At 40.0% G+C, this 139,723-nt stretch overlaps 4 protein-coding genes and 1 long non-coding RNA gene across 9 annotated transcripts in view; 2 read left to right on the top strand and 3 right to left on the bottom strand.

Annotated features, from left to right (window-relative positions):
- The window catches only part of gnai1 (guanine nucleotide binding protein (G protein), alpha inhibiting activity polypeptide 1), a 14,925-nt gene extending 11,685 nt beyond the window's left edge, over window positions 1-3,240 (bottom strand). Inside the window, exon 1 of the mRNA XM_085437710.1 lies at window positions 2,765-3,240. Coding sequence (XP_085293836.1) covers window positions 2,765-2,882 — 118 coding nt within the window. The 5' untranslated portion in view covers window positions 2,883-3,240. The remainder of the gene's footprint in view (window positions 1-2,764) is intronic.
- A 3,510-nt stretch (window positions 3,241-6,750) lies between these two features.
- Window positions 6,751-13,870, top strand: cd36 (CD36 molecule (CD36 blood group)). Its single transcript, XM_085437565.1, has 12 exons — window positions 6,751-7,050; window positions 7,427-7,587; window positions 7,721-7,865; window positions 10,738-10,893; window positions 10,977-11,068; window positions 11,240-11,289; window positions 11,400-11,469; window positions 11,699-11,886; window positions 12,000-12,118; window positions 12,216-12,289; window positions 13,120-13,174; window positions 13,271-13,870. The coding sequence occupies exons 1-12, from the start codon at window positions 6,928-6,930 to the stop codon at window positions 13,442-13,444; spliced, it is 1,407 nt and encodes a 468-aa protein (XP_085293691.1). The 5' UTR covers window positions 6,751-6,927; the 3' UTR covers window positions 13,445-13,870.
- A 4,586-nt stretch (window positions 13,871-18,456) lies between these two features.
- Window positions 18,457-64,341, bottom strand: sema3c (sema domain, immunoglobulin domain (Ig), short basic domain, secreted, (semaphorin) 3C). Of its 5 annotated transcripts, XM_085437564.1 has the most exons (18): window positions 64,171-64,340; window positions 59,949-60,124; window positions 43,140-43,300; window positions 42,417-42,479; window positions 36,675-36,794; window positions 34,357-34,447; window positions 32,504-32,623; window positions 32,272-32,414; window positions 32,073-32,187; window positions 31,455-31,524; window positions 29,558-29,702; window positions 29,038-29,260; window positions 26,083-26,171; window positions 24,533-24,574; window positions 24,126-24,283; window positions 23,166-23,233; window positions 22,269-22,399; window positions 18,457-20,307 (listed from the first exon to the last, which is right to left on the bottom strand). In XM_085437564.1, exons 2-18 carry the CDS (start codon window positions 60,082-60,084, stop codon window positions 19,885-19,887), a joined length of 2,298 nt encoding a protein of 765 aa, XP_085293690.1. In that variant the 5' UTR covers window positions 60,085-60,124; window positions 64,171-64,340; the 3' UTR covers window positions 18,457-19,884. The 5 variants fall into 5 exon arrangements, with proteins under 5 accessions (XP_085293690.1, XP_085293686.1, XP_085293687.1 ...); XM_085437560.1 differs by having other exon boundaries at window positions 32,073-32,414; window positions 64,171-64,341; XM_085437561.1 differs by having other exon boundaries at window positions 32,073-32,414; window positions 59,949-60,121; window positions 64,171-64,341.
- Window positions 64,342-84,337: 19,996 nt separating this feature from the next.
- Window positions 84,338-84,887, top strand: LOC146689519 (uncharacterized). Its single transcript, XR_014916197.1, has 2 exons — window positions 84,338-84,564; window positions 84,647-84,887. It is a non-coding gene; the product is annotated as an uncharacterized LOC146689519 (long non-coding RNA).
- Window positions 84,888-92,781: 7,894 nt separating this feature from the next.
- Window positions 92,782-100,888, bottom strand: fam180a (family with sequence similarity 180 member A). Its single transcript, XM_085437073.1, has 3 exons — window positions 100,611-100,888; window positions 93,828-93,925; window positions 92,782-93,446 (listed from the first exon to the last, which is right to left on the bottom strand). Exons 1-3 carry the CDS (start codon window positions 100,684-100,686, stop codon window positions 93,117-93,119), a joined length of 504 nt encoding a protein of 167 aa, XP_085293199.1. The 5' UTR covers window positions 100,687-100,888; the 3' UTR covers window positions 92,782-93,116.
- Window positions 100,889-139,723: the final 38,835 nt, after the last annotated feature.

Below are 139,723 nucleotides of genomic sequence, written 5' to 3'. Positions count from 1 at the left end.
CTACTTTGTCATCTCTGTTTACTGTGAGATGGGGGCCATCTTCAAGCCATCTTGCAAAACTGGTTTTATAATTAGTAAAAGAACAAAAATACGGGGGGAAAAAATGAAAGAGAGACCGATGACACGAGTCAGAAAAAGCCCGAGGTTTATTAATAAAATCTTCCCACAGTTGCGCGACAGCTATAGAACGAGTAATTAGGCTGAGGAGATTGTAATCTATTTTAGCATGTAGATATGAATAGTAGGATAATTGGGTCCTGGAGATGATGGAAATAAAATGAGAGCCATATTAAGACTAGAGCTAAATGAAAAATATGTTTCGCAGAAAAGACCACATTTCCTCACTCTGCGAGAGACACCTGAGCCTGCCAGCTGGTTTGGACTTGACGCCCTACAAAGATTCAAATCTTTTTTTTCATGCAAATTGAGTTTTGCTTTTTTACGTCAAGGCAATTATTCTTTGCTGCTGACAGGGAGAGACCATGAGCCTGTAATTAACATTTAGGACAGCGCTTGAAAACCAGGTGGTCATCACACCAAATTGTGGCCAAACTGTGGCCACCTGTTGTATACAAATATCTCGACACCGGGTTGAGGTCACCACCACAAGCTGCACAAAAGATTTAATGTTCTTTGAGTGCATCCAGAGGTATACAACAGCATCCCTGAATACACTGTTGACAGGGTGTGTTTAGAGAAAAGTATACTCATGAGTGGCTTGCAAATCACCAGCCTCAAGTCTACTCAGTGACTGTTTTTCTGCAAAGTAAACAATTCAAAAGCCCGACTCGGGTCCCCGTGCTTCACCGCACCGCAGCTTTTTTCATTTTTAATGCTCTCGTCATTAGCACTGTTCTCGTCTTACAGGTCCTCTTTTTCTTTTCTCCTGGCATCTCAAACTCTGTGTGTGTGTGTCACTTCAGGCAGGAACCTGAAGAGGCCGAGCGGGTTACCTGGCTACCACACTGAATGGATCAAACACAGATGACAGGCGATGGAGCCAAAGCAGCCACGAGTGGCGCCACGCGACCTATTCTATCAGAAACTGAGAAGTGCAAAAGTAGTGCCACATGTTTTTGTGTATGATACATGTTTAAAAAATTTAAAAAAAAACTAAACTAAAACTAATATTCTTCCCTACAGCGACATAGCAGAAACTTGACCTTACTTGCTTGCTTTTACTCAGCAAGCCCCATCTGGCCTCCAAACACCGAAGGAATGCAACTGATCTGTAATGGGAAAATATGCACCTACTTGTACAAACAAAACCATACCCTAGTAAAAGCCAATTGTGTCCCATCAAGTTTTACACACACACACACACACACACACACACACACACACACACACACACACACACACACACACAGTTATCTTCATTCAAAAATTAAAAGTAATGGTAGAAAATCTGCTTCTGAATTGTGTGTGCCTTCTGTTAGGTATTTGCCTGCTACTGGCATTTCCCTCAGACTTTGTGTCCTGCTAACCCACATACCACATGTGTGCATGTCAACACTTCCCAAAGTGAGCCACCTAAAAAGGGTTGATGGAAAAGTTTTTCACCTGTGGTCTTTGTTTACAAGCAAAACAGTGCTTCCCCACATCTCAGCAACACTTTTAATCTACACACACGTCTAGCTACTAAATGGAAACCGTTCACATAATGGTACACGCAGGGTTGTCAGATGGAGCTAGGAAATGACAAAACACATGAAATAAACGCAACAAATCATAATTATGAAGTGTAATAGTTATCAGTGGGTGTGCTGTGCCATTTAAATTACATCTCTGAGGTCAGTGGCAATTTAACACAGCAACAGCATATACTAGGTGGATTCGGGTACACAAATGAAGATCAATCAAAAATGATCACTGCAAAGAAGTGGCATGAGGCCACTATATCTACATCAGCATCTAACTTCATACAACTTCGGTTGTAAGTTGATCGGTTACAGCTTTGTTTAAATGAGTTCTGCTAATGTTTATGTGGCTTCTCCTAACTGAATCAGCCTTTATTCTGGCCTCTTGATTACTGTAATTTTCTGCATTTGTTGCACAAGCTGTGTGCCTATTGCTTGCAACACGCCTGCTTACGTCTTCAGATGAGAACAAGGAAACTGTTTTATAAAATAGGAAACAATAGGAATTTAACCTATAACGTCCTGAAACGAATTAAGTAAAAAAACAAAAAAAAACAAAAAACAGTTTTCAGTCACTCTGACTCAGGCCTGGGCCCCTAATGAGCCAAAGGCCTATTTTCACTGCACTGAACCGGACCAGACGAGAGGAAATGTGCCATTGTTGAAAGGATTTAGTCAATAAATTCTCCACGGAGACGGGCTGAAAGAATTAACGCCAACAGCTGGCAAAACAAAGAAAGAAAAATCTGCCATGCATGTGTAACCAAACTACAAAACTAACCCCTTAAAAAGCCAAATAAACGCAAAATGACATATCACTGGTATTTCGGCCACACTGGTGTCGTTTTTCCTTTTAAAAGGACAGGTTGTGTTACAAGTGAGAAGATTGGACGCTTAACTGTAGCTAGCAAGGAGGAGGGGTGTAAGCTAGCGATGCGGAAACTCAGCAACACTTCACAACTAATGTAATCTAACACAACCCCAACACTGACCATTAACCAGGGTGGTTAACGTGGGTTTCACAGCAGGGTGTGTTCCCAACCGTATCCTTTGAACTAGCAGTTCTGCGGGCGAACACACAGCGAAGTTCGTTCACCGCCCCCCTCCACCCCAATCTTCCTTACCGAGCAGCAGAAGCTTGACCTCCCTGGCTGCCTTCTCCCCGTCGTCCCGCAGATTTCTGTCGATCATTTTACTGCGCTCCACCGCAGCCTTGTCCTCGGTACTCAGTGTGCATCCCATCCTCGACTGTGTCCTTTAGACCCAGCTGGTGTCAAAGAATGTCTAAAATATCATATATACCCACATTAATTGGTTAATGCTGCCTTCACCCCGTACACACGCCCTTTTTTTAAATGACTGGCAATCGAGCTCTTCAGGGGGAAAGGGAAAGCGATTCGACTTTTCTTAAAAAAAACAAACAGCAACAACTCAGTTTTTCTTCACCCGACTGAAATGTCCTCAGGTTGAAATCCGAGGGAAAGCTATTTCGACAGCGAAACAATTCCTTGCTGATGTCTCTCCCACCCGTTCGCCTCCATTCGTTGCAGCGCTTAGTACTGTGTGTGCAGTTGCGGGTGGTGCGCGCTGTACTGTGTTCCGAAAGCAGCAACAGAATCAACACTTCCGGCTTAATTTTCCACAATAAAAGAAACACCTTTAAACTGCATACAAAATCCCTTAAAATAAGCTTTATGCTATACTTTTACATATTCCGTGCATCGAAAATCAATCATTATATATTTTTACAAGATTTTCTTTCTTTTAATCATTTCATTATTATTTTCTTTTAGCAAGAATAAATGTCAAGCGATTCGTATGAAACTTTTATTTTGAAGGCAATCACCGTCAACTGGAAATGTGATCAATTGAAAAGCATTCCCATAGCACACCCATAGCTTACAACTGCTTGCCCAAATAATTTTATTTTTTTTCTAACTTAAAACTATTATTTTGATTAACAGTATACAACATTTTTATTTCACCATATGTGAAAAATATAATTTTTTTTAAATAACCATGACATTTTTACAGTACTATGCAGTGTTTCACTTTAGTTCAATATTTCACCACATCTGCTTAGACTTATTGCAACTGGTTAGGCTACATAACAAGCATGTATTGCTCCCATGGGAACTACACCTCTTACCATAGCAGTCCCATCCCCCACCCATTCACAGCCGGTTCACAACCATTGTTTGTGGCTTAAATAATTTAGCCTGGCAGACAAAGTCTGAGCATTCAAAGTAAGCAATGCACTTTTGTGCACACATTCCTGCGGAGCAAACGTCATTTCGTTGCCTTTCTGTACAACTTTTATTTACAAATGTGACTTTTTACGAGTACATGCAAATATACAACACTGACCTTTCTATTTTAGTCCTGTTTAATGTGGAGATTGGTTATGCAGCTCATCTCCTGCATACAGTTTGCTAGTAGATTTTAGGTTGTACACCCTAAGCAGTACTACCACTAGTACTACTAAAAGCTGATATAATTTTATACAAGAAAACAAAGTTATATGGATGTAATGAAAGAGGACAGAAGACTGGTGTGACAGAGGGGGTGCTGGGGATAGGGTGAGATGGAGGCAGATGATCCACTTTTGTGACCCCTAAAGGGAGAATTTGAAAGAAAAAGACTTAAAAAAAAAAGTAACCTATAAAATACTGTATGGCTGTGGTGCATTCATATTCTTCGAAAACATGATGACTAGACATAGTGAAGATATATACCTCAGTTTTAAAAAAAGAAGAAGTTATAAAATACTTTCCCGGGTTTTACTTGCAGCCATAAGCACTGTATCTATTTTTTTTCTCTTCGTTTAACAAATCCTGTAACTTTCTGTGCTTAAAATAGCTGAAAATGTTCCAAAACTACTTGAAATTATCATCAAAATATGAAGAAAGTACAACTTTGAACACATTTACTGTAAAGCATTACCAGTTTGTACCACGGGATGGTGCAACAAGTCAATGTAATGTGTGTCTAACCAGCCAAATGAAAAAAAAGCATTGTTAATTAACACCGGTGTACCCCACCTCATGTCACCTTATGAGACTAGGGAACCCGTCCCAACAGACACACCCAGTCCTGAACTGCCCTGAAGAAGATGATGGATAAATGGATGGACTTTTAAAATGTTTGACTGTTCCAGATTAAAAAAAACAAACAAACAAACAAATTTGCTTGTAGGTGTAAGGTGACCAAACATAAGTCAAGGAGCTAGAACAGAATTAATATTTAACATATTTAACAGCAGTACCATAGTGCTAGAAAAGTTACATTCTGTTTTGAAAGTCGCTTCTGTTTAATTGAAGAAGGTGACAGAAAAACATCCTAGACTCTTCAGAGAGATGAAGTAAGCCAATCTTACGGAATATATTTAATGCCCTTCTTTTTAAACATTGCTTACTGTTTTGTTGTGCTGCTCTTCACAAGACTCAAACCCCCGTGGGAGCACTACATGGCTTTTAAATCAATAAAGCCCTTATAAAGGTGTACATTTTTAAGAAATACAGACCAATTTTGTGTGCATCCAAACAGTTTGCTAGTAAGTTTTTTCTTCCCCTAGTTTTAGACATTTTATGATTAAAATTACATGTTTCAAATTAGAAATAACTAAAGACATTAAAGTAAAGAAAAGAAAAAGCCTGTAGGTGTAGTGTGTGCCCATGCAAAGTGAAATCCTGGAGTCACACTTGCAATAAACAATGAAGTCAGTCAGGTGAGATTCATCCTGTTTGACAACTGTATTTGTTTAAGCAGACAGAGACTGGCCTTTGGCAAAGATATGTAATGGAATTATTGTGTAAGCAGGCCCACTGTGCTGAACGTGCGGCAAGTAACGAGGCAAAGGTGGTGCTGCCCTCTAGTGGCAATAACACGTAACTTCAGAGTGCATGTGGTGGAAATCCTGAGTGGATATTTTTTTGCACAGCACCAAGCTGCACGAATTCAGAACGTTTAAAAGAGGCACTCCAATAGATTTACACCTAAGGAGTAATTTGCTTGTCAGATTGGGTAAAATACCCCCTTTAGAAAGCAGTACTTTAATGACTATTGTTACACTGGAAGAGCTTTCTGTAATCGGACAAAATTACACCTCATCATGTCAGGGTGATGTCATAGGGGCTGTTATGGTTTCGGCTTGAAGCGTCACCTTCATAGCAGAAAGCATTTTTAGAATCTGTGTGCTTCCCAGGGAGGGTCTAAAGGCAGTTGCATTATGGGAAGTGTAGTATTCAGTGTTTTGAATGAATTTCAAAACAAATCCACGCTAATTTTCTTTCTCACCGCTTATAATATTGAAATGGCACACCAGGCATGCAGTCTTTTTTAGCACGTAGTCCTGTATAGCCAGAAAGACCCATCTATTAATCTATTAACTAAAACAAGTGTGAACGATTTTAGTGCTGTTCACCATGCCAGACTATGTAATTAAAGAAACACAAAAGATAACAACAACCTTTAAATGATTTTTCCATCCTTGCATGATTGTAATCAATATTATATTGCTGCTGAGCAAGCTCCAAACAAATAATGACAATAAAAAATTATTTCAACATAGACTCATGATAAGCATGGGGGGAAATATCTTTGCGAGATAACGTGCAATTCATTTCCAGCCACACAGACACAAATACAGATAAGGCATTATAAATGCACTGTGATAATGGGAATATTCTTAATGATTTATGTGTTTCTTCTTTTTGAGCTTGTGTGGTCTTCCCCAGGACTGTAAATGAGTAGAAGTAGTAAAACAGGCTAGAGATGACTAGATATACATATGGATAAAATATGGATCAGAATAAGAAAGGACTGCTATTATATACTCTTATACATCTTTGTCAGTGGTTTTATTATAAAATTTGCAATAAGAATAAACTAAAATCTAACAAAATCATGTACAATAACAACCTGCTCACGTTATACTCGCACCCCATGTCCTGTTTCAACCTTTCTCCTCAGCCAAACTGTTATCACCTTGCCAGAAAGTGCTTACTCATACCAGGTTAAAACTCCTATCAGCTGAACCATAATCCTGTCTTGTCATTATATAACTTAATTTATCTGGCACCTGCAAGATATGTGTGTGCCTTTACCTGGCCTTTGCTGTTCTGTCAACTCCTCTGATAGTACCGCCTGCCTGTGCTGCTGCTGCTGTTCCTGATACACGGGCAAGCTGCACATACTAGCACACACCACAAACACAGAGACAGAAGGAGAACAAGCAGCCAGGCAGCCAGACGGACGTACGGTTGGAAGGAAGGCAACACACACCACCATGGGCTGCTTTAGCATTAAGTGCGGGCTTTTAGCCGGATCTGTGTTTGGGGCGGTGATAGCCATCCTGGGAGGCATCCTTATCCCAGTGGGGGACATGATCATTGAGAGGACAGTCAAGAAGGTATGGCGCTCATGTTTCACCCTTGGAATCAGGATAGGGAGTGATAGAGAGTGTGAGTGTGTGTATGTGTGTGTGTGTGTATGTGGAGATCAAGGTGAATCAGGTGAAATGAGAGGGAAGAGGCGTATGTTGTGGAAAGCTGCTCCAAGCACTAAACAAGAAGCCGTGCAGAAAGCCAGGCGTGCCGTCTTGTTTTCGTCTGTCAAAAGCATGTGTGATTTCTTTTTAGACATTGTAGAGACGGTCTAAATCTGAACGATCTTTTAAAATAACAGAGCATCCTCCTTTTTCATGTATCAGGGGAGCTGCTGGCCTGCTGGCAGTCTTGAGGCATGTTAAAAATAGATTGTGTGTGTGTGTGTCTGTGGGGTTTTAGGAAGCTGTCATTGAGCCTGGAACGACAGCTTATGACAACTGGGCAGCTTCAGAGATCGCAATTTACAGGCAGTTCTGGTTCTTTGACGTGAAAAACCCACAGCAGGTCGTGCAGGAAGGTGCATTTCCAGAGGTACAGGAAAAAGGACCGTACACATATAAGTAAGTTGGATTTGTTTTCCTCCTGCATATCATTTTAATTTCAAAGTCATTCGGTATAGTGATATTGTTTTAGTCCTTTATCACATTTATCTCATGGCACACCACATGCATTCATGACCCTCTCCTCATTAAGGACAAGATATCTTCCCAAAGCGAACGTCACATTCAACCCCAATAATACTGCCTCCTTCGTGCTGCCCTTGGGTGCCATCTTCGAACCATCCATGTCAGTGGGACCAGAGGAAGACACAGTCACCTCACTCAACCTGGCAGTGGCCGTAAGTGTCAGGGGCTGTGCATAGTGATTCCCAACTTGTGTCAGCTCTGCTTTTAACAGTTTCTGTACCCTCTTTTTTTCTTTTCTAATGCCAGTACGAGCACATGCCAAGGCAAGCTGTGCTGGCTTGCTTTTCAAACATTAATTTTAGATTCCAAACCTTTTTTGTCTTATGACCCTCCGTATCATTTTGTTTATAATGAAAGAAGGGTTACACTCTACCTTCCAGGATGGTTCATTTAAATCACAAATGAAAGCAAGGATAAAAGAAAGGGCTCATCAATGTATTGCAGAAATTGTGTATTTTCTGTTTCTATTTCATGAACTAATTAATTAATTAATTTAATTTTTTTTTTGTGATACCACTGAGGAACCTGGGGCCTGTTCAAGGAAGCGGATTTATTGCAAACTCTGAGCTTGTTAACGTTGACATAATGGAAATCCTGAGCTTTCTATTCCAGAGTGAGATCTTAAACTCTGGTCTGCTGTGAACATAATAAGTTAGATGTTAGGTGGTTACTTGTTATATTTAGACAGGGTTTTGTTACCACAGTGACTTTATGGACAGCACATCAGCTATACACTAGACTGAAACATTTACTGTACATTACTCTAATAATCCCTGCAATATACTAATAACTTTAAAATAATAAAACGGGACACACTGTAGTTTAAAGGGAGTTATTGAGTCTAGGCTACACATGGTCTGTTAGCATTTTAAGTTGAAAATGTTAACACATATAGTCAATAAGTAATGCTGAGCAACATTTTAAAATGTACGACAGATGTATGAAAAATGAAATTAGTAGTTAAGAAAGGCTTCAGTTACATAGATTGTCAGCGACCGCCTCTGGAAACCTTGAATCGCTGGGGAAAAATGTATATTTCCTGACTGGTGGTTCTTTGTGTCATTCTGAGTAGTTTGGGAATGTTTGCAGCCAAGTCAGTGTCTTCCATGAAAATTACAGGTGACCACTGCACCCATTCACCTTCACTTTTCCTAGGACCAAACCAGTTTCTGGGTGATTTTTGGTCCAGTACCGTATAGATATTTGGGATCAATTTCATGCGTACGACTCTCACCAACCTCTAGAAATCACCTGTACTCATTTTAGTACCTTATCCCAGGTACTATGATCAAATTGAAAACTCTGAAAACTGTGGCGAGTGATCCGAGTAGGTACTAATGGAAAAGGGGATCTAGAGAACAGCTGTTACTACGGGATCACTGATCGATCTGTAGGCCTGTTTGACGAGATCTTTAGTTTCACAGCAAATGCCAGCAACCGCTAGCAACCATCTGCCAACCAGTCAGGGAATACACATTTTTCCCTCACAATGGGTGGTTTCATATGGCCTATTCATTACATTTAAAACTGGAAGGTAAAATTTGACAGGATTTAAGCCTTTAATCTCTTAGGGGAAATTTAAGTTGGGTTAGAAATGACTGAGTTGATGATGCTGAAAGTTACAATTCCTCTTTTCCCCCTGCTGTACAGATCCACATTTACTTTCTTCAGTCCACAGGACAAAAATAGAGACTGTTCAGACTGTGCTGAAATGAACTAACTAGCTATTCTGGAACCCAAAAAGCTGAGTTTCCTAAATCAGAGTTAATCAACTCAGAGTTAAGGGTTAGACTGAGAGTTCATTAAACACACCTGCTGGAACAGGGTGCTGACCTCCAGGTCTGTCTGGAACAAGTGCACAAATTGGTAACTGAATATTGAGGGCAGCATGGTGGTGCAGTGGTTAGCATGGTGGTTGTTGTCTCTCTGTTAGCCCCGTGATAGGTTGGCAACCTCTCTAAGGTGTTCCTTGCCTCTTGGATAAATGGAAGAGAATGGATGAAAAATAGAATATTACTTGCTAGATGAATGGGGCTTTGATTAGCAAAGAAGTTGACCTGAATTTGAAATGCATTTAGCTGCACTAAAATAGCAAATCTACACTAATCTTAATTTTAACATTATACATATATAACCCAATATACTTGGGTTGGTTAGTAAGATGTTTACCAGCAGATAGTATATGGTATAGCCAAAAAAGCTAATATGGGAAGCTAATATCTCTGACAGCTCCAACAACTTACTCTGACAACTTTAACGCTTTAAATGAATAGGCGGCTTAACTGCCACGTTGCCCTGGAAGTTTGCAAAATATACAACATGTTTGCATATTCACTCACACTCTAAGAAAAGGTTTTGAAATGCTTAGAATAGCTTTAGTGGTACTTCCTTTTATAGAGGCGTAAAAAAAAAGTTCTCAAGAATTCTCTTTTATGAAAAATTATAGACACCTCAGTGTTATCTAGTATCACCTTTATCATCACTATCTTTAACTAATTGTTCTCTGTATGACTTTATCAGTCTGTCACGCTGTGTTGGGAGATTTTTGATCCACTTTACTTTATAATGCTGCTTAAGCTCATCTTAATTTATTGTCTAAACTCAGTTTGATATTCACCTTTATACTTACACACACACACACACACACACACACACACACACACACACACACACACACACACACACACATCTCTTACTGTGTTTGAGGGTGGAACATACAGACAAGTGGCAAGTCAATGGCAATTTTTCTTTATGAGCAGTTTATGAGTGTTCTCTCAAAACTTTGATAAAGCTTTAACAATGAGTGTGAGTTTGCTTGTAGTGCTTGCAAGTAATTAAGAAGAATCACTCTCATAAAAGAGGATTATTTTCTGCCTTATATCCTGAGACAACAGCTGCTCTTGTTTGCACATTTAATATATGTACATAATACATATGGAACCATATTGCTTTTTTTTGTGTGATACCTTCATTGATGATAGCATTTTCCAAATGTAAGGGTTTGTGTTTTGGATTTTCTTTCAGGGGGCCTATTCATTGCTTCCTCCAGCATCACATATCTTGCTAGACATGGTCATAAATAGCACAAATTCTTCCCTATTCCAACACCGTACAGTTAAGGAGCTGTTGTGGGGTTACCATGACCCAATATTGAAAGACACCATCGGCCTATTTTCACCTGTAAGTAAACACTTGTACCAAATGCCAAATGCAGCATAAAAATCAATTATTTAACAAATTTGAATGAAATATGTTTTCCACAGTATAATGGTACCACTGATGGCCCCTACAATGTCTTCACTGGAAAGGATGACATTTCAAAAGTGTCTGTAATTGACAGATGGCGAGGAGAGACGTGAGTACAATTATGACTAAAAATACCGCATTTGAAGTCTGTAACTTTGATCAAAATTAGTTTAATGGATAATTAGATGTTACATTTTAACTACAACCATTTATTTATTTTTGTTGTTAAATCCAATTGTCAATTGTCAGTGTTTCTGACAAATTCAATCTTGTCCCACAGGAAATTAAGCTTTTGGAATGATACATATTGTGACATGATCAACGGGACAGGTACGTAGGATAAAGTAACATGTGTTCATGTACATGTAACGTATTTCTACAGCTCCTGATGCAGATGAATTACCCTTATGAACAGATTTTTCCCTGATTCTTTTCCTTAGATGGTTCTTCCTTTGCTCCGTTTGTGGATAAGGATGTACCCCTCTATTTCTTCTCATCAGACATCTGCAGGTGATAAATAATTTCATTTGTAGGTAAAATTTAATTTGATCGTGCCTGATATCAAGATCTCTTGGTATTTCCTGGAAAGGCAAGTGTTGGAGCTTTACTGTAACCTTTGGACTTTATCCTATCAGTAACCACTAGGGGTCAGAACTTTGTTATATACTCCTGTGTGAATAAAGTTGCTATGTGGAGCCAAAGATGAACCTGAATTGACTTCTTATCTGTTTGTCTTCAGGTCTGTGTCAGCTAGCTATGAGAAAACTATGAATCTTAAAGGTATTGAGGTCTACCGCTACAGCCTCCTATCATCCACTCTAGCCTCTCCTGTGGACAACCCAGACAATAAATGTTTCTGCAGAAATTATGAAACCACCAAAAACTGCACCTTGGCTGGAGCACTGGACATAAGTTCCTGTTCAGACGGTCAGTCAGCATACAGCATATCATGATTCAATTGGAAATTCATGCATCCTAAAGTTATAAGGATTTATCAGTCTGCCCAGCAGCTTTTAATTCTCTGTTTGTCATCTTAACAGGTAGACCAATCTTCATCTCTTTGCCCCACTTCCTTCAAGGCAGTGAATATCTACGGGAGGTTGTGTTGGGCCTACACCCAGATGAAGAGCACCATAAAACTTTCCTGGATGTGGAACCTGTATGAACCAATGCTATTTTATTTGATGTTTTTTTACATTTTAGGAACAACAGGAGTTTGTAGATGCTAACTTTTATTTATTGTATATTTCCACTAGATTACTGGTTTTACCCTTAATTTTGCCAAGAGAATTCAAGTCAATATGATGTATGGACCAGCAAAAGACATTACGTAAGTTATCGTTCACCTTTTTAAAGGAATTAAGAGGTGAAAATTTGCTGTTTGTGTAGATTCAACAAATATTCCGTGGAAGGATGCAGACAGACAGAACACAATTATGCCCTTCCAAAGCAATTTGTAACTCTTACATGACTTTTTTCAGTATGAAGGTGCCTTTTTGCAATCTTGTATGCCAGTTAAAGAATTATGAAAAATGTCCAAAAGGCTACAGTGTGGTGGCTTGAGTTACCAACAGTGTAAAGAACCCAGGACTAAGCAGTCTAACTAAACAAAAAAAAAAATAAAAATAGAGCTACTGAATCAGGAGAAAATGACTTGGGCTAAGGAAAAATGGGATAACTGTGGGATCCTGGCAAGTGTTAGGCTATTATTTAAGTTAAGCTCAAGCATTTGGATAGCTTGTCTTGCACTGGAATGTGAATAATTTAGAAAACTATCGGCTATTGTCTTTACACGTGCCGTAGCTAACAACATCAGTTTGCTAATACATAGCATTAACCATCTTGGAGTTAATTTGACTTATGGTGTTACAAAAATAGCAAAATTAAATGTTTTTAGACAGTTAGAGGCATTTTACTACTGTTTCAACCAAGCGATAATTGAATATAGTTATTTAGGTGCTTTTTATCTGTCTCAATGCATCTCTTGCCATAAGCTAACTATGGCTAATGGTAGCTTTAGAGAAATTACACGAAAGAGCTATTTATATTCTTATATTTATATAAGAAAGTGACTAAGCAAATTTCCTAATCTTTAAAACTAGCTGAAGAAATACATTTTAAGAGCAGTGAATATGAATTAATTAACTCTTTGTCCTGCAGGGTGCTTAACAAAGTGAAAGATCACACGTTATTACCTCTTGCTTGGATGAATGAGGTACGTAAAAGTAAAAAATTATGTGCGAAGCCTGTTTGTTCACTTTTTTTTTTTAATAAGTCGTTTTTTCATATTCTGTGTCCTTTGTGTAACCAGACGGCAACGCTGGATGATAAAACTGCTGACATGTTTAAGAGGGAACTTCTCTCCCGCATTGATATGTTGGAGATAGTACAGCAAGTCTTGCTGATTGCAGGTGTGATCATCTTTTGTGTGTGTTTAATTGCCTTCTTCTGTGTGAGGAGGAAAAGCAAAGCAAACTTTGGATGAATGAATCATTCATTTTACTGTTTGTTGTATGAGCACAGTGCATTGAAGCTGCTACATCAAACGTTTTGATATAGACTCGCACTTTTTTGGAAATTTTTGCGTTATTTTGAATTATTATACCTCCTGTGATAACTGGGAGGGATACTGTGATTTTGTAAAGCTGTAAAGAACTCATTTGCCAAGTATAATTTTAATTGCAAACACTGTAATATTAACTGTATCAGGGATTTCTAGAGGGAGAGCACATGGAAACTACTCTTAACTGTCAGGTAATGCATCAGACCTCTGAGAAGAGAGACATGGAATAGTTTGCCATCATATGAAAGAAATGTACATGAATTTAAATATTATGTGAATGTATGCTTTGCTGAACTAGTGTATTTAAAATAAATAAATACTGGAAAAGAGAGACTGTTATCCAATACCCTATTCCTGCATTGTTCTTTATAATTACCAGGATATGAAAGCAGATCTGCCGTATATCCCTTTTGGTCAGGATACAGCTTGCATGGCCCCCATGGCTAAAACAAATCTCTGCATCACTTGCTTTACCTTGAGTGGCCTATAAATCAGACAGAGTGATAAAATAAAGCTGGTGGGATCACTATACTCTGGTTGTGAATGGAACTTGTGATTGCTTGGTAGGAAAACAGTATTTCTGCCACTCTTTAGTAGTTTTAAATGACCCTCTGCAGGGTCCTATGGGTGTCTTTGAGTCTGCTGTTCCACACGAATCTTGCTTGTCACTTATACTGTAAAGCGTTTTATTGAGATTAAAAAAAGGCAAGTCTCTTTGCACTTATATTTGAGATTTGGTGTACAAGGCCTGTTTGAAAGTCTGAATCCTCTTAAGTTTCCATGTCCAGGTATGATCTAAATATTTGGCAACTTTTAATGTTGTCTGTTTGTGAAGTACAGTGCTGTTAGTGCTTTTGCTACGCTTACATCACTCTTGGATCTACTCTTATATCCACTTGCATGAGTGTTTCATGTGATTTCACCGTGAACTTTAAATTGAAAGTGAAACTTAACGTCTGTGTCAGGCTGTCCAAATCTTTGAAATAAGCATCAGTGAATACTGGAAGATCAAGATGGCGCCGAGTATGGCAGCCTCGTCGCGAGCTCCCCCAAGCAACGGCTTTCTTCTGTGTTTAATTTTACTTTTCCTTTATTTTTTCACGAGCAGCACTTGTCTCCTTGTGTACGACCGACAAACCTTACTGGACATAAAAGACGGTCTTTCTTATAACTTTCCGGAGTTCAAGTTTTGCAACACGGACGCTCCGTTTGCAGACCCCCCATTCATCTCACCTGAGACGCCTTTGTTCTCTGGCCCTGGAGGCCGCAAACGCCGACGCAGAGGGAGAAGATCTGGCGTTCTGGTTCAACTGAGACGGCGCACTTACAGACCACCGTTACCCAGTTTATTACTGGCTAATATGCAGTCTCTGGAGAACAAGCTGTGCGAGCTTCGGGCACGGATCTCATTCCAGCGAGAGATGCGGGACTGCTGCGTGATCTGCCTCACAGAAACCTGGCTATCGGACAAAGTACCGGACTCCGCAATACAACTGCCGGGGTTCTCTGTGCACCGCGCGGACAGGTCACAGGATCTTACTGGGAAAAGCAGAGGCGGTGGTGTGTGTTTCATGATCAACAACAGCTGGTGTGATTATGCGAACGTGCACCCGGTCAAATCCTTCTGCTCACCGGACCTGGAGTACCTGATGATTAAGTGCCGGCCATTCTGGCTACCGAGGGAATTTACAGCAGTGATTATTACGGCCGTTTACATTCCCCCACAAGCCGACACTGACCGTGCACTCAGGGAACTGTACAGCGCGATCAGCAGTGAGGAAACCGCACACCCAGAGGCAGCGTTTATCACAGCCGGAGACTTTAATAAGGGAAACCTGAAGAAAGTCTCACCAAAACTCCATCAACACATCCTTTTCAACACACGTGGAAACCGGCAACTCGACCACTGTTACACCTCTTTCCGGGATGCGTACAAAGCCCTCCCCCGCGCCCCATTCGGCCAATCAGATCACTGCTCCATCCTGCTCCTGCCCGCCTACAGGCAGAAGCTGAAACAGGAAGCTCCAACCCGGAGGGCGGTGCACTGTTGGACGGACCAATCGGAGTCTGCGCTGCGGGACTGTTTTGATCACGCGGACTGGGAAATGTTTCACGTGGCCGCCAGAGACATTGATGAATACACAGACTCAGTCTGTGGATTTATCAGGAAATGCGTGGAAGATGTCGTCCCATCCAGAACAGTCAAATCCTTCCCAAATCAAAAACCCTGGATTAACGGAGATGTTCGCGCGGCACGGAACACCGCCTTTGCCTCCGCGAACACATCGGACTACAAACACGCACATTACCAACTCCAGAAGACGATCAAAGCAGCCAAACGTGAGTACAGGGACAGGGTGGAACAACAGTTTGACAACCCTCGGAGTATGTGGCAGGGACTAAACACGATCACAGACTTTAGAGGGAAAACCAGCACACCGCAGACCACGGCCTCTCTGTGTGAGGATCTAAACATATTCTACGCTAGATTCGACACAGCGAACACCATGAGACCGGACAGTGTGCGCACCGCGGATGACGTCAGTGCGCACACTGTGTCTGAGGAGGATGTGCGGAAGTGCTTCAGGAAGGTGAACGCACGCAAAGCTACTGGTCCGGACGGGATTCCCGGCCGCGTCCTCAGGTCATGCGCGGCTCAGCTGGCTGGAGTGTTCACGCACATCTTCAACCTTTCCCTCTCTCTGTCTGTAGTCCCAGCCTGCTTCAAAATGGCCACCATCGTCCCTGTACCCAAATCCTCCACCATCTCCTCATTGAACGACTGGCGACCTGTAGCCCTGACCCCCATCGTAAGCAAATGCTTCGAGAAGCTGGTCAGGGACTTCATCTGCTCTGCACTACCCGACTCACTGGACCCTCTACAGTTTGCATACCGCCACAACAGGTCCACTGATGATGCCATAGCCCTGACACTACACACTGCCCTGTCACACCTGGAGAAGAGAGACACGTATGTGAGGATGCTGTTTGTAGATTACAGCTCAGCATTCAATACCATCGTTCCCTCGAAGCTGGACAGGAAACTGCAGGATCTAGGACTGAGCAGCTCCCTCTGCAGCTGGATCCTTAGCTTCCTGTCTGACAGACGCCAGGTGGTCAGACTGGGCAGCATCACCTCATCCCCCATCACACTGAACACTGGTGCTCCACAGGGGTGTGTACTGAGCCCTCTCCTGTACTCACTCTACACCTACGACTGCACAGCCACTAACAGCTCCAACATCATTGTGAAGTTTGCGGACGACACTACAGTGGTGGGTCTTATCACCAACGGTGATGAGACGGCTTACAGGGAGGAGGTCAGCGCCCTGACCCACTGGTGTCAAGACAACCATCTCACCCTCAACGTCGCAAAGACAAAGGAGTTGATAGTGGACTTCCGGAGGTGCAGAGAAGTACACACCCCCATCACCATCAACGGCGCTGCTGTGGAGAGAGTGAGCAGCTTCCGGTTCCTTGGCGTACACCTGGCTGAGGATCTTACGTGGTCAGTACACACAAACAAAACAGTGAAGAAGGCGCAGCAGCGCCTCTTCTTTCTCAGGAGACTGAAAAGATTCGGCATGAGCCCCCGCATCCTCAGGACCTTCTATCGCTGTGCCATTGAGAGCATCCTCACTGGATGCATCACCACCTGGTATGGCAACAGCACCGCCTACAACTGCAAAGCTCTCCAGCGAGTAGTGCGGTGCTCTGAACGGATAATTGGAGGTGAGCTTCCCTCCCTCCAAGACATCTACAGGAAGCGGTGCCTGAGGAAAGCGGGGAGGATCATCAAGGACTCCAGTCACCCCAGCCATAAACTGTTCAGACTGCTTCCATCAGGAAGGAGGTTCTGCAGCATCCGGTCCCGTACCAGCAGACTGAGAGACAGCTTTTTCCATCAGGCCATCAGACTGCTGAACACGTCATAGACACCTCAGCTTCACTACTGGAACTTCAACATTATGCACTCCACACTGTATATAAATGCCACTTGTTTTGCACATATTCAACTCTGTATATTTTATATATTTTATTATTATTATTATTATTATTATTTTATTTTATTTTTTTACTATTTAATTTGTAAAAATGTGTACACACACACACACACACACACGTAGGAAAATATTTAGTATACACATCCAGAAATGCATACACTATTATATATTGTACATATATTTATTAGTTTCAGGTTGGCCATTCTTGTATTTTGCTCGTTTGTGTTGTTGTGTTTGCACATCTCTGTTGCTTGTGGGGCTCGCACACAAGAATTTCACTCGCATGTGCTGTGCCAGTGTGCCTGCACATGTGATGTGACAATAAAAAGTGATTTGATTTTGGTGATGATATTTGGTATCCAGCTACTACCCAGAGACTAAATTGCAGTTTTCAGTGGAGTCCACAGGGTTACACACCAGAGGCTCAACAAAAATTTAATTTCAATCTCCCTACTAAATCCTCAGGCGAGCAATTTTGTCCACTCAGACAAAGCCTTCAAACTGGTACAGGAGTGGAAACTTTTGAAAAAGAAAGCATGGAGTCCTACTTGAAAGTTTTCTTGCTAATCCATGACTGTTGGCATTTTATTGTGTTTTTCTATCCAGGTATACTATTGCATAGTGAATCAAAATGTGATGGCACTTTAATGCATTCATAATTCCATTAATTTTCACAAGACCTCCAGTACCACAAGCTGAAATACAGACCCCCAAACAATGACAGAGCCTCCACCATGTTTAATGGATGGCTGCTCACACTCATTGTTGTACCTTTTTCTGTACATACTGATACACTTTGAACCAAAAATGTAAAATTCAGACCCGTTGCCAACTTTTGTACAGTACTGTAGTATTAAAAATGTACAGGACCATTAGAAGTTTGTCTTGTGCTGTGGTTGTACAGTAAACACTAAGATTTGTTGGTAAAACTGGGAGTGATCTGAACAAATTTATTCAGGCTACCATGACATTAATAAATAGAAATACATATTTTTCATAGGACTAAAATTACACTGTTGACATGATGCTGGAGAGATCTGTACGAGAGAACGCTAGAAAGTCTTTTTCTCAAAATCAAAATAATACTGTATGCCTCTACAATTTGCAGACAGTCGCAGTTAGTTGGCGAAATATGTTGAAATTATATACACATTTAAAACACAATACCTGGCACGACATTAAATTAAAAGAATGAAACATCCAAACAAACAGAGAAACAACAACAAAAAGCTCTGTACACAAGCAACAAATAATCGCTATCTACATTAACTATGCTTAGGAGGAAAAAATTGGCTTTTCACATATGTTGAAGGCTCTAAATCACAGACTACCTCACTGACAATTACTACTTCTGAATTAAAAGTATGTCCAAGTTGCTGGAGATAGCTCAGAAAATGTGGATCCAATAACGGATACTGTCGTGTTTCAGCAGCTGCGTAGTTTTACACTAATTAAAATGTGCGTATCTGCTAGCTTGGCTGCTAAAATCTAACCGAGGCGAGGATTTAAGACACCTTCTATGAACATGCGTCTGTGTTGGAAATGAGAGAATTATGATACAATATGCAGATTAAACATGAGGCACATATTCATACAGCACATGTACATCTGAGTAGTAGGAATAAATATAGACGACATGTATGCAACAAGAATTGCCATTTGGGTAGCATCAGCACTGGACGTAAAGCTTGGCCTTTGAACTAATAGAGTTTTAACTTTCGTCCCTTCAACACCACACTTTTTATTGCCGTGGGCTCTTAGCATGACCATTGTTTTTGTAAACAGTATGCTAACTACATATATTCTCAAAGTCCTGTAGAGTGTCCCATAATTTAATCGTTTGGTTAGTTAAAAAATAAAATATTCAAAAAGGAGTAGCATCTAATAAACATGCATCTGCCTATTGTTTGTCCCTTTTCAAACAGCTCCATTTAACACGAGCTTTTTAAATGACTTTCCTCTTCTTTCAAGAAGCACAAATTGACTGTGAGCTGTTGTCCAACTAGTTCAAATTCTACTCCCGCTTTAAAATATAGCGGCGACCTGACATGTATTATGGTTAGCAATGTCAGCAGAGACAACAGATTCTTAGTGGCAGTCATAATAGGGCTGCTTTGATTTGTGTTGTGACTGTGAAAAAAAAAGAATGGCTCATGTCACAGCCTTCTGGTCACAGTACCTCATGCAAAAAAAAGGACATATTGCTATATAACATTTCCCCATGCTTCTCCCTCTAATGTCTATCAACTACGGAGCTCTGAGGTTGAGATGAAAGTTGGAATATGGGGATCTGTAACTGTTTTGTGGGGACTATAGGAAGTTGTGCATGTCTGTTTTTGCAGCTGCAAGCTCCTTCTGTCAGTCCTCTGGGTGATTGCGTCTATTGCGGCTCTTCCTCCGGTCCAGCAATGGTTTCAGTTTGGCCAAATCCCCTCTGAGAGGTCCGGGCGGCTCCGATGGCTGCTGCTGCTGCCTCTGTTGGAGGTTCTTGAGCTCCTTTCTCTCTTTGCAGTATTGTTGCACTGCCAGGTTCTCTGCGGGACTGAAGGCTGCCAAAAGGACCTTGGGGTGCAAAGAGCTGGTCCATGCCCAAGGCGACTGCTGCTTGTCTGTCAGCATGCTCACCATGGCTTCACTCAGCACATGCAAACGGATTTTGGCGACAGTGCGTTTAAAGCCATTCTCGGAGGTCAGGCAGTAGTAAAGACCCTGGTCGGACAGCTGCACAGAGCGGATGAGGAGGCCGTGCTCGGTGGAGAGGACGCGGTCACTCAGCTTAACCTGCAAAAATATGCAACAAAAATCCTGGCTAAAAAATGCAGATTTAAGGGATCACTTAATGATTAATAAGATAAGATTCTTTATTGTCGTTATTCAAGAATGTACAGCAAAATTATGGTGCACCGCCAGGATAAGGACTCTTTGCAATCAGCTAATGAACACCTATGAGAAGACTAACATTTTTAACATTAATAAAGGGACTATTGCTTGTAAGACCGTTGTTTATTCCTCTAGTATGGTTATTTTTTACTTTAATTTGTCACTCAATAACGTAGGGCACAGATTTATTGCATGACTGGAGACATTATAGGAGAGAGACTCTTAAGAAATCCTGATAAGAAGCCTGTCAGAAAATTGTGCAATGGCAAGGATGACCGTTGTATGACTTGTCACACCCTCAAAAGTCAAATTAGGAAACATGTTTATTCATTTATGCATGTGCTTTTATCCACTGGCTAAATAAATGCCTGTAATAAATATCTTGGTGCTATCAAGAGGGATGGCGAGTGGCGAGACTTGACTAGGACATTCAAGTCTCAGTTATTCATGATTACTGATTAGAAGATCGGAAGACAGCAAACTGTGAATGTATATTTTTTTTCTAAAAAAAATTGAAGTACCCCAAATTTTATATGTGTTTACTGCTCAAAATTATAGTCAATAATGACTAAAAGTACGCCTGAAATGTTAATTTAAACCTAAGAGCTGTGGGAAGTTTAAGTGTTGGTTTGGCCACCTGAAAGTTAAAGTTAAAGACTTAAACTTCATTGCAAATGCTTTGGTCACCAGGATATTGATGTCATTGCCTGTACTTTATATAGAATGCTTCTTACTTGTCTGTAAACCCCTGCCAACTACTTGCTAAGCAGTAACAAAACTGTGAAGAGTGTGACTTAAAGTGGAAACAAAGACTATTTGTCTTCATAGCAAAAGCTGCTACATTTAAAAAGGTGTTGTTACAGCAGTAAGGAACAACCTTTAATTTGAAGGCGGAAATTCTCTGATTCAGATGTGGTTCGCACTGTTAGAAGTTTAACTATAACTCAGAGGTTAGTTAGCAAGTGTTTGCAGACAAGGCCTTCCATGCAAACTACAAGCCACTGTGGCAATCTGTGCGATCAATGCACTAATAAGGGAGTTTTGGGGGCAGTGCTCTCCTTGCAATCGATTTCACCAAGTGACTGGCAGCAACCTACACCAACCACTTGCCAACCAATTAGGGAACACACATTTTTCCCTAGGGACTAGAGGTTGCCAGGGAGTCACTGCAATGACAGGTATTTTAGATATATGTGCTTGAAGCGCTTGAAGCTTCATGAGACTCGTCCTTACAGCTTACCACTGCATACAGCATACTACTTCCAAATCAGTCTGGCCTCAATTTGGAAAAGGCTCCAGTGATTACACATCATAAAACTGAAGTGATTTATTTTAAGATCCCCCCCCCCTCCCCCATGCAACCCTGCTCGACAGAGGTGAGAGCTAAATGCATAAAAGATGTGTTTTCATCATGCCCAGCTTTGTTTAAACTTTCGCTGCCTTTTAAAATGCTCCCTCTATTTAAGTGCCGTCAAACATTTGCAAAATGTTTCCCCACTGAGCATTGAGTGTGTCGAGCCATTAGTAAAGGCCCATATCATGTTTGATCTGTATCAACACTTATTACGATACTCCCCTGCCAATAAGCATTAAGAGTGTCATTCCTCAGGCAGTGCACATCCTGATAACTCATATGAGCTCACTGGATTGTTACGACATGTTTAATCTTTGCTGTAATATTTAACCAAACACTGGAGCAACCCCCTACGGGCTGACAACAGGACATCTAATCAAATCGCTTGCATCGTGAAGGGTTTATCTTGTTAAATTCTGCAGCTAAAGTGGGCCGTAACATTGACCTCTTGGAGGTCAATGTTAATGGAATTATGAATGCATTAAAGTGCTTTAAATGTCAAACAGACCTCTTTTCTTCTGTCATTGTCTCGCTGAATCAGCCAGCGAATAGACGCCTGAGGAGACTTGGGAAGACACTCCAGAAAAGTGGTGTTGTTTTTTACGCCGTACTGTGTCATCTCCACTGCGTTCCTGTAGGCTAACAGACACAAAGACACACACGCAGACACAGGCAGACACATGCACAGGGTCAAGAAAGGCAATTCATACGTCATTTGCTGACAGACACAAAGAGCACAGATGGACTCAAATCTGTCTCAAGCCTCAACAGTGAGAGCGAGATGTTGACTCAAAGATTAGTCTGACACCTGCGGCACAACCGAACCCCACCCCAGACTTCATTTTCCACTAACAATATACACTTTGACGTATCAAACCAATTCACTTATTAACTGTGTCATTTTTCTCCTATCTAAACGGTTCATCACTCAGTCGGGTGTATGACAGGGTTGCGACTAATTAGCGGTAATGGCCATATGGCTGGTTCCCCACGCTCGTGTTAATTTAGTAAAGTAAACTGTTCATGGAAATTGAACACTCTGGGGAGCCGATTCTCTCCTCTCATTAAACCGCACCTGCTAGTGGACTGGATATATATTCATGAAGAATGAAGTCTGGAGTACGAACTCAAAAATAGGCCTAAATGCTAGCAGAACACACACAGAAATATGTGCAGGCACAGGCTGTGTGTAAACCTCAAATGAACTTACATTTGGGAAGAAAACTTACAAATCCAGTTTATCAAAACAACATTAGCATTCATGAAGAGTCATGTTTCTGGCCACCTATACAAATATTAGTCTAATAACTAAACCTCTTTTAGCTCTGTTTTGAATCTTTCACATTAATCAGGATGCCTTGAGCCATTGTTACCTTTAAAAGGATATTTCCGGAGCTTTAATTACCTTTTAAATTGAATCCTCTACACTGAGTGAGTGGATTTCCATGCATAATATCCTGCCTTCTGCTTCTCCTGAAAGAAGGAGGGAAAAAAACTTGGTCGATGGCTTACAAAATAAAATACACAATCATAACAACCGTCCGTCTGTCATATTGAAATGGTGGAAGAAGCAGTCGCTGCCAAAACAATATGAGGAAAATCTGACCATGTTCTTCCACTCGGTGTAGAACACTCATATATAACAGCTTGAGGAAAAAAGCAAGTAAACAGCTGACACATTTCAGAGACATTCTCTGCAGAAAAACAGAGACACGCCTTTTGTTCTACGACCAAACTAAATTTGGCCTGCGTCTGACTGAACTGTCAGGAGACAGGCAGCTGGTCCTTAAAGGAACCAGAGAGACACCGGAGCAGAGGCGAGGTGTCGCTCATACCTCCTCGTCTGTGTTATGTCTAGGCGCCGGAAAGGAAACTACAAAAGTGGAATCTGGCTAACACAGAAGTGTGCACTGAAGGATTGCAGTCATGTGATCTTTTGGCCTTCACAAGTTTTGAGCAAAACGTTCTATTCCAGTTTAACGTATAGCACATCAGTTGCTTCCCATGCTTTGGAAAGTCGATTGGTTTGATATTTGCTGTAACTTCACTGGCTACTGTAAACCTCACTGTAATAATCCTGCAAATTGCAAAATGTTAAGTATAATCAAAGTGAACAAAAATAGTGTTTAATATTGAAAAATGTAAAAGTCGCTAATGTTTATTTAAGACTCGTGAAAGTTTTGCCTCCATGAATGGGTTTCCTGTCAACACCTATCAGTGCTTATTACCACTGAATAATTTGTTTGGGGGCTTGCAGAATGTTTTTTCATGCAATACAAGAAAGCAATCCTCACTGGGTACAATTAAATTTAATACTAGCAGGAAACTGTAGCTATAAACCCTCAAACTGGAAACGTTTGTCTACCTTTTGCCAGTGGGGTAGAAGCGGGAGCAGCTCAGTCCATCCCAGGCACAGTAGGGGTCTCTGGCGAGGCAGCAGTCAGCGCAAGCTGAGCCGTAAGCCTGACAACGGTGCAGGGAGACCTGCGAGACCCCGAACTCCGAGCTGGCGTACAGCTGTTGCTGCAAAATAAACAGTTCAAATGTCAGCAGCCCTGTTTGTCTTAATAAGTGGCCGGCTGACAGGAAAATGAGGCAGGGCGCAAGAAAAAAAAAAACGGCTTATTATTTCCGTGCCTTTGGGAGGCTTATCACGCACAGGAGATTACTGTTGAATGCATTACGTAGTGGCCTTGGACAGTGAATGTTTTTAAACAATATAAGTGCACTTAAGATAAGCAGATGCATACATAACATATTCAGAATGCTTACTTTTTTAGAGGATATTCTTAAGTTTGTAACAGGAGCCTTATTCTGAAAAACAGCAAAGACAAAAACAAAGTTCAGAGTTTGTGTGTTGATGAAATAAACGTAGAACTTTCTGGAAAATATACATTTTAATTCACAACACTTAGATGAGAAAACAAATACCAGACTTTATGGTAATTATATAGCAAAGAATGGGCGCTCTCAGAGTTCTTGTTTCATGAAATACAGTCCAAAATAAATCAGGCCCTATGAAGCTATTGCCTATAGAGTGTTCTACAGGAATAGTTCTCCAGGCGTCTTGAAGGAACCTCAAAGCTCTTCGTTGGATGTTGGCTGCTTTTGTTTCTATTCTGTGTTATGATGATCCCACACTGCTTCAATAATGCTGAAGGAAGTCAGGGCTTTGGGGAGGCCAGTCCATGACTGATAGTTTTCTATTGTATGTTTTTCTATCCAGGTATCCTTTTGCTGTAATGGCAGTATGTTTGTGATTGTGTTCATGCTGGAAGATAAAGCTGTTGCCATCTGCTTCCCAGATGGTATTATTAATGCATACTCTCTGCATTTATATTTCCATCAATTATGATAAGATAAGAAGCCAACAATCAGTCATGAAAGAGCCTCCACCCTCATTTGCCAATGGCAGTAGACTAACTGTTGTACCTCTTGCCTGACGTCTTCCCTACATATTTATGATGGGGTGAACCAAAAAAAACGAAAATTGGGATTCATCCCTTCATAAGACCTAATAACCTGATATTTACTTTACAGATGTTGATATTTATGATATTAACTTTATAGACTTCAAGACACCTCTTGATCTTGAAAAAGAGCTTGCAAAGCAAACATAATCACAAGGACTGCAATGCTGGTGCAAAAAAGCACAAATCAGTCTAGAACAGGGGTAGGCAACTCCAGGCCTCGAGTGCCGGGGTCCTGCAGGTTTTAGATATCACCCTGGGTCAACACACCTGAATCAAATGATTAGTTCATTAGCAGGCCTCTGGAGAATTTCAAGTTATGTTGAGGAGGTGTTGAGGTAATTTAGCCATCTGAATCAGCTGTGTTGGATCAAGGACACATCTAAAAACCTGCAGGACACTGGCACTCGAGGCCCGGAGTTGCCTACCCCTGGTCTAGAATAACTCTGGACAGATGTCTTTAGTAGCCTGAGAAATAAATTATGTCTTCTAAAGAGACAAATCTCTTTAGATTGAAGTCTATGTGTGGCACCATTTGGTAGAAAGATCAAAGGAGACTTTTTCTTCTGATCACAGGTCTATCACCTAAGATAAAGCAACATATGCAAAGGTTCACTTGAGGGTGACTTCCAGACTTGGAGTATGCTAGCATGTTTCTCATCACTCTACACTGCTCTGCACTACAGAACATCCATCTCGCAAATGCCACCCTGCCTTTTGTCTGTCTGCCCTTGGTCTTTGTGTAGTGGCCAAACACATCCTCCTCCCAGTCCCTGCCTTTGATTTAAGGGGAGAAAGGGGATTAAAGTGAAAGAGAAAAAAAAAGAGAGAAGGAAGAAATACAGAGCAGACCTTAAACACTTCCAGCTCCTCCAGGATCAGATCGTCATGCAGGGAATGGTTGCTGGGTAGCACAATCACCTTCTGTATTGTACCTTTGTCTGAAGGGCAAAAAAGCACACGTCTCATGAGTTCCAACCACACACATGCATTTAACTACCGTGTGAAACAGATACGGCTACGCAGCAATGAACCTCTAGAGTTGTGAGGCATCAGTAAAAGCAGAACACGACTGCTGGTGGAAAAAACCCCACCAGCTCCACCAGCAGTCTGTTTGTCTTTGCCCATGTTTGCTTTTGAATTAGGCATGATAGCCATGACCAGTTTCCAAAAACAAAATCAGCTGTGACAGGAGTGGGAATGGAAGCTCTTAAGGCAGGTCAAGGACCACAAAAAGGGCAAAATGCAGCTCTATCCTCATCAGTATGGCTCTTTTGGCCTGGGAATTTGAGCAGCAGAGCAGGGAGGAGGAGGAGGAGGAGGGGGGTACAGTAACAGCTCCTGGAAATGCCTGATAAGACCGTCTCCCCCATCCTTGAGACAAAGCGCCATTTCAGGAGCAGATATGGGTACGCGGCACTGGCTACTCTTCAAAAATCAAGGCAGGAGGAACAGAAAGGAGAGGCTGCTCGATAAACACCGGCAGCTGGGCGAGAGACTCCCAGAGCAGTTTGCTGAATGCCAATGTTCACACGTGGACAATTACAAGCATGAATGCACACGCACTTCTGCTAACAAACACACATTTTTCTATTATCTAAATCTGGTGTTTTTAAGCACAGAAACACACTGGCATATATTCGACAAATATTCACTACACAGCAAGCTGTTGCACAATATTGCATGTCAACTAAATCAGAACTGTAGAACCTTTTTGGAACTGCATCACTTCGAATGCTTAAGTTATACTTCTGCAGCAAAACTATGTAGAGCCTATGCAGCTAATGTAAGCGACTGATATTGTTACCAAACTTTATGTTTCACATATTAGTGTTAGATTATGGTATAGGCTGCAGTGTAGGGTTTCAGAAGGTTTTGCACTTATGATGCACCGACAGCATAGATGTAACGATTTAATGGGTCTGGCATTTTTCACTTGTTTTACTTTGTCAGTGAGGTTTGGATCATTGGAATATTTGTGATACATGACAGGTTTCTGGAGACTGGGTGTCATCTTGTCAGCCAGTATTTTGGTATATCTGCTTATGGCATTCATGTTGTTGTCTGTAAATATCAGCCCACCACTTCCTCAGCCTTTTGTACTCACGCAGCGCCATAAAACGGTAGCACCACCATGATAATACTGTTATCACGTGGGTCAATGGGTTGAAAATGAGAAAAGTGTTGATCATACATTTAGGCTGATGAGAAAATAATCACATGTTACTCTGCTTTATCTCAATGATCACATGCAACTTTTAGCATTACATTTTTTTTCTGTCAGGCCTTTTTTTTATAGCATAATTTGTTCATAAAAATTATTTCTGCAAGTGCAAGCCATTCTAGCATTTTCAATGACTTGACATTTAAGTGATGTTTTACAATGGTGTCCCTCATTTAACCTTATACTCAGGAGGTAGCGACTTTCTAAAAAAGTGGCAATCCATTATAGATCCTCCTTCCTTATGTAATGGAAAAAAATCTACTTTTAATGGACTTTATCTTTTGCTCTGATCTATCTGTGCACTGATTTATACTGCATGCAGCGCCATGTTGACCTGTTTGAGCTGAGTGGCAACAACACAAGTACTCCAGCTTATCTGTGTATCTGATAACCAGCTGTGTCATTGAGTTTCCAAGCAATAACCTGTTCAGAAAGAAAATGTCACTATCAGCCTCTGTGTACTGCATGTCATTGTAAATGAATTTATAGTAGCACTTAAAGCTCATCTTCCTAGAACAGGAATATGGTGGTGCCACAGTCTTCGGAAAAGACGATGGCTATATTTGAATGTGCTGATGCCACGATGTAGGTCTTATATGGAATCCAGTTTGTATTTATTTTATACACAGCGTCTTTGCACCGCAAACATTGATCTCACTTCAATTAAATATATTTAAATGAGCTAGTAAAATTAAAATATTGAGATGCTGGTAGTCTGGCTGGTTCGTTTTTATATTTTTTTGTGTGAAGAAACAAAGAAAAATGCATCCCACTGCTCTTTAAGAGGCAAAACACCCATCCTGTAATACCTGGACTATTATGCCTCTACTACCAGGGCTTTGTTGACCTCACTTGGACCTCGTGCATCTTCTCATCAGGTGGAAAAAGCCAGAGAGGGGCTTAACTTCTTAAGGAAGTTAAAGCACACTCACCTCCCTCATCACCTGCTGAGCTGACCCTCTACTGGTCAGCAGTAGAGAACCTTCTGACCTGCTGTTGCACAGCAGGAAACAGGAAAGATCTGAAACAAGTGGTGAGGGCAGCAGAGTGTATTATCGTCTAATATAAATAAGACCTTCCTTTGGTTGTGTTTACAACAGCTGACTGTAAAAGAAAGCTAGTTGTATTATAATGGACCACACCCACCCCAGACATCAGCCTCTGAGGAAAAGATTAAGCTCAATCAGGTCCAAAACTAACAGATAAAAAAAAAACCAGTTTCTCCCCATTGGCAGTAACCAGTAAGCCCCTCTTCGCTCCCTAAAGCTCTGTTGACCTTTAGCTCTGTTATCTTTATAGTATAGTCTCTTTTTGTCTTTTGCTGTCAAAACAGCTGAAGAGCTACGAAATATTTGTTCTTTGTTGCACGAACAATGACAATAAAGGACTATTCTATCGTATTTCAACACAAAATTACATCTATCGGAAATATTCTGCATGAGACACCTGCCTAAGGTATTTTTTAAATACCAGAACTAATACCAGAAAGCTGAGGCCTGTAGAATGCAGTCATATTGTTTTTGTCACATGTGTACAAAAACCATATTTAAAGTGTTTCTGTATCTGAACTGCAGAACGCGTACCTGTGCCAAGGAAGAGCACCTGGTAGTTGCCGTCAGCGGCCATGACCTGGTCCACAGCCACTGCCGTGTATTTATAATCAGCATTCGTACGAACCACCAGGGGTCTCCTCCCCACCGGATAGATGGCGTTAAACATTACAGGATGGTTGCGGACAAAGGTCACCACATCATCTGGGAACTCCTTTGTTGTCTGAATGTCAGGTGTGAAGGCTCCACCAGGACACTGCAGAAACATAGGGCGGGTTTGAACAGTGCAAAAACAAAATCTCATTCATTCATTTCCACAAGTTCTTTTTCTTTTTATCAATTAATGAAAATTTAAATAAACAGAAAATAGTATTGCAAGTCCTGCTGCAGAGAAAATACCTTACTTATTGTTTAATGGCTTTAAATTGTTTGGAAATGTTATTTAGAATATAAAACAATATGATCATACGCTCATATGTTAGTAATTATCGGTTATCTTATCATATCATGAAAAAGCAATAAAAAATGACTGTCTGGCCTAAATGTAACTTACAGTTCCAGGCCTTGGGTAGGGGATGCGCCCCTGGAATGCAATCCACTGAAAGTTGGGCCCTTCTCTATGAGCGAAGGGCCCGTTGAAGACTGTGAGAATGTCCGCCATGTTGTACACGCACACTGCTGAGCCTTTAAACACGGAGCTGAAACGACATGCACAACCTGGGTGAGACACTGCAACAGGAACCAGTATTCACCATCTCAAGACCCTCCCAGATGAAATATTCTGAGGTTGTTTATTAAGGTCTCCTTTTCTGAGTTGAGCCTGGGTGAACTTGCTGTCACGCTCCGCTGACAACAGCTCACCTATTTCCTCCTCGATGGTCTGATGTGGTTTGGCTCAGCCATTTAAAACCACACTGCTTAACACATAAAAGAGGCTTTGTTGAAAAGGCGAACAGAAGCGTATTGTGCAAAGTGGAGAGAGGGAGGAAGAAAGCAGGAATAACACAGAGCTCAGAGACCTCGAGGACCTCAGTGTTTAGTTTGGCTGTTTTTTTTTTGAGCCAGGAGACACTACTGCAGGCTCTACAATCCTGAGGTAACAAGTGGATCGAGGGTTGTGAGAGTGTCACACTTGGTTAAACAAACAGACCCAATTAAAGATCTGACCAGAAGTATCGAGTGATCACTTTTTCAAACTTCCAAATTTGCCTTGTTGCCCTGCTGGCTGTGCTTTCTGCTGGAGGAGAGCAGTTTCAGTAATCAGTTTGTTGAGAACATTTTTTTCAGTTACCACAGAAGCTCATGGATTTTTTCCTTGATCCTCTTTCTTTGTGTTTTTTAGTATTTTCTTTCCTATTATGTCATCCATGTCTTTTCCTCTCTTTCACTTACTGAGGTCCCCTGGGCCATGTATGTGTTCACTGTTTTGGTTTCTATAATTCATTTTCACAGTTTTTGCCTTCGTTGACTTTTGTTGGTCAACTTTCTTCCTTCCTGCAGTGTATTTTATTTCTTTTTGTTCTTTTTTTTAGTTCTTTTTGGGCCCATTTTAACAACTTAAACACAAACCTAATGATCTTTCACTACTGAACTCCTTGTACATATCTGAAACTGTCTTTAACTTTGTATTTCATTAAAAATTCCATAATTAGCTTTAAATGAATTTTAATGCTTTTTTAATCCATCCATCCTCTTCTGCTCATCTATTTTAAGGTCACAGAGGTGCTGACAGTGTAAAACATACATATAACCTCCACATTGGACAAATGAACTCAAGATCTTCTTGCTGTGAGGCAATAGTGCACCACTGTGCTACCCTGAATGCTGAAATGTTAGACATATGTACCATACTGTGGCTATGAAATGAAATGAAAAAAAATAATTACCAGGATTTCAAAAATTAAATAAGTATCTAAAGATTTTTATGTTGTTTTATGTTATTTCTTAAATTTCTGATATTATAAAAATACTCTGTGATATCAGGCTATTGTCTTCCAATATTTTTCTCAGATTTTTTTTATAATGTGTGTTTATCTAGTTGCTAAAAACCATGGCTGGGTTTCAGCTATTTAAAAAATGCAGTAACTAAATTCTTTGTGCACTCAACAATCCTACAGAGTATGCTTATGGAAGACATCCAACAACATCATGTCATATGAATTCTAACATTCACATGTGCTATAAATGTATCCCTCGCACTTGGTCTGCAACATGGCACAATGCTGCAGAGGATCTTGAGGAAAGAAAATCAAGGAATACCATATGGCCAAACCACCAGGACACTGTAATTGATAGTTCATCATCTGAATAAGCTGTTCTGCCACGTGACACATGATATTTATATGTAAGTGGCCCTTTGACAAGCACATCCCCATCTGCTGATATCCCCTGAATGATTACCATACCTCCGAGGCCTACAGGAATGTTACAGTTGGCTTCATCGGCCTTACCTTGTGGAAGTGAACACGCCAAACACCAACAGGCCCTTGGGCAGATCCGTTTCCAGCAAAAACACACTTTCTATAAGGGAAAACACACAAAGAGAAAAGCACACACCTTCCAGTTTAATACCTTCAGCAAATTCCCCAAATCTCATTTCACATCATCCTACAGATAAAAAGGCCAAAGAGAGATGAATGCCTGATAAATGTACATGTTGACAGATGGAGTCTGGGTCTCAAATGCTACGTGCTGATGTTTGAAATTTGAGGCTAAGGCGAAGAAAGTCCTGGATGTGCTTATAGTTGAATACCAGGTAACCAAAAGCAACAGAACAATTGTTTTGAAACTGGACAAACGGCTGAAATTCTTATCCAGACCAAACATGGGACGTTCCCGGGATTGTTTATGGAGAAAGCAATCTGTTTGAAACCTTGGAACATAAATAGCAAGCTTTTGGAAATTAGCAATCTCTTTGGTTCTCGGCATTATATTTTTCAAACAGTAAAATTTGTTTAAACTTGGTCCGCAGACCATGAAGACCCCGAGCATGAAAATGATGTGTCAAAAGTAATACATTGATAATAACAGGGTGCATTGCTGCAAGTAGGGTCTTCTGTTTAACTCACCAAGTTCATCAAAATGGGTTTCCGTGCCATCCTCCTCCACAACTGAACAAACCATCCTGGCTTTAAGAAAGGTGGTCCATTTATTGACCAGGCTGCGCTGTCCGCCAATATCATTCTGCCGACAAAAGCCGCACATAGCAACGCAAAAACACAAAAGAAACTGTGCTGGTTTATTTTGGCAAAAGCAAAAGGGACTTACCGGACACACTCTGGCCACCATGGTGTGGATATTCTTAGTATTTCCACTGTTATCTGTTAGCCTCTCGCGGAAGAAAAAATACAATTTGGAGTCATTGGGGTCTGTTCCATCTGGTATGAGGTGGGCGTCGATGAAAATGGGCTCTGAGTGAAACAGTAAAAAAGGTAAGAGGCCTTCTAGATCTTATTTGTGTGAATTCATACTTTACATAGAAGCTCTGACATGTGCTCACCACTAAGCCACTTAGAGTTGTGCTGATCTGTCCGCACTGCATTTCTCTTGGTTAGGCTCCTGAAGATGGCAGCATCTGTCCCCATGAAGTCAATGTACATGCCTGAGAACAGCTCCTGATCTAGAAGAATGCACACAAGCCCAATCAACAACATTCCCACACAACAATCCTGAAAACATTACCACAATACACATAGAGCCTTGCATGACTTTGGTACATTCAGATGCTTTAGTAATATATTTATACCATTATTATTTTTTGAGAATGAACTCAAACCCAAACGCCTATAGCACTAACGGCACTTACACTCTGCGTGTGTCCTGCTGTTAATAAGCATGTTCCTCACAGCTGCTTCATGCTTTTTAGCATTCCTTTTCTCTCACTTAATCGTCTATCAGTTTCGGACCATATGTTTTGGAGGATGTGGGGCAAGTTAGGGGAGGATTAAGGGTATGTGGCCCGTATCCAAGCCAGCTAGCTAAGGGGTGAGTGTTGACAGTACTCAGACAGCGACACAGGGTCCAAAACATGAGGATTTGGAAATGAAACACAGCTTTTTATTGAGCCCAGACACTGCCTCAGATCTTTAGGGGCTCCGCGTGCTGCATCACTGCTTTCACAGCACTGCCTTTGACCCTGGCTTTGGATTATTCTGCACCCTTCCCTCTGGCTCCCTCCCGGTGATCTCTGACATCGCTCACTGGCTGGCAAAGCTGCTGCTGACATGGCAATACTCAGGTGTCAGAAAGCAGAGCTGAGGGTGGAGTGTTTCGCCTTTAGACATGTCAACAGCAACCAAACACCCCTTGGCCAATCAGAGATCAAAGGAAGGAGAAGTGGAGAAAGGGATGGGTTTAGCCTGACTTGACTGAAGTATTAACCTGGTAATTATGTATAATGCATTTTGGGTCATTTTATGAAATAACAAAAAAGTAATGTAACAAGTAGTGTAACAATTAATTCCTCCAGCCGAATTACTTTGAAAGTAAAATGATGAGTAATGTGAAATACATTACTTTATTTGAGTAACGTCCCCAACACTGCCCATGGCAAACTGACGTTTGAGGTCAGAAGACACGCTGCTAACTTTAGCAGTGTGCAAGTGACATGGCACATAGCCATGTATATAGAAACTTTAAAGAAAGGTTGGGTATGCACACCAACCTTATAAACAGTACATTTGCATAATGACTGAAACTAGCACCACTGAAGGAACAATGGGCTGGGAGGTCAGTTTCTTCATCATAATTATGCAAATTCTCATGACCATTGATCAACAACTAGTGATCAAAATATTTCCCCCACTTAAAACGCTACGTCCAGATGAACAGAATCAACGTTTGGAGACAAATTAGCTAATCTTGATTAGCTTTTGGAGACTAATTATCTATTGTTGATATTATTTGTTCAATACTTGCTAGCCTCTATGAGCTAGCCTCCAGTTTGAAAAAGTGACGCCAGTTTCAAAGTACCTTCCATCGTATAACTTCTATTTGTTCATTTGTTCAAGGCTCATTTGATAATTTGCCTAAGTAAAATGTTTATCAAGGACTCTTGAACTTCATTTACAGCCAAATAAATAACAATGCAGATTATAACTTAGTCATACGGCTGCATACGAAATGAACCTGTCTTTGGTCGTCACGTCACAACAAAGGTATAGAAAAAGATTTCCCAGGCAAAAGGTCAGAGTGGCCATCTTTTAAATCTAGTGGCTTATGCATACTCTTGTTTTTGCTTCAAAAAGTTCACTCCAAAACAAAGGAAATGTAATTTTGTGGTGAAAAATAATGTTGTTTTCAGGGGTTTTATAAAAAAACAAGAAAATAGTAGATAGCGATTGAGGCACCTACTGAGCATGACAGAGACTGTATTCACTTGTGGATTGAAGGAGCACCTCCCTTTTCCTGACTCTGTCCTGGAGTCAATGTGAAATACTTGTTCCTGCCACAGAGAAAAAGAGGAAGTCAGACATTTTGGAGACAGTTTTATATGATACGTTCTTCTGTCTTGTGCTCTCTACCGCTATAAAACTGAATATTTGAGTGCAACAGTGTATTTTGCGTCCCACAGAGTAGCCCTGCTCAGAGCCTCCTTTAAGGAGACACAGAGGCTGTCCTGCCCTGGTCTACCTTAACTGCTCCATGTGGGATAGTAAAAGAACATTCCGTTTGGGAGGAGAAGAGGAGGAATTTCCCTGCTTATTTGTTGGACAGCCAACTCCTCTTCTCAGGCGGAAATGCTGCCAAGTTTCAACAGCCTCCTTGCGGCAGACTGGACAGTCCAAGCACCGCAGCAACCTAGCTAAATTATAGCACTTCCTGTCCCATCTTATTTAGATCATGCCCATGGCGATGGTGCAGCTTCCTTGAATGGGGATGACGTCAGCTAAGCACTGTTATTCCAGGAAAATATGCCTGTTCGCCAAGAGGTTCTGGAAGTGGATAGACTCCATCTGGCAGGTCCTGTCATTAACCTCTACACTGCAAAAAATAGCCATCTTATTAATTTTAAAGCCCCTCTCATCTGAAAAAATGTCTTATTTATTTGTAATTCATTTGGCTCATTGACCTTTGTTAAGCAGCGTTGTTCCAAAAATTTGCACAAAGATGAAGGGATAAACGTGCAGTTCATCATCCACAGATTATTTGATATTAAGTTCAGATTGTTTTTTTCCTTTTATTAGAAGGAGATCTATAAAGTAATATTTTTTCAACAAATAAATATGCTATGTGCACTCGTGAAAAAGCAGACTTACGACACCATATAAAGATTTAAAGACTAAATAAAAGATTATTTCCCCGACTAAGACTGACATTTATCGCAGTATGTAATTCACTATGTGTTTTAGGAGTACTTGAAAAACTAAGGCCGAAAAACACTAACACGTGCAAAAAAATCTCGTTAGATCCATTCAACAGGCTGCAGCACGTTCACAACCTAGAGCAAAGGTCCATGATGAGAGCTCACTGTCAGCTTCCCACTACAACAGCTTGTTACACTTAACAGATCACTTTCTTTGAGACACTGACATGTTTGAGTTCAGAAGTTGCAAACATAGCAGTCTGCCTGTCAAACAAAAACCCCAAATGACAAAAGGCCCCGCGGTGAGGAAGGAGCCTGGTTTGCAGCTCTCTCGCTCTGCTTATTAGTGTTTGGCAGCAGCTGACGGTCTGTGGCTGAACGCTGCTCGCTCGGTGAGCACTTTTCTCCTGGAGGGCTTCCCTGCTCTTACTTTCAGGGCTGTGTGGCTGGAGATTAGAGCTCACAATACAGCCATCCATCCTTGACACTAGACCTCAATTTTCTCTCTCTCAGCCTTAGCATCTCTGCTCTCATGTGGCATCAAATTGACTACATGAAAACTGTGCTCAAAAAAAGTTACGAGATTTATGTTTTTTTTTAACCATATGTTGACACTTCCAACTCCTAGGAGATCTGCGAAAACAATGTTGTGGTATGATTATAGCCATTTTTTCTCATGCACCAATTGACATCAGCTTAATGTATTTTCCGCACTTAGCGATTCAGAATTTTGCTGTTCTCATTCCAACAGTCAGTAATACAAGGAAAATTCAATTTTCATGTTATTATAGCAATCAATCAAAAACATGTCATGTTGGGTTCAAACCTCTAAATAATTGTACATAATTTGATTTGTTGCAAAAAAGGGGTAAACAGACCTCTTGAGGCATTTTTTATGATTACTGTCACACAGTGAATAAGATTCGCTTATTTTCTCTGTGTGCTAGTCACACTAATTTCACTCATCGCGCATTGTATTAACAGTCGACTAAAGTTTTCAGGAGCTAAATAAATTACATCATTTTAATTATATTTGCTCAACATAGTTGACACAAGCTTGTTTTGGAAATAACAGAGAAACCAAAACTTCCATAAACTTTACAAAGTGTCCTTAGCCTCACTTGTGCACCATTACAACCCAGTCATTTACAATATATTTACAGATGTACGAGAGTGCTAGACTTTATTTTATTTTTCCACTCTTGAGATCATGTCTGTGTATAATCACTCTGCACAATGAGAATTTTAATCTGTAACAGCTGTTACAGTGCCAGTTGCAATGATCACCTACTCGGTGCTCCCCCAAAACATTTATTCCTTCATGAGTTTGCTTTTCTAATGAAGTGCTTCCTTCATTTATACCCACCTCTGGTCTGCGGCCCCTGTTGACATACACACAGACGGGACTATATGCTCCACTGCCACACATGAACAGATGAGTTCTGTTATAAGGCTGCACCACCCGGATGAAGTTCCCACAGCCGTGCTAGAAAATAAGGATAAACAATGAGAGGCACATGCTAATGTAAGTGATGTAGATTTAAGAGAACAAATGAGACACTTTTTCTCTAAAAAATTCAATTTTGAATTCATAAGCTCTTGCTTAATTTAATGAAATCAGGGATTTAGCATCTGTATCCTTTGCTGATCCAGTAAGAAGGGGTTTTCTGGTATTAAATGTAAGCTAATGTGAACTAACTGACTTTATGACTCTACTTAGAGAGACCTCAAATAAACTAAACTAAATGAAACAACTGAACTGACTCTTTAGACCAGTGGTGTCAAACATGTGGCCTGAGGGCCAAAATTAGCCTGGCAAAGACTTTAATTCTGCCTACTGCCTTTACAATGTGTCCACAGTGAAATAAAGAACAAACAGAAAAATATTTAACAAAAACGTTGTTTTATAATTACAGGGCAGTCTGCGAAATGAGCTATCAAAACTTTTTCTGTAACTTCAAAACATTTTTCTTCCAATTTAAGCACAAAGAGCCATGCTGACTAATTTATTTCATTAAATAGAGCATTATTTCTTTATCATGTACAAAAACTGAGATGTGCTGTTGAAATCACACTTTTCCTTATATTAAGAAATCACAGTGATTTTAATGTGGAGATAAACTTGAGATCAAAGTGTGCTGTATGTGGTCCCTGATGTAAAATAAGTTTGACATTCATGCTTTAGACTGTTCTTTACTTAATTTTAATATTAATTATATCAATAAACAGAGGAAAGGTATGTAGACTAAAGAGATTTTAATACGGTACTATCTTTAATCAAAGGCAGCCTCAAGTGGCCGTGACAGGAACTGCAGTTTTTAGGTCCTACAGCACTGGCTCAGGATTGGTTGTGCCATAAGAAAAGTTGAATGTTTTAACTGATTTTCATTTAGAGCCATGGTGCACTTAGTCCCACAGGTATTCATATTTGAAGTTATATTTAATCTTTACAGTTATTACAGCAATAACAAAGATAATCACTGCTGCCTTTTTTCTTTAATCCCACAGATTGGACCAGACCAGCCACTGAGGAGAGACCTAATTCGTGTTATATAGCCAAGGAGACACACAAATAAAGAACCTATTTGTCGCTCTGGAAGTATCTCTTTCCCATATGCGGGAGTAATTCAAACTTATCTCACTGTTGTTGTGACGGTTATAAAATCACATGCTGCACAATAAAAGGATCCCGGAGCTCACAGGTCTGGTATTAAGGGCAGTGGAAAAAACGTGTCAGCGGTATATGTGACATATCTAGGTAAGACTGACTACTACTCTCACTTCATCTCTTCATCTCTGCTTCCACTTTCCAAACCCCACAGCTGTAGGTGTGCTGGACTTTGTGGCTAATTAAGCCCGAGTTTGCAGAAAATGAGTGGAGAAGTGAGGAGAAAGAAGTGGGGAGAAGAACACATGTCCAGGGAGCTGTCAGGAACTTGGCCAAGGCTGCTGGAATGACAGCTGCTGCGGCGCATGGTCACTGCACAAGGCTCCACTGAGAGCGATCAATGCAAAGTAACAAAACCTTTTTACTGACACACACCCACATCTATCATGTTTCGTACTGTTTTTTCTGTTTTTTTTTAAATCTAACTCTCTGTCTGTCTCATCAAATCCTTCTGAGGCCTTTCAAACTCAAATATATATGAGCTATCATGTTTGATTTCATGTTTCCTGATATAAATACAGCCTTCTTTTAAAGTTGATACATTTGACAAAGCAGCAAACAGACTTAATATCCCCCATGATGCTACATGCGTGACCAAGCTTGTGAGAGGGGAGACTGTGTACGAGAGAAAAAAAAAAAACTGCAGTGTGGTGTAAAAAGAAAAGAAAGGGAGAGATGTTAAAGGAGTTGGAAAAAGTGACCAAGGAAAAATGGTAAGATGGAAACAGAAAGTAAAATCTTTAAAGGAAAACTCGCAGGGATTCAATAAGAAAAGGCATGACAGAAGGGAGAAGAGGCCATCAAGTGGCTCCACACAGAGATGGCTCACCCAAATATTTGTGGTAGCCTGTCTGCAGCAGGCTTGCTATGAGTCAGAGCAGCACAAATCACACCATGACTGGAAACAGCTTTTTTTTTCCTGTATCTGCAACAGCATGTTGAATAAAACCCTGGCTCTGTTAGCCCAGGGCCTGTCAGATGATGCAGAGATGGTGGAGAATGTGTGAAACCATGGAGGACTGGCAGCAGATTGACTCTTTTTTAGTTACATTAAAAATTAGGCATTTCTTTTGTGTAAAAAGTTAGTTTTTCTCTTACCATTTGCATGTCCTCAGCCCTGCTGTATATATAGACAACTGTGCGTGCACTTGTTTCAGAACAACCCAATTAGAGGAAAACAGATGCGGAGGAGGAATAAATTGACTCTCGCTGTATGTCTTCATTAAACCTTGTTGTAGCTAACAAGTGCTTCTCAGAACCAGGGTGGCTTATGAAATATCTGCGTCAGTAAGCTTTGAGTCTGTTTTTTTTTATTTTTTATTTTTACACTGATCCGTGGCATTTCAATCGCCTCCACACCTCGATCTTGCACTGACTAACTGTGACGATGCCACAAGGACTCCAGGCCAGGCGGTGACCCTGCAGACATCTGCTGCTTGATAGAAATACAGTTGGATCTGACGCAAACTCACAGATGCGAGAGGGAAATCCCAGGAGGCAACTTCCGCTGCAGACCCACTTGGAGGAGCGGATCTTGGAACAGCTGACTAAACCTTTAGTCAAGATTAGGGGTGTCAAACTCATTTTAGGTTGTGGGCCGCATACAGCTCAGTCTGGTCTTAAGTAGCCTGTGCCAGCAAAACTATTGCTCAGTAACCTATAAAATTCTTCATGTTCTTTTAGTGTGAAGGAGTTTAACAACACGTCTTAAGAAAAAGAAGAGTAATTTGTCCCAGTTTTAATGACACTGTAGTAAATCAAAGAAACCCTGTCATGTTGACTCTTTGGGCCCAACTTTGTTAAATAGGATAGCTCATTATCTGTATTTTGTCCTGTAATTATCATAACTCAGACAAAGAAAATACGTAGAAGTGCTGCAAAGGAAACCAAGGAAATTGTACAGCAGGTAGTGAAAAAACTAAACAAGAAAAAAACCCTTTTTTTTTTCAAAGCGGTAATAGGACAACAGGGGGTTTGGGAGGTCTAGATTGATTCTTGTCCACCAAATATAATAATAAGGAGCTTTTTTTTTTGCCTTAATTCTTGTCAAAGGGAAACAACTTTCTTCTTTCTTTATTTGTGCATTTACATTCAATTTGACAAATAAAGAAATAAAGCTTTCAATGAAAAATATAAGCAAAAGTATGTTTTTCTAATCATACTTTAACTGTTCTTATTGTGGGACAGTGACAGATTTAATGCTGAATGATCCAAAAATGTTTAAAAATGACCGTTATGGGATTATGATAAACAAAACTAAATATTACATTTATTGTTTAGCTAGATAGTGATATAACTGAATTTGAGCTAAAGGGTGCTAAAGAAGCTAAATAACTTCTAAATAAGCTACCTTTTTTAGTTAGCATTGGGGATTTAGTTATGAATTATTAGCGGTGTGGCTACCTTGTACTAACTAGCTGTCTGCTAGCAATGTTAGACTTCTTAAATGTTTTTGTAGTGTTGGTTCTTAATATGGCAAATAATATGGTGTGCTGTAACGTTAATTTCATTTACATACTGTCGGACTGATTAACAGATCAGTGATGTGTGTGACCCATCTTTGATCTACAGGGAGTGCAGAATTATTAGGCAAATGAGTATTTTGTCCACATCATCCTCTTCATGCATGTTGTCTTACTCCAAGCTGTATAGGCTCGAAAGCCTACTACCAATTAAGCATATTAGGTGATGTGCATCTCTGTAATGAGAAGGGGTGTGGTCTAATGACATCAACACCCTATATCAGGTGTGCATAATTATTAGGCAACGTCCTTTCCTTTGGCAAAATGGGTCAAAAGAAGGACTTGACAGGCTCAGAAAAGTCAAAAATAGTGAGATATCTTGCAGAGGGATGCAGCAGTCTCAAAATTGCAAAGCTTCTGAAGAGTGATCATCGAACAATCAAGCGTTTCATTCAAAATAGTCAACAGGGTCGCAAGAAGCGTGTGGAAAAACCAAGGCGCAAAATAACTGCCCATGAACTGAGAAAAGTCAAGCATGCAGCTGCCAAGATGCCACTTGCCACCAGTTTGGCCATATTTCAGAGCTGCAACATCACTGGAGTGCCCAAAAGCACAAGGTGTGCAATACTCAGAGACATGGCCAAGGTAAGAAAGGCTGAAAGACGACCACCACTGAACAAGACACACAAGCTGAAACGTCAAGACTGGGCCAAGAAATATCTCAAGACTGGTTTTTCTAAGGTTTTATGGACTGATGAAATGAGAGTGAGTCTTGATGGGCCAGATGGATGGGCCCGTGGCTGGATTGGTAAAGGGCAGAGAGCTCCAGTCCGACTCAGACGCCAGCAAGGTGGAGGTGGAGTACTGGTTTGGGCTGGTATCATCAAAGATGAGCTTGTGGGGCCTTTTCGGGTTGAGGATGGAGTCAAGCTCAACTCCCAGTCCTACTGCCAGTTTCTGGAAGACACCTTCTTCAAGCAGTGGTACAGGAAGAAGTCTGCATCCTTCAAGAAAAACATGATTTTCATGCAGGACAATGCTCCATGACACGCGTCCAAGTACTCCACAGCATGGCTGGCAAGAAAGGGTATAAAAGAAGAAAAACTAATGACATGGCCTCCTTGTTCACCTGATCTGAACCCCATTGAGAACCTGTGGTCCATCATCAAATGTGAGATTTACAAGGAGGGAAAACAGTACACCTCTCTGAACAGTGTCTGGGAGGCTGTGGTTGCTGCTGCACGCAATGTTGATGGTGAACAGATCAAAACACTGACAGAATCCATGGATGGCAGGCTTTTGAGTGTCCTTGCAAAGAAAGGTGGCTATATTGGTCGCTGATTTGTTTTGTTTTTGTTTTTGAATGTCAGAAACGTATATTTGTGAATGTGGAGATGTTATATTGGTTTCACTGGTAAAAATAAATAATTGAAATGGGTATTTATTTGTTTTTTGTTAAGTTGCCTAATAATTATGCACAGTAATAGTCACCTGCACACACAGATATCCCCCTAAAATAGCTAAAACTAAAAACAAACTAAAAACTACTTCCAAAAACATTCAGCTTTGATATTAATGGGTTTTTTGGGTTCATTGAGAACATGGTTGTTGTTCAATAATTAAATTATTCCTCAAAAATACAACTTGCCTAATAATTCTGCACTCCCTGTATAGCTACATCTTGCTAACCAAACTTAATGTTGCTAACTGCTAAATTAACGCTTCGTATTGTTGTTAAAATATGGTCACTGCTGGTGCCAAAAACCCCAACATGGTGATACGCACAACACTAAACTCAAAGCTTCAAAACACAGGGTGATGTTATGGTGACCAAAACTATCTTTTATATAGAGTCTTTGTATTTAGCTGAATGCTAAAAACATGTAAATGAACAACATGCAATCTATGCTGTAATGTGTTATTACAGTAGTGGGAGTCTAAAATAAATCAAGAAATCAAAGAGGTTTAATCTCCTTACTGTAGGGTCCTTGCCTGCCATTTGGCATTCTTCTATTTTGCTTGTTGAAGCAGGCCAAAACAGCTGATGGTTAGAAAAAAAAAGGCACATCAGATAAATTAGCGACTAACAGATTGAAAGAGGCGTAACATCAATATGCTCATGAGGTTTCATTATATCCTAAGTACATGGGCAAAAAAACACTGTGCAAAATGAGTACAATGAATGCTCGGACATTTTTAGTTTCCACACAAGTCTCGGTGTCAGTGATTACAGCTTGCTATCATCTGTGGAAATGTGTGTTTTCAAACCCGGGAGAGGTGCTTAAAGGTCGCTCTCAATGAATATATCAAGCAATTTACTTGACAAAAATGGATGCGGTGCAGCACTCTCTGGGGGAACCTAAATGCTTTCCCATCTGTTTATGCACTTCATGCCTGTCAATTACACAGAAGATGATTCCTTCGCTGCATGCGGAATTAGTTATAAGTGAGCATGAGCGTTTTTATGGCTATTTTGAAAAACCCTTAAAGTGTACGGAGGATAGCAAATGCATGGTAATTTGCACACACATTACAATAATATCCTCAGCAGTGGTGTTGTGTTGTCTCTTACACAGTGTTTTTACATAACATTCATGTTTTCTTCTTTGTGCCTGTGAGAAAAAAAATAGCGCACCATGATACCAACGCTGCAATGGCATAAAGCGTTTCTGTTTAACTGCAACAATAAGCATCTGCTGACCTTAAGTGTGCCATGGGTGATGTTGTTGATGTCCATGGAGAGAACATGGTCCTTGCAGCCCACATACATCCTGTCCTGGTCCTCATCCATCTGCAGCAGCCTGTAGTCCATGGCTTTGTCTGATATACTATAATGTTCAAATGACTCAGAGGCCTGCAGGTCTAAAAGGCACACAGAGAAAGCTGACTAAGTATAACATACAAATAAGCTTGTTTAAACACTGTCATAGGAGAAGCTTTTCCCAATTCTACTAAATTAAACACAGAGAGAGACAGATACATACAAGCCCACACTGATCTCTTGTGTCCACACCGGCGCCTCAAGGATCCAAAAAGAAAACTTTTTAACATTTGGAATCAGTTTCTTAAACACACCTTATAAAAGATAACCACAGCTGCTGCAAAATATTTGCTTCAAATGCACTTCTAAGTAGCACAGAAGGTTGCTAGAAGCATCAAACTGCTTAACATTAACATTCATAATCTCTCTTCTTTGTATTAGAAACATGTGCAGTAGGGGCAATTCTTGATATAGAGAGGGCTGCAGTAAAGTCCACGCAAGGTAACGCCTAGATAAGATCACATGCCAGACGTTTACAGTGGAGACCCAAACAGACTTGAGGCCGAAGAAGCAAAACCCGACGTCTGAAATCACTCAGATCTTTGGATTTAGAAGTCTCAAATGCTGTTTTGTGACTATATCAACTGATTTAACTTAGAGGGGGAGAGGTTCATATTCATTGAAAGGGTATGTGGGAGCAGTGTGCGGTTTTGTACAGCTGCAAAGGGGGAGCTGGGGAAAGGAGTGTTTAAGGAGCAGGGCCAGTATGAGCTGAGTTGTTGTGCTGTGCTAATCTATCCAGTCGAATGCTGGCTGCTAGGACTTGGGCTGCCACACATACCAACCATGCTGAGGGAACACCAGGCCTGTGCATTACTAAGGATTAGTCATTTGTTAATTTTATGAACTGTATGTGCTCTAAAAGTGTTGAGCAATGTCAAACGTCCGTGTGGTTGGGTGTAAATAAAGACGTTACTTCAGCAGTCCTGCCTGAGGTTGAAGCTAAGCTCAGGGAAACCACAGTTGTCGTGCTTTGGGTTTTGAGTTTTTGGCTTCTTTTTTATGTATTTTTGGTTTGATTAGGATTCTGCATTGTTGGAATTTAGCTTTCTATCCACAGTTATTTCTTTTACATCTCTTCCTGATGCTTCATACAAGTTCCTTCTAGTGTTGTTATTCCATGTCCTCGGTTCTTAGCTTCTGTTCCTGAGATCCTTATTTCCTGCTAGATCCAGATTTCCTGCTCTGCAGATGCTTTGAACTTTTTGTACTCTTGCAAGTTAACCCTTATGATGTTAACAGCATTAAAGCTGTTTTCAGAGTTTATTCCTTTTTCCCTGAGCCCTGCTTTCACACGCTGCCTTCCCCACAGACAGCCTTTGACATCTGGAGTAGCAGCTCCTTTTAAAGGTCACTACAATGATTTCACTTTACATAATATCAGAATAAAAAAAAACAAAACCCTTAACTTCCTCAACCACAGACGACATATACAAAGTAGACAGAGCCACCATAATGCCACCTGTTGGTTTATGTCAGGGGTAGGCAACTGCAGGCCTCGAGTGCCGGTGTCCTGCAGGTTTTAGATGTCCTTGAACACAGCTGATTTAAATGGCTAAATTACCTCCTCAACATGTCTTGAAGTTCTCCAGAGGCCTAGTAATAAACTTATCATTTGATTCAGGTGTGTTGACCCAGGGTGAGATCTAAAACCTGCAGGACAGCGGCACTTGAGGCCTGGAGTTGCCTACCCCTGAGGTTTATGTACACCGATTCTGAAACCCATAGTTTAGCAATTTGGCACATTGGGTTTTGAAACCAATAATAATAACCAAGCACTGGATCTGATTGACAAATCCAGGATATGGCAAGCTTTAATATTAGGGATTTGTGAATCACCAGCCAAAATAAGGCTTTCTCTAATTGGCTGGATGCTGTATTAAACAACTTGAATAAAGTAATAGAATGAATGAATGAAGTCATCATGAAAGTGTTTATTGAGGTCATAAATCCCATGAGGAGTAGAATCATCATTGTACAAGAGGAATGTTTTTGCAATTAAATGAATTGCCTCCTGTTGGACATTTCCATATTGGCTCCTATTTTTTGTATGCAGTCTTTGGTTGGTTTCGCTGTAAATCTACTGTTTACAAGTTCAATCCCAGTTTGCTGGATCATCAACTGTCACTTAAAATGGAGAAGGCCATTAGTACTACAGAGAACCAGGGTAGCTCTATGTCTATCTTTTATGTACACTCTGTGGTCACAACTTGGCACTTTCACTCCTCTAAAACAGTTTTAGATTTTATGGCTCATAAAATGGTGCAAACTTGAAATCACTTTCCCCCCCCCTAGTCTGAACATCGAGGACTGGAGAACAAATGACCACTGAAATGAATCTCACTATAATGTATCAGTAAAGATCTATGATTTTTAACTTAACTTTAATCAACACAGTTAAAGGAAAGCTGTGAGCACAGTGCACATGTTCAAGGCAGATGCCGCATGCGGGTATGTTTAAATGCATAGAGTATGGAAAAGTCTTCCTACAGACTCTTTTCTACTCATTAAAAGTGAACATTGTTCAGATGCGCACAAAGTAAACCTTCTCAGACAGTTATTTTCAGCCTATTTGCTCCAGAGATAAAGAATTCTCAACCATACCATCAAAGGCCTTCACTGTCGAAGCCAAACTCATGCATATTTATCACTTTTTCAATCTTCACTGAGAGCAGGGGGTATGGGGGTGGGAGTGCGGGTCACTGTAGATCTACACCCTCCATTTCCTTCCTTCTATTGACCCTTTCTGAGCTCTCTTTGCATTCCCTCCTCTAATCAACAAACAGGTTGTCTATACTTTGCTCCATTGCCTTCGGCTAAAGTCACATTTTCATTATTGTGTGACATATGCTTTTGAGGCTGGAGCCTTTCATCTCAAAGGAGAGTGGCTGTTCTGTGGCACCCCTCGCTCTCATCCCAGGCTGTTGTTTGGTGCGTTGGCCACGTAAAAAAGCCTGGAGTATTTAACTTTAAATAAAGACGAGTTAACCACTTCAGTCACAGGCGAGTTTCCCACGACTCTTCGCTCTCTACTCCAACTATGTTTAGGTAAATTGCCTTACATGGTTAGTGTCTTGAAGTGAGAGAGCTGGGTATTTTTAAACATTGTATCATCCGAGTGAGAGCATCGTCTGGTGCCTAATGAAGAACAGGCACATGAACACGACAGTGTTTTTACCTGACTTATGAGAAACCAAATTAGGAGGGAAGGTGTCCTGTCAAGAAGATTTGTGTTTAATGAAAGAAAAACTTTTAGGATCACGCTTCAAAGCAACCATAAGGATAGCATCGTAGATAGCATCACAGAGTGAGCTCTGTGCGGAGGTAATATTCTTCTAATGCTGAAAAGGCTAATGATGTTACACGCTCTGCTCTGGCACAGTGCAAGCCACCAAGGGTGAAAGACTAATTAACAGCTAATTAAAAACAGGCAGGGTTCCAGATTATTTAAAAACAAAAACAAAACAACAACATTATATTAATCTCCTGAAATAGTTTCTTGGATGATATTCTAGAAAGACCTAAATATTCTTCAAGATCTTAGTTTTGTGGAGCATAAAAGTGGCAGCTGTATTTAAAACATGCAGCTCTTCACAATGGAGGGACTAAGTAGGGGTTTAGGTTTTACAGTCATACATTATAGCCTATCCAGGCAAGAATAATCTCAGTGGTTGAGTTAAACCTCAGTGGGTGGAAACTAAAGGATCAGTTATGTTAGTTGTGGCCTTTAAAAAGAGAAGAGGTGGCGAGGAGAAGAAGAAAGACAAGTATATGAAGTTTGGACAATCCAGGGTTATTATATTTAAACTAGCCATAACTAACAAAGACAAGATTTAACTGCTATAGAAGCTGATTTATTCAGGACAAAAGGTAATTTTCTTATGTGTGGCATGTCTGGTATGCTAACAAATGTGTTAGACTACCAATTTACCAATTTAGACTCCCCAATAAACCTAACCATGTCTTTGGACCGTGGGAGCTAGCCGGACTACATGGAAGCACAGAGAGAACATGGCAGCAAACACACACACAGAATCCACAACCCACCAGGAGGTTCAAACCCACAACCTCCATGGTATAAAAACAAGAATCCTAACTACTGCACCACCATGCCACCATTTATATCAGCATTCACATTTTTGCTTAAGTAAGCTAATGTTAGCCAACATGTACAAATATGGTCTTATTTAACAAAACCACCAATAACAAACTAGTCTATGCTTACTAGGATTTTGGGAACATTTAACTGTATCCCACACTTTTTCTTTAAAAAAAATCAGAAGTTAAAAATTTCTAATACTGCTGAACAGTCGGAGTTTACATTGAAAGATTTAATAGTGTATTTTTTTTTATAAAGTCTGGAGAATATCTTTAACTTAACAATTTGAAATGTTACAAATCTTGATACAATTGACATCAAAACAAAGATTATTCGTAAAATAAAGGCAAATTAACTGAAAACCTAACCGGACCTCATCTAGTTCTCATATTTTCCAGTCGATTTTTTGAGTGCCTTCCCCATCTAATCGAAAATTATTTATTAATGTCTCCTGTGAAAACCAGGTTTGACCAATTTTTGACACTGCTTCAGTCTCACTGACACTAATAAGATGAAGAACTCCTGTTCTTTCTGACAGAACCTTTCCAGAACATTCCACAAAGAGAACGAATTGTTCGGACGGGCGGGGTCTCGGTAAAACAACTGTTTAATATTATGGTGAACTTTGTAGTGTTTTGTCAGTGGGGGGAAACGGGAGACTTTCATGTTCCCTCGTGAAGGTGGAAGACCAGTTAAGCCTGGTGCTGAGACGGGACGCAGCAGGGGTGTGTCACATGGATCCGGCCTATTCAGCTAGAGACAAACTGAAACCCTCTGGAGCCTGCATACCTTTGGATCCAGTATCTTCTCTGTGCTCTGCTTTCAATCTCATATAAACACACGAGTCACGCCTGCAGTGCTGCAGCGTTGTGGACCAGCATTTAAAGTTCAAATTGCCAGATGGTGCACCTGCTCTGTCAGGGAGAGAGGGCTGCTCTGAACAGTCAAGGATTTCCAGAGTCATTTAGTACATTCATTGGGACCCAGTGTTTACAGAATTAGCACCAGCTCATAACCTGTGTACGAGGCATCCGTAGACCTCCCAAGGACCCCTTCAGTCCACTGAGGCATTATATCAAGTTCTTTTTTTTTTTTTTTGACAACACGACTCTTCTTGTTTTAATCAAAACAGAAAACAGAAGTTGGAGGACAACTGCATTGTTTTCTATGTCCAAGATGACGAAATCCCCTGGATCACATGTGATTCTTTTGTTGTGGTTTTATGGGCGTTCTTAGTTGTTGAGATCACACAAATGCTGAGAGGCAAGAGTGTCAAGACTGGTTGTTTACACAGTTACTGAAGCATGACCGAGACACTTGTTGGAGGTTCAAGGTTTACATTTTCTAACTGGTTTATGCACGAAAGACAGAATACATTGGAAGGATTGGGGAGCTGCATTTTTAAATATTTCTTGAAAAGGGCTAAGGGCGTGAACCACGCTTTTAATGATAAGAAATTAAAAAAAGCTGAATTAATGGGGATGATGAAATGGCTTTATCTTTTTTTTTGTTCTTGTTTTTTTTCTTTTCCTCTTAATCTGCAATGATGACACCAGCAAACAAAGACAGAGGAACTGGGTCTGGAAATACTGACAGCTGGTGGGTTTTCTATTATGTATGTAGGCAGGTGGGTTATGCACTTCCCCATGGATGTAACACCAGCCCCCTGTGTCCTGGCTATGACTTTGAGCTTTGACTCATAGTGCCCTATGGCCTAGATGGAAGACCAATTTTAATAGAATTCATCCTGATCGGTCGGATGGACAGTGGGGTTAGCGGAAAAGGAAAACTAGTGCTGAGACTATCTCTGTGACATCTCTTTTTTTCATGAAGTGGCCTAGCAGAAGAAGACCCAACAAAAGGCTTTTGTTCAGTTGAGAAACCCCAGTAGTCCTTCAATATTAAACAACAGATTACTTCCTGGTCATCATATAAGCAGAAAATACTCTTCATGTATTGATAGATGAGGTTTAATGCATTACAATTAAAAGAAAAAAAACCTACATTAACTTAATTTTACTGCTTAACTTTATCTGTTTAAAAGAGAATTTGATTTTGCATCACCTTTAGAGAGTTAGTGGACTAAAACAAAGGTCTCCATTTTATTTTGAAACTCCATAAAGAATATGGCTGATATTTTTGGAGGTTCAAAAAAAAAAAAGGAGAACTTTGTTTCTTGCCAGAAGACTCCCCCACCCCTTTTCTTTGAAGGATATCTGAAACAACTACAAGCTGTGATCAGTGTGGCAGTTAATTCAGCCTCTTCTAAGCTGTGATTGTTCATGGGCACAGGGTCCAGTGCAATAACCCAGATAGGTATCCCACAGGGTAACGAAATGAACATCCCTTTTTCTGTGACTGGTGAAAAACGTAGAAGAAATAGAAAGAAAGTGTGTGTAAAATGAAGTGACCTGCCATTGTGTCCCTGTTGGTTGTATAGCAGCAATCAAAACCCAGAAGAGGAAGTTGTGCTGCACAATTCATTTTTTTTTCTTCTGTTGTCATTACATATCCAGGAGAGGAAATGTAACAGCCACCATGAATCTTCTCTCAGGTTTTAAATCCACAAGACTTTCCGATACAATTGCCCCCCAAAAGTGCGTGAGATATCAGATATGCGAGTTTTAAAGCAGTGACTCCTGAAGAAAACAATGCTTCCATGGTTCTGGTTGCGGATAATAATACAAGAAGTGGTCTGTTGTAATGTGGCATCATAAAAATTAGAACTTCACAGTGGCTGGAAAATATGTGAGATGTTTATGAGAGAGGCATTTGTAATGTTGGACCGCCTGGTTTCAGATTTTAGGAGCTGGTGCCAACTCACTCAGCTGGTGTCGCTTCATGCAGCCTTAGGGATCTTCATCCAGTTTGATAGGAAATAGAAACAGCGTGGTGTCACGATTCATTTTAAAAGGAAGGCTGTAACTTGTTTGAGTCATCAGATAAGTGAGTTACGTCGTAAAAATCCATCGGCAGGTACTTTTATGTCCACACGACAAGGTGGTAAAATCAGCATGGGAGAACAATATCGGATTATTCTGTCAGGATGTTAGCTTAGTCTTTGTAGATCAGCTTTAATCAAACTGACTAGGTGTTTAGAGAGTTGAATTTTTTGATTAATGCTAATGTCTGAACATGAGCCAAAACATCCATCCACCTAATTAAACACACTTCAAGGTTGAACGGGTTGAACGGTGGGCCAATTACAAACCAACCTTAGTTTCTCTTATGCAAATCAGCCCTCATCAATTGGCTTTTTACCTGAAAGGCCAGTGTGAATATATTAACTCCATGCTAATGAGGCTTGCTTTCCATTTAGTTAAAGCAGAACCCGTTCTGTGGTTGTCAGGGGTAGCTGGTGGGAGGACCCCAATCACTCATCTTGATAAATATTGAAGCAGGGGCTTATACCGCCCCCTTTTCATTCATCTCTCCTCACAAGAAGAAGGAGTGGGTTTCATCATAGAGGCCTGACTTCAAACCTGGTGCCAAATGCCATTGCTCTTAGTCGGAACAATGCAAAGAGCTCTTGGGCTCACTTCTGGATGGCTGCACTCACCTAACACTGTGCTGACCAACTCACACATACTGGGTCTGCAAAAGACTTTATCCCGGCAACTGCCAAGCCTGTTTAGAAATAAAAAATGGCTGGTGCTGGAACATTCAGCCATCCATTTTCCTTGGGGATTTACCCGCTGATATACAGTAATGGCTGGTGGCATATACATATGGCAGAAGGGAAGTTAAAGTGTCGATCTAGTACAAGAAGACCACCCAGGACATCGTGTGCTGGCTGACAGAGTCGTCTGATTGTCTGTGTAACTGACATACTCCAAATTCCCAGGAAAGCTGCACTCAGCATGTGAACAGCACTCTCAGCCTTACTGTACTGCAACTGCTGGTCATGGACAAAAGCCCTATTGGAATTATATCTGCTGTGTGTCATTAATTTCCTGATTGTTGTCTGTCATCAGTTATCTACATCCAGACATTTTTAATGTGAATCACATGGCTGAACAGAGTGCGTGAGTTGAAATATATGCCTTCTCTCACGCTGGCGTCCAAAAGCAGACACCATATCTAAACATGACATGCGAGATCGCAGCGTATTTTTCTCCCTTGGCTTTCTGCGTGTGTTTGTGTAGAGTGATGTCAACTGCTGGTGCGTGGTTGACCTGTTAAGGTGACAGCTAGTATTTCGAAGAGACGAAACTTGAGCTGATAAACTGTCCATCATCCGCCCTGCAAGCCAGCTAGCTTGCAATCCCAGTGCCTCAATTAGCATTTATGCAGCGTCCTCAGATGTCACCAACAGTCGATCCTTCACACAGAATCAACTCATGCAGTCGCCATGACTTTTAGCCTGTGACCTCTCACCTGCCCACATCAGGAGTCCCTAGTTACTTCTAGTGGACAGTAAATCTCTGAGCTTTTACTGTCAGGAAGGATCTTGTAGAGAGTCTCAGAGGGAGGGGAGGCCTGCAGGAGATATGGGTCAGAGGATTTTTAGAGCTGTTGTTTTTACAAGGCATATAGGAAAACCATCTTCAGCCACATTCAAGATTGAAATTATATTATACACCAGGGCATAAAAAGTCATCTGGTCCTTAGCAAGTTCTAAAATAATTTAAATACAACCAAGTGTTAAGATTCAATATTGAGGAAGGGTACAAGAGGTGATCGAAGAATAACCACACCGATCCAGCCGGGTGAAGTCAAACGATGATTTTAATGAATACACGCGTGGGAAGACACTCTGTACGCAGACAGCCAGTAGTCCTCGACTTAATCAAAGCATGAACAGATATTTTATAGCATCAGGGTTTGATTTACTGACGCCCCTTCATGCGTCACAGATACATTTTATACATAGATCAGATCAACATCATCATGACTTTTCACCCAGAAAATCATCTTCTATTTTCATGGCTGGCACTTCCTGTGTACCTTTCAGTTCTTATCTTAAAGTGAATTGTTCCTCTTTCTTGTCTAGACAACAAGGACGGTTCCTCTAAATAAATTTAACTAGTGTGTGTGTATGTGTTGACCTCCCATGCTCTTTGTGTCACCTCTTCACCTACTGTCTGTGTCTCGTCCTCAAATGCTCTTTCTCAATTCACCTGTTGCACTTCTGACCTTTTACCAGACCAGAAGCTCACTGAGACTATGTGTATGTCTTCTACTAAATAAATGTTTTAACCAAGAACCTCTACTAAAACCTTAATATAAAATGATCTGATATATAAGTGTTTTGTAAGCATGTATTGCAATTCCTTCTATGGCTCCAAGTCACTTGCACAATAGATTGTCCGAACATCGCGCCGAACAAAGCTTCCGACCCCCAATTAATTGACCGAGCTCCAACTCTTTAATAAGCACAGATATGCATTGTGTATAAAATAGTCATAACTGCTTAAGGCCTTCTTAAAGCTATCTGTTACATTGTTAAAGCCTCGTCTTAGCCTGCGGCTCAAAATAACTATCTGCTTTCACTTCTGCATACAACTTCCTGTCAGCCTGCAACTCAGTCTTTCTGAAAGAGACACTGTTTAACCCCTGAATGCAATATAAACTCCAGATTTTATTATTAATGCAATGGTAATGATGACAATTATTTAACAATAGCAGTAAAATAATTTCCCTGCTCCACACTAGGAAGAAGAAGATCCGCAGAAGCAATTGCTTATGCCTGTCCAGGTAGAAAAGTTTACTAGTCCATCTCTAAGCAGTTTGCAGCCAATCATTCTTCACAAGTAGAAAACATTCAAAATGGTTTACAGTCTTCCGAGAAGAGGAAGTCCCACTGAGGTCATCCTAACCTGAGTTTGTATAATGCTCAGAGAAACTGCAAGAAACCCAAGAGCTACATCTCAGACTCAACAGTTAGTATGTTAAAAGTTAACGTTCATGAAAGTACAATTAGAAGATGACTGAACAATGATGATCTTTTTGGAACGGTTGCCAAGTGAAAGCATCTTCTGTCTAAAAATAACATAGCAGCACATCTTAGGTTTGCAAAGCTGTATCTGAACAAACCACAAGATTTCTGGAACAACGTACTTTAACAGATGAGTCCAAAAAGGAGATATTTGGCAAGAATAGACAGAATCACATAAGGCAAAAAGTAAACACAGGATCAGCAGCAAACATCTCAGACCAGCCATCAAGTACGGTGGTGAAGGAGTAATTATTTGGGCTTGTTAGAATACCAAAGTATTCTAGAGCCAAATGTGAGGTGATAAGTCCAACAGCTAAAACTGAGTCAAAACCAGGTCATGCAACAGGACATTGAACCTAAGCACAACAGCAAATTCACTAGCTGGGCCCACGTCCTCATTTTAGGTTTGACAGCGTTTTAGTAGGTAAAAGTGAATGCTTTGACATGAATTGAGGTGCGGTTTGGGGAAGGCCTCGAAGGGGACTGGCGATGGCTCCCGGGCGATGGCTCCCGGGCGATGGCTCCCGGGCGATGGCTCCAGCCGGAAGGACCGTGTTTGGAGGCGTGGTCCTGCTCCTGAAATTCTGGTACATAATCTCCAATATACAACAGAATGGCCAAAAAAGAAAATCGTGTAGCAATGGCCCAGTCAGTCCAGAACTCAGTCTGATTGAAATACTGTGGCAGGATGTTAAGAAAGATGTGCATAAACAAATGCTCGCAAACCCTGCTTCTGTATGTTGGCTTAATTTTTGTGAAATATATAATGACATGCTGCAATATGTCCTGTGCTGTTGCTCATTTAAATTTGTGTGCATTTAAATAATTTTAGAACCGGATGAGTACTAAATGATTTGTTTTGATGCATAAACACTTATCAGAAGAAATCATTGAGGGAATGAAGCAACTGGGTTGGTTCTGTTGTGCTGACTTAAAAAAATGACTGTTTAGGGGTTTCCAGTAAAGTAAAAATAATGCATCTTAAACCTTATTTCAGCATATGAATGTAGCCATTGTCCAATTCAATAAGGCGAGCTTACACTATACTACATACCTGAACAAGTGATGGAAGCAAACAAGCATAATCCTTTCATAAAATTGGATTACTGCTTTGTGTTAATGCCAATCTTTGAGTAAAGAATTTTTCATAGACCTTGGCTCTCCCTAAAGAGACTCTGTCTTTGTTCGTATTGATGGCCATTGATTACCTTTCAACATGTTCCAGAGGGGCAATAATAAAACATTCAACAGGGTGTGCAAGGTCAGACTTGGAAACGGCTAAAAACAGGCGGAGGAAGGCAGAGAAAGGCCAGCTGACAGAGGAGCTGTCAAACATCTCACGGGCTGTCAGCCTCAAGCTGGAGCTCACCACATTCCCGAATACCCCTGAAGAAAATGTCACTCAGGCAATTTCATAGAGATCTAATGACACGCGTGTGGGTTTGTGTGAGAATGCATACATACACCCTTAAGAAATATGCCACACATATGCTGGTATTCATATATGCACCACTGACCTATAGCTATTTGTACCGTACCTCTCTGTGTTCTGACAGACTCATGCTTTGGCCTGTCATGAATTCCTCGCAACAACAGAGCATCACTGATTTTTCTTCATTATGTTTACTCCTCAAAAAATGAAGACGCTAACGTGCAGGTGAAATGTGAAGCAGAGGCAGGAAAGCGGAGGCATGTTGGCGCGATGTCGCAGTCAAATACATCCTGTTCTGCTTCTGGCTACTTGTCAGCGTTGCCCTTTGACCCTTTGATCTTTTGTTGACCCCAAGAGAAAATGCACGCCATTATTCAGTCCGTGTCTGGTGTCTGTGCTGCTGAATGATCATGATGCTCACTTAACAGGTAAAAATCTTATAAAAGGTTTATCAAGAGTGGTTAAATCTCAGGCGAAAAAAGTTCATATTTAAAACATCACATGAGAGGTTAATGTACAGTAATATCATCTGGGTCAAGCAAGAAAAAGCCTTGGTTTTGAGGTATAGCTAAAAGGCTTGGAGACTGTGTCTTATAGCTGCATGCGGTTCAGAAAGCTGGAAAAGCACATAGCTTTAACAATGACTCATTGAAAAGTTTGCTACTTAAATGCAATCAAGTCAAAGAATGCACAATCAGGCACTTAACATTAGCACACACTCACTCACTCTGTTAGGTTTACTGACATGCACACGCTCACTCACACCATGTAAACATCCTCAACAGACAGCATGAACAGCACTATATCTGTATGAACAAATGGGGGGTGAGGGGATGCAGAAATGACTCATGAAAGGGAGCGTATCCGCACGTCGACGCCTGCTTCCTGATCTCTGTGCCTGGTTCTGGTTCAGGCCGTGGCACGTGTGGCTCATACCAGTGCGATTTAACTGCAGACATCATTTTAATCAATCTGCCCTTTGTCTCAGCCAGGCTCTCAAACATGTGTGCACCAAAATCTACATTTAACACAAAAGCATACGGCCCATTCACTTTCAAATAAACATTGCTTCATGGCTTGACATTCCAAACGTATAGACTTGTAAGTTAATACTGTATTGAATATGGAAGTTTTCCAGAACAGCGGGAGACTGTTGATGAGGGTAAATGATCCCGATCGTAAACACAGACCGCTGCCCCATCTGCCTACCAGGGAGATAAATGAGCCGGAAAGACATTTGGCACCAGTTAGGCCAACCTCTGATACAGTAGCAGAACAAGTAAGCGGCACATTACTGAATAGTAGCTTATTTTAAATAACACATCTTACAGTTTCAAAGTTTATACAGCATAATAATGTCTCCCACAAGTATGCAGAAACCTATTTACAGTGCACCACCCAATATTTAAACCACGTTTTGAATCACAGGAGTATTTTAGTGTAGTAGTAGTATTTTGTGAGATACCCACAGCAAACCTATGTTGATTTGGTTTGGCTCAACCACGCAGCAGCCTCAGGGGTTGAAAAATTGAAGCGGACAAAAACAGTTGCTCTTGCGGCCACTTGAGGCTGACTCCAAAAGTGTGTCGTTCCCAGTAGACATCCATGCTAACGAGCCCAGATTTACAGCAGAAATTAACATGTTTTAGGCTGGTACAGAACATCTCTGTAGCTTTATAGGCAATTTCCTCCATAAAACCATGTCTGGTGTCTGTGCTGCTGAATGATCACGATGCTCACTTTATGTATGGGGCATTAAAAATGTATTAAAGCTTAAAGATATGGCTAAAGTTTGATCTTGCTCAGCATTCAGTTTTAGTAAATGAATGGATTTTAATTATAGGGTGGGAGTACCTCAGGAGGTAGATCACTGGCTTCGTGCCTAATATCCTTGGACAAGGTACTAACTCCAATTCCAAATTGCTCTTTAATGAATGTATCTGAATGTTAGACAGAAAGCACTTAAGCATAAAAAAGTGCTTGATTGAAAAAAGGTTGAGAATAGGTTGTTTGAGCGCTCTGGTAGAGTAGAAAAGCACTTTATATAAACTACGCAGTTTTCACTTCTCACTGTCCAGGGTTAATGTGGTGAAGGTGCATATTTAACTTTGTGGCTTGTTGAAAGGGCACTTTTACCTCCCAGTATCAAGCATTACTGCAGCTGCGGCCTCAAGGCACCGAGGCTTGGCTTCTTGAAAAGGTCTTAGAACTTAATGTCATGGATTGGAAACGAAAATCAATTTTAACTTTGTTCCGATGAGACCAAATCTATAGTAACAACACTGCAGACATTGATCTGAAAGTTGGAGGATTTCTTTGTCTGAGAGCAATTAAGTTTCTCCTCGAAATCTGTAGTCTCTCAGCATTTCAGCCTGATTCTGAAACAGCACATGCATCAAACATAGCATAAAGCAGGCCAAAATAAATGTTGAGAGAACAATAGATACTTAAAGCAACTGAAGGGGAGTATAGCAATTATCTTTTATCACACTTGGTATCCCTAAATAGTTTTGCTATAAGCAAAGGAGGCCTCTGTTTATTATCCGCGGCACGGAATAGAAAAGCACCACTTGAGAGTTTATTATTTGGGTTAGCTGCATTTTTCACTGTTTATTATGCGTTTTTAATTGCGGTCTGGCTGCATTCGCTTGAAGAGTGCAAGAGCAAAAGGAGAGCGGGAGAGAGGAATGTTGGAGACAGCAACTTCTCTGCAGGACGTGAGGCTACACCGGGAGTCCCACAAACCTGCCTTACCCCCGGATTGGATTTCAGCAGTGACACGAGGAGGAAAAGGGAAAGGGATATTCAAGTGTTGTGAAATGATCTATGTGCAGTTTAGCCACTGGTTTATTTTTTTTGTTTAGTTTGCTCCAGCTCACAGTAATTAACTGGTCCTCACATCTGGGAGCAGAAGAATCCAGACTGAATGACTGACCTTTTAAACACCCAGCAGGTGCCAAAACACCTGTGCTGTCCTCCCCGCTGGGACACCAGTCTCCTATACATCTTCCATGACTCTTCATTTATCTTTCTGGCTGCTTTGGACTGAGCACATACTGCCTGACTTGTTCCTCCCCCATGTTTTTGTAAAAAATGAGCCTCCACCTTGCTCTCTGTAAGACCCTCCTTGCATCTGGTGTTCAGCCATGCCAAACTTTCTTCCAGCAACCAAGAGTTCAAAATGCTTTCTGAGTCAAAAACACAGCTGTTTACTTTTGACTTGGTGTTACTGTTACTTGACTTACTCTTACTGACACTCTGAGATGACTGCTTTTGACCAAAACCTTCCATGTTGTTATTCTTTGGATCAAAATCCTATTTTTAATGTATTACTGGCAAACACCTTGGTCCTCTGCACTCCCAGTGAACCTATATTAAGTGCATTGTCTCAGACAGGGCTGCTCTTTGTAAAGTCAGTGTCACAACTGCTCAAGCACTTGAGTACTTGAGAATGTCCCCCAATTCCAGGCATATTTGTAAAGAGCAGCGATACACAGAGACTAAAGGTAAAAGTAGGACACTGGACACTTTTTAGCACAGCTTTTTCACATATTGTTGGGAGACTGCGACTGATCTACTCTGGTTCATTTACGCTAACATAAATGACACACAGGGCATACTTGTGCCAGTGTAAGCAGGAAACAGATGGTTGCTTGCTAATAGAAAATACTACAGAGCAAGGATGGCAAAAGCAAAAAGAGTTTTTTTGCTTGGAACTAGGTAACACAAGGATATAAGGCAGTTATAGCAGGGGAAAACATAGCTTGGAAGCTGTTACAGACAAAATATGGCAGCATATTAGAGGAGCACCCACAGAAAAATGGTAAAAAAAAATGCTATGTGAGCCCAGCTTTAATGACCCTTCAGGACTCGATTAGGCCATGAACACAGGTGTCCAATTGCATCACATGTGAATATTATACAGATAAGCACTCATCAAAGATCAAGTCCTGAGCTGGTTTAGGAATTAATGTGCTTCAGATAGCGTGCTTGAAACTCTCCATTTATGGTCCTCCCTGTAGTGAAAAACTCTTTCACTAAGCAAAACAAATCTAATCTAATCCACACGTAGAAAGAGACTCAATCATTCAAGGCAGACTGATTTTCAGCATGGCCACCTAAGACCTTTTTAGGTGGCTGTTTGGAAACAATAACGAGAAAAGAGTTGAATAAATAATGTGACCAAAGATACGAACGATAGCGATGTCAGCTTTTTTGCTGTCATTAGTTTGGGCTTTTTTTTCTTAAAGATGGCAGTCACATTTAACAACTCAGAGGTTGCAGAGCAGAGACAGTCTGGATCTGGACCACAGACTGGTTCATTTATTTGGAATGAAGCAATAAGCAAAAGGAAAAAACATGAAACCATAAAAGGGAAAGAAATAGAGAAGAAGAAATGAGAATGAAAGAGGAGGAAATTGAACTTTGAAGAGTGTGTTTCTGGGCCAAAACTGGGAAAAATCTAGAAAAAGGGAACAAAATAAAACTACACCTGCTTTAGACTTACACTGCGAGGCTGCAGTCACTATCTGAGTGCAGAAACCTTGCTGATGGACAGCCTCAGCTGCTCTGTGCTGCCTAATCCACATCGAGAGGTACTGAAAGGTGATCAAACGTATCCTTCGGCTCCTGCACACTATCCCTCTATTGCAAAAAGGTTACGGCACCACTAGCTCAGGGGTATGAGTGATCCACTATCCCTTCCATGGATACACGCAAACATGCAGACAGACACATGCACAAAAATCAAACCTCCCCATCCAACCAAAAGAGAATTCAAGAATCCCCAAAATAATCTGTGTCCAGAGAAATAAATGAATAAAACAGGAGAATCAAAACCAGAGGCAGCAACAATGCCCACATGCCCACAGCACAGAGTGGTATGATTAAAGTTTAACTAGGAACAGATACAGGGTAGCTCTGACAGGCGGTGCCACCTCCTCCCTTTGGTAGACACACAGGAAGACAATGGATAGACAAGGACTGTCCACAGATGGAAATTTAAGGCCTGGGGCATATTGGATTATATAGAAGAAAAGGTTTCAAACTCTGATCCATCAAACAAGAATAAACAACTAAATAAATCCTCTAGCATAGTTGCTAAAGATCCCAGGTGAGTCCTATTCCACTCTGTTATAATGTACAGACTTAGCATCAGTTTAGCTTCATTACACCAGAAGATAATCATTACAATTAAGTTGATGAGTATTTTTTTCTTACCTTCAAAGGAAAGGAAGACTCTTGGCAGAGGCTGCGGGAGGCTGGAGACCCCGGTGCAGAGGAAAGAGAGAGCCAGGAAGGAAAACGCCATGGCTGACACCAGAGGTGGCCTGGCCAACCCCTCCGGCCTGCCCATAACTGCACCACTCAGGAACCAAAGCCAGTCACCACTGCTGCTGGAGAGAGGTTTTGGAGAGAAAATAGTGAATTCTGAGAACACGTTTCCTCATACTTCTTCATGTGCCACCACAGGTATTGTAACAAAAATGGCTTATGTACCACAAAAATACCTAAGATATGTCTCAAATGATGTCCTGGTTCAATATAGAGTTAGCATTTTCTTCACATACTATTTTAAGTAGGATTTACCAGGTCAATCATAGTGCATATTCACATATAATCATTAGGAATAAAACACTTTTCATTGTGGTAACTGGGGGGAGGCTTCTGAAGAACATTGCAATTAACCTTTGATGTAGCAAGTTAAAGGTTAGCAAGTTATCCACAAGGTCATATGCAATAAAGATTTACAAAACTATGTGCACTTTCGGCAAACTTTGTGGAAGTGGAAACCACCATGCAAGGACCAGGAAAATTCTTAATAGCTATCCATAGAAAATGTAAATCATTTGGCTTTTTTGCAACACATGGAAAAATTGTTGCTAGAAGGTTACTAGAAAGTTAGTACTACTTAAGAAATTGACTGAAACCACTGGTGGACATGTTCATCAATACAGTAGCTGTGGATGACTGTTGCTCCAGTGGTAAAGCTAGTTGGTCAGTGGCTTGATCACTGATTCCTCCAGTCGGTGTGCTGAAGTATTCTTGGACAAGATACTGAACCTTAAGTTGCCCCTGATGCATTAATTGGAGTACAAGTGTGTTTGTGAATGTTAGAAAGCACTTATGAATGTGTTGCATGATTATTTGTATGATTTTGGTGAATGGGAGTTTAGCAATGTTACCAAAATGTTGCTGGAGGTTTACAAGAGATTACAAATCTAATAGTCTTGTTTTAGCTCTGGTTTGGCATTCATTAATTCCTGACAGAGACATTTGGCTCATTAACCAGCAAACATACAAGTAGCTGAGGCCTTGAAATGATTTATAGCTTTATCTATCTGAGATTCGGTATGCATTATGGGTTTATGCACAACAGAGAGTTAGTTGATGGCTTATTTCAAGCAGTAAATTTCAAAATGGAACTGATTTGATGTATAGGTTACATAGCAGTGCAGCATCAAACTTTGTGACAACCAGTGAAGCCATTAAATTGAATGTAGTCAATTTAATGGCTCTTAATCTTCAGCTTAATGCAGCCCAATTACAGTGACTATATATGACATATGAAGACTGGTTAATTGGTACCACCCAGTGGGATCAAGATTTGAAATGTGATTTTTTTTTAAAATGATGACAACACCCTACAGCATACAGCACACTGCTAGTTTCAACAGCTAATGCATCAGTTTCACTGATCTAGACATGCTGAGTTACAGAGAGAAGCACTGAACAAACAACACTGAGTAAAGAAAGAGATAAAAAACAACAACATGTCAGTTAAATCCCATCATTGCTTTATCCTCGCAAATGTACGGCTCTTAAATATGGATGAGTGAAATCTGCACAAAAGAGCTGCTGGAGAAACTCTCGCCACAGCCTCTTCTCATTCCTTTTCCATAACGGGACAAGAGCAGCTCAATTATTGATAGAGGCAGGTACTGTACTGCCTGTGAGGCGCTAACTCCTGCAATGAAACACTCCGCTGCTGGAGAACGGCCGGGCTGTTTTTAACCACTCATTTGGCCGCTCCACCACCTGTGCTGTGCAAAACCACATCGCACTAGACATAAAACAAAAATGACCCTTTCACATGCAAAAACAAAATAAAAATTTCACAGACTAAATCTCTGATGTCATGCCTTATGGATGAGCAATAAAAAATTGATGGCCAAGAGATAAGAAAGCTGCAAGTTCGCTATGAAAATTTCAGTTTGGGGGTGTGGTGTACAAATAGGTTAAAATATGCGTGTGAGGTGGAGTGCAGCATGACTGATATACAGCTTAAGTGGAATTCTGGTGTTCAGGTGCATAAGGATAACATATGGAGGACTGCTGGGGGATGAGATGTCTTTGGCTGCACTTGAGAGAAATAAACCAGCACGGGGCATTACCAGACGGCCCCAGCTGCTGTAACTGCAGCCCTTCTCCTGCTGCATCATCCACACAGCCTCACACATGCACGCACACCCTCCCCTTCAAGCTCAGGCATTCACACAACTTGCCCTGCTCTGGCTTCCGTCCCCAAAAGATCTGGTCCCTGAAAAAACTGGTCAGTTTGTACATAAAGTCCGATGTGCTGCAATTCTGGAATATTGCACAGTGAGATTTCCACCTTCGTCATAATACAATTACAGCAGTTTTTGCAAATCCTCCAAGTCTTAGAATATCGAGTATAAAATGAAACAGTTAAGTTTGTGCTAAAAGCAGAACATTGGTAAAATTACTTAAGTCTAAAGACTCAAGACTTTGCAGCATGCTGTCTTTTTCATTTATAGCTTCTAGACTTCATCAGGTCAAATATCAAACTTGAATATTTTTCACAGCGTTCCAGCTTTAGGTAAGTTTTCCTTTAGGTATGACTTGAATGTTTATAAGTATACAGATGGTGCAAAAATGGTGCAAAAACATTTTGTACCAAACCTTGTCCATGTGCCATCTTTCATAAAAAAAGCATACTACAGTTGATATTTTAGAAAGCAAGATCCTTGAAAATAAAATTTAGAGACAACCCTAATTTTTTAAGTGAGAACTACATTTCCCCATATTTTTAGGTGGACTGACCTTTTGAGCTGCCAAGCTTCCACACCTACCACTCCCTGCTCCCTTCAGAGAGTTGGGGATCTCCCCACGGAGAGGCTCTGGTATAGAAATGTTGGTCTCACAGCTGCTAAACTCATCCTCAAGGGAGTCTCATGTGCATACTGTGATATCCCCAAGCGGTTGTGTTCCGACACTTTGCTATGCCACACTAAATACATGAATGAGCTCACTCTCCCTCACACTCAAGGAGCACTGTAACGCTCCCCTCGACGAAAGGGTTTCACAGTAAAGGATGTTTTCCTATTTGTTGCCATGAACAAAAATAATAAATTCTGCAATTAATTTCTCTGAGCTCTTCGGACGAGAAATTCCAGGGCGTCAGTGTGCCAGGAAATCTCTGTAACACCAATTAAATGTCTTCTCACAAAGCAGGTCAGTGAAGTGAGCGAATAGTTACATTTCCAGTGAGGTGTAACGATTATTGTGTTTATTGTGCTCATTGCTTGGCTGGCAGCCTAATGAATTTTCCATTTTGCCATTTTGGAGGCTCAAAAACTAATATTGATGAAAGTGGAAAACTGCATGGATTATCGCTCCCATCTGCTCCTATTAATGCTTTAAACACATGAACCCAAATCAGCTGTGAGACGAGTGGGGACGAGTCCTCCCGGTTGGAATCAATTTGGCATTTTGATCAATACAGGAAAAATTAAAATCACAATGATAAAGAAGTTTTGTCCTAGCAGGACGGTGTGCGTTCATACCACACCCTGTCATTCGGTTGTCAGCAGCTCTATTACAGCCACACATTCCCCTGCACACATGACCAGCAGGCACAGCTAAAAGTGTATATTTCAACTCTTAAACTTCACACAAGCACATTGACTAAGATTAATCTTCTGATTTCAAACCCTGTGACTGACCACAACTTTTTTTTAAAGCTCTAAATAAAGAATCTATATAGTTATAGACAGATGCTGGTGGAGACTTAAACCAAAGATTTAAGCCTTTTTAGATGAACGAGGAACTAAAAAATGTTCATAAAGTCATGTTTTCCATTTTACTGGCTGCAGCGTAATAACCAGCCACAGTGTATTTAAAAGGAATTGTTCACCAAGCACATGAGTGGAAAATAAAGCATGACACAGAAGTCTGATGTAATACCACACATGATCTCAGAGAAGCACCAAGTCATAGAGTTTACTTGCAGCTTTTTTTTAAACTAATTCTCACTGGTGGGACTCTGCACCTGTTAGCCTGCTGCCTACCACCTCCTCTCTGCATCCACTGCGAGATCCACTCCACTGCATAAAAAGTACAGTGTGGTACAGGCAGTACAGGCAGGTAAACCTTCTACCTTTAGAAAAAGGAACACATCAGACCTTTGCCAGTGACTCACCTCTCAGGAGCTTCCTCCGATGCTGGTCCAAGTTTCGGAAGGCAGGATCGTATTTCTCGCCTGTTTCTAGTATCCTGTAATAACACCAAAGAAGAAAAATGCTGCTATTCCATCTAAGTGCTCAGAGAGCAGACTTGACTGAGAGAGCACAGGAGAGAGGAGAGGAGAGGAGAGAGGGAGGAGAACGAAAAGACAGAGAGAGCGGGTGTCCTATTACACACTCTTCACTGAAGTCCCCCCTCCTCCTCCTCCTCTTCCTCCTCCCCACCCCTCCTTTCCACGATCGTCCTCCCTCTCTCCGTTAACTAGACAGCAAACAGATCACATGCGCAGCTTAAAACATCAGAGAGGCAGAGGACGTTTACCTCACCACAGTAAGAGGGTGAAGCCCGAAAAGGTCAGGCACACTCACATCACAAACAGATTGCATTGCTTTTAATCTGTGGGTGATCCACTAGTTAGATTGCCTCCAGTGATACCAACGAAATCAGATGTTTTCTGCTCCTTTCCACTTTTATGGGCCTTTTTTGTTTTCCACTGGGAAACAAACTATTTTAATTACTGGGTACTTGAAACTTTGCAAATCAAATAATCGTCAGATAAGAAGCATTTTCTCTCTGAAGATGGTTCAAATATGAACTACAGTCATGCTCACCACTATGCATGACATCACTAAAGTCAGGTGATGTCTGTGTAGTCAGCTGTTATGTTAAATATGACCCACATTGCCCAATAAGTATAGCAATAGTATTGATGGTCTCTTTTAGCACTTGCCTGAAAGTGATGGGAACATATTGAGTTTGCAGATCATGAACAGAATTATGACCATGAACGAAAGAAACTGTGGGATTTTTAGAAAGATCTCAACATCAATAAAGATTTCACTTTGTTTTTACTAAATTTAAGGGGTTTTCATCTAATCTGGACATCAGGGGAACACCTATAAGCCAATATAAGTGCCATGCTTCAGAAGAGCATTGCCACCCTCTGAGCAAACTGACTATCTTGGATGAAAAAGAAAGAATATTACTTTGTTTTTTTCCATCAAAGTCTTTGAAAAGACAAAGAGCAGTATAAAAGTGATATTTTTCTCTTACCCTTGTTATTTATCCGGTACACAAATATGATTCACAACAGGCATGAAAACAGAACCACTCTAAAGTGTGCAGATGACTCTTGTTATTGTTAGTCCAGCTCCAGGATAATGAGACCAGCCACGGCCTGTCATTGATTACTGTGTTAAATATCACGATCTTCAGTTAAACATATATGACAAGAGATATGATCACTGATTCTTAGAAAATATACTCATACACAAGATTAAATCATTAATGGAAAGATGTTAGGGGAATGTTCTCACATTTAGAAATCTCTTAACTCCAAACTGAACTGAACAAACGGTGCAGCTGTGCATAAAAAAAGGCACCAATGTCTGTTGAGTTTGAGGAAACTTTCCAAAATCCACATTGATAATTTTATTTCGAGTCTGTTTTATTCTCTTCCTTGGTTCCATGGTTTGGATACATATCTGTAAAGAACAAAAGCAGATTAAATCAACTTGTTAAATGGTTAAAAGAGGCCACAGCTGAGCCCAGCGTCCCCGAGCACCAGACAGTCACAGCAGTAGGCTGGCTCTATTATATTTGATCACTCGCACTTTTCACACTGAGCTCCAGTTTCCAGCCTTTCAGTCCCAAAGTTCAGAACAACAAGGTTTAAAAACAGCTTTGTTCCAGATTCTCCATTATTATTTATTAATTTTTATTCCTCACTATGTTGCGTATGCTTGTCTGTTGTCTGTGTTTGTGTTGAAAAAGTGCACGTCAGGATGGATGACTCATTTTACTGCAGACCAGATGTACCAGCGGGTGCAAATAAAGTAACCTGAACCTGAACTTGAATGTGTAGCGATTCTGATAAATTGAAAAAAATCACTGTTAACACACAGTTACTTTAAATGAGCTCAGTGAGGAAAGCTTGGCCAGCATGGGAAGCTTATAAAGCTATATTGTGTAAGTAAACCCTGCCAAACCTGCTTCAACGTAATTATTTATTCCAGTACAGATTTTGCAGCTTCAACTCAAGGCGTCAGGAAGACTTGGCCCTAAACCCGAGCGCTACAGTATGTAACATCAGGTACCACTCACAGCAAGCCTTTGATATAACCTTGTTTCCACACTAAGCTGCAGAGAGATACCATGCAGTTTCGATTTTTGTAAAATTCATGTGAAAAGGTGTTTTTTTTTCTTCCCCCTTAGCTGGGTGTCACATGTCACTTCAGTGCAGGTATATGAGGCAGGATGTTAAGGATTTTCCACTTTAGCACAGGGGTTTCATGGAAATATTTGAGCAGATTGCTAAAAATCAGAGCACAGGAAAGACAGAAAATAAAAGGTGGTGTGTGAGCCAGTTCTCTGATGAATACATCTGATGGTAAGAAAAAGTAAAACAGGGGGAGGAAAGAGAGGATCACTGGTGGCTCAGACAGGAGGAAATAATTACCCCTCTCCTTGACAATGGAGCCAGATTTACGCCTCTCCAATTAAAGTGTCAGGATGGCCCGCTAGAGGGGTGCAGGTTTTTCATTGGTGCATGAAGACTATATTGCAAGGTCCTCATAGGTGGAGGAGGAGAAGAATAGAAAGAGGTGGGTGAGAGCAAAATTGAGATGAGGCGTATCTTTTACGGTCCCCGTGACAGAGCCGCAGCAGTAAATTAACTTGATGAGAGTGGAGAGCCAAAGTGGGGGTGACAAATGGCAGACAGGTGTGCTGTCTGACATGACATATGATTATAGAGGACTTTGTCATACAGTAAGTGATTGTAAAAGAGATGAATTTGGTCCAATGTTTTTATCTTTTATTCCCAAATATTAAGATAAGTGTCTTGAGTCTGGCCACTTAGCGTCCAGTCAGAGTCTCTGTTACACAGACTGTATCTGACAAGCGCTGTGCTGTGTTTCTGTGCGTGAAATGGTCTTCTCACTTAATCTCTCGGCCATGCACACATGTGCCTTTGAAAAAAACCTGCCCCTAGTTAACGGTGCAGATGTTATGCATTTGTCATGCTGATGTTAAAAGCACAGACCAAGGTTAGGGGAGGACCTCCTATGGCGTTCGCCTTATCACATGCACATTTAAACACTTGCCAACTCACATGGTCGGCACTAACACATTAATATACTGTCAGCACCAGTGTTATGTTTGATTCTTTTAGCTTCTTCTTCTCTTTTTCCTTTTACAGTTTTGTATTCGATGACTTTAAAAAACACAGTTAACTGAACACAGTAAAGCCCGCATATATTGAGCTATTTGTTTTTTTATGTTACTATCAAATGTTTCAGATCTTCAGTAGATTTTAATATCAAACAAAGATAATCGACGTAAAAAGTAAAAATTCAGTTTTTAAATGATGATTTAATTCATTAAGGGGAAAAAAGCTATCCAAACCTATCTAGCCAAAATAAAGTATTTAGTATTCAATCATGTATTAACTGTGATTAATCAAATGTGTTGGAAAGCTGAATTTAGTTTGACTAGCCTGATTACTCCTACTACTACTCCAAGAGCCTATTGATGACTCATCCAGGAGGGGAAAAAAGAAACTAGAACAACATCTAAAGGACTGCAGGCCTCGCTTGTCTCATTTAAGGTCAGGGCTCATGATTCAGCAATAAGAAAGAGAGATCACAAAGACTTGTCTCGTATTTGACACAAAAACATCCTGATGATCCCAGAGACTACTGGGAAAATATTCAGTGGAAGGACGATTGCACGAGCAGCCATAGTTGATGGAAGCATGAATTCTGCTCTCTACCATAAGATCCTGAAGGAGATTGTTTGGACATGGATTCGCCTCCTGAAGGTCAAGCAGAGTTGGGTTATGGAGCAGGACAATTATCCAAAACGGACCAGCAAGTCCACCTACGAATGACTTAAAACACGAAGCTAAGCAAAGGTTTTTGACTGGCCTACACAAGGTCTCAGATTGAGATGCTTTAGCAGGCCCGTTATTCTCCAATGTAAAACTATTCTGCAAAAACAAGTGGACCGAAATACTTCCAAAGCGATGTAAAAGGCTGAAAAAACAAAAACAAAAAACCAGTGCATATTTTTTGTGCCTTAACTTCTAAATTCTTAGGTTAATTTTAAGTTAATAATTACAGTTGGAATCACATTATATTTTATTGTTTGTATTTGCTTATGATTTCCTCCTGGATTGTTCTTTTATTCTGTTTCTGGGAAGCTGATTTAGAGAAGTTCATTACTAATCTAAAGTAAAAATAAAAAATAAACACAAATTACACAAATTACAACTAACATAAAGTTCTAAGTGTGAACATGGCAGATTTCCCTGCTTGATAAAATTACCTTTAAGACATATCTGGGACATCTAAAGACCTACTTTTTCACAAACTTTATGAATATTCTAATTATTTCTATTTCAAAGCTGCTGGGCACAAGAACTCTTCACACAAAAAGTCCTTTCTTAGTGCTGACAGTATCTCAGTGTCTATTCTGACATTTTGTCCAACATTCTTCAAATGCTGTCTGAGAACTTGTAATGAAAGTTCCTATTAAACTTGCATTAGCACAGCAATACCGTGCACTGCTTTTGAACCTCCAACTGATCAGTTGGCCGTGCCACACGCATTTTTTTCTGCATAAGTCAAACCAGATTATTTTTCTCCATCAGGGCAGCTGCTCTGAGTTTACATATGTTCCTTCCATCTGTGGGGCTGTGGCATACTTCTGTGAAAGTGAGGAAAAACAAAAGGCAGAGATGTGAATAATGGCACACTAATTAGCTTGCTAAGCACCAAAGGGCAGATCTGATAAATGCTAAACAGGACTATGCAGAGTCCTTCACGTTCAACAGCTCACTTTGAGAGATTAATCGAGAAGTTTAGTCACCCCTGCAAAAAGAGATGAGGAATTCTGCCAGAGTCACGCTCTGCGTCAAAACATCTGGAGAGAAATCTCTCAGTGCCTCTTTCTCAGCATCTGAAGTCATCAACTGGAATACACGTATTACAGTACAGTGGTGTAAAGGGAGTCTCGAGTATGACTTTCTCTGTGAGAGGGTAATTTTAACAGAAAGATGTCCGCCGTGCATGAGCTCACATTGCAAATTAAACATAATATCCAGCACAGACTGACACAGAAAAGATGAAAACGGCGAGGACAGACAGAAACACTGGTGATGAGCTAAAGAAAGGAAACAATTAGTGAGCTCATTAAAGTGGCTCATTTGTCCACTGACTAATTATTATTTGTTCCGTCTGACCTTGAATCTGCCTGGAAGCTCTCATTCAGTTTTTCCACTAAATTTTTTTCCAGTGTTATAATGTGCTCACAGTATAAAGTCACAATTTCTCAAAGAAAAACAGAGATCACTGTAAAATCTATGAATTAAAATAAGTGCATTAATTTACCTGATATATATGCCATCCTAAACCATTGCTGACTTGGAAAAAATATGCTAATTACTGTCCACTCACAAAGAACAAATTGTCCTAACTTAGCTATCTTAAGTAAACAGTACTGACCGCGTATTAGATTTTACAGTGATGCCCACAATGCTCTGTTCAATGAAATGGTAAGGGTGTGAGAAACCCACATATTTGATCAGGGTCTAACTTATCTTACTGGAGATATCACTTGTTACTTTCCACAATACCTTGTTGGGATTTGTGAATGATAGGACCTGGCTAAAAAGTCTTGGGACATCCCTCATTTCGTCATAACTTTTTTGGAAAATGACAGATGTTTGTAACAATTTATTGAAACTTCTAAACATGTAAACATAGTATATAAAGTCAGAGAACCTACACCGAGTGAGTTAGAAAGAAAAGCGACTGGACTTCTTTAAGTTTCTTGAAGATGTTTCACCTCTCATCTGAGAAGCTTAAGGTAAGCAGCCTAAACTCTCTTAGCCAAACTTTCTTACAGTTTCTTCAACTAGTCTTCAGAAATAAATCTGGAGGCCTACTTTTGCTCTGTTTGTTGTCAAGATGACCCCACACTGCTTTGCTTTTTTGTGTTTTGAACTCTGGGTAGACCGACCCATGATTGGTGGTTTTCCATGGTGTTATTACTATCCAGGCATGCTTTTATTGCATTGTTATGCTCAAAAATAAAGCCACTGGCAATCAGACACTGCAGCCCTAAACCATGAAAGCTTCCACCTTGTTTTACAGATGGCCACAGACACTGCTCTACTTCTCTCCTGACTTCATCCATATATACTTACAATTACTTACCATAAATGTCACATTTGGATTAATTACTCCATTACTCCAGACCTGTTAGCATAACTCAGCCTTTTCTGCCTGTTTCCCTGCCACAGTGGCTTCTTGACCCCACCCTTTCACTGAGGCTATTTCTGATGAGGTTTCAGTGAACAGTAAATGAATGAACTTAAAGGGCCAGATGCATCTCTTAGGTCTTGTGTCAGGTCTTTGTTGGACTGTGTCTTATTTCCTATTTCGTGATACTGTTCTTCTGCTGTAGATAGTTTGCACAGGGTATTAAGCTAAGCCTCAACTGGTCATGTAGATGGGCTGGACTGAAAATCAATAACATAACCAATATTTAAAGACAAAAACTTGCTCTGAAAGCCTTGAAAAGTGTTGCTCAAGACTACTTTAAAAATGATAAGAAAGTCTATATAAAGAAATGAGTGGTGACTCAAGACTTTTGCATCATACTGAGTATTTTAAGATAACCTGCAAACAAAGCCTGGAAGATTTTAACTCTACGTTCCTTAATGTCGTCAAGATGTGTCAACAATATCAAACTATTAGTATACACTACCTTGTAATTTCCTCTGTAGCTTAAAGCCCCTCTGTCCCAGTTCTACCTGGCACACGGGTAATTTCTCATATATGTCTCTTCTCCCTTCTCTGCACATCATTTCCTGTCTCACACTTTTCCATCTTAGTGGGGGGGAGAAACACTGAATCAAATTAAAAGTTCTCTACTTGAGGCATTAACTTCCAAAGAGGAACTAATACAATCTGGCTATGATTTATCCCCACTTCCTGCTTCTTGTAGCTGCTGTACATGTGCATGTGATACACATTTCCACAGCAGCACAGAGTTCAATCCTCATGTCTTAATAGATTTTATAGTGAACAACACCCACATCTTTATCACTCTAATAAACTTAATGAGCTTACATATTGAACAGCCTCTGTTACAGTGATTGTGGCTTTCAGGGGCAGCTTCGAGAAGCCTCAACTGGGATGTACGTTTACTCGTCTGTAAGCCAGTTTCAGGTTATTCTCAAGTTCTCTATCAGGACTTGGAAGTGACATCCAATAGTCATTTCTGATTTTCTGATACAGAAACAGTCTGTCACATTTGAAAATATTTTACAAAGACTGTCTTGAGTTTAGGTTTAGATTTCCCCTAAAGTGGCTTCCAAGAAGGGAAAAAAATATCTTCTCACTGTATGACTGCACATCTGTTTTCTCATGATTAGAGTCATGTCGTGCCTCTTATGCGTGGAATCATTCAAATTCAAGATGCCACTTTTTTATATGCACATCACTGAAAAAAATATTAATAACTGTTTTTTGTTTATCATTTCAAATCAGTATCTCTTGGGGTTTAGCAAGACATATTTGGTATTACTTGAAATTGGAAATCAAGCTCCTTGGATGTAAAAGATAGACCCACTGCTGTAGAGACTGATTACATCTTTGGCAGGCCATTTTTATGTAATACATCAAGTGGACAACTCAGCCAGCAATATGTTCATTTACCAAAAAAAAAAAAAACTGTACATATAAATGTATGTGAGAAATGCATGAGATTGCGAGACATATTGATGAATGCAAAATACGATAAGGCATCGTTAAATGAAATCTGTGTGGTATGAGGTGACATTAATTGAAACATCCAGTGCAACAGCTTTTTGTCAAGACCAGGCTGGTAATGCTGGACAACATTCAGTTTAATAACAAAACTTTTTGAGCAGAGGGGATTTTTAATAAACCGCAACAGAGTTCAGTGGTGGGAGGCCAGCATGATATGGATATCTGGCGCATATTCTGGATAAGGCTGATAGTTTGGGGATTACACTGTACCAAGAGGCTCTGTGTTTGGAATGAGTGCTTGGACTTGTGCAAGTGACAGCTGCTGGGAGGAGAGTCCTGGAAGCAGATCCTGGAATAATGGAGTTACTGGAGAGTGGCGAGGTTGTAAGAATGATAGGTTTGGGAGGGCCATTCGCCACAGAACTGGGGATGCACGAGCGGCAGCGCCAGTACAGAGGAAATGGATGGATAAATTGGATATTTGGAAGGCTGATGGTGTTGGATACCATTCAGGTGGTGGATTATTGGATGTCTAATACCCACTGAGACAGTCTCTGGAATAAAGAGCGTATCTCAAGAAAGGGGCTGAGACTAGAGCTTGTAAGGGACATACACAGTAGACTCCAGACAGAAAAAGAAGAGATGTATCCCTAATGAAAGTCAGAATGAAACTGGTGACAGTAAATATAAAATACAGCACATATAAGCAAGAAGAGACACTGACAAAAAGCTTGGGGCTGACATTTTGGGAAAGAGAGTTTATTATGTCAGAACAATTATTCACACATCCTGGATACATGAAATAAAAGTGCTTGTTTAGTGGAATGTCCTACATCCTTCAATGGCAACACATTTACCCAGATATGCATTTAAATTTGGCCTTACTTGTGAAGCATTAACTCCTTTCTGGCGGCGGATGTTGAAACTGCATAAAGAGGGTGCTGAGGATATTAAGCTAAGCCACTCTGAGGCAGCACAGATGCTCTGGGTGTGGGTCAAATGTGATAAATAAGAGAGACAGCATTCAAATTGATGTAAGTGGTCTTTCGGGCAGGTTTAGCAATGTTTAACAATTTGTTTTTGTTAAATGTCTGAAAGTAGGTTTGATTTGAAGAATCTCAGCAAAAATAGACTGTGAAAAGATCTGTAGATAGTCATAATGAAATCAAGTCTTCATCATTACATACACCTTTGACCTTTTCACTTCCAATGGCTATATATTCAATTTTATCAATGCATGTAATCCTGAAACCCAGGATGGGCTATAATTACATCACATCAACACACTGAAAATTAGGTGAAGGCCATTTTTTTCTGGTTCACATTCTCTTTCTCTGTCTCTCCAGAGACGTTGACACCGTGTATCAGTTGGAAGAACAGAGAAAAAGTAGGTAAAGGCTTTGGAGTGATAGCGAACAATTATAATCATCAATGAATATTAAACCCTACCTAGCTGCTCCTGTTATATATCTTGCAGTTATGCTGGAACTTCTACTTACCTTTTAACAAAGAGTCCAAGTCAATGCTTTTAATTGTGTTTTGAAAATTTGGAAACTGATTCTGCAGCTTCCTCCTGCATATTAACTCTCATTCTTTATGTCTGCTTGTCTTTAAAGAGACACTAAGAGGCTCAGTTGGTGCTAGTTTTTAACCCAGTGTAACAAGTGCTCCATCATTCAAAGTTAAGGAAATAGGCAACATATTGCACATGTACAGGTAATCTGACATTGTAATCGAAATAGATGAATTCCTCTTTTGCTCTTTTCCTTTATAGTGAAAGGTTGCTATTTGCAGTTTGAACACACATTCATTCAAATCGAGGCCATTAGCTTAATAAGTTATTGTAATGATGAACGCGTCAGTGAGACAAAGACAAACTTTAAAATTGAGCACGGGAAGATGGAACAAAACCTAATCACAGAGTCCATGTTGGTCTGTCAGCTCCTGCTCATTAACTTGCCAAAGCAGTTCCCATCTCATTACCGAGTCGTCTGCTACATTTTATTGGATTTCTTCACTCATTTCCCTGAACTGTCACTGTGTCAGACTTCCTCGTTTTACACAATGTAAAATTATATCAGACTTGCACCCTACAAGTGCAAATTCTCTGGAAGAACAACTTAATGATGACTACATTTTTTAAACCTATATGTAAAATAAATTATGAAAAGATATATAAATGTAAGATTGGCTAAGTACATGGCTGGCTACAGTAGCTTTTCCTGTTTGTTGATTTTGCAATACCTCATGCTAGGAACATGTTGGTTTAACCTACATTTAAACTTTCAAATCAGCAGCGTATTCCTGATTTGGCCAGTGGTATGAACTTTGACGAGACCCTGCAGTGATTACTTTGAATAGTAAACACCCTCAGTCACTGATAGAAATGAGATAAAACACACCATCTGGAAGGAAGAAAGTATTCTGACGGTGAAAGTAAAGCCTGTTGCAACAAGCACAGTCCACCCCAGAACCATTCATCATAATTCAGGACAAGTGACAGCACATAGGAGGGCGACAGAGATAAAAATCTTGAGGTATCTGCTATCTTTTTTCATCTGAATTCCTTCTGTTCGGCTGTCACTGTGGATCACTGGCGTGACCTCAGATCCCTCTGTACCACATCCACAGGAATTTCAATCAGGTAAAGAGGATATTTTTCTTCTTGATCATTTCAGAGCAACAACTTCACTCAATAGTTGTCGCTCCATTCAGTGTGGGTCAGGATCATTTATACTCTGTGGGCCTTCTCAGCTTTAAGCTCAGTGTCAGTTTTCAGCAGTCATGATTGTCCAGTCGAGCCCTAATTAATAGTTGGGGTCAGCTGTCTATCACTGACCTGGTGTCAATCACATATTGACTGACTGATTAGTGAAAAAGGAGAAGCTGCTTATGTTCTGCTTTTGCTGCAAGTCTGTCATGAATTAGCATGCAGGTCTCTATCTTAGTTCTCTGAAAAAGATTGTAGCAGTTGGATGAGAGGGTGGAACTGAAGGGTTATCAGTTAACTAGCTGACTAGTTTATGATCATAATTGAGTGCATAATTGGTTTGGCTGGAGAAAAACAGGATTGAACTGCGGATCAAAGTTTGGTCAACAAACGGTTGGAAGTCAAAGGGAAATGCTTCACTGTTAGGTTTCCAGATTAACAATCATCAAATGTGGACATTAAAACCAAAGAGATCATACTTTGAATGCAATTTTGTTTAATCTAGAACATGTGCATTGTTAAAATCCAAGATATCAAGGAGTGCTATACCAGTAGCAGTGAAGGCAGGAATCAATGTAGGCAGGAATCAATGTAGCTTTGAGTCCTAGCCTCAAGCAGGATAAAGGAGATGGATAAAGAGGTCTATTAAGCTTACTTTTTTATTACAAGCTCTGGTTTGTTTTTTCATTTTCAAAATCCAATTTTTTAGCCACAACTCGCGCTGACTCAATAGACGCTGCTTCAGCGACTGTTTTAGCCTCACAGTATTCAAAAGTTTGCAGCTTCAATATCCAATATGGTCATTTTTTAAATCTGATATTTTATTACATATTAACTTTCTCCTTAGTAACAAATGTATTCTGTTCTGCGACCATCACTGAGATTATGGAAATGTAGAGAAAGCCATTTAAAAAATAACATGTACAAAGTGTTTAACTAAATGGGGGCTAGTGACATTCATCTTGGATAATGTAAACAGCTGAAGTTCCTTTAAAGACCCTTGATGATCCTTTAAAACATCAGCGGACGGCTAAAGGGGGCATTTCAATACAAGCATGACACTGTTTGAAGTGTAAAGATAGATGGAGCATTAAAAAAATATAGCAGTATCTTAAGCTATCTAACTATCTATATTTTTTAGGTTCAAAATCGAGTACCCTTTACCCCAATATGAATAAATCTCAAGGTTTTGCACAAAAAAAACCCTATCAACATCAACTGTGATCATTTTATATACATCAGCAGATGGGATGATAGGATTCATGGAAGCCGCAGCCCCCACACTCTACCTGCATTATGAACAGATGTGCCAGAAGCCAGAGCTCCTGATTCAGCAACCCGTGACGAATGGCTGAATTTCACCAAAGGCCAAGGGTCAAGACATATCCTTTACCCGACCCTGGCATTAGAGACAGATGCATGATGTCAGTTCCCATGTGTTGGGACCGGTAAGGTGACTGCAAACCCTTTGACACACCAAAGACTTCCCCATGGAGCTGCAATCTCGTCAGTTCCCCTGTGAACCGTGAACCTTCAAAATGCCAGATACCAACCTCAAATTATCTGTCCCCAAAGGACCTATAGACTTTCTTCTATTCACCCTCACCCTGCATTACCAAGACCAGTCAGCCCCCAGACACCCACCAAAGCCATTCACCTGTGGAAGGAAGCACATAATACAAGAAGAGGTTCAAGTTATATCTCAATCTGTGATTTTGTAGGTCGTCGTTCTCTGTATGTCCTGGCCTTGTAACTCTTGGTTCAGAGCAGCTCCTTTTTTATTATTTATTGAACACAAGGCACACCCTTTAGTGGACACACTTCCCATAAAATACTGCTGCACTCTTGCCCTTCCGCCAAATTCTCTTCAGGATACATTTTCATTCTTTAGCAGTAAAATGGAAGGAATTATTCAATAAGTAGTTACATTTGGGGTTGCAGTTAAAGAGATAAAAACCTTTTTGTATTGAGCAGATGTTATGTTATTATCTCTATGATTACCACGATATATTTCACTGGAAGCCTTTGGAGGCTCAAGTGCCCTGGATATTGTTTTTTTTTCCAGTAAAAATGTGGCTTATTTTACTTCCATACAAGATATTGTTTTGCTTTCTGTGCAATATACTTTTTAATGCCTTTATTTTACAACCATATTATAATTCTCAATAAAACAATGTACTCAGTATAGATACCAAATACTGCACACACCTGCTGTAAATCCATGTAATAAATAAATCCATGTGAAACCAAGGTCCATTTATCAGATTAGAGTGCCTGCACGACAGGACCTGGGCGGATATACTGGCCCCGTGTCACCCACCACATATAAATTGGGCCTTGTGTAAACTTCCTGCTGTTTTATATGCTTCCTGAGGTCAGGGGTGAACTGACGAGCATGACTAATTTCAAAATAAATCAGCATCTGAAAGCATTCTGTCACCGGCACAGTAGAATTGAATTAGCTTTCATTCATTGTAAAGGTTCTCAATTAGCCCAGTTGTTACTCATCTTGACGGATGTTGTTTTTAACCATGAGTCTGCATGCACACGCTGCACAGAGTGTATTGGCTAACACAAGTACAAAACTGAACTTATCATGTTGTAGCGTATAGCACTTTATTCTAGCACTATATGTTAGTTTCTTCTTATAAAGAACTATATTTGGAGTTTTTTGAACCAATAAATTGCACAAAAAGCCAGATATAGTAAAAAAAAATACAAATTAAAAGTAATTTATGTAAACTGATATTTAAGTTATTTTTAAACAACATGTCAGCAGGTTCGACAAGACATTTTCATCTAAAAACAAATTTAATTTTCTGGCAATTAGTTCATGGTTCAGGCTTTAGGGGTTTAAGCTTGTTTTCGGCTTCCAAGTGGAAAAAACCTTAACTTGCTATTGCTCACAGCCACTCAGGCATTTATAGTCTCAGAAGCATGAGTCCCTCTTATTTTGGTATCCTCCAGAATGCCGTTCTCATCCCTTCCCATTATGACATCTGTACTCTCATCAGTCACTTTGTTAGATAGTCCTGGTTTGGACTTCCTTTTGCTTTCAGAACTGCCTTAATTCTTTGTGGCACAGATTTAACAAGGAGCTGGAAATACTCCTTCCAGATTTTGGTCCATGTTGACACGATAGTATTACACAGTTACTGCACATCCAAGGTGTACATCTCTTGTTCCACCACGTCTGTGAAGGTTCTCAGTCATCCAGGTCATCGTAGTCAAAGGAGCTTGCAAAGAAAAGCGTCTGGACATCTGTTCCACCACACCCCAAGAGTCCTCTATTAACATTAAAGTGGAGACTGTGGAGGCCATTTGAGTACAGTGAACCATTTTTCATGGTCAAACAAACCAGTTTGAAATGCTTTGGGCTTTGTGAATTGGCATATTATTATGCTAGAAGCAACTATTAGAAGATGGGTACACTGTAGTCATAAAGGCCCAGTTTCCTGTTCTTAGTTGACAGGACTGGCATCTTTTCTGCATATTTTAGTTATAGCAATTGGTTATTTACTCTTGCTTTCCTATCAGTCTCTGAAATATGCGCACTAGCCCTTGGGACACCTACAGCCACATTTAAAGCCACTTAAATCGCCTTTCTTCTGCATTCTGACTCTCAGTTTGAACTTCATCAACTCATCTCGACTATGTCTACATGTGCAAATGCATTGAGTTCCTTAAATTGGGTTGGCTACTTAAATATTTACATTAACAAGGAGGTCATCAGGCAAACTGAATTAAGTGGCCCGTGAGTGTTTTCTATGGTTTACAGTGAAATGTCTCAATAATTAGTCAGTGGATTACAATGAAATCTTGTCCTTACTTTGAATTAATTGCAAAATCCTCACTCCACCTTACGCTAGAGCATTGTTAGATCAAAGTTTTGTTTTTAAATATGTCACTGAAGTTAGTCCAATCTCAACAAAACTAAAAGACAGACCCATTAACTACTTTGCATTTAGTACTAATGAGCAAATACCTTCAAGTATTAAGTAACTATCAGTAAGTTAAATGTATCTTTTTCACAGAGTCCTTCAGTGTAAACCAGCTGTTTGTCTTACCATCTCAAACTACCCGTGTAGGCATTCCTGAAACAACATAAAACTGTTTCTAATGAAAAGGACCAACAAAGGCAAACACATTTCACGTGCAACAAGAGTAATAAAATCTTATCTGGGAGCAGTTCTGTCCTTTGTGCTCACTTTCTGCTGATATTTGCATGTACTTGCGGTTTGGATAAAGATAGAAACAAAAGTAGAAAGTAGTAAAAAGTGCCGTTCTCTAAGTTCTCATGGTGCCTGCTTCTATCACCTTTAAGAAATACACCATTCCAAATTCTACCTGTTGTTAGGAAGCATCTAAACGCATGTAGCCAAACTGTCTTTGTCTTGCTGATATCTGTCGGCTCTTTGCAAACACACACCCTTCACCTCTGCTGTTTCTAACTAATCAGGACTAAAATAAGGCTTTTATTACAGTGGATGAATAAAGTCATACAGGCAGCTGACCTGCGTTCTTAACATTGTTTACTGTTTAGTACCTGTTATTTGTTTGTGCTTTCAGTGTGGGGGCTTCTAAAGGCCACTTAAACCCTAAGTGATACATAGATTGAGGCCCAGACAGTTTAATCAATATGCCCGGGATTAGTGTTAAAACGTTATCATCTGAAGAACTGCCTTAATTAGCGCTACTGCTTTGCTTGCTGGAACTGTTCAGGGCATCTTTGGCATAAAATGAGAGAAAAAGATTGCCAAGTGTTGCTTTCCTTTGAGTCATATTGGTTTATATAAATTAATCGAATCATGTTTTTCTAAATCCCACAAATCCTTATCCATTATTCTGCCATTACAAAGCAGAGGTAATCATGCTGCACTTGAACAAGGTACTTTTACTGAAACGCAGGGAAGTGAGATGACTTCAGAATCAGTTTAGTCTATACATGGTTTATCACAGCTATGAAAATAATACACACAAGAAAATGTCATAGGCTATATATGATGATATTGGTAGAATAGTGGCTCCTGCATTACCGATGTGAGCAAGTTCAGCAACTTGGAGCCTATCACATTTTTTCGATGTAGGCATTGTCCTTGTGCTAAACAATGAACTCTAATTATGCTGCTTATAAGTGGACCTTTCATTGTTGTGGTATGTGTCGCTGCAATATGTAGTCACTTATAGGAAGGTGACGATCCAGGTTTATTTTCTGGGTCCTCATGCCCCAAACATTCCTCCAGCCAGGCTTCCACAGGACAGCATAGTCTGAGCCCCTCCTGATGAATGAGCTCCTCACCCAATCTCCAGAGTACAGACTCCACTAGGTGGAAACTCATTTGCACCGCTTGTCACCAGCATCTCATGGTTTCGGTCGCTATCCACAGCTCATGGTCAGAGGTGAGAAAAGAAGCAGTAAAATGACAGCTTCACCTTCAGCCTCAGCTCTGCCTTCACTACAGACTGTACCGATCTGCCTGTCAATCTCCTGCGACATGTTTTCCCTACTTTAAAGAATATGGCTCATAGAGCAGTTCAGGAAAATAAATCCACAGTACCAGTGTGAATTGTTCAATTTTTTTTTTACCATTATAGAGATTATAGCATGAAGGTAATGCAGTATTTTAGTACAACCATTAGAAATGAAATTTTCCACTTTCCTTATCTAGTCTGAGTAATCCTGGCTAAGTTTGAAATGCATGGAGAGAAGATTATATTGTGCTGGGAGGATATGGCTATGACTTCATTTTATACGGCAGGCAGCTGCTGTGTCCAAGGACAAGCCTGCTTAGTTAAAGAGAAGGGACCGCAGCAAACAATTATGAACATATGTGAGCAGGAAGCAAAAATTAAGTTAGCTTTTGAAACAAAGGCAAGCAAGACTATCATTTGCCAGTCATAAAATTTTAGTACAGATTGTTGTTGTTTGGCTTGCCAAAGTTAGCATGATCATTAATCTAATGTTCTCAGTCTAGCAGCCCCTCCACCTACATGTCATTTTGTCTGCTATACAATTCAACTAAAATAAGGCCTGTCACTCTCCATTTTCTTGATTACCTCTGCAGTGTGACCTCTTACAGATTTACACTTAACCTGGGATGACATCAGGTCCAAATCAATAATCAAACAGTACACGTCTAAAACAAAAAGAGCATTTTTGCTTAACCAGTGCCCATGTTTTAAGTAAATGAGCTGCAGGACAGCAGCGAGAAGCCAAGATGTTTAATTAGTTCGACCCTGCAAGTGCCACGGGACCATCTCCACCCCGAGCAGATGAATAGTCTTAATTGGCTGAGTGAAAGATCAGGAATACTCAAAGGTAATTCCATTCAAGGCTTTGATTGATTAGGTCAGAATTAACCTGTACACCCAGTTTCCCAGGGGAGTGTGTGGCGGAGATCTTTGTCTCAATTGCAGATTGGTTTAGACATCCATCTGGTACACGTGAAGCCATCCCCATAAAGAGACCAGTTACTTTCTAGAATTACCACGCTTAAGATTTCATGCATGCATGTCAGCAAAATCTCATAGCCAGCAATAAAAGTTTGTTTTATTTTTTTGACAAAGGTGGCGGGTGATAAAGAAGAAAAGAGATGTAAAAACCCATCTTTTTGGGTGTGTTTCAGCTTGAAAAGCACTATGCTGAGATAGTTATTAAACCTCTCTTGCTTTAACTCTTTACCATTTGAACGCCTGCTGGGAATAACCCTTGAAGCTCTTTTCTGAACTGTGTGGTTTCTGTTATATTTCAGGGCTGATGTAGGACAAAATGGGGTCACCAGAAGTCAGTCAGGGTGGTCTCTGCCTATTCAACAACGCTTGGAAAAACCCAGAAACTATTCTAAAGGTTGTCAAACTGCACCTATATTGATATATACTGAGGTGTCAAATGTCGTCTTTATGGGGGAAATAGTAAAATTGTTTGTTGTTTACCCTTTGAGGTATTATCACAAAGATCACAGTTGCTTGCAGCCTAATTTTTAAGAAACATGATGTTTATAAGTGGCAAAATCCAGGAGAAAAACTGTCGTGCCTAAAAATTGTTGTACTTGTTGGCTTTAACCATATTAGTGTGGGCTGCATTTTAAAAACAGCATCTGTAAAAGTTGTAGTTTGAAAAGTAAGTGACCATAATTTCAATCATATTTGCTCTCAAGGAAGATAATTACCCATAAACATAACTGTGGCAGAAACTATAGTCTCCAGCAGCCTCACAGCTTATACTCACATTTGCCAAGCACACAAAAACCAACAGAGCAAATCTGAGATATGCACTTTTGACGTGCATGTTAGTGGCAGCGGTCTGTAGCTGCAGACAGCAGGACAGGAAGCTTATATTATGTGCAAATTTGAGCCTGACACCAACAGTAATAATAATACATTTTATTTGAAAGCGCCTTTTAAGGACACTGTACAAGGTAGAATAATAAAAGCAACATAAAAGCAAACAGTTTACACAATCATAAAAGCATAAGACATAAAACAGATTTAAAATAGCAGAGTGGAGAGGTTATGTGGGATAAGCTATTTTGAACAAGTTAGTTTTGAGTTGGGACTTAAAGAGAGAGAAGGAAGAGATATTTCTTAAATCAGGAGGTAGGGAATTCCAGAGTCGAGGAACAGAGCAGCTGAAAGCCCTGCTCCCCATGGTGGCCAGACGGTGGGAGGGAACAGAGAGAGAAAGGGAAGAAGAGGATCTAAGACACCGAGATGGGGCGGTGATCCGAACCAGATCAGAGAGATATGGAGGAGAGAGATGATGAATAGCCTTAAATGTGTACGAGAGTATTTTGAAATTGATACGATATTTGACCGGGAGCCAATGAAGCTGCTGCAAGGCAGGAGTAATGTGGTGGGTAGAAGGGGTCCTGGTGATGATACGGGCAGCAGAATTCTGGACACGTTGGAGCTTGTGGATGGATTTTTGAGTAAGACCAAAATAATTGAATTACAATAATCAATCCGAGAAGTAACAAGGCTGTGGACAAGAATGGCAGTGACATGTGGGGTGAGAAAAGGACGGAGATGATTAATGTTGCGCAATTGAAAATATGCAAACCGAGTAACATTATTAATATGTGAATTGAAAGATAAAGTACTGTCGAGGATGACACTCAAGCTTTTCACAGAGGAAGAAACGAAGACCGGCGAGTTATTGATAGTAACAGAGAAACTGTTGGTTCTGGATAATGTTGATTTAGTGCCTACCAAGAGAAGCTCCGATTTATTACTATTGAGTTTGAAAAAAATTAGAAGAGAACCATGAATTTAGTTCGGCTAAACAAAGGGTGAGGGAGGATGGGGGAAGAGCAGAATCAGGTTTAGTGGACAGATAAAGTTGGGTGTCATCAGCATAACAGTGAAACTGAATATTGTATTTATGAAAAATGTGTCAGAGCGGTAGAAGGTGGATAATGAAAAGAAGGGGCCCCAGGTTGCTGTGTGTTTAGTCGAAGGATTTCCATCTCTAATTTTGTTGACTCAAGTGCCTTGAGTTGGGATTTAACTATTGTAGTTTATTGTCTCTAGGACTGAAAAAAGAAACCACTATAGAAGTGCTAAAAACTGCATTTCCTCGAGTGGCCACTTGAGATTGACAACAAAAACTAAACATACAGGTTTATAACACCTCCCACCCACTCCATGACATGTTGGTCAGTCACAGGAGCTCGTTCAGTGAGAGACTGAGATTACCGAAAAGCACCACTGAACGACACAGGAAATCATTCCTGCCTGTGGCCATCTCCCTGTACAACGCATCCACTTAACACACTGTTTGCTGCTACAGCTACACATGTTTCTTTTCCAACTATTTATTTATAAGTGACTTATGTATGTATGTATGTATATATATGTATATATTGTACTATTCTTAGTTAGCGTATTGTCTGTCTTGTCTTAATGTTGGTTTAAAATGGAGCACTGTAACAAAAAATAATTTCCCCCAGGGATCAATAAAGTATTCTGATTCTGATTCTGATTATGTTCAGAGAAAGATTTTCAATCAAACATGGTTCCGTGCAGTCCCACACAATCCTAGCACTTTGCACAAGGCAGATTAACTATCCTTGAGGGCTGGTTGACAAGTTGGCCAGAACAGGGAATGGAGGTACAGCAGAGTTGACCAGGAATGGGAGAAGCATTGAAGAATCGTTCAAGACTAAAAAAAACAGAGCACAGGCAGTAGCAGCAGCGGGCGGTTTTCATTGTTTTCACTCAGTTTTACTTCAGCTGTTTGTATGTTATAAATTCCCTCCTCTCTGCTGTGGTTGGTCCATCAGCCCACAGGCCAGTTGTACCACATATTTCTGACACTGCCTCCGTCTGAAAACAAACATTCTCTGCAGGTAAGTCGGCCAGTCTGTGACTCCCCGTGTACTGCCTGTGCGCTACCCCTGCTCAAGTTACCCTCTGCTGGCTCGCTGTTAAAATGCCCACCTTAATTACACTAAAAAGCAGGCTTTTAGTGCTGTTAGCCAAAACTAAACATGGTTTTTCTTGCTACTTTTAATTTCCCAATTTATAAGAAATGTGAAAACTGACCAAACAAGCATACTAGTGCTAACCAATAACTTAGTAGCCCACTCAATTGTCCATGTTTGTTCACTTTTGGCACCCACAGTGTCACGGTCCCCGTGTCTCTCTGGTTGGCCCACGCTGGCTACAGGTTTTGTTGTTGTTAGTTTTGGTTTTTTGTCTCTCCTCCTCCTCTCTGCCTGGGTGGAGCTCATTACGGGCTGTCACTCTTGGCCCACGCACCCGTGTGATGGTGTCCACCTGCGGCTGATCTGGCTGATTTCCCCAGCTGCTATTTAAGGCAGTGGCACAGAGCAGCTCACCGCTGGAACGTCGAACCACCTGAGTTCGTGCTCGCGGCTTATTCAAAGAAGAATCGCTTACACGTGTTTTATGTTGTGGAACTAACCTTGACCTTCTGTCTGTAGATTCTGGACCGAATCACCGGACCTGTCCAAGTGGGGCAGTGTGTGGAGTGTTGGAGCGAGTGCGGCTGAAGAGGAGTGCGTGTGTGCGGAGGAGCGGTGGCGGTGACTGAGTGGAAGAGGAAGCGTGTGTGTGGATTCCCCCCCCCCTTCTCTCCCTGGAGCCCTGGACCCCCTCCCAACTCACTGTACATATATTTTGCACTAAGGTGATCCCTATTGTAAATAAATCCCCTTTTTGTTTCCTTGAAAGAACTGTCTGCGCGTGGGTCCGTTCAGTAGCCATGACACACAGATGCTAATATGAAACTTTAAAATGCAGAGTCCACAGACTAGCCGATAATGTCATCGTGGCTACATCCATCCTTTAAGTACAGTCTATAGATTTTGATCAACATAAGTAAATCATATTAGAGTGAAATTGAAAACAAGTGAAGAAAATTAAGCTGGAAAACTGAAACATACGAAAGGAGAAGGGAAGATTTAGTGTGCCAGAGTATTAAAGTTTAAATGCTGCCTTAATACAAAAAGTCAATCATGTGCACACATAAATGTGGAAGCAGAGCAGTCGTCCTTGATGATGACAGCAATGATGATGATGATGACAACCCAGCTATGGGTGGGCCACAAGCCAGTGTACTCCTCGTGCTGGTCCCAAGCCTGGAAAAAAAGGGAGTGTTGCGTCACAAAGGGCACCAGGGGTAAAATGTTTGCCAGATGAAATCAATAATCAAGATGTTGAAGATGGAACTGCCAGGCAGGAGAAAAACAGGAACACCACAGAAGAGGTTGGAGAGGAGGAGGACATGCTGAGGGTTGGTGTGACAGAAGAGCGATGATATAGAGGCAGATGATCCACGGTGGTGATCCTTTAAACAGTGGCCAAAGGAAGATGATGATGCAATTTATTTGTATATCCCTACATTTTCCTGTATATTCCCAATGTTTAGTGGATGGGTTTGCATTACTTCTATAATGGTTACAATATTAATCTTACAATTTAAATGTCCTCATTCGTGTACACAGAGGAAACAAGATAACAGTATGTAACACTGTGCGCTCTTCCTGTAAATTTGCCAAGTTGCAGGAGATAAAACAGTGAAGACGTATTGACAGAGCACGACAGTAACCAACATTACAGCAGCCGCAGCATTATTGACTTAGTACAAAGTGTATATTTAATTAACTCAAATGGATTGCAGTGTTATTTACAGGCACGCTGTCCTCAAACCAAGAACTGCATAATTATTATAATAGCAGGAGTTATATTGGCAGATTATCTCATGTAGTTCTTCATATAAGAGGCATTGCTCCCGGCATACTAAGACGTCATGGACTATATGACAAAGAATCTAAATGAAATCATTGATTATGAGGTCAATAATGAAAACAAACCATAACATGTGCATTGGCTGTGTAGTCCGCTAACACAGTTTAATCCTTATGCTTTTTAAATTTTTTATTATAAAATACAGATGAAAAGCTTATGTTTGTAGTTTATATATACTGGAGTCAGCACACTTCTTTATGCTTTCCTGGCACAGATACCAGACAAGGATTTCCTGAGTGAAAACTGCTAAATTTGTTGCAGGGGCAGACGACTGGAGTGATTTTCTTGCATACTGAAACAAGTAACACATTCTTTGTGCATAAAACATCAATCATAGCTTTTCTGAAAGAGAAGATCCCGCATGTCCAAGTTAAAAGTTCAGAATATCTGATTTTACAAAAGAATTTGAATGAAGTCAGATTATGGGGAGAAGGAAAACGCAATGAGAATACCGTCCCACGTGTCAGAGGGAATGTCTGTGCAGTGAGTGGAGCTTTGTTGTCCAAACTGAAAGCATCTGTTGAGCCACTTTGCGACTAAACACACATCTGTTTCTTTAAATTGAATTGCTATAAAAATTCAACTGAGGTCAGTGAATCATTGTTTTATATCTTTTTTTAAAATCATTTGTTCCTCCTAAAGATGTTTCCTTTCTGAAGAGGAAAACAATGCCTCTTCTAAAAGTTTACATGGTGTGGGGGTTCAAAGCAACGGCCTTTCTTCTGAGGTCAGCTTGAGGACAAAAACATTTACCAGCACAGTTTATTATGCCACGAGAGTGTACACAGATGATATACAAATCAGATGTGAAGAGAAATGAGAGTGTAAGCAAATTGTTAACTTTGGTATATGACTCCCACGGGGGCTGTACACCTCTTCACAGTCAGTTTGACACCAAACACATAATGGGGCAGGCAGGCGGCTGCTGATGAGCTGTCCAGGGCGTGCGCGCGTGCGCGCACGCACACACACACACACACACACACACACACACACACACACACACACACACACACAAAGTGTTTGTTCTGTAAGAAACAAACCCTTCTATCCTGCTCTCTGACATGTGCTTCCTCAAAGTGTTTATGCTGAAGCAGAAAGTCCAGGAAAAGCAAACTAGGATGGGTGGCATTAAAACAATCAGACCAAATGACTGATCAACTCAATTAATCATTAATTCTCCTTTAAACAGGAAAATGTGAGTCAAACTTTATTGAACTGAATTAATTTATAGTCACGGTTCCTGGACACCTGCTGTGGCAATATTATTTACCACTATGCGCTGAGTTCAATGGAAGGGAGGCTGAGTATAAACAAAAATAAATTTTGGAAAATCTGAAAGAAAACACATTTAACTGTGTTTACTTGACAGATTGCACCCGTGAGTCCACCGTTTAAGCCTTGCCTGGCTACTACAGGCTCCAGGGCCGTGCCACGTGTCTAACTTTGTGCTACAGTTAGTTCAAAAAAATCAACAAAGTTTTAAAACTTGCAGATCTTATCAATTAAGAGGAATTTGGGGGCAGGCCTACAGTTCTGCACGTTAGAGTGCTATAAAACCTTTAATGACACTCTGTGTTGAAAGCATGCCTGCTCATGCGGCTGTAGAGCACAAATATACAGGATTTCATTACAACGAATCAGAGGAAAGTGATGTAAATTAGAGGACTTTTGCTGGGTGGCTGGGGTCAAAGAGCGCTTTAAGCCCCACTTATTTTAGGTCTCACCCTCTGTTTCCTTTGCAATCACATTTCATTAGTGGGGTCATATTTTTGAGAATCCATAGAATATAATCAGCAAGTTCGCAATGAAGGGCAGTTGTAATATGTTTCACCTGAAACACATTACATCAAAAATACGTTCTTCTATTATTATTTTTCTCCTGTTAAAAGAGCCCCTTAATCCTATGATGTTGAGACAAGGAGCTGTGTGGAGGACATGAAATGGAAAAAGCCATTTGTCATGACCAACATTTCCAGCCGGGTGACGATTTAAAATGTGAATTTACTGCTGTCTTGGAGCTCGGCCAAGTGGTTTTGACCGCTAGAAGAAAAGAGAGGACTATTTCACATTTGTCGTGAATTCTACTAGCTACTGTTTTGGGCTTTAGCAGGTTTTTCTGGGTTCTTTGGTGGAGTGAAACTGACTCTGAACACAGCTTGACATATTATCCCATTACACATGTATCATATATGATGTAACACTGGTGTTAATCTGAATTACTTCTGTTGGATGAAAGTGCTGAAAGTGTTTTTGGTTTAAAATCTAAAGGCTAGGTTAAATTGCAAACAGCTTTATACAGAAAGGGTAAGGTGACTGGCCTCCTTTATAGCTCATCATACTTATACTTATCGTTAAATGTAACTGTTAATGTGAAAATCCTCCAAATCACAAATATTTCAGGAGAGTCTAAGACCTCATCCACATACAGCAGCAGTCTTAGTGTCTCATGAGCCATCGGAAGAGTCCCTTTGAGACTGCTCCACCTGTGACGGGGCTGCACCGTGCTGAATCAAATTAGTGACTTGGGGAGCCATGTTGAAACACAGCATACCACAACTCCCGTGTGAATCTCAGACCTCTTCATTACAGCGGCTGATAAGCGAGCATTAGCCTCTATCTCTAGGCCCGCCAACTTTCTCCCATTTCCTTATCAAAGATTCCGCGATGCCCAAGAAAATATTTGGTGGGAAAGCTGAAATGTATCCCACAACTAAAAAGGCTTTGCAAGCTCTTAGTGGCAGATCCTCATGATTGGAAGGACATGATAAGATAAAACGCTGTGGACCAGAATACTGAAACAGCATTTTGTTTTTAAAAGGTTTCAATTCTACATCCAAATGTATCAGGACAGCGATTATCTACGCAGCATTGTTTCTTTGTTACGCTCTCCCAGCTGTTGTGATGATTTTGTGGAAAACTGTGCTCATTACTGTAAGCTGGAGCAAGCAGGAGGTTTTGAGCAGGCTGCCTGCTCTCACCCATGCAGTGTAATTGGCTCTCCTACTCAGTGAGGTATCTCTTAATAAAGCAGCCTACCTCTGTCTATCCATCTATCTATCCCTGGCGCCATCTTTCCGCTATGCTCAGCAACATTAGCCGCATGAGAATAACAGGGTTGCAAGAATGCCCCAAACCTATTTCCAGATTCGTGGTTTCAGTTGACAAGCTGCTATAATACTAAATCCTTAGAAGCTGCACTATCATAGCCTTAAACTTGGACTCGAGGCAATGCAGGGTGGAGCTGATCTAACTACTATTAGCCATAAAAAAGGGACGATGACACTGGCATGACAGGGGCTCATGGGCAGATGCTGATGACCTCAGAGCCCACAAATCACCACCCGTCATGCAGTCTTACATCTGGATGCTCACACTGTGTTTTTTACTCCCACTTGGGATGACAATTTGTTGCACAACAAATAAAATCTGTTTGCTTTAAAAAAATGTCTTCGTGAACATAACATGTCAAAGATTGTTTGGACTGTTTTTCAAAGAAGAACAAATGGTATTAATTTATGTAGATTTAGAAAATCCTGAATCGCTGTTTTATTTATTTATTTATTTATTTTCATTTCAGGTATTGAGTTGTTTAAGTTGATGGAGAAAGCACGGTGGGTATACATGTGACACATTGTAAAGTCCCATCTCGCTCTGTTTGCGGACTTGAAGCATGAAAATATGCCTGACAGCTGCGGGGAAACATATGCAGAGTTAAAACAACTGGGTATTCATCTGGAGGTGATCAGAGGATAGTTCTACCAGGAAAGACACATTCCAGTTATGATGAGATTCAGCTCTAATTAAGCGAACTCCAACAAAAACACGTCCTCCAAAGAAAAATAAATCTAATTAGAAATGCCATGCTGTCGTTTTCTGTCTCCCGCACTTTGTGTCAACATAAAAAGATGTATTGTAATGCATACGAGAACTCTTCGAGAAGCCTTACAGCATGCATAACAAAACACTGACTGTAGAGTAAGAGGAAGTGAGAGTACAAGATATGCTGCTGCTTTCATTATATAGTTCAGTTCTCCCTTTTTACTCATTACTCCTCATTATATCTGCTGCACAAGTCAACAACAAAAGGAAACATCGTGACAGATACCACGAGCCAAGATCTGGGGGAACAGATTGGAAATGCTGCCACCTAGTGAGCATCTTGAGGCAATAATAATTTAAAAAATCCAAAAAGATTTTATACCATCTATCCATCCATCCAGTTATATTCTGCTTTATTTTAGGAAAGACTGTAGTTGAAATGTTGACATACTCACTGGATTCACTGGATTTCATTATGCTATTTCTGAAAATGTATCGACAATAGGAAACAATTTTAAATTCCTTTAGAACACATCTATGCTACAACCCTTTCATCAGTTTTGGCTTGAACAAACTATACTAAACAGCATCCTATGTCCTGTAGACATGAAACAGCTTCTGTTAAAACATGAGAAATGATACACCAGATATTTGTATATTAAGCTGTGATTGTATAGAAATATCCTAAATGATCCTATATGAAGACATGATACGGGCGTTATGGACACTTTAGAGACATGCAGTATCAGATGAGGAGAGCAGTTCTGTCAGCAGCCACTTGGTGATGCTCTCTCAACATGCAGAGGGCTCCACTTGACATTTAGGGATAATACTCTAAATGAATAAAATATTGCAGACTCATTTTTCATGAAGCAGACTGATAAGTCAATAATCCACGCAAAAGCCTGATTTTTCTTATTAAATCTGCACCACAATCACAGAGAAAGGGGAAGGAAATGAAGCCTAGCAGAGCACTTTGTGAGATCATTTTAAAACTTTATGACAATTAAGGATTAGATTGCACAAATGGAACGTCATGTCCCCGATATTTTGTATATTGAATGTGATAACAGAGCAAAATTTAATTAGAGGCTCGGCAAATATTCCACAATCTCACAATTCCTCTCTAAGTCAGTCTGGAAAGTCACTGGCAACATGGAATCTGCTTGAAAATTATAACATCTGCATTAAACAACGTAAACTGACAAAGCGAGTTCAAAAAACAAGCCGTGTCAAATGCAAGACTCATCGGTCACTATTATAGTTAGAGTGGTGCCGAGGGTGAAGGCTGATCCGTCGCCTTGGAAGGAAATTCCTTGCTGCAGTCTTCCTGACTTCCTCATTAATCAGCCCCCTCTAGTCAGTGCCAATGAATGCTGACATGCTGAGAAAGACACTGAAAATGCTGCGATTAACGTATACAGTTACAGAAGCTGCAACTGAAGATGCGATCTGGGTGACAGGGAGTGACGAACATTTCCACGGTTACATAAAAGTATGAATTGAGCAAAATACTGTAAGGTGTAAGCAAATGTAAAACTAATCAACTCTGGAGGGAAAACAACACAAACCAGATATCTGCTTTCTATCCCCTTCTTGATGAGTGAACTGCACAAAAGCTTAAGTACCTATTTCCCATAATGAATGGGGAAATGGGTAGCTCTGAAGCACATATCCATCAGATATTTTACAGACTGCAGAAATGCAATCAAGCGTATTGATGTACACAGACTCTTAAGTATAAATCCGTGGGTTTTATTCAAAGGGCTTTTAGTGGCAAATCAAATGAGCTGAGCAATCTTTTCCAGACAGAGCAAAGCATCTTACGCCTTCTAAAGTTATCTGATGGCATCAAACATGTACACAGGCATGGCAGGGGGCTTGAGGTGACTTCCCATGGAGTTGTCAAACTAATGTACCACTTTGATTTAGTATTTTTTTTTGAAAGTAGGTCAAAGATCAGTATAATCAGAAAAATCAGAAGGAAAAACTTTGAGGTAATTGCGCGTATGTGTGTACTTATGTGATGTATTTTCATTAAACTAAGTTTGAGAAGTTTATTTGAGCACACCGGGACGCACTTGATTAATGAGGCCATCCTCTGGCTTGTATGCATATGCGGGGCTCAAAAGCATTGTTGATTTAATTTGATTTCTTCACGATGTACAAATAAGTGGGCTCAGAAATAATGCATTAGTGAGCGTAAAACAAACACACACTCGGGAGCTGAGACGTAACACAACTGATGCAGTAACAAAACAGAACTAGTTCATTAAGAAACGTGATAGTAATTCATTATTTAGCTCAAAAACAGATTTAATAGTAGTTAATGGTTTACCTTTATTAGTATGCTTGGCTTTTTTGGTTTAAACCTTATATTTTGGATATTAGACTGATGGTTTGTTACAATGTCATTGTATTATGATATTAAATTAATCATGTGTAGGTGGAATCTAGTTAGCCTAAATAGCCTATATTGTGAGAATATTTGTGACTCAAACTGCTGCAGATTATGATTAATTACTCTGTAAATCACTCTAAAATAGTTTGGGGGAATTCTAGACTCAGGGGGTGGGTCAATGCATAGTAATTTTGGACATTGAAACATGTCTAAAATACCTGGTGTGACTGTAGGGATAGACTATACACTGATTTTGCTGCAAAATGATAACAAACCGTCTTTGATGATCATTACATTTCGAGTTGATAGCTAAAAGAAAAGGGACTTCAGCCATGACCACTTCGCTTTGCTGAAGGTTGAGTCTCATTTGATGCCGTGGATTTACATGATCAGAAACAAAATCCAGGAAAGTGAGAGCAGCCGATCTCTGCAAGCCCATATCATCTGACAGCTCAGCTATGAGCTGATGTACTGGGACCTTGAGGTCTGCTTGATCTAAACTTGTGCTTAAATAAGTTTATAGAAAAGTAAGATACGCTGATCTTTTGAGAATTAAAATTTTATTATTTACCTCACATAGGGTAACAAAACAAAACAGAAGCACATGATATAACTTTTCAGGAGTTTGTGGTTTGAGCTCTTAATTGGAATTAGCCCAGTCAGATAAGACTGGAAGTCAAGTTTGAAAGCGCTGATAAAAGTGAGTTTGGACCCTGAGTTTAGTTACATTTTTTGGTTAAAAATTAAATTGCTTATATAATTTTATATACATTTTTTGATATTTGTATTTGTATATACAAATAGTTTCATATAAAAAGCAATATAATAATCTAATTTGTTTTTAAACTTTGCAGGACACTGGAAATGGCATGGATAAACGGCATCTCCACTACTGAAAAAAATATGGACAACTTCTTTCCTCAAAAGGGTTTGAGATCCTTTTGAAGAGCTTGGAACAGCTGGATTAGGGTGTCGGTCCATATCTCTTTCTGGTGCTTGTTGGTGATACGAGCCAGGGTCTGAGTGGTGTACACTAACGTCAGCACTGTCCTCTCAAAGTCCTGCCAGCTCAGAGGTTGGCGCCGCTGGGTGAGCTCGGCCGTCAGACGCCTGATGTCGGAGAGCCTTTTAGGCAGTACTTCCTCACAGATGACTTCCAGCTTTTCCACACTTCTCAGGGAGGCCAACTCCTCATCTGGAATCAGCAGGGTGTGTCCATCACCTTGTATCTGCATTCCACCCAGCAGAATCTGGGAGATAGATAGGCATCCACTAAATTCACATTCACATATATAAGCAGCTAACTGAAAAATGGAGTTGCTAGCAAGGTCACGTCCTGTTAACGGCTATTTCAATCTGTTCCAAAGAGCCTAATCATCTAAATATTTTGAAATGAGCCTAAGATGGCATAAGAAAGTAAAATATCTTTTTCATCAATGTCACCAAAATATCTCACATTCCTGCTAATGATTAGGAGCACAGCAGCAGTACACAGTGTTTTGTTCTAATCAGCAGGGTGAGGCCACAAATGTGTTATTTTTAGAAGTCTTGTGCACATTCTAAGAATACTGGTTTCCATTAAAGAAACACTAGCTCATGAACTATTTCGGGGCCGCAAGAACTTAACTGACCTCAAAAAGCAGCTTGATGTCCTCCACCGAGTGCTGGAATGTGGGGTTGATCAGTGAATATGTTCCCCGTTTTATCCTGTATGCAGATGGGTACAGCACTAGAACACACAAGAAGAAAAAATTGGATTATAGAATCTCCCTTTTCAAAAATTAAGGCAGGACATTATTTATTGTGACATTTATGCGGGAGGGCCAGAGGTTGAGTAAACACATATTCATTACTGTTCAAATATTATGTATGTGGTTGAGACTTGGGCTCCAGCTGTGAAGAGATCAACTGGTCTTTGACCTGAGCCACAGTTGCTACAAGCACCAGCGGCCTGGTGCCCCCAGAGGTGCGATATCTGCTTATTGACTCGTGGAAGGGCAGGTGTAACTGACCTCATTTGGTCAGGCTTCAAAGTGTCAGCCCATATGTGTAGCAGACGGGGGATCTCATAATGTGAGGTGTCCTGATACGGCTGGAATGAAACCCCTCACTTTCAGCTAGAAACAGTTGCTGCTGCCGCCTCATTTCTGTGATAAAATTGAGCAAAATCCATATTTTCCTGGAAGTGATAACAAGAGGCTAAACCTCACATCTAGAGGTGGACAGCAGCTAACATTACTCACATACTTTCCTAAGTATCTGATGTACTAACAATTAAGCACGGGGCTATTTTGGAATATTTTGTTTTTACCCTAATTCAGAGGTTTTTAAAATTCTTTTTAAATACACATTGTACAGTGTGATGAAACTTCAGAGTTCATAATTCTGGACCACCAGAGTGAGCTGCTCTATAGAGATGTGAAATTGGAAAGAAAAATCCAGCAGAAGCCTAGCACAGGATCTAGAGGAGATTCATCAGGTCCTTCAGTTGATCTGTCTGCCGATCACTGAAGCCTGATCAGAAATGGTCTCAGTGGAAGAGTGGCTCTCAAGAAGGAAGGGGAACAGAGAGAAAGGGCTGGGGTAAGTTAAATTACACAAGAACTGATATGGTTAATCCCATTTTACAACTTTTGTTACAAATCGAGTCAATTAGTTCACTGGTCTACAATGAAAAATAACATTATGGTCTAAATTGTCTAAATAACATAGCTGTGTCTAAGAAATGATTTGTGAACTTCCTTAATCTAGCAACACATTTGCATTATAATAAAGAAAGATTAAGAGTCACACGAGAATGTGCAGGGTCTGTTTGTAATAATATAACTTTGAATACTGCCCAGACTTTGAAAACTTTTTTGTGTATCTCTGTTATCTCTCCAAGAACCATTTTTGTTAATGTAGCATCAGGAGAAGAAACTGAAAATCAAATTTGATTTGCACAGAAGGAGGTCCATCCATCCATCCATCCATCTTCATCCGCTTTATCCGAGGCCGGGTCGCGGGGGCAGCAGCCTAAGCAAAGGAAGGAGGTTTCACAGTATAATGAATTAAGGTAAAACTTCCTCTAGGGTTCTACAGCTGTTCAGCTCTCTTTTTCCATTGCTACCCATATTCTGTTGCCGTCCAGTACTCCATTCAGCGTGTAAGCCAACACACGGAGATCTTAATGAGGTATACAGTATATAAACACTGGCATTCATGTGAATTTGGATGTCATCCTTCCTCTCTGCTACAGTGGCATCTATGGATTCCTGCTTCACCAATTCTGCAGTAATGATCAGCTTGACTGCCTGCAGCATCGCTGGCCAGATACATTTAGCTTTATAGCAATTGTCAGGCCAGCCAAAGCCACACAAATTGGCAGAGCTCCCTATGTACCTGCTTCCTGCTTGGGCGACTGCCAGTCTCAGCTCTGGCCTCCCTTTCGCAGCACAGCCACTGCTCTCAATGTAAAGAAATGTGTAGCTCCACATTTCCATGTTGGGGTTCCAAAAATCTGGCACATCTGTGTAATCTTTAGCATGTTACCTCAGTCCTTCCACCTGCCCCACCGTCAGGGGCCATAGCCAGACGTTGTGAAATCTCAAATAAACATTGTCTAACTCCACCTTTTCCTATAATATGAATTTGGGTTTCAAGGATCAAAACATATGTACTTATTGTAAATTCCAAATGCAGATGAAATGCTGTTCACGACCCTCATCATAATGTCAGAAATCAATAAAAGTTCAAACACTTCTAATGGAGAAGTTTGAACTTGTTGAAGAGTGACTCTGAAGCAATATAATATGCAACATGCACAGTTGTTCCAACCCCCAAACACCAAAGACAAGTAGAGAGAAGATTTCCCCAGATCAAGTACTAACATCCAACTCTAAGTGGATGACAACTTGTAGGTGAAAATGTATACTCCTCATTGAGTATGCAGCTCCCAAATGCATCAGGTATTGTGGAGGAGCGATGCCTGTGCAGACATATTAGTTACCGAATAGATACGGTAGCTTCAGCGGGCCATTGCTAAAGTAAACAATACAACACCCGAGGGTGCTCATTAGAACAAGGGTTATATCGTTAAAGGATTGAGGTGATGCGGGGAAATGACAGCTTGGAGGCCAGTCCAGCGCTGATTTACATCTAAAATTAATAATCTGTAATTTACATAAAAAGGCTCTGCTACTACTACAATAGTCCTTTGGCATGTAGGAAAGTGTGTGTTTTATGTTTATAGCAGCTCCAATAGCACTTTGGAATAAAAATATTATAGCTTGTTATAGTTGGAGCTGCATTAGTGTATATGTGCACAGGCAATAACAGTAATTCTAGTCATTCCATTAAATTGTTCGATTTCTCCCAGCACAATATTGTGAGGGCGATACTGACTTAGAGGAAAGATAGGTAGGGGCACACACTGGATATCTAAATGAATCATGCTTAAAGATTACAATGAAAATGAACTAGCTTATAAGTTTGAGACACTGTGACTGACAATATGGCCAATAACAAAGAAAAAGGGCACATATACGTAGAAAGGAGCTAATGAAGGAGCACAGGTGGTTGTGAAGGTCAGGTAGAGATAACAGATGTGAGAAATTGAGGCCACTGCAGGATAGATATTCAAGATATTGTTCATTCTGTTACAAGCAATAAATAAATTATTGTCATTTAGCGCCTGCCCTCACTGCAGGACAGCTGCAGGACAGTCATCTTTGCATTGTGGATTTTAGCTTTGAGGAACTGCATGAACAAAAATATGTCACTGTGGAATTTCACATTCCCCAATGGATGACCAAATAGAGTGCATAATAAAGTAAATGGGAAAGAAATATTTCGACACAGCTGGTGAAGGGCAGACAACAACAGATGATTAATGGTGCAGAAAATGTACTGAACTTTGCAGTGACAACATATAAAATCCAGGAATTTATCATAGTGAAGGAGAAATAATGATATTTAGTCATTTTTGATTACCAACCGCTATGCAAAATCTTTGATTATGCCGCGTTAATGTGCAATATTTATGAATGTGAAAGTGACATCTCAGCTTTAATCACTACGATTTTATCACATGTAAGTGAGGAGGCTGGTGAAGGTAGGCTGTCCATATATGTTAGAGCTGGATTTTCCATGAAGTTGTTTTTGGTGGGTGGGGGGTCGGGAGGTAGGGGTCGGCTAACGTGCAGGCGAACAAACCATCACGAGGTGATTCATTCTTATGAGCAAATTTTTCTTTTTTCTCATTTTCAGCTTGAATGTTTAATATACTGCTGATGTCCTTTATCACAACATATCAGCTTTCCCTGCTGCTTGTTCTAAGCCCATTCACCCGTCATGCTCCCCTCCCTCCTTCGGCGCTCCAAACAATCAATGTTTGGATGGGCAGGCTTCCCCCCAGTGTCATTATGTAGAGGCAGGGAACTTGTAATCTCCCGCTAACTGCTTGCAAGGAGATGAGGGAACAACAAAGATCCATTAATTAGCTGGGCTAAATGGTACTCCTGGCTGGAAGGATGTCTTGACGAAGACAGAAAGAGAGAGAAGGAAAAACAATCAAAAACAGAAAAAAAAACCCCAAATGAATGTCTGGATCCCTCCAGCGTACGATAAAAGAGGGTGAAAAGGACACAGGATACAATGAAATCTTCCCTGCAATGGACCATCTTCTACATTTCACTATATCTTCAAATAATAGAAAATTGTAAAATCCCAATCCATGACAGTATTGTAATGAAAGAGAGATTTAAATTCTACCATTTATGATGTAAACACAGATCATCATAAATACTCCGAATAACTGTGAGGCCAGCAGTAGTAAAGCCCAGCTGCAATAAAGTCATGCAGTGGTGCCAGGGAAGCTGATATATACTAGGGACAGTAGTGACAACTGGAGATATGGGAGAAAGGTTGCAGTTTCTCCTGGTTCCCCATCACCCACACTCCACCTCATGGAGGTGTGAGCTTAGCCTTTAATAACCCACACAAGCCTGGGCACATTCCCAACTCATCACTTGGTTAGTTTCTTCTGTGATTAGTTGGTGTCACGTTTACATACAGTGCCCTTTAACATTGTTTTTCAAAATATGCTAATGTTGTGAAGAGGCCTATAAAACCTATTGCAAGAAGAGATTATTCAAGGTCACATGATCCAGCTGTAACTAAGCTTCATCAGATTGGAAAGTTTTAGGCCTAATCTTAAAAGTAGAGAGGGTATCTATTCTCAGTACCAGTGTTCAATAGCTCTATTGTCTTATTCCAACTAAAGAGATGGGTTTGCAACCAGCAACTGCTAAACTACTAAAGTTGAAGTCATGTCATGAACCGCTATGTGTCTAAAGGTTTTGTAGATCTGATGAAGCAAAACAGGAAAACAGGTCTAAATAATAACAGCTTCAATGCTTCTTATTTCAGAGAATCAGAAAGTCCAAAGTCAAGTCCAAAAATCCTTTAGTCAACGAAGCATTTAGCTGGGGAATCCAACACAATGAACACAAAGCTAAGGAAGCACACAACTATATGCAACAAAAGACAAAGGAATACTGAGACAACATATATACAAAAGGTAATGCAGGAAGAGGAGACGGGTGAGGACCAAAACCAAGCTGAAGCCAATCAGGGAATCAGTGAGGACAGGGACAGGAACAAAAGCTACACTCAACATGAATAAAAACAGAACCCTTTAAAGTAAAGACAGACAACAAGATGGAGTGAACATGAAGACAAAGGTGACAAAGACAAACAGAGATGAGACAGAAGGAGGAACAGAAAAAGGGGAACTAATTAAAAACAACCCTAAAGTTACTGTTTTAACAGCAACTGAAGGAACAAATAACAAGGCTAGAAAGACAAAACTTGTAAACACAAAGGAATTAATGAGTAAAAAAATTAAACACTAACAATAACAGAAACCTAATCCAAAGATCACATAACTTCAAAACTACAAAGAATTCTGAACTTGAAAATTCAAAACCCTGGGTCCAAAACCGGGTGACCACTTGTTTAACCATTCACAGAATGATCGCAGATCAGTTGCTCACTACTTCCTAAAACTTGTTGGCTTGTTGGTGGTTTAGTAATTGGTTGAAGACCAAACCAGACCTGAAGGCCAGACAGAGATTGTAGAGTTTGCATGGAAAGTCCCTGACACTCACCAACGCTGGCCGAGCAGTACTGAAACTGTGAAAAGTGAGACAGAAGCAGGAAACATTTACTTTCAAGTTAAAAGCTGTGCCTAGTGTTTGCAGACAATCCAATGTCTTTACTGCAAATTCTGCTAATCACCAAAGAAATCACAAAGAGATTTTTGGTGCAGGACTCTCTTCGCTGTTGATTTCACCTACAGACACAAACCTAAAGGCAGTACTTGCCAACCAGTTTGGGAATACTTTTCAGTTATGTATGACAATGTTAGACTGTCATACTGGTGTCATACTGCAAACTGACCAATGACTGATTGTCATGAGTGCTATTCACAGAGCGCTGAATGGCTACAACCACATCGTTGTAAGATGATGAATGATGAAATATATACTCTTAGGCTCTCTCTTTGATTCAGCGATGGCTGCCCAAATCAGCGCTCCTCACTGTCCTGAATGTGCACATCCTCATCACTGAAAGAGCGGCTGCTGGCCTGTACATGTAAACAGAGCAGTCCTGGACTGATTCTATGCTGTGCTATCCACTCCAGTGTGAACTGAGCTGCTTGCAGTGAGATTGTAAATAGAGAACTGCCGTTTCCCTCAACTCCAGGAACATTTCTGAACATTAGCTTCACTTTCTTTCTGCTCTTGTTTTCAGCAGCAGTGGGCAGTTGTTGACAACACAGACAATTAATGCATGTTCAGAAACTTTTTATTGACAGTGTCACTTTGGATTTTTGATTTATTGCTGAAGGGGGAAAAAAAGTCTTACAAACTTTTAATAAAACAATGATTAAAAAAATGATTTCCTGGATTTTGGTGATATGGTATAACAATGTAAACAATTCTGAACTTTCTTTGTTTTTGCTGGCTTCAGCGTCATGTGACTTGTCTACAGATTTCAAGGCCTGCGAGTGATGAGAAAGGAATTTCCTCAGTGAGTAGATCCAGTAACAACAGGCCAGTCATTTTTCGCTGGAAAACAATCTGCTGATGTCCTGCAAACTGCAATGTTCCTGCTAACTGAAGAGGATAAACACATTCTTTCACAGCTGGAACCACAGACTCGTACCAGGACTCAGCCATCACAATTTGACTCTGTCTCTGTCTTCTAGTAATATTTTAAATGATCCCACAAATGAAAACAGAATAATTTGTGAATGCAAATATACTCAATGGTGATAAAATTGCCATTTATCTCATAATAGAGAGACACTAATCAGACTCTTAATAATTGCGCATTTAGACCTAATTACCAGAGCTTGTGTGCCAACATACCTTTCCTGTGGTGCTGACTGGCAGCACAGTAGCTGCACAGGTAAACAACAGTGAGTAAAGTCCACCACTGTGCCATGCTGATGCTCACAACCAAGATCCACTCGTACAAATCAGTACACACTCCCTTCTTTCTGAGTTCTGTCTCTCAGTCATAAATGAACATCTCAACGATGGATGAGAACCCTCCTTTCCACTTCATAGGCTTTGTGCATAGGATCATCTTTCACTGTGTTCAATTTTCTTTTGTCACCTCCCTTCCTCATCTACTTTCAATTCTTTTTTTTCTTTTTTTTCGTGTGTGTGTTCTCTTCTCAAGCCAGGGTGTCTGGGCTCTCATCTGGAATTCATCAGAATTTTGGGAAAGCCTGCCCTCTTGGCTGGACTTTTCTTACAGCTACTGGATGGCTGCTTTACTGGCTGAGTGGTTCAGCCACTGAGACTCTTCAGTTGACCAGGCAACTGAGCAAATAGTTGAGTGGCTGACGAAATTGCTAACTGAACATAATCACATCCACTGAGCCACAATCAAGCCAGTTATGAGAGCGATGGACTACTCAGGATAATAACTAATTTGACCACATTTATCCCATCACACTGTAGTCAGAGGTCAGACATGGGACAACAGCTTTTTTTTTTCATTTATTCACAACATTTGAAGAAAGAAGCAGCCTGAAGTCCAAATAGGTTGTAAATAAGCCAACAGTTCTAAGAAATAGTTATTTTAACCCCCCCAAATCTTCTGGATAGCAGACAGTGACAGATGCTATTTGGCTGTACACTATGATGGAGGTTAGTGCAGTTTATCTTCCACAAGTGACATCAAACCAATATTTGAGATTATTTTAGCTTCATAAGAAAATGACCCAGGTGGGTGCTTAGAATAGAATAATTCTGGTGTTTGCCTTTTATTTCCTTTAAGTATGTCTGGGTCACCTGAGGGTTCCTTAAGCCCCTTGCTTACTGCCCTACTACTTTATAGCCTGTGTACTTGTGATCCCAAATCTCAGCATTCGATTACTGCAATCTATAATAAATGCTAGTGATTCTATTTACTCACTAAAAATGGAAACTGTCCCCCTTAAGTAGATTAACATTTTTGTTGTTGCTGTATGCTTAAATTCTTGGTTATTTTATTACATTTTTCAAATTCATCTTTCAAGAAACAAAGCCCTGCCTTAAAAGAAGTGTTTAGATGCAGGTAGGGACCCCAGTTCTGCCGCAGGTGTATTCCTGCTAAAAGGGAGTTTTTCCTTCCCACTGTCGCCAGGTCCTTGAACAAAGAGGGTCTTTTGATTGTTGGGGGTTTCTCTCTATCGTTGTAGAGTCTTTAACTCACAATATAAAGCGCCTTGAGATGACTGTTGTTGTGATTTGCTACTATGTTAAAAAATGGATTTGAAAAAGTTGAAAGTACATCAAGAAAACCCGACTGGAGACAAACAACTAGTCAACATCAACAACGCTGTGAGGACCGCTCAGAGCATCTTGATTAAAGGCTGTCAAGACTCTCTCCCCAAGTCTATATTCTCTCCTCCACAGTGCCTTCTGCTCTTTGTTGTCACAGAATATGTGCAATAAACACGCAGTACGCCTTCTTGTGCCAAGGCATATAATAGCCTGTGTAGGTGCTTTTGGATTTCAGATAGTATGCTTTCTTGGCTGATTCTCTAAGGCTGTGTCTGCTAAAATAAAGGAGATAATATTCCAGTGATGGTCTTGCGTAAAAGCAGTTAAAAAGACAGACACTTGTGGCCCTGCAGTAGATTAGAGAGCAATAATTAATTATTCAAATAGAGTCTAACGATATCAAACTTAAATGCTTATTTTAACAAAAACAAAGGTGATAAGAGCTAGTTTCTTATCGACACTATGCCATTTGAATAAACAATGAAGTCTACTTTCTGCATGAAGTTAACATCCACTTTTTGAATGGAAAGCCACTGAAGTTTCACCATTTGACAGAAGCATCAGTAGTTTATGTCAACAAATGCATTTAGATATGATCGCACAAGACAAATAGTTCTCTCATTTCATTTGAGTAGTAAATGAAAAGTCAGTGAGACGTTTGGGAAAACTTTCAACTGATTTTAACAGTGTGAAAAATGACACAATCAGTGAAGGATTCATGCATTTCATTTTAGTGTGCCCAAAAAAATCTGATGGGAAATAAAGTGAAGAAGGTGCATGGAAGGATTATACAGCATGCAGCATAACAAAAAAATTTTTTTTTAAAAACAGCTCATCCTGCTTGATTAGGAGACATAAAGCATAGAAATGGTAATTTAGTGATATTAAGAAATTTGATTCATTTACACAGCTCTGAATTTATGTGCTTTTGCTTTACTGCCACCATATGTTTGCATCTTTGCTAGTAGCAGATGGGCGCCCAAGGTATAATGCCCTCAGCTTTCTTTAACCTACTCAACACAAAACACAGTTGCAAGGATGAGAACTCTGGAAGAGTGCCTCTGTGGGCAAGCTGTAAGTCTCGTTCGCATGCGATTCACATGAGTAACACGTAAGGCGCAGGCAGATGGCGTTCTGAAGGGCAAAACAAAAGCCCAAAACATAATTCTCTGCTGCTTATGTCCTTTGTGTTTGCCTGCAGGTGCACAGATTTAACTACTGTAAGACAAGAAAAATGGTAATGACCCCTGAGTGCGTGAGGTTGTACAAACACAGTCCGATCATGTGCAGTGTGAAAGAGAACCAGTTCTCTTGTCTCTGTAACCATGAGGGGGCAGTGTTACGACACAGATCCTGAGTGATCCACAATTTCCCAACTTATCCAAGATCCTGCAGTGATTGCTGCTGCTCCCCAACTCTTTTGACGATGGTGCATGAATTCCAAAATAATTGAATTCTATTCAGATAAGGTCTGGCAACATGAATGCAGCCACTTAAGAGAGATCAAAGAGGTTGTTTGGGTTCAAACCAGGTGGGGACCCTCGAGACATCCTTTAGTTTAATTGCTTCTATGCTGCAAATCAGTGGAATGCCTCAAATATGCAAATTTACACGAGGCCACTGCACATCTGAACTTGCACGAGGCTTGCTTAACAGTCGAACTGCTATCACGCGAAAAGTCTGCAGCTGCAGTTTTATGTTATAATGCAATGAGTCAGGATAATAAATAAACACCCGATCTGATTGTGCAAATAAAGAAAATGCTGAGATTCGGACCGCTGGGGCTTGGTACCATTGCCCAGCTAAGAGTCTGTGACTCATTGGGAGTGTTTGGAAGAATAGCGAAAACTTGTCATTTTATGATGTAGGTAGTTATTGGTTTGACATATTGCTGCAAGTAAAGCCTGGAGACCACAGCAAGCGACTGCTTATACACGTTTAAACACATTACCTGGGGAAAATGCTTCCAGAGCATATACAGTACTGTTAATATACATGCATATAATGTTGTTCAGTTCAATGTTTCTTTTTAGTTTTAATCCTCAACCAAATATCTGCTGAGACACCTTCCTTTTTAATTATTTCACTGTAAATGACAATTGGTTCTTGCTTTGTGCTCAAGGTTGCAAAGAGGTAAAAATAAAATAAAAATCACAAGGACCATATTAAAATAAAATAAGAAATGAAAGTAAATATCAGAGACAAGATTGCAGAGAAAAGTGCATCATGAGGATAAATACAACTTAGGAGTCCAGGCTTTAGAGAAAGAGTGAGAAAAGTTTGAGAACAGTTAGAAATGAACTCTTAGAGTTTAAAACCAAGATCTATTGATTGACCATAGTTAGTGGCAGCATGGCAGCCGTCACAACAAGTGAGGCCAGTGTGAGAATGGGCTGTCTAGAGAATCTCTACCTACCTGGCAGGAGGCACATCACACTTCAAAACAACTCAACAAAATACTGCGAGCATGTGAGTGCTCAACCACAATGCCTAATCATCATACCTCAAGCAGAATAATTACCTCGACTGTCCATCACACCTCTGCAAACAATTTCATCAGGGCTCGTCAGCACAGAAGCACAGTCACAGCACTGAGTCTTTAAATGGAGCTAGCATGTCTTGGACAGCTTGGAACGTCACGATCAGCCCTCGTGGGTGCCGGGTGTCTCCAAATCCTAAAAAGTAGGTACTTGTCTGCCTGATATATCCTACACACTAGAGAGGAGACAGCTACAGCAGCATGTTAGCCTAAACAGGCCACCTGTCACATTACTTTGGCATGCAGTATTTATTACCAAACAATATCCCAATTAGCCATGACAGGAAACAAAGCTTTGTAACACTTGAGAAATTAATAGAACGTGTTTGCAAAAATCATGTTGCTAATTTTCTCCTATGTTCTCCTGTTTGACCAATTAATTTATAATAGCCTGATTCATAGTCAGCTGTGCAGCCATTATTACAATGCACGAGTGTAAAACAGCAAAACAACATAAATAACTGTCTTCGCAGTTTAAAACCACAGACACACTCATTAACATGATGTATAGCATAGATTTTAAATTCTTTTCTTTCTTTTTTTTTTTTTCCAATAAAAGCTACCACTTTCAGACAGTGGTGTTGGGGAACTATGAACACAGAAAAGTAGCATCAGATTTTTATCCACCATGCAATACCATCTGGAAAGCATCTGATTGGCAACAACTTCAATTTTCAGCTTGACAATTATCCCAAACACATTGCCAATGCAGTAAAAACGTACCTGGACAGAAAAGCACACAGTGGCTCACTACCAGTCTTGGGTTACCAAGAGCCCGGACTTCAACACTACTGAAACATGTGGGAACGTCTGGACAGAGAACGTAACAACATCCAAAGAAAAGGTTTGGATGTCCTTCGAGAAGCCTGGATAACTATTTCTGAAAACTACTCAAAGACATTAGTAGAAAGCTTGATTAAAAGAGTTCAGGCTGTGCTGAAGAATGAAGGTGGCTTTAGAAGGGACACACATCCAGAAGTTGCAGTAGTTGCTGCAGAGAGGGATATTTTATTTCAAGCCAACAGGAAAATAATCACGGAAATAGTTTAAAGAGACATTACGAACACATAGAAATGCATATTAGCTACGCAGCATAATTTTTCCCAGCACTGAATGCCACTGGAATGTACTTCATGCACTTCATACCTTTCTTTGGTCACTAGCAACTTGGCTTTAAACATATTATCTCCCCCTGCTGGTACTGCAATTTGCCGCAACTTGTGCATGCACGTCCATTTCACGGTAAAGTGGGAAATGGACACGGTGGACTGGCGTGTCTATTGTATGCTTTGCCGTGATATCGGGGTGTCCATGTATGTTTGCGTGTGCCAAATAAATTGATTCATCTTTAAACAAAATATATTTAATCAAATGAGGCGTACTCAGAACTTTTGCACAATACTCTCAAAAAGCTAACATAAAGCCAGATCAGTGTCAGATTATAGTCATTTAGGCAAATGTGTTTCATCTTTTATGTTCCGCATTAGCAGCATGATACCAAAACCTGCTGAAATGTGACTGAATAAATTGATACTGCAAATTGGCTAAACTTAAATCAAACAGCTTTTGGTACCTAAAAGGTGTTTTGTGCATTCACATGTAGATTATCTTCATAGAGTTAATTCAGTCTATGCTTTGGAACTGCACCAAAATGGGCAACGCTATTAATGCCTCTGGGCTCCCCATGAGCCCAGAAGGCCACAATCACTGTCTTTGTTATAATTTATATAATTGCACAATTTCTTCAAAATGTGGACCCCTGAAATTGCAGATAAAAACTTTTGTATTTTACTAAATCAGCCCCAGTCTTTAGTTTTAATACCTTTAATATTTTAGATGGTGTTATGCTGACATGGTGAATATTCTTTTAAAAAATACATTTCATCAAATTATCACTGACTAACTGATATGCACTCAAAGTAGGGCAGGGAAATAATCCACTGAAGGGAAAATTAACGGGCTCCCAGAAAAAAAAAAAAAAAAAAACACCCGGGGAAGATGTGTGCGGCTGCTCAACAGGGGCCCTCAGCTCATTTTACCCAAGGCCCTTTGGCCGATTATGTCATGTCTATGCATAAAATAATGTTATACGCTGAAAAAAACCCTCTTCTTGTGTACTTTCTGGAATGCAAGAGGAAAAGAACAAAATGTTCACAGAACAGAAATCAAACATTTAGTTTGACTAAGCATGTTTGTAGTTCTTAAAAAATAAAAGATCCATGTTCATATGACAACAGAATTAAAGCTGGGCTATCTTTAATTTATCATATAAATTTAATATCCATTAGATTTCTAAACGTAATGTTTTAGGTTTTGCAACCAAAGGGCTAAGTTAAATTTATCTTAAATTATGAAGTTAATTAGCAAACTAGGCAACACTAATTGCTTGTTTTCGCCTTCAGAATAATAGTATGGAAATCTGACTGTGGTGTAAGGACTTTTCTGTCATGTGAAAGTAAAGCAAAGCTAATAATTCATTAATCTCAGGATCAGGAAAAGTTTACAGGATTTAAAGGAAAGCCAACCATCTCCCCGTGCCCCACAGCCGCCCAACTGGTTGCTTGTATCTCGAATAACTATGGATGTGTACACTTCATTTCCTGTAATCATGCGCCGCTCATGCTTGCTTGTGCGTTAGCGGATTTCAGCATGTTAATGAAAGGTACTCATTGAGTCATGGTGAAAGACAAACGCATGGGCAGAGCAACATCAATCACCATGATCATGACCGATGCATGAATTGGTCTCACGATTTCCAGTTACAGTTATTAACTGGTCATGAGTAATGAGGAAGCAGTTTTCTGGGCCTCATCATAAGTGCCTCAGTATTAACACACTCGAGAGAGGGGAGTCACGATGTGAGCCACAAGCATAGAAACACACTGACTCAAGCTTACATAAAACAAGGTAATGAGAACACTCCGGCATATTTATTTATTTAGTTATGTTTTTAGGAAGTACTTGTGTGGATACTTATGAGGAAATTCAATTAAAATAGTTTTCAAAAAATAATTCAAATTGATGTTTGTATTTCTAAGTTTTACTTGATTGTAAATACAATTTAATCTTTACCTTTAAAGGGCTTATAAATCAACCTTATCTAATGTTATCATAGAAATAGGATAACCGAATAAGTTTTATGTAGTAAAGCCCATTTGGCAAAATGAAAATGTGCTCACAGCAAAAGTATGGCCAACATTTGATTTTGGAGGAATCTTTACTTATATTTACTTGGGTTTAGGGATCAAGACAGATCTCGGGCTGCCTTTCTTCCGACTAATGCTAACTTGTTCTTGTTCCGCCTAACAGGGAAATTTGCAAGCTTTCAAATACAAGCTCTATTCTGTGGTTGATGGATAAAGTCAATTAATTAATCTAACTTCTGCAGCTGAAGCTTGTTGCCAACTATACAGCAGATTGCATTCATTGAAGCCCGGTATTCTCTTTGTTACGATTTGAGTTGATGAGCTACAAATGCTCCAGATTAATAACATTTTGACAGTGAGAAAAGCTGAAACGATCTCTGTCTGGAAACAGGATACTGTTTTTAGAAAGTTTTTAGGACTCTATTGAGTGCTGTAGAAAAGTTAGTGCAGCCAATTATTCAGTAACATGTAGAACCACGGTTAGACAAAATTGTGGTCTTTTAATTTCCTACCACAGCATTTCAATCTGGACTTTGACTGGGCCATTGCAACACCTTGATCCTTTTCACCTATTCTGATGTAGATTTAATGGTTTGTTCCGATGCAACTCTGCAGATCTACGCCATGATGGCATGCTCTTCTAGAGAGAAGTGGTTCTCTCATGGCAGTCCTTCCAATAAACCCAGTTTCTAATGAACTTCAACATTTAACAAGCTTAACTGTTTAACTAGTAGAGTCATTCGCTTTTTTGCAGTCTCTCTCTATCCAGATGTTCCCAGATGTTATGGTGAATTTGGTCCGATGTCCACTCCTGTGGCATTACGTTAACACATACTCTACCTAAATGATCCTGACCGGCAAACTGCCAATACTTCTGTTTTGATGGTTACACCTGCTGATGATCAGTTGATCAAGTGTATCTGGTTAGCAGATCCTTACCATTTTAATTCTCGTGGAAGCAATAAGGATGTAGTTGATATAGGGGCTGCACAGTATCTCGAGAAAACTTCATCATAGGAAACAGTGTAAAGTAGTTCTAATAGAATTAAACTCAGTTAAATACTGTCCCCCACTTATATGTATGTAAAAGATGCGTCAGTAAATGTTTAACGTTTTGTAGGATTGGCTTATGTATCTAAAGTAAAGCTTCTATTATGTCAGTTAAAGAAATTTCAACCTGAACAAACAGTACTCCAGAAGGTGTATGATCGTGTATTGTGAAGACAGAGATGAGGGAAAAGGCTAGGGGGAAATATAAGAAAGAACTTGAGGTCCTGGTGAGCTCTGATATTACTCTGAGTACAAGCTAATGAGCTGTTCAGACAAACAGAGACTGCAGAAGGAGTCTAGTGGTCAATTTCATGAAAAACACACAGTCAAAATTCCCCCTGAACACACTACTACATCTTTGTTTTTTCTGTGGGTGATTATTACAAGGTAGAAGTAGTCTCATTGCTTTCCTGCCAGTAGAACACATAATAACAGTATTATCTTCCAATATAAAACAGAGCTTTTCCTGCAATTATGGCAAACCTAGTTCAAAAGTATTATACTTTTCTTCTTGTTCTTTCTAGGGTGTGTGCATCTGCATGAAATAAAACATTACATTTGAGTCTTTTTCAGCATGCCAGACAGGCTCTGCGGATGAAAATGTTTCTCCACCTGTACAGAACAAAACTGGACTCCTGTGAGACATCATGTGTAAGAATGAAAGATGGGAAGTGGTAGACACAGACTGAACCCAGCAAATGAGGTCTAGGGGGCTGTGTAGTGTGTGTATTAATATTTTGAGTGTGAGGTGGGAGGTCAGTATAGGGAGGTGGGATGAGGTGTTCATTCTTTTCTCCGATATGGAAAGCTGTGTAACACATCAAAGCATGTGCAGCCCAGATTCCAGATGGCCGATAGCAGTCTGTGGCCTTCTGATGATCATGCATTGCTCCATTGGGAACTGTTAGGGGGGCTGGCTTCGGCTACTTGTACCTGGAAGACGCTAAATAGGTCTGATGAGGAAGGAAAAGATGTATCGTCATAGACTGAACGTCATAGAAAACATGAACTTATGGCACGACAGCTATTTTATTTAATGAGAAGATTTGTAAAGGACGGGAGATTCTGAACCTGGAGGTCACAAAAAATGCTTTTAAATGAAATTAAATAAAAGCACAGGCTCAGATGAGTGAAAGACAAGAAGTGACTCAGACTAATTGAAAAACCCCTCTAAATAAGAAAGGTAAAAAAAAAAACATTTTGTAAAGTGAGGAAAAAATAATAATAAAAGATGAGTAGGGAAGAGCAACCAGGAAACACATAGTACAAAGACTGACTGAAAAACAAAAAGGCTTTTCGAATGGCTACAAATCCACTCAGAACTATTGGTAGAAGCTGAAAAAGCTTTAAAAGAAGGTCAACAGAGAGTAAAATAATTAAAGTTCAAAACATGCCAAAAGCCTATATGGCCTTTGGCAAAAAGTACTTGGTTTATGGTTTGACTCAGACTTCCTGCTGGGATGCCAGAAATTCAAAAGAAAGAGTCTTTGCACACATGAATTCTTAAATACTTGTATTTGATCAAGGAAAAAACAGCATGCGCAGCAACAGTGTGAGGTACTGCTTGTCATGGTCCTGGGCCATGTGGGCCCAGTATTCTTAGTTCCTTGTATTTTTGTATTTCGTTCCTTATTTAGGCCATGTTTTCTGAGTTGCCCTGTTGTGTTGTTCCCTAAGTGTTTTCCCTTCATGGCTTTTACCCCCTGTGTGCCCCTCTATGTATTTATGAGCCCTCGTCTCCCTTTGTGGTTATTTCATGTTTCCCCAGCCCGTTATGTCTGTGTTTTCCCCGTGCTCTCTCTCCTCCTGTCTGAACCTCTGTGCCTGTACATGTCATGTTCAGTTCACCCCGCCCTGTCTCGTTATGATTATCAGTGTCACCTGTGTTCCCCGTGTGTGCCCACTTTCCTCGTTTACCCTCTGTGTATTTCTGTCTGAGTCTCCCTCTGTTCGGCGTCGCGTTCTCCCTCATGCCGTGTGTGGTGCTCCCCGTGTCTTCCGGTATATGTTACTTTAGCTTTTCCCAGTTTTAGTTTATTTTGTATTGCTTCCCGTGGCCAGCAATAAAGCTGTGTTTTTTGAGTTTATCCCCGTGTCTGTGAATCTGCATCTTGGGTCCTTCCCCTGCCTGCCACACAACGTATCATGACACTGCTCAAGGTATTTTATACTTTTAAAGTTCAGCTTTCCAAAATGTCTCATAGGCTTCGTATCAAGGAAAATTCTTTAGTAAGTTTTTACTTTAAAATGTGTTTATAGTGCTATATTGTCATTTACATGACAGGACAGACAGTAACTAAAAACATAAAGAAAAAAGTAAAACCACTTTGCAGTACAAGGAAAAAAAATCAGTATTTAGAAAGCAGTATTAGATTATTCTGTTATTATATGTTACCTTATATATGTAATCAAAGTAGTTGAATTAGAATACTGCTGTAGATCACATTATACCCTTTAATATAGAGTGAGCTGTATGTAGTTTAGTTCTCATTATACTTTTGAGTTAACAGAACATATTCACATATTAGTTCATTAGATAAATGTGCATCACTCTGTATCCTTGATCTGCTGGGAATGTGTTACACTGTTTTCTTGACATGCTTAATTGTTGAATCATGAAGAGAAGGTTGTAAGCAGGAGACTCTGTGTCTAAAGACAGGGGAGATAGATAGACCACATTCCACACCCCCACCTTACAGAAAGCAGAGAAACAACTGCCGAGGTCATAACTTAGGCGCTGTAACAGAGAAAAAATGTGATGTTTTGGCTTTTACGACTAGCTGGGGGCCACTAGAGACTATAAAAAGCTGAGCAACCCGTCACCATTTTGAGACATGTGCCTGACCCTCTGGTAGCATCTCTCCCGTCCGGACGTTGTAATGCTCTGACTGTTGAATTGTATGGAAATAAATGATTGTTGATTGAGCATTTATACACCGAGTATTGTCCTTCCTTCAGCCCAAAGATTCAAAGAATTGGGAGAATTCAACAGCAGAGAGGAACATGAATCGTAAGTGTTTAGGTTATTTAACCTTTCCTTTGCTAAGAACAGGAAACTGATGCGTTTACCAAAATTGGACGTCACAAAGCTCAAATCCTCTCAAGCTGCCTTGTTGACATGACAGTGAGTTCACTGTACTCAAAAAGCCTCCACAGTCACCAGATGTCAATCCAGCAGAGCATCTTTGGGATGCGGTGGAATGAGAGATTGTCATCAGGGACGTGCAGCCAACAAATCTGCAGCAACTGTGTGATTCTAACATGTCAATGCCGACCAAAATCTCAGGAATTTTTTCAAGCAAAAATGAAAATAATAAAAATCAGTGGCTAACTTCCTTTGAGAAAAAATGTATTATAATATCAGACCTCCTCATCCTTTTTCTTTCTGACTTATCCATTAGTATAAACTTGCCTGCAAGCACACTGCATCAGAGGAGAGGCAGAGAGGCTGTGCTGCTGGGATCACAACACTGTGCGTGTGTCAGATTGCTTTGAACACAAAAGATTCAGCGGTGGTCTGAGCTCATAATTCATTCCCACATTTTGCGAGTAATTAAAGATCCATTGTTGTAAAAAAAGGACACCGTCCTGTTGAAGGCATTCTTGCGTCGCTGAGGGAGGTTTTAGTGTTTTTTCTGAGTAATTCTGTGCTTTTTATGTTCGAATAATGCTGACTATTCTGACTATTCCCTCTGAAACCTATGGTTTCAGCCTCAGATGGAATCACAAAATCCTTATACTTAAAGATGAAGTTGGGTCCATTTGACACAGAAGTTAAAGATGGGTTTAAAAGTGAGCTTGGAGAAATCTTATGTATATGTCGTAGTTCCACACCCCATATGCATGCATATACATAGCTAAAACCTATTTTAAGGAAGAGCAATCAACAACAATCACAAGTTGTATCTATTAAGTGCCACTTTTTCAAGTGACCTGGATAATATTTTTGATAGAGAACATGTTTTTTTTTTTTTTAAGGAAATCTGAAAAAATGGTATTGTGACAACCTATGAATGCAAAGTCTGATAAACTAAAAAACACATCTTTCCAATGTGTTTCCTCTCTCAGCTTGTGACTGGATTTTCTCTTTGTCATTTCAGCCTCTGACAATGCTCATGCTTTGACTTTCTGAAGGCTATCTGATTTCAAAACAACATCTGGAGGGAGCTCAGCTTGAACCTGCTTTTCTTTCTTCATTGTGCGCGCATCTTTGTGACTGTCAAGCAGACACAAAGCCAACCAAATCCAAATCTCTTCCTTGTTAAAATCTCACACTTCCTTTTCCCTCCAATCCTCTCAAAGCTGTCTACCACGGCGCAAAGTGCCTTGTTAGATCTGATCTGTTGCTGCTTATCCTGCAATATCCCCAGCTTACTAAATCTGGATTATACAATTAAACTCCACAGTTTTGCATTTCAAAGCTTAAGCCCTTCATCAAAGCATAAACAACATACAGAATTATGAAAATGAACAACAGCTTAAAAAAAATTGAAGCCCGCCTGCACTGGATGTACACGTACAGAGGAGGAGCATGTATCCTCATCAGAAATACAAGAAGCTGGCTATTAGTTTACAATTTTGTGCTCATGAGCTGTTTCTCTTTTCTCTTTGGTTTCTCTTTTCAGGTTATTTACTGTGAATGCGATTCTTTCCCCTTGTCTGCCGGCTCATTCATTCGTCTCATTAGCAGTACCACTGTAAAGTCAGCTCTCAAAGCTTCCTCCATCAAGGCTTTTCCGCTGGAGCAGACTTGCTCTGGTTGCCTTCCTCATTCCCTCACATCCTCAGGAGCAGTCAGTGACAGTAAATAGCCGGGGATCTGCCTCGCTCTGCTATAAAAAGAAATTACACTGTTATGTCCAAAGTTAGGTCTTGGTCTTGATTCCCTTTGAGGTGAATTGTTTTTGCTTGTTAAGGAAGAATTGGGACCACCCAGTGGAGCAGTAAAATGTCCAGATGTCATGATCTAACGGTTATATCTGTAGTCACAGATTTTGCCAACAAATCAGTGCCTTAGAGAGCCATTGTGATTGCTCTGGGCACAAAAGTAAATGCACTAAGACAAATGTAACTTGTTCCATTTTCACAGAACAACATGCCTGTGGAAAACAGGAAGCATTGAGTTTGTGTTATGTATGTTAAGGCTGTCAGTGCGCTTCAAATAAAGGGATCAATAAACTCTCTGAAATTTTCCAATAGGTGATTGGTTACTGGAGGTTGTTGGCAGTTTCTGTGAAATTAATTGCCCGCGCCAGAATCATGCAGGGCTTGAAACCAGACATGTACCCCCCAGGTCGCTAAGGAAGTTTGTGACCAGATGCAAAAGCCTGTTGTCAGTCTGTAGCATGAAATTGGCTCTTAGGGATGGGACCCAGTTCTCTACAAGAACCGATTCCTAGTAGTCTAATTCCTTGGAATCATTAGTCTGCTTACCTATCGATCACGCTTATCGGTTCTTGTACTTGGGCTATAACGAGCTGACTTCAGTTGTTGGAGGAGGAAAAAGTAGTGGAATTTACAGCCTGGATATCGACATTGCTTTCATTTTTATTACACAAAAGGACAAGAGTGTAATGTTAATGTTCAAACTGCATCCAGGACAGAAACAACTGCATTATGTTGCTAACACAAATTTGGCTCATTGCAAGCACTCAGGTAAACAGCATGCTAATACTAAGCTAGCCAAAATGTGAAGCGAATTCACTGAGTGAATGCCGATCTCAGCCCAGCACTGGGGTCAATGAGCAGTCATTGGTGAGCTGCGGTGAAGCCAGCCTACCACTGAACTTCATCAGGTAAGAAATGGATGAGCAGTCAGGCTGCAGTCTTTGTTTCTACCTGCACATGTTTCTACAGCAGAATCACCATGGCAATCGCTTTGTAGTTTCGTTGTGCTGGTTCTCATCACTTCTTTGCGGTCTTGGCTTTGTGTTCATAACTAAATACTAAGAAAAAAATCACATGTGTGTTCTCATTAGGGATTTGTGTGTGGATTGTAGTAGACTGTTAAATAGTAACTATGAGACGATGTGTTGCAGGTCATTTTACAGAGTAAGATGAAAGTAATGTTATGAGTAATTTATTTTCTCCTTGGAGTAATTAAGTAACACACTTACTTTTAATAAAACTGTTCTATGCAATATGTGTAATTCATTACTTTTTTGAGTAGTGACCTAACAAAGAGAGGAAATCCAACATGCACAAACATGCAATTAATTTACACAGATGTAATATCTTTGATATGCTTCTTAGTGATAGTGGTAACTCAGCTGCCAGAGTGGCTATGACTCAGGAGGTAGAAGGGATCGTCTGCTTACCAGCAGTTCCTTCGTTCTGCATGCTGCATCCTTGGGAAGATGCTCAACTCCAAGTTGCCCCCAGTGAATCCATCATAGAGTATGTGGATGAATGTTAGACAAGGCTCTTGGGGATCAAATAGGAGCACTGTATAAATATGTGTGTGAATGAGGCTTGTAGTAATCGTCACTATATTTAAATGGTAAGTGTTTCTACGCAGGTCGGTGTCCTCCTTTTAAACTGTAGGAAACCGTGGGAATCAGCTTGAAAGCTGCTTTCATTAGTGTGGGAACCTCCAGCAAACACATGCCAGTTAGTTGGAGAATACATATTTTTTCCCTAGCAATGGGGTTTTGTAGGGTCTCTGACTGGTTTCTAGGTCTGTGTGATGGGCTAGTAAATTTTTTTTCAGCTGCTTTTGTTTCTCTCCAGGTGTGACCCATGAATAATTTTGAGAAAACACTGTCCAAAAATCGAAAGCAATTCCAAAGTAAATGACTTCTGCAATGGCCAATTTCCCATTGATTAGAGGTCTAAAAGATGTCATTAACATCTAGATGACATTTCTCTGTTTAAAAAAAACAGCAGCCCACATTTAAATCCCCACTTTTTTAATATGACCTACCCTTCAGAGCTAATCAATTGTTGCACAGAAACAGAGGGTTATGTTAGTTATGTTGGATTGCTGGGAGATGGTCACATACTGTGATAGTGCAGGGATATGTATAGTATTGCTTACTATGCAAATAATAATGATGGAAGCTAATTTACATTTATATAAATAGCCAAAACCTACCTTTCTTTCTTTCTTTCTTTCTTTCTTTCTAATTCTACATGGTTTTGGCTTCACTGGGGGGTGGGGGGTGCCAGTAAAAGTGACTTAATTAAGCCTTTCTCTCAACATGGGGCTGACAGGCACATAAACTATGTTAATTAGTAAGGCTTACAAAAGCTGGTAGGCATTTTTAAAACTTTGGACAATGCAAAGTAAGCTGTCCCTACTGTGATGCACTTCTGTTTAATAAAAAACTGTGCTAACGGCTTCTTATCTAAGAAATTAAACTATATTGATGTGCCTCCATTATCCCAACCAATTTTTATATACAAGCCACATCATTAAACCACTGACAAGTGAAGTGAAGCGCATCAATAGTCTCGTTATATTCCAATGTTAGCTGGAAAACTTTAGGTACTGGCATTCATATATTCATATAGTTAGGGCTGGACCAGGTGACCCTGAATCCTCCCTTAGTTATGCTGCAATAGACGTAGGCTGCCGGGGATTCCCATGATGCATTGAGTTTTTCCTTTCCAGTCACCTTTCTCACTCACTATGTGTTAATTGACCTCTCTGCATTGACAGAGACAGAGATTAGTAACAGATATGAATCTGTTACTAACCTCTGTCTCTCTTCCACAGCATGTCTTTATCCTGTTTTCCTTCTCCCACCCCAACTGGTTGCAGCAGATGGGCCCCGCCCCTCCCTGAGCCTGGTTCTGCTGGAGGTTTCTTCCTGTTAAAAGGGAGTTTTTCCTTCCCACTGTCGCCAAAGTGCTTACTCATAGGGGGTCATATGATTGTTGGGTTTTTCTCTGTATCTATTATTGTGCGATCTACTGTACAATATAAAGCGACTTGAGGCGACTTTTGTTGTGATTTGGCGCTATATAAATAAAATTGAATTGAATTGAATTAATTTGGATACTACTTTGACATGTACCACCGACATCTGACATTCTCCCGCATACACTTGCTGCAGAAGTGAACCTATTCTCACAAATTTCTGTAACAACATTGGGTCGCAGCTGTTGTGGCAACATGAGGATCTACCCTTTATTAGCTAGATGGCTTTTAGGTTGTGGCTGTTTGGTGTGTGCCTACTGCCTCTAATTATAGTCTTCCACATTTCTGCAGTCATTATACCTGCATGTTTTTTCTATTCTGCCATACAGTGGACATTGCCTTCATAAAGAAAAACTTGTTAATCAGACTATATGACAACTCTGCATCTTCATTCCCCACCTCTTTATGAAATTACTTCCTAGATTTGCTTCTTCTGAAAATTATCTGCATTGGTTTTTAATGATACTTATGAAACATAAGCTGACTTTTCTTCAAGCACTTTGTTTCCTTACTATACGGGGGCAGGTGAAGGAAATAACAACAAGACAAAGACACTGGACACCGAGGAACTGTACACCGATTTTTTTTCCACTTAAAATCCTCAAACTATTGAAACCATGCATTTTTTGTGAGGATAATCTTTGGGATTCATTGTAATCTTTCTGTGCTTGCATACTAACCCAGAAAGTGAAAAGGCACTGTCCTAAATGTGTCTCTGCTCCCCAGCATCTCTCCCTGCTCTCTATCTGTCCATCTTGCCTACTCATAACTTATTCCATTATGTTTCTCGGTTTCCTCCTCGCCCCAGCCCCCTGAGCGTTTCCCTGCCCTCTTTCCTTTCTTTGTCTTTTCTTTCATTTTCTGTTGATTTCCATCCCTCTAATCCTTCTTCTTGGTGTTAGGATGCAGGGTTTCTCAATTGCAGCTTCAAGGACAGTTTTCACGTCTAATCACAGACAATGCCTCACAGATATGACGATTGTGGGGATGACCCAGCCAGTTGTTTCTGATTATTTGTCCTCTACTGTCACGCCTCTTGCTCGGCCCTCCAGGTTGTGTTCTGGTGACCCATGGCAATGACCGTTCTCTCCCCAACAAACAGGCTCAGATACTGCACCACAGTCTAACATACTCATACAGTAAACTCATCTACATGTGTGTGATCTTGCCATATGCAAGGGATTTGCAAGCTTGTGTGGCATTTCCTATAAATTTATGCATGCTTTTGTGAATCAAGAGAATGAGGCCACCAATGGGGTTGTATAGATTTTATTTTCTCTGCTGATACTCCCCAGTGCTCAGGGGAACCCTGACCCTGGCAGTTTGCTGGCAAGCCGAGGCTCCCATTGATCACTTCTCACACAGTAAACAAACAAAGTCCCATCATCCCTTGCAGTGTCTCTGAGCAGAACAGACTCCAGGGCACAGACTGGCAACATTGGGCCTATAATCCTGCATTACCCGGCTGAGGTTTACTTTGTGCCGATAAAACTTTACTACCGTATCGTATATAAAATAAATCAAATGAAGAAAATTTATTAGATCCAAAGGTGTTATCAGCACAGACTACAGCACACACAGTATCAGAATCCCAAAAGAATTATTTTGCAATAGATGAGAAAAGATATTGGATTAGAAATAGAGTAGCTTATTTATTTATATATTAATAAAAACTCTGTTATGATCAATGATGCTGGTAATTTTAAATGATGTGTCTGGAGATGTGAATTTGTTTTTCCCTACGGGTTTAATGCTCTTCTCCAAAGAAACCCATGGGGTCAATGATTGCATTTCATGCCTTGAACTTCTCACACTGTTAACATACCCATTTAATCATACCTGAAAGTATTTTATAGGCAAAGGCAAAAATAAGAAAAAAACTTCAATCCTTGGGATTCAAAAGACCAAAGTAGAAATCATATGATAATGACATTCAAACAATTTCTTTGTGATGTGATACTGGGAAGGTGACCTGCAATGCAGAATTGCTAAAACTGCAGTTCCTTAAATGGCCACCAGACCATATGCATTAGTTCAGGGGTGGCCAACTCCAGGCCTCGAGAGCCGGTGTCCTGCAGGTTTTAGATATCACCCTGGGTCAACACACCTGAATCAAATGATTAGTTCATTACCAGGCCTCTGGAGAACTTCAAGAAATGTTTAGGAGGTAATTTAGCCATTTAAATCAGCTGTGCTGGATCAAGGACACATCTAAAACCTGCAGGACCCCAGCTCTCGAGGCCTGGAGTTGGTCACCCCTACATTAGTTAATGCCCATCTTTACTCAAAAATACATATTTTCAAAACCTAGTAAAACTCTGGTATTTACATTTAATATGGATTAACATTACACATTTAATAGGGACATGGCTGCATACATTTAGACTGTTTGTTACTCTTTGAACATCTTAAATTTAATAACTGAAAAATAACATTGCTTGCTCTGTGATTAATTATAACCATTATTAACTATAACCAGCTTCTTGTGCCCATGAAGTCCACCCATAGAGTCTTTGGATGCACTTTGATAACCAAGCTTGCTAGCTTTGGCTGATGATTAAACGCTCAGCTCTTGTCTAATTATTGTCACTTTTTCTCAGAAAAGGCCAAGATGGTGACATACATAATGATGTTTTGAGGCTTCAAAATAGGAATTTGGAAAGGGTTTTCATATGGTCGTTAAGTGTCTCTTTTTTAATTTGACTCCATTCCAGGTAACTCTGCTCACACATATTTTGGACTAACCCCTCTATCTGAACACCAAGTTTGCTTGTTTGTGGGTGTACTCCCATCCCCCCAAGAAACCCTCACCAGCAATACGCAACATCATGCACTTACAAGTGTACTTTCAGCCCTTGTACTTACATGTAAAGCAATAAGCCTATCCATCATGGGGTGGCCAACTCCAGGCCTCGAGAAGCGGTCTCCTGCAGGTTTTAGATATCACCCAGGGTCAGCACACCTGAATCAAATGATTAGTTCATTACCAGGCCTCTGGAGAACTTCAAGAAATGTTTAGGAGGTAATTTAGCCATTTAAATCAGCTGTGATGGATCAAGGACACATCTAAAACCCGCAGGACCCCAGCTCTCGAGGCCTGGAGTTGGCCACCCCTGCTATACATCTTTTAAACAGAGAATAAATATCTAATTCAAACAAAAGTCTTTATATTCAAGCAAGTGCAGAAACAGCAAGAAACTTTACTTTTTTAAATTTTAAAAATTAACTGCTACATCTAATGTTTGATATACTACTAAAGCAACCCAAGAGTTTCTCAAGGCAAAGAAATTGAATAGTTAGGGTTCCTCCTCTTCTCCAGGTGCACACCTGCCTTCTCTCTGTTTCTCCTCTCCTGCTCAATCTGTCTTTCCCTATCCTGTGTCCTCCACATCTCGCTACAGATTTCATCCTGGTCCATCAGGACTAAACTGAGAGCTGAGCTGAGCTGAGCTAATTGAAGAATTGGAATTGTGGAGTTTTGGAGAAACTCAACTGATCAATGAGTTGAATCAGCGCGTGAGTATAATAAAGAGACTTTGGAGAAGCTCACCCTGCGAAAGGACTTCATATAGGACTTTATTATGAACCCTTGAAACTTTGTACAACCTACCTGAGTTAATTCCAGAAAAGTTTAAGTTAGAATTCCAAGCAATATTCTTGCCTATTGTGTTCGCAAAATTTTTAATGAAATGTGTTTTTTCCAGTGCGTCTGTCTTTTGAAAATCCTAACATAACAGGAACATTTTCAGTGGCCCAGTCAGTCACCTGATCTCAACCCAACTGACAAAGCTTTTCAGGTATTAAATACAACACTAAATGCAGAAAAACCCACAAACTTGCAGCAACTAATGGCTGCTGCAGTAAAGGCAGCAGAACATAAAAAAAAAACATTTGGTCCTATTTATGGGTGCTAGAATTGAGATTTCCCTCCAAGTACTCAAAACATTCCTTATATTTAAAGTTATATTTGTCTAATTACTTTGGGGCCTTTGGGAATGGGGGACTGTGTATAAAAATGGATGTAATTCCTAAACAGCTGATGTAATTTGTTTTTTTAAAGCTCTTTGTTTAAAGATGAAAATCTGCCCTTCAATCATGTATTGATTGTTTGCTTTAAAATCGACTATTGTGGTGTATGGAGGCAAGACAAAAACTGTCTTTGTCTAACAAATTATGGGTCTAACTGTATGCTGACATTACAGCGTCTCCTTTGGGTACCCATTGCTCAAGAACCTTCATACCTACAGGTAGGAAAATTACATCCCGGAAGACACCATGTGACGCTATGCGACAGCTTGAATTATTTTTCCTTTGAATGCCAACACATAAATATTAAGTTGTCTTGAGCACAAAAGCAAAAACTTCCACCTGTGATGATGAAGTAGCATTAAGGTGAAACTGTCTGGATGATTGGAGGCAAACTAGACATAAACAAAACACCATATAATTAAAGGTAACTATATGGTAATTAAGCCGTATACTATCAGCTTTCTTGACAACATGATGCAAACCTTTTATGTTATGAAACAAAACAACAGAGAATATACATTCTCTTTGTGTTGCTCTATTTCTGGCATAGAGGAAACTATAGTTTCTTTATTTTCCACAGTTTCCTGATTGCAAATGAGGTGACAGTGTTCTTTGTATCCTCAATTGCTCCTCGGGTTGCTTTTTTCCTCATCTCACAGCGATGTCTCCCTGCGATCAAGACGGATCAGCCTTGCAGAGAGAGGGAGAGAGAGAGAAAAGAGAGAGACCAGCCGCTGTACCATTCACACATTATTTGCACTCACTACTCTTGCACTTGACAACATAATTACCAAAGCTCAGGCCCTGTGCAATTAAAAGCCAGTGGCTGCTGACAAACGGGGGTTTGAGTTAAGGGAACATGGCAAAGATGAGTCAAGATCTCAGCAAAGGTGTTCGAAGATAGCAACTGTCCCAGTGTTTTGACAATGCTGACAGTAATAGAGGAAGGATCATGAATAACAAGGAAAAGTTTTACCATCGTAGCAACAGATGTTAGTTGCCAGACTATTTAGATTCCATTCATTAAAAGTCCTTCCAACCATAAACTTTGTTTATGAATGTGCTGAGAGAAGAGGCTGGCTGAAGGAAGTGAGGAACAGTTTGGGGGGCTTTAAATGGCAGCTTCTAATGGTTCGGCTTTTTTTGCACTATTCAGTTTAATATGACCTACAAACATTGACTTTTCAAATTACCAGATGGTCAAGGCTCACAGAATTAAACTAATGAATTATTCAGGCACCTCTCATTAATTTTAGGTCAAACATTTTAAGCTTTTTCACTTACATGCTGGCCTCGGGCACTGATGTTGTGAATTGAGCATTGCCTGGAAACTGCACTACACAGCTCCATTTGTAATTACTGCAACTTGAGGTCAGGTCATTGTCAAGAACTGTGACGCTTCAACATGAGCTGTTTCTGTTTTTTCCCTCATTCAGGAAGATGAACTGGTGACCTGTCAAAAACCCAGTGTCAACTTGGACAGACCACAACTCCACCACATGAAGATGAATGGCATTTGATCATGAATTTTGAAATGCTAATAACTAGTATTTCAATGGGCAAAATCAAACACTATATCAATAAACCCATGTCATACATGCAGTCAGTGGACACTTCATTAGATACACCTTGCTTTTAGAGTTGCATTCAATTTCTCAATGCCCTGTTTTTCCTGAAGGTCCAGAATGTGCCAGGAAAATAAAAAAGGTTTTGTGTTGTTTACACCAAAGTCTGTCCCTACCATTGGAATTTCACAGGACTCATGAGTCCACGCAATGATTTTTCAGTCTTCTACTGTGTAATTGTGATAATTGCGTTGAGCCTGTGCTCATCTATTCAGACCATTCTCTCTAAAACTAATAGATCGCTGTGAAATACTATGACCAGCTCATCTTAGCAATAACCATTTCACTTTTAGTCACTTAAATAACCTCCCCCCCCCCCCCCCCCCCAATTTTGATGCTCCCCACTTCAAAATCTTCAAATAGCATGATTAGGCTTGTCTGCATGTCTAAATGCATTGTGTTGCTGCCATGTGATTGGCTGGTTAGAGCTCTGGGACGATCGTGGCTATGGGGCGTTCGTGGCTATGGGGCGATCGTGGCTCAAGAGTTGGCAGTTCATCTTGTAATCGGAAGGTTGCCGGTTCGAGCCCCGGCTCCAACAGTCTCGGTCGTTGTGTCCTTGGGGAAGACACTTCACCCGTTGCCTACTGGTGGTGGTCAGAGGGCCCGGTGGCGCCAGTGTCCGGCAGCCTCGCCTCTGTCAGTGCGCCCCAGGGTAGCAATGTAGCTTGCCATCACCAGTGTGCGAATGTGGTTGTGAATGGCTGGATGACTGGATGTACTGTAAAGCGCTTTCGGGTCCTTAAGTACTAAGTAAAGCGCTATACAAATACAGGCCATTTATCATTTACTCTGTATTAATGAGCAGTTGAGCAGGTATATCCAACAAAGTGGGTGGCGAGCTTAAATATATGTATCCTGGGACTGTGTTGACTGTAAATCCAGCTTTATTTCCAAGCAAGTACAAAGAATTATCAATCAACTCTGCAGTCTCCATGAACTACGTACCACCCTTCAGTTCACTGTTTATGGTCAACTTCACTTTTTTGGTTTTCCTTATTTATTTATTTCATTTATTTATTCTTTTTGTAATTTGTACTTATTGTAGCAACCAGCCCAGCATGAAACGGCATTAGAGGATGAAAATGAGGACAGGATACCATTTGGCTAAAGCTTAAGTTGGGAAATTGGTGGTCCCCAAACAAAGCTAAAAAAAGTGTATAATTTTTTTCTGTTTGTAGGCCAATTCTGCTCCATTTTGTACAAATTGTCTATTTACTAACCTCTGTCTTTGTAATGGGACATACCTCGATGATCAAATGCAGACACTAAGAGCATCTAAGCACTCAGGCTACTGAGAAAGTATATCTATCTATATACTATCTTATGCGAGTCCTTAATAAAACAAGCGCAGGGCAGTTAAATTCATTCTGCAGGTCAGATGACTTTGTTACCAGCAGATAGAAAAGTCCCTTGGCTTGGGGGCTATTTAGATAAAGAAACACAAGCACTCACATAGGTTTGTCTGTGAGCCTGAGTGCACGAATGCAAGGCCAGGGGAAAATGACTGTCACCTGTGATGTGTGTTAAGTCTGACTAATTATGTCCCTGTATCTATTTTTATGGTAATATGTGCAACCCTTCTGTGCACTGAACATAAATCACAAATATAGTTTTTGTTTTTTAATGAAGAAAAATTACCAACTTGTGGCTGCACAGCTTGTTAGACAAACAAAATGACTCAAAGTTCCCGGTGGGCAACGTGGCTCCAACCTTTCCAAATGAGCTCTCCATCACATGTAATCAATAATTGTCAGCCCTTGCTCTGCTCTGAGTACTGCTGCTTTCAACTATTCCAAACTTTGCATTTTTTCCCTGCCTTGCCCACTGAGTCCGCAGTTAAACATTAATCAGGTGATTTGGGCCAGCAGGGCCAGTCTTTACAAATTATTTAACTGTAAACCCTTAAACAATATTTTAGAACTGAAGAGAAAATATAAGAGAGATGAAATAATGGCAGCTTTTATTAACTAAACGTTTGTGAGCAGTGAGCTCTATAATTAAGCTGACCCAATGTAAGTTTATATATCTGATACTCTGCCAGAAGTTTTGTGCTATTTTGTACTATTTGTTTACTTTAGTACAGAATCACTTCTGCAGTGTCAAAATATTCCAAACAATCAGCCCTGAAATAATATAAATTACAGTATTTCACCCCTTGAGAACTGGCTCATGATGCAGAAAGAAGAAATGTAGAATTTTCATTAGTGAGTTTATTTGTTTATTGGAATCTTTTGGACAGATATGATATTTGTTTAATTATAAAAAGGGCGAGAATTACAGCTCGGGTTGGAAAACAGCTCATCAAATGAAAAGGTAGCCAGGCATTAAAAACGAGATGTTTTGCAATATCTGGCATGCTGGTGCTTTATTGTATTTGTATCAACAGAGGAAGTTTCTTAGCGGAGTCTTGGTGTCACGTCGGGAATGGCCGATGTGTTTGAGGAGCGTGGACCCGAATGCAGACACACGAGGGACAGGACTAAAGCTGATCAAAAAGCGAGCTGTTCATTTTGGCCAATAACTACCACAAAAAGAAAAGCAAAGGCACACAAAGGTGCAAAACTAAACAATAACCTAAACTGGGAAAAAACTAACGCAGGACATGGAAAAGTTCTAATGATCACCATAAACCTAAACACGAGAAAACCAAGACTAGAGAAATATGACAGCCATAAAACAAGAGGTGAGAATAACAGACAACCTGACACCAGACAGAGGTACACAGGTCTAAAATACACAGAAAGGTAATGAGGGAAGTGGAAACACCTGGGGAAACACACCTGACACAAATGAACATGACACCACAGGGGAAGCAAAACGAAACTCACTGAACATGGAAACAAGACTTTCAAAATAAAACGGGAAACATGAAGGGACATGAACTGGGGCACGCAAGCTTGACACAAGAGACAGAAAGAGGGAGCGAGAGAGGGACACAGGAGAGAAAGGGGGAACCACATAGATGTGGAGAAAACACACGACAAACAGAAAAGACTCATAAACAAGAGACAGGTGAAACATAAACTATACTAAAACTCAACTAAATCCTAACTAATAATAACAACACAAGAACTTAACATATTTCCAATATAACATAAGATTTAAAAAATACAAAATAAACTCAAAATGCTGGCTCACAGACCCAGCCCCTGACATTTGGCCTTCTATTCTTGAACTACACCTTTTTTCTGAAGCTGTCACGACTTTTCAAACTTGCAAGAAAAAAGAGAAAGAAGACATATTTGTTTTCTCCATACCTATTTCAGAATCTTGTAAACAAGAGCACAGATGATGTGCTCAGCTTAAAAGCTCACTCCCTAAGCAAAACTCTCAGCTGATATTTTCACACATTGCCTGTATGTTAGATGCAGTTTTTAATCAGTGGGTGACTTTGGATTTTTTTTTTTAAAGCATTAACAACAAAGCAACACTGACGATCTCACCACTTCAGTCTGAGGTTATTATAATTTAAATGGAAAGTTTAGCAGTGTTTACTCCAGAGGCAGTGATAAACAACAACAAATGACCTGCTCTCTGGAGTTAATAGAAATTGTCTTAGAGGTGAATGTGGTCAGCCCAGTAGTATGCAAAGTATTAACTGAAAATGATGAAATGTCACATAGAAACAACATTTACATCCTGAGATAAAAAGGCACGTTGCCAGTGTTATAACTGCCCCCTACTTGTTTACATCTATCTCACTTCACAGCTATTTCTGTTATTTTGTTTTTGCCAAAAGCATAAGCAAATTCCATATTTTAACTAGTTTTTTTCTTTACAGTAAAGTTTTGCTAAACAAATTTCCTGATCATACTCATACTTTAACAGGTATTGATACCTGGAAGCTACCTAGTAGTAGCAGCACGATTTGCAGGTTACTCCTGTGGAGGGCTAATAGGAACATGGAGCATGGAGCTTGCTCAAGGAGCCACAACCCTCCCATTCAGATGATCCTTTTGCATTTTGACAATCAAGAAATATTACAGTACACTCAACATGAGTGCAAGTAGTCATATGCTGTCAGGCTCACTCTCCACTTTTTGCTGCAGCGTTAAGTGGCAGTATTAGTTGGGCCACTTAGTCAATTGATGATTTATTATTTCCCTGCTCACCTTAGCTGTGTGCTTACCTTTGCCCTTCTTTGTCGCAGAATCCGCCATAGGTGTGCCAACCTGGCTCACTTCTGGAAGATCTTGCCTGTCCCACTCTCAGCCACTGAAGAATACCTACCCAAGTTCATACATAGACATCCTGAGAATCAACGGCTGAGATATTACTCTTAATATACATTATATATCCTCCCATACAGGATCCATCTTATCTTAAAATAATCAGGTCCCATCTTATCTTAATGACCTCATAGTACCATGTCTGTTGAAGGTTTCTTCCTGTTTAAAGGAAGTATTTCCTCCTCACTGTCACCAAATGCTTGGCCATAGGGAGTCATGTGATTGTTGGGGTTTTCTCTTTATTATTGCAACATAAAGTGCCTTGAGGGGACAGTTGCTGAGATTTTGTGCTATATAAATCAAATCAAATTGACTTGTTATCATTTTTAAAAGTCTGCTTCTTGTGGTGCTGAATTGTAATGTAAATCATCTGCGGTCCTGTTTTAAAAGCATACTTGAAGTCCCTTCCTTGAATAATAATCTCTGTATTTTCTCAAACTGGTGCAGTTGTTAAACTGAAAGCATTCCTTATAAAAGACTAAACTCTTTCCAGTATGTTCTGCAGTTGTCTTGTGCACAAACCAAGTCAATGCACATTTAGGAATTTGAGTTGAGTGCTCTATTTGTAGTCAGACTGATTCTAGTTAATAAAAAAATAGCATTTTGTGATTGTTATTAACCAAAGAAAGATGGGAGTATAATTGAAATCTGATTAAGACTTTTCAGACTTCTCATCTGTGGAAATGTTGTGCTCTAAGCCTGTGCTGCAGAACTGTTAAAAATAGGTATTCAAAAGACTACCAGAACAATATTTGCGTCATTAGTTGAGCTGTCCAATCTTGTAAATATATTTGTGATATGTTCTGGTAGTAGCTTGCTAATGAAATATTTGAATAGGTCAACAAACTTTAAGGCATAACATAAACCATAGGCAAAATAACTCTGACAGGTCCAGATGCAGATATAATGAGAGCAAGGACAGGCAGTACAAGTAAACTATTTCAACCTGTGCGTCATCCTCACCCCCACTCCTACTCCTACCTCCTCCCCACCATTAAAACCTTCTAGAAAAGGCAGATATTTTGAATAAATGGAGTGTAAATAGTTGAGATTTACAGCAAAAAAACAACAACATATAACTAGAAAAATTTGCATTTCCTGCGAAAATGCAGTGTGGATGCTTTAAAGCTGAAGCTGCATGCAAAAAGTAGCTGAAAAAGCTGAAAAGTTGCAGAAATTGTAAAAACTTTGCAGAAGCAAAGGAACTTTGCTAAAATGGAATAACTTAGCAGAACTGCAATATCTTAGAGGAAACATAATACTTGGTAGAAATACAATATCATAGCAGAACTTAGCAGAAATATTGTAACTTACCAGAAACATGATAACTTCTCAAAAATACAAGAATTTAGGAGAAATAGTATAACATAACAGAAAGAATATATTTAGCCAAAAATACTTAAGCATTACAGAAACACTATGATTTAGAAAAATAGTACAACATAGCAGAAATACTGTGATTTACCAGAGACACTGTGATGAACTATGAATATTGTAATTTTAAATTAATACTATGCTTTAGCACAAATACTATCATTTGACAGAAATATTATAACATAGCAGAAATACAATTATATAGCAGAAATGCTGTATTTAGAAAGAAAACTATAATATAGTAAAAATAGTATGATTTGGCAGAAATACTATATTTAGCACATATACTGTAACATGACAGAAATTCCTCCAATTAGTAGTAATACTTTAACATAACACAAATGTTATGATTTGGCACAAAAATCATGATTTGTCAAAAATACTATGATTTAGCAGAAATACTATGATTGAGCAGAAGTACTAAGATGTAGTAAAAGTACTTTGATTTAACAGAAATACAATTATGGAGGAGTAATACTATAAAAAATGGGAGAAATATTGATACACACACACACACACATACACAGAGCCTAAAGGGAAGAGTATTTGTGCCATGGAGTGTTAACAAGAATGTGAGGTCCATATTAGAAAAGCTGGTAAAATCATAAAGGTTTGCAAAATTGTAATAAATGATGAATATGAATAACTGGTCTGTGACAGTGTATTAATTTGTAGGGAAAAAAACATGTTGACCAAGGTGGAATCGAACACACGATCTTTGGCTTGCAGACCCGTGTCATTACCAACTACGCCACTGGGAAAGAGAGCGGGCGCCTTGAAAAACAGGGTGATGAGCAACTCCAAAAAACGGCGTTTTTTGGAGTTACAAAACGTTGTGTAACTCAAAAACTACGGACTTTGGTGTACTTTGACTGCGATTTTCATTGCTCCTTGTACAACCGTCGCTGAGATATGACGAGAGAGGAAACGGAAGACCTCAGATATGATTGGCTGGCTGGGAAGCCGTGCAGGCCCTGATCTGTATATTTGAATGTCTGAGTCCTCACAGAGGATTGGCTGCCTGGGGACCTGGAAGAAATGTATAGAAATAGTATGATTAAGCATAAATACTACATTTAGCAGAAATACTATATTAAGCACAAATCCTATAAAAAGCAGAAATACTATATTAAGCATAAATCCTATAAAAAGCAGAAATACTGTACTATGATTTGGTAGAAAAACTATAATTAATCAGAAATACTATATTTGGCAGAAATACTATGTTTTGGCAGAAATACTATATTTACCTCAAATCCTATAAAATAGCAGAAATAGTATGATTTAGCAGAAATACTGTATTTAGCACAAGTACCAAAAAGTAGCAGAAATACTATGATTTAGCAGAAATACTATGATTGAGCAGAAGTACTAAGATGTAGTAAAAGTACTTTGATTTAACAGAAATACAATTATGGAGGAGTAATACTTTAAAATGGGAGAAATATTGATACACACACAGAGCCTAAAGGTAAGAGTATTTGTGCCATGGAGTGTTTTTGAAACTTAACTACTTCCTCATATTTTCACATGGAGCAACCATTCAAAACTTTAAAATGTTCACAAATTATTGGGCTATTCAGGTATAAATCAGCTTTTTCAAATCTTTTACCGTTTTACTTTTATGCCTCTTAAAGTTTTCAGTTGCAAAATTGTGATTTTTCACAAAATACATGTGTCGTTATGGTTGCTATGCGCTTGGCTTCCAGTGTGCCACTGAAGGTTTTGCAGTCTTCTCTTCATGTCTGAACAACTTCTTGCTACTTGCTCAATTTTCGCTCAACTTCCACAAATTATACATCAAAACGTAGGTATTTTTGCTGGCTTTCAGGAAATGTCACCATCATTGTTGTGGGACTTATAGAATTTTTGCAAATCTCCTCAGACCAACACAAAGTCGGAAAACTCTCCATAGAAAGTCAATGGAGAGTTTGTTCAAAATCACCGCTTGATTTCTGTAATGAGAGGCATATTCGAATCGTCATATCTCCTTAACGAAGCAAAGTTAAGACATGAGGCTTGTCCCAGTATATCTTCAGACACTCCTGACGCTCACAATTCAAGAATTTCTTTCTCACCTATTACCGTTCTGAAATGAGTTGGACTTGTTTGAGGGTAGGAAATTCGTCCTTCGCTCAGATTTCTTCAGATTTCAAACTCTGGAAATGAACCACTTTTTTCTCTCGTCATAACTTTTTGTTGGATTTCCACAGAGCCCTGAAAATTTCCATGACTGTTCACCAAAGCCTGCTGTCTCTTACGGTGAAAGATGCTCCAAATAGATTTAGAGTTACAAAGCGTTGTTTGAGGGCAGGTCAAGGCTGTTTTTGCTTCGCTTTACTCAGTTATGGTGCATTACAAGTCAAATATCTTTAATAATTCATATTTTAATGATAAATTGTTAACACTTTAAGATTCCCCCATCTCTTCTGAACAAAACGGTGTAAGAATGACCGTTCTAGCCCCTACGGTTAGGAAATTATGGTCATTTGTTTGAGGGGAGTCGTCACTATGAGAAATAGACTGCAAAAATCCTGTGTCTCTCTGTGCTGCGTGCACCTGTTTTGGTGGGAAAAAGTACACAGCCTCTGTGGATTCAAATTCAGCAGCTCCAAGGCTGCTTGACTGAAAACATGCTTCTCTCTCCCTGTGTGTGTGTGTGTGTGTGTGTGTGTGTGTGTGTGTGTGTGTGTGTGTGTGTGTGTGTGTGTGTGTGTGTGTGTGTGCATGAGAGAGAGAGAGAGAGAGACCCACTTTAGTGCAGCATCTCATTGTTGGAAAAAAATACAATATATTCAGACTGGTTGACTGGCATAGACCCTCCGTGTGTCTCTCTCTGTGCATTTGTGTATACATATTTGATTTTGTGTGTATCTGTTGGCTGTTCCTTCTTGTTTTTTAAATGTATTTTTATTTCTTTATTTTTTTTTCACAGGTGAACAACAATTAGTTTTGTGGGAACTTAACCATGTTCCGTTTTTTTTTCAGCTTGTCATCTTACTTTTCCAGTATTTTCACTTAAGTTATTACTATTCTGCTCAATCATAGTATTTGTTCTAAATCATTGTTATTATGCTATATTGTAGTATTTCTGCTAAATCATACTATTTCTACTATATTATATTTTTCTTTCTAAATATAGCATTTCTGCTATATAATTGTATTTCTGCTATCCTATAATATTTGTGCTAAACCAGAGTATTTGTGCTAAAACATAGTATTGATTTAAAATTACAATATTCATAGTTCATCACAGTGTCTCTGGTAAATCACAGTATTTCTGCTATGTTGTACTATTTTTCTAAATCATAGTGTTTCTGTAATGCTTAAGTATTTTTGGCTAAATATATTCTTTCTGTTATGTTATACTATTTCTCCTAAATTCTTGTATTTTTGAGAAGTTATCATGTTTCTGGTAAAATACAATATTTCTGCTAAGTTCTGCTATGATATTGTATTTCTACCAAGTATTATGTTTCCTCTAAGATATTGCAGTTCTGCTAAGTTATTCCATTTTAGCAAAGTTCCTTTGCTTCTGCAAAGTTTTTACAATTTCTGCAACTTTTCAGCTTTTTAAGCTAGTTTTTGCAGACAGCTTCAGCTTTAAAGCATCCACACTGCATTTTCGCAGGAAATTTTTCTAGTTTTATTTGTATTTTTGCAGAAATATATGCCAACTGCATCATATAGTTTTTCACAAATAGCAATACTGAGATTTCCACAGCTTAATTTGGTTCAGCTGTCCGTTCTGCTTTAGCCATGTTTAGCCATGCCAATAACAGGGCTATAGAACTGACCCCAAGGCAGTTCAGACTTTTTACCTTTTAGTCTACAGTATGTAACTGGGCATGTGGAATGCTTCAAGTAGGAAATGGTATTAGGTATTTTTCATTTAATCAGGTCTTTAATTCCTTTTCAGGAATAAAACCAACTTAAAACAAACAGCCAAGGTACACTTGAGAGGACATGCGCTACTGCTGTTATTATTGTCATGTTTTGGTAATGTTGGGGTAGTAAATTGTGGAAGTTTCCCAGCACACGAAATCTCATAGCTAATCACTTTCTACAACTAGTGCAATTTACCATAATTTTCAGTCCTCGTAGCGGATGCTATCTCTCCATTTAGTCATCTTAAATTCTATTTTTAGCCGACACAACCTCCTCCTCTTCCTCCTGCTGCTCTCTTCTCCTTACTTCCTTATGTTATCTCATCTGAAAGCACAGAGCAGTGATCAACACCAGGAGATTGAAGCCAGTCCCCATTTCCGTCAACAAAAAAAAAAGCACTGCCTTCTGAAGCGAGGATAGAGGAGTGAAATTTATCTTTGTGCCACCCACTCCTCAAATACAAACTTCAACATTGGAACTTTCTGCCTTTATAGCACCATTGCCATTTTTTCCGAGTTATGCCGAGGTTTTAGCGTAATTTGTTTTTACATGAAATAGCAGCTGTTGAGAAGTAATGGTGGAGCTTAATGGACCAGTTGTAGTGATAAATGTGACACATGTAAGGCAAATGTCTGGGCAGAGAGACCTACACCGTGGCTATAAGCCCTAATTAGCGCTCCATTAGTTTTACAACTAGGATAGAAGGCTGATCATGTGTTAAATTCAACAGCCTGCTTACCATAATTACACCTGATGATGTGTCATGGCCTCAGCAGTCAGAAATCTGGGCAATACTGACGTCTTCCCATCAGTGCACACATTTTGCATTGAAGTGGAGCGCAAAGCTTCCTAATAATCCATTTTAATACAACATTAATGTAAGATTTATGTATAAAATGAGTCAATACTTTTTATTAAAAAAATGCCAAATGGGCCACAAGTACACAATAGTATTAGGCATGTAAGTCTTACACAAACCTTAAGCATTTACTATATGGTTTTTCTACTTCTTTTCCATATGGGAGGACAATTCTGGGCATCCAAAAGCGATAACAAATGTGAGAACAAAACAAAATCCTGCCAGAAACCTATGCCTGCTGTTCAGTTCTGTCTACTACTTGTAAAGATAATAGCCAGATGGCAGGACCACGAGGAATTAATGTGAAGTTATTTCAGAAACTAATAATCTCAAAAGAGAAGGGTGGTTGGGAAAACAGTGTCTCATCCCTTCTGTCTGTGCCACTCAGAGTAAAGTCGTTGCACCAAAGTGAATAAAAGTTAACAGAACACCAAGAGGAAACCATGTTGAGGATGGAGAGAGAAGCACAGTGAGAAAGTCCCTTTGAAGTGTCCTTTTAAGAAAAATAAATGTCATACCCAATTACTTTCTGTGGAGCATCTTCAAATAGCAATACAGGAAATGTAAATGAAGATGTTTCTGTCACCAGTGCTCAGAAGTTCGCTCTGTTTAAAAGTTCCTCAAATCTCTCATCAGCCTGAAAGAAAGGCTTTTGATCATCAAACCCGAAGACTCTGATTAGATGAAAATGGCAAACTGACTCATAATTTTGACTTGTTGCGTCTTATTTTATTATCCTGGTATGATGCTTCAGAGGGCCTGTTAAACACAGTTTGTTGTAATGTCAAACAAGTTACAGACTTCACTGGCAACATTTTCTACATCATCATTCTGAACTGGTGTTATCCTGTATGATAGCAGTTTTGCTCTATTCAAAATTTGGTTAATTAACTCTAAGATTTACAAAAGTGATAAATTTACAATTTATCACATCAACACACCAGTAAAGATATAAGAGTTAATCACAGCTGCACAAACGGAATGAAATTGTGATTGACATTTGTATAATTTGTCATCAGCACCAAATTTTAGTGTATCGATTTTACTTTCTGACTTATCTAGCTCTGAGCTGATGAGCTTAGGCCAAAGAAAGGAGCCTTTCATCTGTTAAGTTCACTACTTCTCCTGCAGAATTTCTCAGAATTTAATCAAACTTACACGAAATGATCACACGATTGGTCTTTACCCAAACTGTGCTAAACGTCAAGGTCAGATTTTTAATGTTACGTCCATTTTCAAAGAATCACTACTCCTAAGAGTATTGATGTGGATCTCAATGTTCATAAAATGAATTTAATGTAGGCCAGCTCTGCCATCTAAATGCTGTCATTGGGTTTATTCATCGCATAATAATGTCATACTGTAGGTGAGAGCTGGCCAAGTTCTAGGGCCATGGCTTTGTTTACAAGATTCTGTTTGTTGATCAATTTTGCATGTACAAAACTGAAGAAATGATTGTGATCTTATTGGTCATGATCATGGAGGAACTGGTTTTCTTTTTTGACTCCCACGTTATGAAGATCAAACATCAGAAACAGAGTCAATGCTTTGATACATTTATATATTTTCATACTTCCTCTGACCATACTGACATGTAGTAATACTCCTGAACCCAAACTCTTTCCATTGACAGTGAACAACATTCATTTCTCCTGCATATGACTGTGTGTGAGCCTCTTTGACTTCTCATTGGATTTTAACTTTCATTAGTTTGTGCAATTCAGCCAAAGAATGACAGCAAAACTTATCACTTTCTTTCTGTACTTCACACATTACAATAACCTGTGAATTGTGATGGATTACTAGCCAGATGAACTACTACGTCATTGACATTCTGGTTTGTTGTAACAGTAGTTCAGTTTCTTCTTTCTCTTTTTTTTGCAACACTAACAAAAAAGAGAAATTTTCCAACTAATTTGTTTCTAATTATCTCATATACCTTGCCTGGTTGCTCTGATCTACATTAATGTCAGTCCTCAGCTAGAAAGATGGCAGAGATGCGACAGTCTTTACATTGCCTATGTAGTTTAACCGATTCGCACTACAACCTGGTTTGTCTCTTACCTGTAGTTATTTTTATTTAATTTAATAACTTACAGTACTCTCTGTATATAGTAACCATTGTCCTTAATGTAAATATGTAAGAAAAATTGTGTATGTTTCTGTTCTGTGTCCTGTGTACTGTTTGTTTGTATATGTGTCTTTTTGGCTGCTGTTACAACCAAATTTCCCCTTGTGGGACAATTAAAGGATTATTCTATTCTATTCTATTCTATCTAGTCACATTATTAGGAATTTGTGGGTGAAAAGGACAAGTCTAAGAGGTCTACTTTAAATATGAAGAAGCACCTGCAAGCTAAGCACACTGGTGGCCCACTGAGGAGGTTAATGAGGCTGGCTAAAGCTGTCACCCTGAGGGAAATGAACATATTGATGGTTACGTGATGCAGGAGATGATACCAATATTAACCAGCTATGCAATTTGCTAGAAGTTTATACATTCAGAAGTACTGTAGATGTACAGCAGGCGAACCCCCCTTGGGGCAACAAAGCATGCACAGTTATTTTTTTAATTTGCTTTTGCTAATGCAGAGGAAGTCTAAAATTTTACTTCAGTAGGTAATGAGAAAATGTAACATATTACTTTTTAATGGTCTTAATCCGGTAATGTAACCGGCAAGTTTTAAACACCCGTGCATTATTAGACATATTTGTCACCCAATTAGAATATTAGGCATAAAACAATTCAAAATACATTAAAGAAAACCTTTGATTTCTATTGATCCTACAGAAGTTCATGGTGCATATGACATCAAGTTTAAGCAACTTTAAGACAGGAAAATAGATTATTCGCTCCTGTGAAATTTTTTTCAGTCTCTTTTTAAAATGTGGTTCTTGATGGCATATTGTGCCACACCTGGGTGACCATTTCTTTATGCTATTCTGAGTTTGTCCAAAAAATCTTTTGCTTAACATACTTTTTTGCTTGATTGCCTTTTTGCAACAAAGTAGTTTCCGTTTCTGAAACAGTTTTGCTTCAGCGTGCCTCTTCGGGTTCATTTAAGGAATATTTGTAGTGAGGAGAACAAACAAATTCACAGAAATCCATGTCATCCATTAAAAAGTGATTAGCGGTTTAGTAACGCACCAGCCCTGCACTAATAACACTCCTAAGCCTCAGTGATGATAACAACAGCAAAATTATGTGATTAAAAAATGAATTTCTTTTAAAAAATTTAAACACCCATCCAATGGCCCAAACCAACACATTTGCTCCTTTATAATCACGTAAAACCCGAGGCTTTATAAGAAGCAGACATGCAACACTTCTGACTTTAATTGCTAAGCACAAGATTCCTAACCTGCAGACCTTTTTTCCATTAGTCATTGATACAGAAAGGTGATATTTTATGTCAAGTTTCTCAATTTTTCTCCTTTTTTCTTCATCTATTAGCTGCATTAAAGTTAGTACTGAGCTAAGATGCAGGACTGATATTCATAAAGTGTACGGTAAGAGACTGGGGTAAAGGAAAAGGTTAATAGAGTGCACGTAATCTATTCATCTCTAAAGATTGCAGTTGAATTACCCCCCCAAGTGGGGAGGAAAAGCTCAACTCTCAGCGCCGAACAAAAGGGAAAACTGGTGCACAGGTATTTCCAATGCTGTCACATTGTGCACAGTGACCGCTGGAGCAAGTAAATACTTTACTTCCTCCTTTTTAATTTCTGCACCCCAAGCCAATCGGGTGGGTTTGACATTGTAATTCCGGTCCACCATTTGGTTGTCTGCTACAACACCCGTGACATGTCTGCATAGCGGTTCCCTCTAATTCCACCAGCAAGTAAAAGAAAAAGGAGACAGATACAAACAAGCATAATCAATCCCCCTGAGAACCTTTTGGTGATGGGTTAAACAAGTGCCCCAGCTGCCAGCAGCCATTAGCAACTGTGGCTAGTGCCAGCTCTGACAGAGCATGGGGATGTTTAGGACTCAGAGATAATTTGAAAAAAGCCCTATAATTGGCTGCAAACTGTCTGACAGCTTTGAGTGGACGTCCTTTGGGCCTCTGTATCGATGAATCTTCCTGATATGAGCCTGAAACCTCACTATCTTCCTCTGGAATAGGTGGTATATTTTGGAAATCTAATGGCCTTTGCTAAAACTTGCTTAATCGACAAGTTCTCTAAACTTAGAGAAAGGCTGTCTGGTAAAGGTGATCTGAGAGTACTGAGGGGAAAGATGGAGTGCAGTGGTGGCGATGCGCCTTTTAAGGTCTGGTTCCACTTTCTCAACAAATACAACTGCAGGAAATGATTAATAACTAGCCCCTGTGAAAATCCCTCTCTCTGACTTCACAATGGCTCACTGTTAGCTCAGTGATTCCCAAGATCCTGCAGCTTCCTTTCTTCAAACTAGCAGGTCACTCTGACATTAATGCAGCATTCAGCTGCTGGACAATGCCCATTATGTTATGGAATGCTAATTAGGTAATAGAAAGCTGTTCAAACACCAAATAAAATATCCAATAAACATAACGTAAAAGGGGTTCAGTTAAAAGGACTAGATGTTACAGTCCCTGCCCACATAGCAAGCAGGTCTGGCCCGGATCTGGTATCAAGCCGGCACTGCTGGCTGACTTCTGGCATGATAAGACGTATGTCATCCAGATATGGGCCAGGCCTGGCAATTACGCCACTGTTTATGTGATGGCATGCCATATCTGGGATGGTTTGGTCCTGATTATGCTTGTTTGCTATGTGGGCTCAGGCCCATAGAAAACAGGTCTCGGCGGGATCTGGCATCAAGCTGGCACTTCTGACTGACTGGTGTCATGGCAGAGTGTATGTCAATCAGATGTGGGCCAGGTCTGGCAATGATGCACTATTTATGTTCCTATTTTTCTCTTTTAGTTATAAGACCCAAATGCCATGTTGCAATACTATACTGCTATGGTAGCCAACGTTTCAAATGCAGCTTTGACAGGTTTGTGAGTTTACACTTTATCCAAAACCTAGTGAGAGTTTACTCATCTTTGCCAGCGCCTGGCTGTAGCTCAGGAGGTAGAGTAGGTCACCTACTGATTGGAAGGTTAGTGGTTCGATTCCTGGCTCCTTCAGTCTGCATGTTGTAAGTGTGAATGTGTAAGAAAGTAGTTAGGAAGCACTCGGTTAAGAGAAAGTATGTGGTTGGGTGAATGTGGCATGTTGTATAGAGCACTTTGAGTAATCTGGGAGAGTTGAAAAATGTTATATAAGAATCAGTCCATTCACTGTCTGAACAGAGTTTTGTCATGTTACTTTTGCACTATTATACACATGTTGTTATTACATGGCTTAATTAAGGTACACATTAGGCTGACATCTGGGGTCAGCGCTGAAACTGTTCTGGGCCAGCACAGGGCCAGCAGTGTGTTTGCAACTGGCCCGTGGTTGCACACAACTTACTCATGGGCCACATACCACAGAGAATGACGGCCCTTTGGCGGCCTAGACCAGGTTTGCCAGAGGTAGACCACACATGGGCCAGCAAAGGGCCACCAGTGTGTCTGCAACTTGCCTTGTGCTGGCCCGTGTGTGGGCCACCTTTAGCAAACCAGATCTGGGCCCCAAAGGACCGTCATTCTTTGCGGTATGTGGGCCATGTGTAAGCACATTGTGTGGGCCAGATCTGGACCATACCAACTTTGCTATGTGGGTGATAATGCATTGCTTTAGATGGAGAGACTCTTGAGGAATGGCTGTTATGAGGAAAGGCAGCCCAGAAACTTTGCCAGCAGCACACATCATTTTGTGCGCTTTAACTTTCGGTCTTTTACCCAGACTAATCTGCCATTTTCCTTCCTTGGTTAGGTTTAGGGATTAGAGATTGATCTAGATTATCATTTTAAATTTGGGACACATCATCAGTAGTGGACCTTGGATTCATCAGGTGTTTCGGCTATTATCACTAGACACCCTCATCCAAGGAGGCCCTGCCAGGGTTGATCAGGCCCTGGAGTGTGTCACTGGTTCATGTTAAATTGTTATTTCTCTTCTTCTTTCTTCTGTTTAGTTTCCTAAAGTTTATTTTCCTATATATTCACTGCAACTGAGAAATACTTACCTCTTTAGCATTTATGGGGCCTAACTTCTTCAAAGGGATAGAAAAAGTGATAGAGAGAAGTAAGACAAAAGGGACAAGACAGGAGAGAGCAGAGAGGAGAGCCGGAAGGGGGCGCCCGATCTGGCTTCCCACACCTCCCCGCCGGATTGGGCTGTACGCTCTACCTCCCCACTGCCTCCCAGAAAAGGGAAGGGTAGTATAGTTCATACAAATGGGGATGGTGGTGCACACTAAAAATCTCCTTTTGGACTTTAATGGCGCTGCATTGGAAAAATGACCAATGTCAAAAAATGTGTGTTGATCGGCACACTTTTTCACCTCATGGCATCAAGCATATGCCTGTCAGACTGTTCGTTTAGAAAAGTTAAAAAGTTAGCCTGAAGCACAATTTCTCTTAAAGATGCAGCAGATTTGATTTTCCTCCAAATGCATTCCTTTCCCTGAAATGATAGTGACGTGTACAGTTTTATATGTTTTGCAAAGGAAGAAGTACAAATGAAAAAGGCTTAGAAGCATTTTCACTCCACAACAAACACAAATATGCCACACAAGGGAGTCTTCATTGCTGTAGCACAATGAGCAACTGGAGATCTGAGCAGTTATGATCAAAATACTAGACTGTTTTGGGGTTGTTGGGGGTTTTTTTTCTTCGTAATTTCATCTTGCATTTCACAGGTTTTCTATCGTGGTGATTTAATGTGTTGCAGGTAGCATTAACTCAAAAGCGTGAGGACAACAAGTCTACACTTTTCCAAAGATCACATGGAATAGAACTATGCCTCATGCCTTTGTGGTTTTTTTGTATGTGAAGATATGGGAATTGATAGTCTAAGCTTAGACGGTTTGGTCCTTTGACACACACACACACACACACACGCACACACACAAAATAGCTTCAGTTTTACTATAAGCAGCAGCCTCTGTTACTGGCCCCAGTGGG

Source organism: Copadichromis virginalis, linkage group LG17 (assembly GCF_057382275.1).
Source record: "Copadichromis virginalis isolate Kocher_CV1m ecotype Utaka linkage group LG17, C_Virginalis_male_GT1.1, whole genome shotgun sequence".
NCBI lineage: Eukaryota > Metazoa > Chordata > Actinopteri > Cichliformes > Cichlidae > Copadichromis > Copadichromis virginalis.
The sequence above is the reverse complement of the archived record's forward strand: the minus strand, read 5'-3'. Positions and strand labels throughout refer to the sequence as shown.

Bases quoted from the DNA above. Each gene is read 5' to 3' on its own strand.
- sema3c (XM_085437560.1), bottom strand. From the start codon at position 60,084: ATGGGCAGGCCGGAGGGGTTGGCCAGGCCACCTCTGGTGTCAGCCATG. The intron at 42,480-43,139 runs GTCAGCAGATGC...TCTAACCATCAG, and splicing joins TCACCCATGGCACACTTAAG to CTGTTTTGGCCTGCTTCAAC. The intron at 29,261-29,557 runs GTAAGTTACATT...ATGTTTCTGCAG, and splicing joins CCTACCCAAGGCCTGGAACT to TGTCCTGGTGGAGCCTTCAC.
- fam180a (XM_085437073.1), bottom strand. From the start codon at position 100,686: ATGGCACAGTGGTGGACTTTACTCACTGTTGTTTACCTGTGCAGCTAC. The intron at 93,926-100,610 runs GTATGTTGGCAC...TGTGTGTTCTAG, and splicing joins CAGTCAGCACCACAGGAAAG to TGCTGTACCCATCTGCATAC. The intron at 93,447-93,827 runs GTCAGTTAAGTT...TCTATCTCCCAG, and splicing joins ACATCAAGCTGCTTTTTGAG to ATTCTGCTGGGTGGAATGCA.
- cd36 (XM_085437565.1), top strand. From the start codon at position 6,928: ATGGGCTGCTTTAGCATTAAGTGCGGGCTTTTAGCCGGATCTGTGTTT. The intron at 10,894-10,976 runs GTAAGTAAACAC...TGTTTTCCACAG, and splicing joins CCATCGGCCTATTTTCACCT to TATAATGGTACCACTGATGG. The intron at 11,470-11,698 runs GTGATAAATAAT...GTTTGTCTTCAG, and splicing joins TTCTCATCAGACATCTGCAG to GTCTGTGTCAGCTAGCTATG.